This window comes from Camellia sinensis, chromosome 3 (assembly GCF_055761805.1).
Source record: "Camellia sinensis isolate YWXY chromosome 3, ASM5576180v1, whole genome shotgun sequence".
NCBI classification, from domain to species: Eukaryota; Viridiplantae; Streptophyta; class Magnoliopsida; order Ericales; family Theaceae; genus Camellia; species Camellia sinensis.
Genome location: NC_138963.1, coordinates 11,211,588 through 11,355,766, shown reverse-complemented (window position 1 = coordinate 11,355,766; position 144,179 = coordinate 11,211,588). Strand labels below are relative to the sequence as shown.

General features: G+C 38.1%; 5 protein-coding genes, 1 long non-coding RNA gene and 1 pseudogene across 7 annotated transcripts; 3 read left to right on the top strand and 4 right to left on the bottom strand.

The window, feature by feature from the left end:
• Nucleotides 1-1,047: 1,047 nt before the first annotated feature.
• Nucleotides 1,048-2,351, bottom strand: LOC145821310 (uncharacterized). Its single transcript, XM_082917816.1, has 3 exons — nucleotides 1,908-2,351; nucleotides 1,577-1,815; nucleotides 1,048-1,390 (listed from the first exon to the last, which is right to left on the bottom strand). Exons 1-3 carry the CDS (start codon nucleotides 2,349-2,351, stop codon nucleotides 1,048-1,050), a joined length of 1,026 nt encoding a protein of 341 aa, XP_082773942.1.
• An 88,885-nt stretch (nucleotides 2,352-91,236) lies between these two features.
• LOC114300003 (diaminopimelate decarboxylase 2, chloroplastic) lies at nucleotides 91,237-105,821 on the bottom strand. Of its 2 annotated transcripts, none has more exons than XM_082919059.1 (9): nucleotides 105,369-105,821; nucleotides 100,073-100,573; nucleotides 97,483-97,657; nucleotides 97,096-97,245; nucleotides 96,178-96,339; nucleotides 95,079-95,264; nucleotides 93,866-93,988; nucleotides 93,687-93,776; nucleotides 91,237-91,523 (listed from the first exon to the last, which is right to left on the bottom strand). In XM_082919059.1, the coding sequence occupies exons 2-9, from the start codon at nucleotides 100,546-100,548 to the stop codon at nucleotides 91,443-91,445; spliced, it is 1,443 nt and encodes a 480-aa protein (XP_082775185.1). In that variant the 5' UTR covers nucleotides 100,549-100,573; nucleotides 105,369-105,821; the 3' UTR covers nucleotides 91,237-91,442. The 2 variants fall into 2 exon arrangements, with proteins under 2 accessions (XP_082775185.1, XP_082775186.1); XM_082919060.1 differs by having other exon boundaries at nucleotides 105,375-105,742.
• Nucleotides 101,279-104,939, top strand: LOC114270232 (uncharacterized). The gene is made up of 2 exons (XM_028211680.2): nucleotides 101,279-103,553; nucleotides 103,649-104,939. Exons 1-2 carry the CDS (start codon nucleotides 102,712-102,714, stop codon nucleotides 104,265-104,267), a joined length of 1,461 nt encoding a protein of 486 aa, XP_028067481.2. The 5' UTR covers nucleotides 101,279-102,711; the 3' UTR covers nucleotides 104,268-104,939.
• Nucleotides 105,822-105,854: 33 nt separating the features above from the next.
• LOC114283824 (bifunctional dihydrofolate reductase-thymidylate synthase) lies at nucleotides 105,855-113,679 on the top strand. The gene is given in 10 exon segments (XM_082919058.1): nucleotides 105,855-106,266; nucleotides 107,395-107,909; nucleotides 108,005-108,404; nucleotides 108,520-108,564; nucleotides 110,801-110,862; nucleotides 110,952-111,026; nucleotides 111,126-111,291; nucleotides 111,386-111,509; nucleotides 111,773-111,879; nucleotides 112,011-113,679. Coding segments are annotated over 9 exon segments (1,518 nt in total). The 5' UTR covers nucleotides 105,855-106,266; nucleotides 107,395-107,481; the 3' UTR covers nucleotides 112,122-113,679.
• On the top strand, nucleotides 108,655-109,580 carry LOC114283825 (uncharacterized). The gene is made up of 3 exons (XR_014363435.1): nucleotides 108,655-108,771; nucleotides 109,276-109,365; nucleotides 109,447-109,580. It is a non-coding gene; the product is annotated as an uncharacterized LOC114283825 (long non-coding RNA).
• A 2,885-nt stretch (nucleotides 113,680-116,564) lies between the features above and the next one.
• On the bottom strand, nucleotides 116,565-117,622 carry LOC114283836 (protein HYPER-SENSITIVITY-RELATED 4 pseudogene; annotated as a pseudogene).
• Nucleotides 117,623-128,988: 11,366 nt separating this feature from the next.
• On the bottom strand, nucleotides 128,989-129,555 carry LOC114283837 (uncharacterized). Its single transcript, XM_028226708.1, has one exon. The coding sequence runs from the start codon at nucleotides 129,553-129,555 to the stop codon at nucleotides 128,989-128,991; it is 567 nt and encodes a 188-aa protein (XP_028082509.1).
• Between the last annotated feature and the right edge of the window lie 14,624 nt (nucleotides 129,556-144,179).

The window sequence follows — 144,179 nt, the reverse complement described above, 5'->3', positions numbered from 1 at the left end:
ATATTTTCTATCTAATTTGAACATAAATTAGTTTTAGGAGCGAACTGGGAAAAACTTGAAAGATAAAAGGGTTGAAGTGGAGAAATTCTGTTTCTACACACTCTTTCATCTTTGTGCACATCATATCTCAGTTCACACACTTATGACTTTGGTTATATATTATTGCTAGCGTATGCCTATGACTAAAGGCACGGCGTAAATAATTTTAAGATTAAAATGCAGTTATAATTTATACGTATTATGTTGAAATTTATAAAGTTTGTGTCATTTTTTGATAAAGATACTAAAAAAATATATTGAAATATTTTTCTTCTTAAAGAACTTATAACAATTTTGCTTGTATTACACGCTTTACAAAACTCAAATAAAATAACAACTCCCTCTAATCTTAATGCAAATTAAGAAGCAAACATATAAGATTTAAAGTTGTATTGCATATCAAAATATAAAAGGAAGTAAAAAAAAGTGTAAACACTGAACAAAAAACAGAAATAAAGTTATATTGTCATACACCAAAAGAGTAGGTTAAAACTTTACAAAAAGTGGGTTAAAGTTTTACAAAAGATGTATGCTTTACAAAAGATGTGTCACTAACATGTCATACACCAAAAATCATATTGTCATACACCAAAAATATGTATGCTTTACAAAAGATGTGTCAATAACATGTCTTCAAATATGTGTTTGCCCAAACTTCCTCATCATTATTTTTCCAAAAAGTCTTTGTATCAACTTTTATGTATCCCCAATGAGGAATATGCACAACAATCTGGTAATTTGTGGAAACAAAAAAAATATAGATTAGTACATTTGTTGGAAATATACATGTCAAAATACTTTGAGATTGAAATTACCTTATTACATCCCCATCGAAGCAACTTAGTCGTGGTTCTCCTTTTAAGCTCCATAGATTTTTCAGTCCAATCCTACAAAAGTCCAAACTTCAAATTATTATTAAATTGAAATTTTTTAAAAAGTTATATAATCAACATAAATAAATCTACATAGTTACCTTCTAAGAAAACGTCATCTAATCTGCATAGAATACTACAGCAACACTTCAGGATAAACAATATTTGTAGTAGAATCCAAACTATCTTTAGGGAGGAGAATACTTATATGATCAAAGGATGTACATCTAGACAATGCCATATATAATTGCCCATGGCTAAACACTGGCATACGCAAATCAACCTCAACAAATTTCACAGATTGTCCTTGAGATTTATTAATGGTCAAGGCATATGCCAATCGGACTGGAAATTGACGTCTTGTCATTTGGAAAGGCATTTCTGAAGAAGATGGTGTTAAAGATATCTTTGGTATGAATGCCAAATTGCCAAACTTTTCTCCAATTAAAATTTGAGCTTTAATTATGCGAGTGTCGCACCTAGTAACCATCAATCTTGTACCATTACATAGTCCATTTTTCGGTGCAATGTTTCTCAACAATATTATAGGACAACCCACTTTCAACTCTAACTTAAAAGTTGGCAACCCAGGAGGATCCAATGAATTTAAATATTCATTACGATATCTATTTGTAATGGTAGGATCAATTTCATTATTTTCAGACATTTTATCTACTGCAAGATAAGTATATAATCTCCCTGGAAAGATATTCAACGCAGTATTATTAATGTCACTGACATCATCATTATGCGCAGACAGAATTGTGCGTTCAGTTAAAAATGTTGGGGTTGACGTCTCTATCATATTCAATTGTGGATAAACTGTGGAGAATAATTCATTCAAATCTTGACATTTGTGTATTGTTGATGGAATGTTAACGATTTCTTGAGGATTGGTCCCAATCTAAAAAAAATTAAAATCAATAAAAAAGTAAGTGTAAACACAATTTATTAATTTAAAATACACACATATAATATAGGTTAAAGTAGTGTTACCTCCGTCAAGAAATTTGCAAAATTAGCATTTTCATGGCCTTCATGATTCAAGCGCATATTCAAATCCAAAGTCAAGATATATATATGCTTCCATAGAACAGAGCGTCTTAATGATGCATTCACAATTTGCTTATGAACTCCTTTGGGTATAACTGGTAAGATTTGTCGAATGTTTCCACCAAGAACAATAGTAATACCCCCAAATAGCTTTTCACTATCACAAATATCCCTCAATGTACGATCAACCGTCTCAACACAATGTCTATGTTGCATAGGAACTTCATCCCAAATTATGAGTTTTGTTTCTCTAAATAACTCAGCTTGTAATGATTGTTTGCTAAACCCACAAAGTGAATTTTCTAAGACATCTAACGGGATGGAAAATGTTAAATGTGCAGTGCGACCTCCTACCAATAACAATGATGCGATTCCAGACGAAACCATAGTAACAACGATATGCCCAAGGCTGCGACATTTTAATACAATCGTATTGTACAGAAATGTTTTCCCTGTTCCAGCACCCCCATTCAGAAAGAAAACAGTTCATTTATTTTGAAAAACTGAAGAAGTGATTGTATCATAAGCATTCTGTTGTCCATTATTGAGACAATCAATAGTAATTTGTGGATCTGCATGTTGTGCCTCACTCTGCAGTTGTTGATGTTCAAATATCAATCGATTACCAACTACTACACTCCAATTTGCAATAGGTAGTGGCATGGGTGGGAAGTCAATTAAAATTTTGCCTGATTCATGAAGCATTTGATTCAAAAGATAGAGACCATAATCTTCAATTTGAGTCTCAGTTGGTTTAGAAATGACAAACAATGTACAAATCTTATGTGCAAGATCATCATATATATGCGTTGAAAATTGATTCCATAATGCACATGAATTTAGTGGAGAACACTGGGTGAGAATAATACTAAACAATCTCCTCAACTGATATCCAGTTTTTATAACTGCAGTCTCTTTCAAGCATTGTATCCATTCTTCATCATCTTCTAAAAGCCCTCTTGCAACACATGCTAATTTAAATGTATCATGCACAACATTATCGACCGTGCGTAAAGATTGAAACGACTTTGGTCCTTTGACAACGGTTAGTAACAAACGTAGATAAAATCTTTCACCACAATTAGGGCTAGCAAAGTACATTCTACCAATTGCATATCCCCTTTCTCTTGATTTCCATCTATTTTCTGACTTGAGCCAAACAAAATGTTGTGGAAATTCTTGATAAGTGAATGGACATTCATCTTCACTGGCAGCACAATATGCAAAGAAGCCAGTAAGAGTTGACATTTGTTGACCAGCTCTAGATTGAATCGTTTGTAATGACTCTTCCGGGTTAAAAACAACACGATGCATTCTAGTTAAATGAAGTGCCAATCATACAATTGTTGGCATCTCTGCATGCAAAGGATGACCAAATATTCGCCAAGCAGCTTCTGGAGGTCCAATATACCTTGCATCGAGAAATTGCTGAATCCCATTTATCATTCCTAACACCATCGTTGTACGATCATAACCCTTATAAATGTACTTATGTATATACTTGACACATCTCATTCCAGCACAAACTTCCACATTTATATGATAGTTGAAAAGTTTTGAACGATATGCATTGTATGGTACGACATCCCTGTTATCAACTTCTTGCCCCCTCACAGTATGTACTTGACTATTATTGCGACGATGATAGATAGGGTATCCATCTTGATCCATAGTTGTTGTTTCTGTGAAAGCTCGAAGGTATCTCTTAGTGCATCTACCATTTTCCATACATGGTGCTTGCGGATTTCGAGCACCACATGGTCCATGTACCATACAACATTTGATAGTTTCAAAAAGCATAGGATCATCTTTTGGGTTTGGAAATTCTACACAGACCAATTTGTCTACTTGAGCACATGCCCGAATTTTATCTGGACCCTTGAGAAATAAAAGTGCATGCATATGAGGGAGTTCTCGTTCTTTAAATTCAATTGTAAAAACATGTGCAACTTTATTTCCAAACACTTTATTTATTTATATCTCCTTTATCAAACATTTTCTCTTCAACTCAAAAACATGGGTAATTAAATCAGGACAATCAATAGGTTTTTGATATGGTAATAATGCTGAAGTAATTTCTGACAATTGGGATTTGCAGTCATGGTAAGAAAAATATCTGGGTGTTGGTTGTATCGTGTGATAGCCATTGAATCTTGAAAGATTTCAGGCATATATCTAGGACTACCAGTAAATGAAGATGACAAAACAAACCTTTGACCAATTTGTCCAGGTCGTACATAATCTGGATCCATATTTGACAACTCTTGGTAAAGCTCAGCCCGAAGTTTTCCTTGATTAAGCTTATAGTATGTCAATCAATTTTGCTCAGTTGCAGCCCAAGCATCTACCAAAAACTCTTGAAATAGTTTCCCACCTGTCACGCCGCACTTTTTATTACTCGAAATCATTACCAAATTCATTACTTTAATTCAAGTTCAGAGATCACATGCGGAAATAAACTCAAATGTTCGACTAGTAGAAATGAATACCCATTCTCTCATTCGCATGCAAATTGAATACTACATGAGCATACGAAATAAATTGCCCTTGGGCTTACATCATTAAAAAGTCAAGAAGAAGGGTATAACCCTTTTTCATAAATGGCATTCCGCCAACACAAAAGAGGCCCCGTGGCCAACAAATATGAAGATCCAAATTCTTGTAGCACATCCTGATTATCACCTGAAAAAGATTCAACGTGGGATGAACATTTAGTCCAGTAGGGATCTCAACATGGTCCTCAACAAAAACAACTTACAGATAGCTATGATCATGAATGCTCAATCTCATACTAGAATAGTGATGTGGCAGTTTGTACAAAATATACATAAGTGTGAACTTTTCTCGAAAACAGCTATTTCATTCAACGCTATAAGCGGTTCATCTTTCTTTCCTTTTCATTACCCCTTTTTCCACAAACTTTCATAACAATAACAGTTCTAGAAAATAATTTCGCCAAGCCCATTACTTTCCTCCCATTTTCCGTATTTACAACAGGTTTGCCCTTTCTAAACATGTTCACAACAACCCAATTTCCTTCACACTTTCCAAAATCTCAAAATAGCATTTAGGTTTGTTTCCAACATATTCATATCTATCCATGCATACTTTTAGTAAAAAGGGGAATATCACGCCCCACTTTTTATTACTCGAAATCATTACCAAATTCATTACTTTAATTCAAGTTCAGAGGTCACATGCGGAAATAAACTCAAATGTTCGACTAGTAGAAATGAATACCCATTCTCTCATTCGCATGCAAATTGAATACTACATGAGCATACGAAATAAATTGACCTTGGGCTTACATCATTAAAGAGTCAAGAAGAAGGGTATAACCCTTTTTCATAAATGGCATTCCGCCAACACAAAAGAGGCCCCGTGGCCAACAAATATGAAGATCCAAAATCTGGTAGCACATCCTGATTATCACCTGAAAAAGATTCAACAACGTGGGATGAACATACAGTCCAGTAGGGATCTCAACATGGTCCTCAACAATGACAACTTACAGATAGCTATGATCATGAATGCTCAATCTCATACTAGAATAGTAATGTGGCAGTTTATACAAAATATACATAAGTGTGAACTTTTCTCGAAAACAGCCATTTCATTCAACGCTATAAGCGGTTCATTTTTCTTTCCTTTTCATTACCCCTTTTCCACAAAATTTCATGACAATAACAGTTCTAGAAAACAATTTCGCCAAGCCCATTACTTTCCTCCCATTTTCCGTATTTACAACAGGTTTGCCCTTTCTAAACATGTTCACAAAAACCCAATTTCCTTCACACTTTCCAAAATCTCAAAATAGCATTTAGGTTTGTTTCCAACATATTCATATCTATCCATGCATACCTTTAGTAAAAAGGGGAATAATAAATCATCAACATGTATATAATCAACAATTGAGGCAACTCGGCCTTTTCAAAACTGTAACCATCGTAACCCATAACATACTCAGATACACTAAGACAGTGATGATAAAAGCTCTACTCTACCTGCCATAAGCACGGTAAGTTAAGGATACACCATACAACAAATGACTAACCAAATTCTCCAGACACAAGTTGAAAGATAATGGTACCTAGTCCACATTCTCCAGACACAGGCTGGAAGGTAATGGTACGTAGTCCAAGTTCTCCAGGCGCTAGCTGGAAGGCATTGGTACCCCTCATTCTAAGCGCGGTATATAACACTAACCATCTCAATATAACAAAGCACAACCAATAAGTGTAATACATACACAATGATTCAACACAACAATGTCATCCTCCACCGATGACCAAGGACAAAACCTCTAGATGCATGTATTCAGTACACCTATTAAAAGAGACTCAACTCTCAAGCAATCTTAAGCCCAACAACAACACTGGTGCGATAGTTAAAGATGAAACCCCAAAATATGTGTATTCAACACTCATGATACAATAGTTCAATACTCATATTCATTTTCCGAGACTCACATAGAGTTAACATTTCACTTCCCATTTTCAAGATCAACCCTCATAATTTCCCAAGTAGACATGTTCCACCACTTATTCCCAAAACACTTTTCTCATTTCACAAAACCAAATCCATTCTTTTCATTTCATAAAACCAATTTCATGGATAATAAAGCCATAACCCATCTTAGTTCAATACGTTTATTTCAAAATAACCCCGATGCCATAGTTAATCCCTTAGTCATCAATGCTTTTACACAACTCATATTAACAATAGTGATTTACAAATATTGTTCAATCATTTTCCCTCTTTAATTTACCAAATCAAAATATAATTTAGGGCTTTCTCCTTTTTCAACAATATCATGCTAGATCACCTCCCAAATAGCCCAAAAAACAATCAATGATAACAAATTCATTCTCAAACAACCAACCCTAGGTTTCCCCTTCATGATTTTCAAACAAATCCAACACGGATATGATTTTCATGTAATACAAAACTACCACATGTCTATCTATAAACGAGGCATTTAAAAAGAGCAAGGAAATCCCTACCTCAAATGGAGAACCCAAGGAGAAGAAGAGAGAAACTCGAAAGTGCTCCAAACCCAACCTTTCTCGGATCAAAACGAAGGCCACGCCAAACTCCACCTTTCTTACAAAGGAACTAGGCTAGAAACACACTAGAGCTAGATGGATTATATGGAGAAGTTGTAGTCTAGAGTGAGAAGCTCTCAAGTTATTCATTCAATGAACTCCATTAAATAGATTAGTGTATCTCATACATTCATGATACATAATGCATCTTCTATATTAATGAATTCATTAGATAGATTAATGTATCTTACATATTCATAATAGATACATAATACATCTCTAAGATTCATTCATAATGAATCCATCATATTCAATGTATTAGCATTAGTCTTCTATACATTGTATATATAGGTGCATTCATCAATAATTAGTCACCTTCTAATTGATGTGCATGTATCTTACTTAATGAGATGAATCTAATATAATCATGCATAAGCTTTGAGAAGTTAGAGAGAGAGATTGGCTAGAAAAAGTGATCCAAAAGCTGTTTTTCGGACTGATATACAAACAGGTCCGCTCGAGCGTCAAAAGCCTCGCTTGAGCGTGAAGCCCAAAATCTGGACATCAACTCTTGGTTTCCAAACACAACCAACCTATTTCAAACCTGCCTAACATGACCCAAGACTTATATACAAAGAGTAAAGGACGGAAACGGGAATAAGACAACAACACATCCACGGAACCGAGTCCGGAATACAATTAAACAATGAAGGGAAAACCGAGATCGCTATACCACCTCTCAAAATTGTTGAATACTCTGTGGGTCGTTCAAACAAACGATAACTATAAAATTCATTTGAGTAAGTCGATCAGTTGAAGGTCGATCATACTGAACATTCTACAATTTCAACTCAGGTTCCCATCCAAGCTCACCATATGGATGTAACGCCCTCAAAATAATAACATTAAAACCCATCACTAGACATGCATTGATATAAAAGAAACCAACCATTTATATTCATTAGAGTAGTTCTTACAATAGTATTACATGTTAACAACAAAAGCAAATGCCCTATGGGCTTACAGCTTTCCAAGTCAACACCTGATTACACAAAAGAAGAGTACTAACTCTATATAAAATAAGCCCTTGGCTTGATATACATGTAACACTAACAAAATAAACAAAAAAAAAATCTTCAACTCTCATCATCATCCAAGCTATGTCCTTGGAGGTGGCATACTACCTGTACCTGAAAATAATGTCCCATATAGGGTGAGGCAACGCCCAGTAGAAATATGCTAAACACAGTATGAGCATTGACTAAGACATTAGCAATTGATAAATGTTCAATTTCCATAAATCAATTCATAACCTATTTCCATTTCATGACCACTATGTTCATGTTTCATTTCAGTTTCCATTTCTTATCAATTTCACAATTTACATCAACGGCTCAGAACCTGACCAACCACTTATATGAGACAGTGACTCATATTAAACGTTTCCCATTTTACAATAGATAAACATACTAGTTGTATCAACATCTCAACAGATAAGCATACAAGCTGTATCCACATTTCAACAGATATGCATATTAACTATACCAACACTTCCAAAGATAAGCATATAAGCTGTATCAACACTTCCAAAGATAAGCATATGAGCTATATCAACACATTATCTGACAAGCATATGAGCTGTATCAGTGGAGTCCATCCCCTATCTCCTCCCAAACAACATCCAGTTTAGAGGTCCATCCCCTATCTTCCCATAAACCGTGGAGTACATCCCCTATCTCCTCCCCCCCACACACACAACGTATATACACAAAGGTCATATACACAATCAATCAATACATAACGTTAATGTATTCTATCAACCGTCATACTCTATGACATATCCAATTGATTAGTTTTAGTTTGCCTAATCATCATACATTGTCTACAACAATCAAAACTACCCTCCACCGGTAGCCTAAGCAATTATTTCTAAACAGATAATAAAAGCCCCAACAAATAAAATATCAATGTTTTCAAAAGTGAGCGATCAATAAATCTAACTCCACTATTCAACCATATAATGAACCAATTTCATTATTTCCAACTCAATTCCATAAAATCACAATTTTCCCAAAATTAGGGTTTTCCACCCGATTTCCAAATATTGACCCAATGGTCTAAATATCAACAACCAACAATGATATCATTATTTTGAACCCACAATACACATTTTAGACTCAAAATAACAAATCCTCTTTTAACATTTTCAAACCCTAAGTCCCAAAATATACCCAACTTCAACACTTTATCAAAACAACCAAAAATCTATGTCAAAGACTATAAGATTGAGTAGGAATCCCTACCTCAAATTCAGAGCTCAAGGAAAGAAGATGAAGAAACTCAACGTGCTCCAAAACTCAATATTCTCGGATCAAAGTGTAGCCCTCGACGATCAACCCAACTTTTACAAAGGCCGAAGGAAAAGGAAACACTCTAACTAGATCAAACCCTAGAGAGAAGGGAGTTTCTAGAGAGAGGAACTCTCAAAATGTCTTTTTAGAAAGTAAGAGAGAGAGAGAGAATGTAAAAAGTGATTTTAAAATGCCCAGCTGCCAACTGATATACGACATTCCCGCTCGAGTGGAGAACACAACGCTCGAGCGTCAAGAACAAAAAACTAGGTACGCTCGAGCGCAAGAAGGCCTGCTCAAGCGCCAAGACACAAAAATAAAGTACATCCGCTCGAGCGCTAAAATCAGTCCGCTCGAGCGTGGATTTTCCCCTCCCAAAACTTACACCAAAAAGTACTACCCGCTCGAGCGTAAAGAAACCCGCTCGAGCGTGAAAAACATGCTTGCAGAAGTTCTACAGAGCACCAAAATACTGGGAGCGTGTAATCTCCGCTCGAGGGCAAGAAGACCCGCTCGAGCGGACCTCCTAAAAACTGGGCAACAAAGAATTGAAACCAAAGCCTAACCAACCTGCAACAACTCTGCCCAATACATCCTAAAACTCAATCAAGCGGAATTAAAGGACGATAACAAGATAGATACAACCACCAACTTCACAGAACCGAGTCCGGAATACAACAGAACAGTAAAGGGATATCTGGGATCGCTATAATGGAAATAATAGAACATAATGGAATGGCAAGTATGCTAGGTGACATTCATTAATTTGTATCAACTCATTATTTTCTCAGAAATGTAAGATAATATCTCTCATTCCATTTACCTCTGTTCCATCACCTGATATTACAATTGCAATCTCATCTATAGTTGGTAGGTTATACCGACGTTGATCAGTTGTTGAATTGTAATGAAGGTGAGCAGGTAGATTGTGTCCTGCTGAGTCTAATTGATGTAAAATGGCATGAGCCTGGTGATATTTATCTACAAATGCATTGACTTGCAACAAACTATCTTGACTAGTTTTGAGAACATCCCTTCTCAAGTTAGGATTTCTACGATTACGAATTTCTAAAGCTGAATAAGGGTCATAGATATACAGCTGAGCATAACTCGCATCCTGCCCTGGTTGTGGTTGTAATGATCCTGTTTGATGTCGTAATTCCCCATGAATTGTGAATGATGTAGGGCCCCTTCCACTGAGTACTCTAGGATCCAATGTAGCACTGAGACTCGTGAAAGTATTGGCTGCATTGTACACTCGAGTATAACTTCGAAAGGATTTTGATTGATCATTATTCCCATCATACAATGCCTGAAGTGGTGGAGGGGGTGTAATAAGTAAAGGTAGCCTAATCTTTCTTCCCAAACAGCAAGTTCCGAATAAGGGATACTTTATAGATGATTTTGTCTATTTTTCATCCATCCAATGTAAGGCTGAACAATAAGGACATAATACATCCATCTTGCCAAGATAATGGCGGCAAGAATTTTTGTGTGCCCGGGCGTCAATTGATATACTCGTAGGCAGATCTTCTAATTCATCATCATTACATAGATCTTGTTGAAGAAATCGATTTATAGGAGTAGACCTACGAATATTTGTGTATAAATAAAATTCTGTAAAACAAAACAGTATGAGTAAAAGTATGTATTTCAAGATTAGACACAGTAGTTTACTGATTCCTTGGTGGAGCTAAAGATGTGCTTGGCATAGAAAAGGAACATATAGAATGATGGGTAACCATTATTCGTTTTTGTGCCGAATGAGAATCTTCAGTTATTGTTTCTCACTCCAAGCAAGTGCGATCGCGATGAATTGGTGTTAAAGAACGTTGTCTTAGTTGAACACATTCTTCTAATCCCTCTTGTTCTCGTTGCAAGCATTGAAATTCAAAGTATGACTTTTCAATTTTTTCACGCTCTCGCCATGCCCGTTGGGCCAATGCTGCTTTTGATATTACATTATCATTTTGTGCCTAAAATGAAAATATTTTATCATTGAAGCAAATTATGTGAATATTTTGTGCTTAAAATGAAACTATCTTAATTTTGTTTTCTATTTTATTTGTTTTATACATTTAATAGTGTTATCTTTATTTCTTTCCTTCTTATTTCTTCCCTTTCTATCTTTTTATTTCTTCCCTTTCCCTTTCCCTTTCCCTTTCCCTTTCTTTGTTTTCTATTTTATATATTAAATAAGAATTAAAAACCTACCTTATTTAGTTTCTCCTTTCTTTATATATTTTTTCTTTATTCCTTCGTTTCTTTTTTCCTATTCTCTTTATATAAGTAGCAACTTATGGATGGTACATTATAAATGCACATGTATCCATGCAAAATAAAAATAAATAAATTTGAAAAACATATACAAATAATAGCAAGTTACAGGAAAACATATTACAATCATTCTACAAAAACAACATAAAACAATAAATTCATTTTATACACTCATATCTTTTAACTATTCAAAATTTTGATTTGTTTTGCATCATATTTTTAAAAAAGAATATATACCACTTGACATGCATTTGTCATTCTCTTGCCGGAAGGAGCCATCTTTTCTTTTCCTTTAAACATTGGGTTGACTTTTTCTTTTTCTGTTGCCTAACAAATATAAATAAAATATTCAAAAGATTAAAAAAATCTTATATAATCTTATATAAATAAAACACATACAATGTTTGACTTGATTTTGTACTTACCGCACAAACACGGATAACATTAAGGTCGTGCTCATCATGAATGATCACACCAACATTTCTAGATGGAGTTGTAGGAGGAGGCCTACAAAAATAGATTGTGAACAAATTAAAATCTATATAATAAAGTGGTAGTAGTAAGAGTAAAATATTCAAGATTGTCTTGGATAAAAAATTCTTCTTCTTTTACCAATTTGGTGTTAAAGAAGATTGTCTTGCGTTAATACATTCCTTCGATCTTTCTCTTTCTCGTTCTCGTCGCAGGCGTTGTCCTAATTGGTATGCAAAACATGGCTTTTGATTTTTTCCACGTTCTTGCCGTGCACATTGGGCCAATGCAGCTTTTGATAACACAGTATCATTATGTGCCTAAAATGAGAATATTATATAAGAAGGTGCATAAAATGTGAAGATTAACTAACTTGCTTCCCTTTCATCATGTATTTTTTCTTCATTTTAACTAACTTTTCGTCTTCACTCGGTTAAGTTGTTAGTCATATAAGAACCCATGCATGTATTGATGAAATTTAAAAAGGGAGGGAAAAATAATTTGAAAACACATTAAGCACACAAAACTGCAAACTCACTATGCACGCACTTATTGGTTTAAAGAAACTACCCATCTCTTTACAAAATATACGTTGAAAAGGTAAATATTAGATCATTGGGTACGTAAAATGTGAATATTAGCGTGTAATGTCTTGTACTTTCCTTTTCACTCTTCTTGTTATTTCTGTTATATTGAAATGCATTTTTATCTTTTTCTTCTTTCCTTAAGAACTTCTTATAAGAAAAATAAAAATTAAAAAAAATTATATTATGTAGTTTCCTTTTCATCACATATTTATTCTTTCTTCATATTTTCCTTTTTCGTTTTCTTCTATTATATTTTTATTATGCTACGTTGTAGATGCAACATATTGTACAAATGCAACATATTTTTATCATACAAATAGACAAACATATTACAAATTCAAATTAATGTTCATACAAATGCATTAGCATGTTGTACAAATGCTTACTTTAACATGCTTCAGAAAAACATTTCACATTCAATAAAAGAATTGAATAAATTTTTGAAAAAGAAACTTTTGAAAAATGTACATAAAAAAGAGTATATGACACTATGCAATTCCTAAAAAAATCTATATAATATTCGAAAAAGAAACTTTTAAAAATTGTTGAGAAACCATACCATGGGATGTGCATTTTCCTTTCATTTGCCATAAGGAATAGTTTTTTTTGTTTCCTTTGATATTGCTTTGTCTTTTTCCTTTGCCTTTGCCTATAAAAAATAAGTAGAATATATTTATAAATTATTTTTAAAATGATAAGAAAATACATGTCCAATGTTCAAGTGACTTTTTAGCTTACCTCATGAATGCAAATAGTATTAAGGTCACGCTCATCGCGAATAACAACATTAACATTTTTTTCTTGAAGAAATCGAACCTATATATACAAAAACTTTAGAGTATGAGGAAAACTTTATACACATAAATAAGACTTTATACACATAAATAAGAAAATTAGTAAAGGGAGGTGATATTACGGTTCGGTGTAAGTCCACATCCACCTATAAAGTATGAGGACAAAAAATAATTAGAATAGTGATATTGTCCATAACTGTTGTACTTAAATTTATAAGAGAGGTACTTAATTTATATGAAGAGAAAAAAGAAGAAAAAAAACTTACTTGACCAAAATAGTGATATTGTTCATAATTGTTGTACTTCAACCTAAAAATGTTTGGTTATATAATTTTAGACACAAAGAAACAAAAAATTAGCAATAATAAAAGTTAACATGAATTTCATTGGCAATGAAATGTTATTTTCAAATCTGTTGCTATCAAATCGAATAATAAAATTCAAAATTTTATTTAAATAAATAACTGCCATGAATAGAAAATACTTAACGGGGATACAATCAAGAGGAGAAGAAATAAATAAAAATATAAACTTCTAAGAAAAAGAAAAGTCCAACCCAACGTTTAGAATAGATATATTTTAACAATCACATTAAAATGATAAAATTAAAATCGGAGTACAACAATTGTCCAAATTTGAACTCTTCTCTTTTCTAACTGACTTCAATTTTATAGAGATGAAATTAAAACCAAAATCAAAACCCGTTATAATCATAATCATAATCACAAATTTATGCCAAAAAAAATAATTCAACAGATACCAGAGGCACGTGCCTTCTCTGTTTAGAATGGTACAATTTTTTTTTTAAAATTTTTTTATAACAAAATGTTAAATACATTTTTTTGGGTTAAGTTAAATACTTGGTGAATTTGATTCAAAACAAAATGGATTATGTTAAATACTTGCGTTAAGTTAAATACTTGTAAGTTTAATAAATTTTTTTTTTCATGAAGACAACTAAAGTAATATGAACACATATACATTGACCAGAATTTTTGAAATACAACATAGAATATTATATTCCCTTAAAAAGGTGCAAAAAAAAAAAAAAAACATAAATTCTCTTGCCATATTAGACATAAATGTTAAAATGCCAAGTCTTTCAAATTTTTCTTTTAATTAAGAAGTCTAGATATTCACAAAAAAAATTAAATGAAAAATATTTATCATCTGTACATTAGAATCACACAGCAAATAAATATTACATTTGAATGGTACAACTAAATAAATATATTACAGCAAATAAAATGTTAAATAATTTTTTTTGAGTGTCAGTTTAATTTTTTATTGCAGGAAGATCAACTAAATAAATCACCCTTACTTTCTTTTTAAATAGCTCCAAACAAACAGTCCCTTCCCCCCCTCTCTCTCTCTCTCTACATTCTTTGTGAAACCCATAATCAAACTCACATTTTCTGAGTCAACCCAGCATTTAGAATAGATGTTTTTTAACAATCACATTAAAATGATAAATTAAAACTGGAACACAATATAATTGTCTGAATTTGAACTTTTCTCTTTGTTAACTGACTTCAATTTTATAGAGATGAAATTAAAACCAGAATCACACAACAAATATATTACATTTGAATGGTACAACTAAATAAATATATTACACAACAAATAAAATGTTAAATAATTTTTTTGAGTGTGAGTTTAATTTTTTTGTTGCAGGAAGATCAACTAAATAAATCACCCTTAATTTCTTTTTAAATAGCTCCAAATAAACAGTTCCTTTCCTATCAGACTAATTCGTACAATACAAAGCACTAATCACAAACCAAGTCCCAAATAACCTCTCTCTCTATGTTAAATACTTGGTGAATTTGATTCAAAGTAAAACGGATTATGTTAAATACTTGCATTAAGTCAAATACTTGTAAGTTTAATACATTTTTTTTTCATGAAGACAACTAAAGTAATACACACATATATACATTGACCAGAATTTTTGAAATACAACATAGAATACTATACTCCCTTAAAAAGGTGCCAAAAAAAAAAAAAAATCATAAACTCTCTTGCCATATTACACATAAATGTTAAAATGCCAAGTCTTTTAAATTTTTCTTTTAATTAGGAACTCTAGATATTCAAAAAAGAAAAAAAAAAAGAAAAAAACAGTCCCTTTCTTTTTAGAATCACACAACAAATATACTACATTTGAATGGTACAATTTTTTTTTAATTTTTTATAACAAAATGTTAAATACATTTTTGTGGGTTAAGTTAAATATTTGGTGAATTTGATTCGAAGTAAAATGGATTATGTTAAATACTTGCGTTAAGTTAAATACTTGTAAGTTTAATACATTTTTTTTTTCATGAAGACAACTAAAGTAATACACACATATATACATTGATCAGAATTTTTTGAAATACAACATAGAATACTATACTCCCTTAAAAAGGTGAAAACAAAAAAACTCTCTTGCCATATTACACATAAATGTTAAAATGTCAAGTCTTTCAAATTTTTCTTTCAATTAGGAACTCTAGATATTCAAAAAAATGAAAAAAAAAAAGTCCATTTCTTTTTAGAATCACACAACAAATATATTACATTTGAATGGTACAATTTTTTATTTTTTATTTTTTATAATAAAATGTTGAATAATAAAATGTTGAATACATTTTTGTGGGTTAAGTTAAATACTTGGTGAATTTGATTCAAAGCAAAACGGATTATGTTAAATACTTGGGTTAAGTTAAATACTTGTAAGTTTAATACATTTTTTTTCATGAAGACAACTAAAGTAATATACACATATATACATTCACCAGAATTTTTTGAAATACAACATAGAATACTATACTCCTTTGAAAGGGTGCCAAAAAAAGAGAAAAGAAAACATAAACTCTCTTTCCATATTACACATAAATGTTAAAATGTGAAGTCTCTGAAATTTTTCTTTTAATTAAGAACTCTAGATATTAAAAAAAAATTATGAAAAATATTTATCATCTGTACAACACAGAGCACTAAAATATTTATAAAAATATATTAAAAAAAAATTGATAAAAATATTTATCATCTGCACAAAAAAAAAAAACCATAAACTCTCTTGCCATATTACACATAAATGTTAAAATGCCAAGTCTTTCAAATTTTTCTTTTAATTAGGAACTCTAGATATTCAAAAAAAAATTAAATGAAAAAAAACAGTCCCTTTCTTTTTAGAATCACACAACAAATATACTACATTTGAATGGTACAATTTTTGTGTAAAGGTATATCGTAGTGATGTCTCTCTCTATATCTTGCATACATGTGTGACCTGCTAAATGAAATGTTCTTTTATTAAAAGGGTGACTAAATCATAGTTGATTGCATCTATTTTTGAAAAACAAAATTGAGCATGCAGAGTTCTTCAACTGAGCATACCAGTGATTAGTGATTATAGCGATCCCGGTTTTCCCTCCATTGGTTATTGTAATCCAGACTTGGTTCCGTAGATGTCAGTTGTTGTATTTGTTTCTTTCCGTCCTTTAATACTTTGTATTTGAGTTATAGGATGCGTTGGGCAGGTTTGTTACAGGTTGGTAGTGAGTTTGAATCAAGTGTTGCTGCCCAGAATTCTGTGCCTTCGCTCGAGCCAGGAATTTGTCACTCGAGTGAGCTCTTTGTTTTAGATCCCTCGCTCGAGCCAGGGTTCCTTCGCTCGAGCGAGAGTTGAGTTTTGTGTCTGGTGGCTTGAGCGAGAAGTCTTGTGCTCGAGCGTGCGTCTACGTCTCATTTTGACCTGAGAGTTGCATTTCTTGGCTCGAGCGAGCTTTCCTTCGCTCGAGCGAGCGAGCTGTATGTTTTGGGTTTCTTCACTCGAGCGAGCTTTTCTTCGCTCGAGCGTGCTTCTGGGTTGCAAACCTGAAGCTTTGAATTGTTGGCTCGAGTGAGGCTTTCTATGCTCGAGCGAGGTTTTCTTGTGTCTGGTCGCTCGAGTGACCAATCCTTTGCTCGAGCGAGCCTCGATTATATCAGTAGACAGCAACGGGATTACACTTTACTTTTTTATCTCTTCTTTCACTCAAACCCTAGATCCGACCTCTCTCTCTCTATACATCTTCTCTCTAGGGTTTCATCTATTTCTAGAGTGTTTCTACACTAACCTCTTTGTAAGAAAGATAGACGGTGGCGTGGGCTTCTCTTTAATCTGAAAAATAGTGGATTTGGAGCACTTCGGGTTTTCATCATTTTCTCATTTGGTCTCTTCATTTCAAGGTGGGGATATCCTACTCCTTCTTATGGGTTTTGACTTAAATATTTGTCATTTTGATTAGTTGGTGTTGTTGGGTAATTTTTTTTTTTAAAAAGTTAGGGTTTGGTTTGTAATTTATAGAAGAGGGGTTTTGTGTTTAATAACTTCACGTGTATTTAAGGCCTTGGAAATATGAGTTTGAGAGTTAAATTGGTGAAATTTGGTCTTAGGACCAATATTTGAGAAAAAGGGAAAATGCCTTAATTTTTGTAATAAATTAATTTGTATAATTAATTTGGAGAAAATGTGGAAATATGAAATTGAGTTAATATCCATGAAATTGGAAAAATTATGAGATTGAAGGGTGTAGTTGGATAATTTAATCAATCACCCATGAAAATGGGAAGTGATTAAGATCACAATGGGTTTGAAGTGATTAAGATCAGAGCGTACCAGGTTCGAATACTTTGGGTACGTGGGAAGTGATTAAGATCACAATGGGTTTGTCTCGCTTGATAGAGACTTAGATGTAGCGTCATATGCTATGTGCTTAATTGATAACATGCTTATGTGACTATGTGGGTATGGGATTTAATTTCTAGGATGTTGATTGGATCCTTGGGTTTCTGTGAGTCTTGTTGGAAAGGCACTTGATCAATGTTGTTTCTAACCGGAACTCTAGCAACGCCTCGGGACTATCATTATCCGGAAATGAAATTCGTAAGTGCTTATGTGTTTATGGGCTTACGTGGAGTGAATTACAGTTGTCCATGCATTAGGACGTGAGTGTTTAGTTTTGGCACATTTGTGAATGTGCTAACGTTCTGTATTACCTTTATTAGGATGTCAGGACGAGGAAGAGGTGCTAGGCGTGGTAGGCCTGCGAGGCAGGAAGTGCCGTTACCGGAGGAGGTTCCGGCAGTACAGGAGGGAGTTGGTCAGGCCAATGTGGCCGAGCCAGCGGGTCAGCAAGCTATGAGTGCCTTGGCCCGAGAGATAGCAGGAGCTTTGGGTATTCTTAGAGCAGGGAATCAGGCAGCTGAGGTAGGGCCTTCTTTCTTGAAGAGAGAGTTCTTTCGGTCTAATCCGGACGAGTTTGTTGGAGACCCTAAGGAACCACTGAAGGCTGACGAGTGGTTAGAACAGATGAGTAAGACGTTCGAGATGCTTGGCATCGAGGACAGAGCTTTGAAAGTGACCTTGGCATCTTTCCAGCTGAAGGGAGATGCGGGTCAATGGTGGAAATATGAGAAGGCTCGTGTGGATGGTACATGGGAGGCGTTTGTGAATGCTTTCCAGGAGAGGTTTTTATCTGCAGTTGCTAGGGAGAAGCTGAGGGATCAGTTTAGCCGGCTTAATCAGCAGGGTATGTCTGTGGCAGAGTTTGAGGCCACTTTTACTAGTTTGTCCAGGTTTGCACCTGAGTTGGTGGCGTCCGAAGAACGCCGTTGCTATGAGTTTGAACGGAAGTTGAGGCGGGGCCTCAAGTTGAGGGTTGGTGGGTCTTACATCCGAGAGTATAGACATTTAGTGGATGCCGCAGCTCATATGGAGCTTATGATGCAGGAGGAAGACGAGGAGAAACATAGAGGCTCCAAGCGGGGCCAGGAGGGTCAGGGTGATGGCAGGAGACAGAGGGGTTATAACCCTCAGCAGTCTCAGGGTGGAGTTGCTAGATCGACCTTTCCGGTGCTGAGTGCAGGTTCGGGGAGAGGTAGTCAGGGAAGCTTGACTTGTTTTGCGTGTGGCCAGCTGGGTCACAAATCTTCGGTTTGCCCGCAGAAGGGCGGGGGTCAGTGAGCTGCTTCTTCTTCAGCTAGACCCCAGAGTCAGAGTCAGGGCAGGGGCCAGCCCTTGTCTTGCTATCAGTGTGGTCAGCCTGGGCACCTGAAGAGGTATTGCCCACAGTTGAGTGCTACTTCAGGAGCGTCTAGTTCTAGACAGACGCAGAGTTATCAGCCAGCTCAGTCTGTGCAGGCCTCGAGGGCCAATCCGGGAGCTTCGTCATCCCAGTCAGTACAGCAGTCGTATGCTCCGAGGGGTGAGCAGGTGGATCAGGGGCCTACAGGGCGCGTGTATGCTGTTACCGCGCAGGATCTAGTACCGGCTCCATCAGTAGTGAGAGGTACTTTTCTGTTTTGCAACTCGGTTGCTAATGTGTTGATTGACACGGGTGCATCTCATTCTTTTGTATCTGCTGCATTTGCATCTGTTTTGGAATTGGAGTTGGCACAGTTAGCATCTCCTATTTGTGTGGTATCGCCTATTGGTGGTGAGTTGATCTTGAAACAAGGTGTCAGAGGTTGTGATATAGAGGTCGCCGACCATAGGCTTCCTTTTCCTTTTGTGGTCATGCCCATGAAGGGTTTTGATATTATTTTGGGTATGGACTGGCTATCGTCATACCGGGCTGTTATCGATTGCTACCGCCAGAGGGTTACGTTATGTACCTTGAGCGGGGAGTGGTTTCATTTCTTGGGAGACCGGGTTGGTAGTGTTTTGCCACCGGGGTATGATTCGCGAGGGCGGAGTGAGCTTAGTGGTCTACTTGATAGCTTTGAGAGTGGTGAGTGTGATGAGACCCAGCTTGTGTTGCCGAGGGTGGTTTGTGAGTATTCGGATGTTTTTCTCGAGGATCTCGTTAGTTTACCACCTCACCGAGAGATAGAGTTCTCTATTGATCTAGTGCCCGGCACGGCGCCGATTTCTATGGCACTTTACCGTTTTGCTCCAGCAGAGTTGGTTGAGTTGAAAGTTCAGCTCCAGGAATTGCTAGATAAGGGTTTTGTTCGCCCTAGTGTTTCGCCGTGGGGAGCACCGACCCTCTTTGCTAAAAAGAAAGATGGTGCCTTGAGATTGTGTATAGACTACCAGAAGTTGAATCGGGCTACGGTCAATAATAAGTACCCTATGCCCCGTATAGATGATCTGTTTGACCAGTTGAAGGGTTCCCGTTGTTTCTCTAAGATAGACTTGAGATCGGGTTACCACCAGTTGAGGGTCAGGGAGGAGGATATTCCTAAGACGGCATTCCGTACGCGGTATGGCCATTATGAGTTTTTGGTGATGCCATTTGGGCTCACCAATGCACCGGCAGCCTTTATGGACTTGATGAACCGGATCTTTCGGGAATTCTTAGACCGTTTTGTAGTCGTTTTCGTGGATGACATTCTTATTTATTCGCCTTCTGAGGAGGAGCACGAGGAACACTTGAGAGTGGTGCTTGAGTTACTTAGAGTCCATAGGCTGTATGCCAAGTTTGGGAAGTGTGAGTTCTGGCTGAGGGAAGTCAAATTCTTAGGCCATGTGGTATCCGAGGAAGGGGTGTCCGTTGATGCATCCAAGGTTGAGGCAGTGCAAGATTGGGCACAGCCTAAGAGTGTGTTTGAGATCCGCAGTTTTCTGGGATTAGCTGAGTATTACCGTCGGTTTGTGAAGATTTCTCCAAGCTAGCTTCGCCGTTGACTAGACTGACTCGGAAGGGAGTCAAATTTGTGTGGAGTGAGACTTGTGAAAAGTCGTTCCAAGAGTTGAAGGTTAGATTGACCACTGCTCCGGTCTTGGTTATTCCGGAGAGAGGGTTGGGTTACGCGATTTATTGTGATGCTTCACGAGAGGGTTTGGGTTGTGTATTGATGCAAGAGGGGAAAGTGGTAGCTTATGGCTCACGTCAATTGAAAATTCACGAGAAGAATTACCCTATACACGACCTAGAGTTAGCAGCAGTGATTTTTGCCTTGAAGATTTGGAGGCACTACCTTTATGGTGAGAGGTTCGAGGTGTTCTCAGACCACAAGAGTTTGAAGTATCTGTTTACACAGAAAGACTTGAATTTGAGGCAGAGAAGATGGATGGAGTTCATTGAGGACTATGATTTTGAGTTACACTATCATCCGGGAAAGGCCAATGTTGTGGCCGATGCCCTTAGTAGGAAATCCATTAGTGATGTAGCTTGTATAGCCATCCGGGAATGGGAGATGTTGGGTGTACTTGGCGAGTTTGATTTGCATCTGGGTGAATCTGTTGAGGCTGCGGCCTTGTTCTCTGTTGTTGCGCAGCCTACACTTGTGACTAGAGTGTTAGAGGCACAGAGAGGTGACCTTGAGGTAGAGTCCTTCCGGGAGAAGATCTCTAGTGGGAAAGTTGAGAAGGGTTTGACGGTGTATCCCAACCTGAGTGTGAGATACCGAGACCGTTTGTTTGTGCCGGAGTCTTGCCGAGAGGAAGTACTCCGAGAGTTCCATCATTCATGCCTTGCGGTGCATCCGGGAGGCACTAAGATGTATCAGGATTTGGGTCGCCAGTTTTGGTGGCAGGGTATGAAGAGAGATGTGGCAATTTTCGTGTCTAAGTGCCTTACTTGCCAGCAAGTGAAGGCCGAGCATCAGAGGCCAGCGGGTTTGTTACAACCCTTGCCTATTGCTGAGTGGAAGTGGGAGAATGTCACTATGGACTTCGTTATAGGTCTTCCGAGGACTCAGCGGGGTAGTGATGCTATTTGGGTGGTTGTAGACCGGTTGACTAAGTCGGCGCACTTCATTTCCATGCGCGTGAGAGATTCGGTAGATTATCTCGCCGACTTGTATATTCGGGACATAGTGAGATTGCACGGGATCCCAGTGACGATCGTCTCAGATAGAGATCCTTGTTTTACTGCTAGGTTGTGGCAGAGTTTGCAGAGTGCCTTGGGCACTAAGTTGACCTTTAGTACGGCTTATCATCCTCAGACTGACGGGCAGTCCGAGCGTACTATTCAGATCCTTGAGGATATGCTTCGAGGTTGTGTCCTTGACTTTAGTGGGACGTGGGAGAGGCACTTACCGTTGGTGGAGTTTGCCTACAACAACAGTTTTCGGTCTAGCATCGGTATGGCACCATTTGAGGCCTTGTATGGCCGACCGTGTAGGTCTCCAGTTTGTTGGGCCGAAGTGGGTGATGCACCTTTGTTGGGTCCGGAGTTGGTTAGGGAGACGACGGAGAAAGTTGAGCTTATTCGTAGGAGGCTTGTTACAGCCCAGAGTCGTCAGAAATCTTATGCTGACCGTAGGAGGAGGCCTTTGGCGTTTGAGATAGGTGATCATGTCTTTCTGAAGATATCACCTAGGCGGGGTTTGATGAGATTTGGCAGGAGTGGGAAGTTATCCCCTCGATTTATTGGACCTTTTGAGATCCTTGAGAGGATTGGCGAGGTTGCTTATCGTTTGGCTTTGCCGCCGTAGTTGTCCAGAGTTCATGACGTGTTTCATGTGAGTATGCTTCGGAAGTATGAGCTGGATCCATCGCATGTGTTAGATTGGACCGGCTTAGAGGTAGATGAGGATGCCTCGTATGAGGAGAGACCGGTTCGGGTCTTGGATAGGCGGGATCAAGTCCTGCGTGGCAAGACCATCCCTTTGGTAAAGGTTTTGTGGAAACATCACGGAGTGGAGGAAGCCACTTGGGAACGTGAGTTGGAGGTCCGCGAGAAATATCTGGACTTGTTTATTGATGAGTAATCTTGTATTTAAATTTTGTAATGTTGTTGGACTTAAGAGCTTTTTATATGTCTTAAGTTGTAAAACATTGGTAATGTTTTGGTTTAATGGAAGTATGTTGTAGAACTTACCTTGATATGGGAAGTTGATTATGATATGAACTGTGAACCATGTATGTTGAAAATGGTCGGAAATGGAAGAAAATTGCATGTTGATAATGCACTTGTAATATATGTTGTGAAATGCCTCTTGAAAAGAGATGGGATCGACCAGTAATGGGTCGGGTTGTTTAATATTATGTGGCAATATTGTTGAAAATGGAAAAAACCTGTTTTTGAAAAACCTGTGTTTAATTTTGGGGACGAAATTCTTTAAGGGGGAGAGGTTATAGCGATCCCGGTTGTCCCTTTACTGTTCTGTTGTGTTCCGGACTCGGTTCCGTGAAGTTGGTAGTGGTATCTATCTTGTTGCCGTCCTTTAATTTCACTTGATTGAGTTTTAGGATGTTTTGGGCAGGTTTGTTACAGGTTGGTTAGGCCTTGGTTTCAATTCCTTGTTGTTCAGTTTTTAGGCGATCCGCTCGAGCGGGTCTTCTTGCGCTCGAGCGGGGATTGCACACCTCCAGTATTTCGTGTTCCTGCAAAACTTCTGCAGATGTGATTTTTACGCTCGAGCGGGTTTGTTTACGCTCGAGCGGTGGCGCTGGAGCGGGTTTGGTGGCGCTCGAGCGGGTAGTACTTTCTGGTTATAAGTTCTGGGAGGTGGAAATCTACGCTCGAGCGAACTGGTTTTCGCGCTCGAGCGGAAGTGCTTTATTCTTGTGTCTTGGCGCTCGAGCGGGCCTTGTTGTGCTCGAGCGTGTTCAGATTTTGTTCTTGGCGCTCGAGCATTGTGTTCTCCGCTCGAGCGGGTCATACGTATATGAGTTATCCACTGGGTGATTTTAAATCACTTTTTGCTTTTCTTTCTCTCTCCTACTTTTTCTAAAACCCATTTTTGAGAGCCTCTCTCTCTAGAAACTCCCTTCTCTCTAGGGTTTGATCTAGTTAAAGTGTCCTCATTCTCTTCGGCCTTTGTAAAAGTTGTGTGGATCGTCGAGAGCGTCGTTTTGATCCGAGAATCTTGGTCTTTGGAGTATTTTGGTTTTGGGCTTCTTCTCCATCTGAGCTCTAACTTCGAGGTAGGGATAACCTACTCCTTATTATGAGCTTTGTCTTTAAATTTTAGTATTTTGAGATGTTGGGGTTGGTTTGGTAATCTTGTGAAAGTTTGGGGCCTTTGTGTAATTTTACAAAAGTTGGGGTTTTTATTTATATAAAACCAAAATGCATGTTTGGCATGGGAAAGTGGAATTAATGTTGAAACATTAATGAAAATGGAACCTAAGGGTTGTAATGTTAATTATGGAAAATGCCCTAATTACATTGGTTAATTAATTTGCATAATTAATTATGGGAAATGAGAAATTGGTTTGGATAGGTATGGGATTAAAGGGTGTAGTCGGATTATTTATCGCTCACCTAGTTGAAATGTTGATTATATATCCATTGTTGCATTTATTTTCTATATAGAAATAACTGCTTTGGGCTATCGGTGGAGGATAGTCTTGATTGTTGTAGACAATGCATGATGATTAGGCAAATTGAAACTAATCACTGGAATGTGTCATTGAGGATGACGGTTGAAAGAATACATTAAATTTATGTATTGGGTGATGATGTGTATGATTATTGTTTATATGCATTGTGTTGTATTGGAGGAGATAGGGGATGTACTCCACGGTTTAGGGGAAGATAGGGGATGGACCTCTAAACCGGATGTTGTTGGGAGGAGATAGGGGATGGACTCCATAGATAGAGCTCATATGCTTATCTAATAATGTGTTGACAGAGCTCATATGCTTGTCATTGGAAGTGTGATAGTGCTTTTATGCATATCTGTGGAAGTGATGATATAGCTTGTATGCTTATCTGTTGATGTGTGATATAGCTAGTATGCTTATCTATTGTGAAATGGGAAAGTGCTTAATATGAGTTATTGTCTCATATAAGTTGTTTGGCCAGGTTCTGAGCCATGGTTGTAAATTGAGAATTGAAAGAATTGGAAAATGGATTGTAACATGGACTTGTATGTCATGAAACCGTAAAATGTGATAAGGGAAAGTATCAGTGTTAGCCATCTATCAACTGCTAATCTTTTAGTCATTGTTCATATTTGGTTTAGTATATTTCTACTGGGCTGTGGCTCACCCTATATGGGAATATCATTTTCAGGTACAGGTAGCATGCCACCTCCAAGGACATAGCTTGGGAGGCTAGAGGCGGGCTTATTTTTGTTGTCGTATTTCTTTTGATGTATTACATGTATATTCAAGCCAAGGGCTTAATGTGTAAATGAGTTAGCACTCTTTTGTTGTAACCAAGTGTTAACTTGAAAAGCTGTAAGCCTCTAGGGCATTTGCTTTTGTTGTTAACATGTAATATTTTTGGTAATGAAACTCTGATGAATAGAAGAAAGTGGAGCTTTTATATATAAATGCATGTCTATATTGATGGGTTAATGACATTATTTTTGAGGGCGTTACAAATTTGGTGATGAGAGACACATTTCCTCAATGTTTAATAGTTCTGAGAGAAATTTGGTTCACAATAATTCTGCTCAATGTATAATCAAAATTGACAGAAGACACGATGTAAATAATTTTAAGATTAAAATGCAGTTATAAAAATATATTAACATTTTTTTTTTCTTAAAGAACTTGTAACATTTTTGCTTGTATTACATGCTCTACAAAACTCAAATAAAATAATTACTCTCTCTAATGTTAATGCAAATTAAGAAATAAACACATAAGATTTATAATGTTGACCAATATTGCAAATCAAAATATAAGAGCAAGTAAAAAAAAAATTGTAAACACTGACAGAAACTAAAGTTATTGTATACTAAATCTATAATAAAAAGAAAAAAAATATTACTAAATCTATATACTAAAGCACATCAGTAAGTGCTCTACATACTAAAGCACATCAGTATAATGTAGACATTCAACTCATCTTGGTAATGAAAAAAAGAAAAGAAGCAGAAATATGTGATATTCTACCAAATTGCTATCAAAATGCTAGCTCATATTCTGTCTATGATACCAAGAACCCTTTTATTTACTCTCCATTTGATACTGTCAAGTGTATTAAGGGCCTGAAATGCAGAAAAATTTGTAGAGTAATTCCAATTTCAAGTATAAACATAACAAATTGGTTAGACCAACTCCCCGAAGCTATTTGAAATGAAAATCATCCAAAAGCACACAACACCTCAGAACTAAATACTGTTAAGAAAATGTAAACAAATTAAAACCCATTTAAAAATAAAACCCATTAAACATAACAAATTGGTTAGACCAACTCCCCAAGCTATTTGAAATGAAAATCATCCAAAAGTACACAACATAGAAGAACTAAATACTGTTCAAAAAATATAAACAAATTAAAACCCATTTAAAAAATAAAACCCATCAAGTATTAATTCAAATTCAAAACCTTTTAAAAAAATTAAATCCATTTAAGAAACATAATGTTAAGATTAAATTGGATAAATTACATTTTAATCCAGATGATAAATTACATTAAACTGGATAAATTACATTTTAAGATCAAGTATTATATATCTATCTATTATTTTAGATTAATCTATTATTGCAAAACATTTACAAATGATAATATTAAATTTAAAAAAAAAAAAAATCTTAAACTAAAAGAAAATTGAACAGTTTAATTCCCAATGGAAGCCAAGCAACATATTAAAGAAGTAGGATACCTTTAATGGTTTAGCCAATTTTCTATGAACAACAACTGATTAAAAATAAATAAATCAAATAGAGAGAGGAGCACTAAAGATTTAGCGAATTTTCTTATTTGTATAATCAATTTTACTCCCCAAAATTACTATATGTGAGAGAGAGATTTCATATTAAAAAAATTTAAAATAAGACCTACCAAATACCCATGAACTTCTTAAGACTCAGCACATAGATTGCAAAGATCTATTTGTAAAATCAAATAGAGAGAGGAGCACTAAAGATCTTTGCAATTTTCTTATTTGTATAATCAATTTTACTCCCCAAAATTACTATATGTGAGAGAAAGATTTCATATTTAAAAAATATAAAATAAGACCTACCAAGTACTAATGAGCTTCTTCAGACTCAGCACACAGATTGCAAAGATTTATGTGTAAATTGTCACAAATTTTAGTCAACACTATTACAATGAGCACACAACATATAAAGCTGATCAAGAAGGCTTGTTCTTTCCAATTTTGGCTACTTGTATTTCAAGCATCTCCTTGAATATAGCTAGCTATGAGACCTACGATGGTTTTGTGTGGATTTTTTCCCCCACCTCCATTTTAGCATTGGATACTATCATGAGCTAAATTTATATTAAAGAACTGGTAGTTTTGGGTCCAAAATATAAAAATACCATCTGGAGGTGGAGTGTGATCATAGAAAGGGAAAATTGCAAAAAATCAAACATAGGCTTATTTAGTCTACACAAACATAGAAAAATCAAAATTTTAAATACTAAATTTCTACACAAACAAACAAACAAAAGCTTATTAAGTCTAAAAAATTGTGAACATTTGTGATAGTGCAAACAAACAAACAAACAAACCAAAATACGAACACATAATAAATTATACGAAATCATAATAAATTATAAACACATAAACACAAAAAATAGGAACACCGTTTTTTTTTAAACACACACACGCACACAAATTAAGTAAACAATCAAACCAAATTTTTTAAAACTGAATTTATGCACAATTTGTATATACAGAATCTTTTCATATAATACACCTAATATTTTCTTAGATGATGATTCAAATTATTATTATTATTATTATTATTATTTTGTCTATAGTTTGATGTTCCATAAAAGCAACAATATAGTATATATGTTAGAACCTAGTAATATTAAATTCTAAATTTAATGCTTACACTGCTTTTGAAGAAAATGAGAATCAAGAATTCTTATTCTTTGAATTTTTTTACAGATACAGATCACAACTCATATATATATGAGTTATGACAAAAAACTAAATAAAACCAAGCAATGAGGATATCACATGCTCATCATAAATAAAACCCCAGGTTAAATAGGTGATGACAAACCTAGTTTGAAACGTCAATAAAATGAGTTTATGATCCAAACTACAACAAGCATTTTCTTAAGACTCTGTTTATAAGAAAACTCACTGCAGAATACTTATGCAAGTATAAGGAATAGTGGTAATCACCATAAATGGGATTGTTAGGGGGAGGGAAGTAGAAAATGGAATGCAAAAAATGATATGAGCATACAATCATTGTTGACAGAGCAGAATAGCAACAACAACAAAAAAAAAAAAAAAAAAAAGAGAAAGAAAGAAAGGAGGCAAAATTCTAATGGATTGATCAGCGAAAATTCAGGGAAATTGAATGATGTTTCACTGAGTGGTGGGAAAGGAGGCAATGAAAGATATGCCAAGAACATGCATGGCGGTCACTGGAACTACAAAAGGGTGCAGAAGCCAAGAGATTCAAACTTGGTATGGGTTATTTAGAAAAGGGGATACTTCTGATGTTGCTGGGTTTTGAGTTCTGGTAAAGTATCTTCACCGTTTGTTTATACAGAATTTGTGATTCTATTTCAATGCTTTTCTATGCCAATTTTCTACGCCAATTTTCTATGTACTAAAGCACATCAGTAGCTGTAAAAAAATTGACAACTACTTAACGTGTAAACACAAAACTAATGTGTATAACCTTTTTTTTTTTTTTGAACACCAAACTAATTTTTGCTTAATGTTTTTTTGGTGATAAAAAATTTCTGATTTAGATGTGAGAGGAAATTTAGATGTTATTTCTGATAATATATATGCATGTGAGCATGAATTTAGATGTTATTAACCTAATAAACAGGAATTTCTATATGTTTATATGTGTACACTTAAAACGCTTACAAATTTATTAGAATCTATTACTTAAGATGTTGGATTTGGAGTTTGAAATTAATTAAAAATTTTTGTCCATATCATCATCTGGACCCCTAAAAAGAATAATCAATTATAGAGCCAAAGAACTATATAATGTTCGTGAGTTTTTGTAGCTAAAATGGAGAAAACAATTTTCTTTTTCTTACTATTCCAAATTGAGCAGAGTCCTAGCAACTCACTAACAACACTGCATGGACATGGACTTCACACCCACTTAAAAATTATTAACATGACTCTGAAAAAAGGGAGTTGCTATGACTCTGAAAAAACCAAATTAATGGCTGAATATTGAAAGTAAATAACCATAAGCACAGAGCCAACACACTAAAAATGTAGTTAATATCCGACAACAAGAATTCAAAAAATCTATAGCATGGGCCCAACACACTGAGAGAAAGAAGGAGAGACAAAAATTGGTAAAAAACATAGCAAAGCAATAACTGATTTTGGTGATAAAAAACAGAGCAGCCGAAGTGACTATATCATGGGGTTGTTGCCACAAAGAGAAGGCAAAAAAGGGACTATAATTGACCCTGGTAGGCGAAGATGGCAGGTTTCCTCAAGCAACATTTGAGATAGTGAGAGATTCATCTAGTTCACGAGTGGCTAGTGTGATGTTGAGTTTGAGCCAAATAAAGATTATCTATTGTTTTGGTGTATCTCAGACACCAAATAAATTATATACCTAGACAAATATCTTGACAGTAAACACATTGAGCAGAATTTGTGTCTCTCATAATATATATGCATGTGAGCATGAATTTAGATGTAAATTCACTTAATGCTCACATATCATCATCTGGACCAACTATTCAATTAATGATAAATATTCATGAAATGATAAAAATTGAATGTGAGCATGAATGATAAAAATTCACTTAATTGAATATTCATCTAATGATAAAAATTATCTCTCATAACATCTAAATTCATGCTCACATCCATATATATTATTGGAAATTTTTTTTTGATAAACAGTTGATAGTAAACACATTGAGCAGAATTTTTGTCTCTCATCAAAAATTTAAACAGTTGACAGTAAACACATTGAGCAGAATTTTTGGTGATTTTGGTGATAAAAAGCAGAGCCAACTGATTTTGGTGATAAAAAATAGAGTAAAGTGATTTTGGTGATAAAAAACATAGCTTTTGCAACTACTCTTTAATTTTTAATTATTCTTCAGTTTTACTCAATAGCAAAGCAATAACAAAAGAAATAACAAAAGAAAAAAATGCACCTGTATATATCAGTTGGCTCAATATCAAAGCGAAGCAATAACAAAAGAAATAACAAAAGCTGAGAGAGGAAAAAAAGTGATGTCGAGCAGCCAAACGTTACCAAAGCAATAACAAAAGAAAAAAAAAGAAGAACCAAAGTAATAAACTAACCGAGCAGCCGAGCAGGATTTCGAGCAGCCGAAGTGAATAGCCGAGCAACCAAAGTGATGTCCCAGCCGGAGTGAACAATGGTGAGAGAGGTCAGAGTGATCCACAGAAGCTTTGATGAAGGCAAAAGCTGAGAGAGGAAAAAAAAAATTCAAGAAGAAGAACAATTACCCGAATCAATGAGAGAATAATAAAGTCATGTTTTCAATTAAGATAAAAATGAGAGAATACTAAAGTCATGTTTTCAATTACCCGAATCAATTCTCTTGAACCCAGTAATTAAAGTCATGTTTTCAACACTAAATAATAATACTAAATTGGTTAAAGTCATGTTTTCAATAACTCTATTGAACCCAGCAGTTAAAAATATTTTTCCATATATCTATAGATTGGTCTGTGAAGAATTTGAATTCAATAACTAAATATATATATATATATATATATCATTTGTTTGATTTGCAGAATTTCTTTTCCATATATCTATTGTAGACACCCCATTTTTGACCGACCTTGAGACTCAGACGTCACCAGTTGAGCGCTTGGTGATATTGCATAATGTGCTCGTTCAGAAGTTTCAGAGTCTTGGTCGTGAGCCCTGCCTTCGGATTTCCGAACCCTCTTCTGTGCCTTGTCTCGGTTTGCGAACCAGACTCGGTTTTATCTGTTTCTTTTCTTGAGGGGAAGGAGAGGTCCCGTAGACCATCTCTCAGTGGCCGTGGGCTACATTTTGTGGTTGTAGGCCATTTTGCCCATTTCGGAGCCTAGTTCCCGGTTTTTCGGATCCGTTGGCCGTATACCTCGGTTCGGGACCGCTTAACCACCTCCATTTGCTTCGGTTTTTGGCATACATCTTGTTTACTCCCTTTTGAGGGACACTGAGGTCTAAGAGACTCACTTCGTGGTCGAGTGCCACTTTCAGTGCTTAACAGGCAGTTTTCGGGGCCCCGAACTGCGCGTTCTGGCCCCCGAACATTCGTTTTGCATCGGTTTTCGTTCATTTTTGGCAGGTACCTCTGTTTCATCACCAGGAAGGCCGTAGGAGGGTGGGAGGCCAGCAATTGTTTCAGCAACCAGTTATATTCCTTCGGCACCCTCCGACGCCCGTTTTTCTCACTTCCAAGCCAATGTTGACCACCATAGGGTCACTTTCTTCAATCCTAACCCCCATATTTGTGTTGTACACACATGGGAGGACACCAAAAGTTGGTGGCCGGCCAGTAATTCCACTTGACCCTTTTGAACCCTTTCTAAAAATGGCCTATTCTCTCTCCTGTTTTACAGTTGACAATTTTGAACTACAGGGTTGTGTTGAGGGCACCTGGGAGGACACCATTTTGTGGTGGCCGGCCAGAAAATCTTTTTGACCTTTTTGACCCTTGGCCGGCCGGCCATGGGGGGTGGCCAGCCGGCCACCTGAAGCTCCAAAACCTGGCCAGCCATGATCCTTGCAGTGTGTATATTCCAGCTGTATATCTGTTTTCCCTCCAAAAAACCTGTATCCGGGGGACAACTTTTGGGGGGAAACTTGGCTTGTTTTCCCCCCAAATTTTCCCTCCTTTTCTCCCCCTCTTTGGTCTATATACCTGGCCTCCAACATTGGTCCAAGGGTTACAAAAAATTTCCCTAAGAGCCTCTTGCATTATATCCCTCCATCTCTCTCATTTCCTTCAAAAAAACACTCAAATCCTATCCCATTTTCACACCATCACCTAGCACCACTCCACCACTTCCATTTAAAGCAGCTTGGAGGTCTTCTCAGAGGCTATGAGGCAGCAAATTTGGTCCAAGAAGTTGCTAAAGATTGGTCTACAAGGGTGAGTTACCATTTCCCTCTTTCTAGCTCATTTTTTGCAATATTTCTTAGCCTCTCTTTCTTGTATATCTGAGCTCCGGCCATAACTGAAAGTAGTATTTTTTTGAGCTCTATTTCATGTTTCATTAAGGGACTTTTATCATTTGAGGTCCCCATCTTGCACTTGCTTCATTATTCCTCTTGTATGCCATAATCTTGCATAGTATTTTTGGCCTATGTGTGATCTCTTTTGGGGCATGTTATAAACTGTAAGTGAGCTTATTTTGAGCCCTTCTTCAACATTGAAGAAGGGATCATCACTGTTTGGGACCTCCATGTGCCACTTGTCATTATACCCCTCTTTGGTCTCCATTTTTGCATGATTTATTAGCCTATTGTGCTTCTGTTTTTGGGCTCTTTTCAGAACTGAAAAAAGTATTATTTTAGACCATTCTTCATGTTTCATTAAGGGTCTTTCATGGTTTGAGGCATCTTTTATATACTTTGTGTTATATCTCTCTTTTTGGCCTCATTTTGCATAGCATTTTGGACATATTTGCATACTGTTTTGGGTCCGGCCATAAACTGTAAAATGCTTCATTTTTGGCCCCTATTCAACATTGTTGAAGGGCCCCTTTGTGTTTAAGGCCAGAAACCACTACTTGCTTCTTTGTCCATCTTTTGGCCCATTTCTTGCATGACAGCTTAGCCATACTTGTGTTTGTTTTTGGGCTCTTTTCAAAACTGTAAAAGATCATATTTTGGGCCCCTCTTCAACTCTGTTTAAGGGCCCTAATCTGTTTGGGGTCAGCAGCTGTGAGTTGCTTCTTTATCTCACATTTAGGGTCATTTTTGCATGCTAGTTTTGCCCTATTTGTGTTTGCTGTTTGGTCTTGCTTTAAACTGTAAACATGCTTTTTTTGGGGCTGCCTAGCTTCTGTCTTCATACTTCATGTTCAAATTATGCATGCATTGCATAGCTATAGGCCATTTCATGCGCCAAAATTCATGTTTCGGGACTCGTTCCATGCATCGGGTATCATTTTGCCATGATTCGGGGCTGTTTTGTATCTCATTTTGCCTCTTAAAATTGCATGATCATATGTCATATTCCATGTTTTGCCATGTCTCATTAGAGTGGCATTTCGGTGCCTGAAGGTCGGTCCTCGGTTTGCGTGCACGCGTGCACGCATTTCGAGTTGTCTTGTTTTCATCTGATAGCCTCCTATGTGAGTGTGGCTGAGGCTCTCTCATGTTGGTGTAAGCCCATTATTGCATTGCGTATGCCATTTCATCCATAGCATTGTGTATGCTCGGTTGTGTATTACCTTGTGCAGCGTGTATGCCATTCCATGACATTGTGTATGTTAGGATTGTATCTTAGTTGCATTTCATGCATGTCATGCATATTGCATCGTGTTCGGGATAGGATTTAGCCCAAGCACGGGAAACGAGATACGTTTCGTACTCCGAGTGACGGAACGTGTCTCAATTCCCCAGTCACCGACACTCCAGATTATCCATGATGGAGTTAGGTTTTTGTTTTGTTTTCATATGCATTCATTTCATATTGAGTTGTGCAATTCGACTCCTCGGCCATCATGCATCGATATGCATGATTGGTGGCACGAGGATCGAGACATGCATACATTTGTGAAAATACATTGATATGCCCCTTTCCTGCTCTCTGTTGCAGCAAATCAAGAATCAGCAGTTTTCTGAGGCTTGGCACGCATTTCAAGAACAGGTGCAAACAGAGGCTAATTGGGACATCGTCATGGATTTCCGCGCAAAGGCAACCCGGACATGCATCATTCATCAGAGTTAAGGCAGTCCCTGGCTTGCATGCCAGTTTATAGCTTTTCTTAGTTAATTTGTAAATTAATTAAGAATTTATTTATATTCGGACTGTATATATTTGGACTGTAATATTTGGACTGTACTATTCTTTCATTTGGGACTGTATTATTTATTCGGACCCTCTGTGCGAGGGCATAATTGTAATAAGTGTGGGTGAGTGTGATGTATGTCTTCCAACCCCACGTCTTTCTTCCCTTTTATTTACCTGCTTATGATGGTTAGATTAGGGCATGTTTCAATTAGCATACAGTATGATAGCATGTTTGCATTCATTCATCTGTCTTGCACGCACCGGGCTCGACGCATCATACTAACTGCATTGTATTTTCAATTCCAAATTGAATACATGTTAGCTGTAGCATCTCATATGCCATGTTTAGAATAGCCGAGCCTGCTATAGTTTGCATTTTTGCATGTGTTGCATTAGGCATTTCTGTATACTTAGGATTCATGCATGGATTTCTAATTAGCTTCTTTTTTGGCTTGGAGTACTCGGTGAGTTTTATGCTTTAGCATCCTTGCATGCGTGTGAGTGACTGCCATGAATAGCATGCTTATCATGAGGCTATTTGCTTATGTGATATAATTGCCTGAATGCCTGTGGGTGAAGGTTGGATTACTTGGATTGGAATAAATCATCAACTGTTTGTTTTAAGCCCACTAGATAGTGGCAAAACCATCTTTTCTAAGCCCACCTGAGGGTGGCAAAATCTGCATTTTAAGCCTACTTGCGAGTAGCAAACCACCTTTCAAAAACAAACATGAAATGTTTTGTTCCAATTCAGGCGACCCAATCTATACTTGTATGTTGTGCGCATCACATAGTAAATCTAGGCTAATAATCGGAATAAGAACGCACAATGTTTTCAAAAATAGATATCATGGTTAGTAGAGGCCGATCTTTGATCGGGCCAGCGGGGGTGCTCACGAAGTGACCTTCCCCAATCGTACCCAAGTTCCCGAGCTGAGGCAACTTTGGTGATGACGGACACGTGGCCTTAGGCAACGAGTCAGGGTTTCCTAAATTTCCCAAAATAAAATATTTAGGTGGCGACTCTGTATCTGGCAAAGCAGTCCATGTTTGGCACTTCTTTCAAAAAATCTGTTTTCTCAAAACGATTTGCCGGATTTGGACTCTTTAGTTCAGACTTAGAACCGTGACAATTTTAGAGTCCCGAACTGTAGGGACCCCAAATGAACAGAACGGGAGCTCGTTCCTCCCGGGGCGTTCGGGGACGTCTACATCTATATCATCCAAATCTGTTGCACGGTATATCATTCAAATAACTCAATATATATATCATTCAAATTTGCACACACCCAATACAAAATCCAAACCGTATAACTCACCCGTATAGCTCAAACCATATCACCCGTATATATCAGTTGGCTTAATATCACTTGTATAACTCAAAATCCAAACCCAATACAATAAGATAAACCCCAAAACAGAAAAACAGAGCAAGAAATTCAGCAATGGGGAGACAGACGATAGACATAGAGGGAGATAGAGAGGGAAGATAGATACTGAGGGGAGAGTCAGTGCAGAGTAAGAATGGGGAGACAGACAGTAGACAGAGAGGGAGATAGAGAGGGAAGGTAGATAGAGGGTATGGGAAGACAGATGGTAGACAGAGGGTATAGGGAAGACAGAGGGTATGGGGGGAGACAGAGGGTAGATATTGAGGGAGACACAGACAAATCAAATGAAATGTGTTGGGTGGGAACCACCAATTGATCTAAACCATTGATATACACTTAGGATTCATCTGAGCCATCCAAATGAAATGTGTCTCTCATACATTTTAGACATTTTCAAAAACCTTTGTGACTTATTATATAGATGAGTGTGTTTGTTTCGAGGGATTATTTCATGGGATTGGATTATTAGTCCATCCGGACTAATAGTCCACTGTTTGGTTCAAATTTTTTTTGCTCCGGATTAATATTCCCTTCGGACTATTAGTCCCTTATATGAGGGATTATTGTATCCTAGGGGGAGGGGTGGGATTATTTCCATAGGATTGGTATCCCATGGGACTGATGTGTAAAATATCCATTTTACCCTCATGCTATTACTTAATAAACAATTCGAAAATGGTAGAATAGTCTTTTGAACATTTATAAATTATTTTTTTAGTGTTTTCAATTTAATATTATATATTAAATAAAAAACATAAATTATAAATTATAAATTAAATTTAATTAAAAACAATAAATAAAAAATTATGGCCTTATAATTTTTTTAGTGTTTTTAAAAAAAATAAATTTATATATTAAATAAAATTATTTTTTCAGTGTTGTTAGTTTAAAATTATATATTAAATAAAAAATAAAAAATATAAATTTAATTTAATTAAAAATAATAAATTAAAAATTATGGCCTTATAAATTAAAGTTTTAGTGTTGTTAATTTAAAATAATAAATTAAAAATTATGGCCTTATAAATTAAAATTTTTTAGTGCTGTTAAATTATAAATTATAGATTATAGATTACAAATTTAAAATTATATATTAAATAAAAATTATAAATTATAAGGGTAAAATAGTCTTTTGAACATTTATCCTTATCCAATCCGTCCATCAAACATTGGATTCACTAAAAATAGTCCAATTCAGACATCAAATCTCATGACTAAACAAACGTAGGATACAAATCCAGTCCAACCAAATAGTCTGGGGACAACGTATCCCAAGACTAACAGTCCGATGGATTACAATCCTCCCTTATCCATTCCGTCGAAACAAACACACCAGTGTGTTTGTTTGAAGGGATTATTTCATGAGATTGGATTATTAGTCCATCCGGACTAATAGTCCATTGTTTGGTTCAATTTTTTTGCTCTGGATTAATAGTCCTTTCGGACTATTAGTCTCTTATATGAGGGATTATTGTATCCTTGGAGGAGGGGTGAGATTATTTCCATAGGATTAGTATCCCATGGGACTGATGTGCGAAATGTTCATTTTACTCTCATGCTATTACTTAAAAAACAATTCGAAAAGGGTAGAATAGTCTTTTGAACATTTATAAATTATTTTTTTAGTGTTGTCAATTTAATATTATATATTAAATAAAAAATATAAATTATAAACTATAAATTAAATTGAATTAAAAATAATAAATTAAAAATTATGGCCTTATAATATTTTTAGTGTTGTTAAAAAAAATAAATTTATATATTAAATAAAATTATTTTTTCAGTGTTATTAATTTAAAATTATATATTAAATAAAAAATATAAATTATAAATTAAATTTAATTAAAAATAATAAATTAAAAATTATGGCCTTATAAATTAATTTTTTTTAGTGTTGTTAAAAAATTAAATTTATATATTAAATAAAATTATTTTTTTTGTGTCGTTAATTTAAAATTATACATTAAATAAAAAATGTAAATTATAAATTTAATTTAATTGAAAATAATAAATTAAAAATTATGGCCTTACAAATTAAAAAATTTTAGTGTTGTTAAATTATAAATTATAAATTATAGATTACAAATTTAAAATTATTTATTAAATAAAAATTATAAATTATAAGGGTAAAATAGTATTTTAAACATTTATCCTTATGCAGTCCGTCCAACCAAACATTGGATTCACTAAAAATAGTCCAATCCAGACATCTAATCCTATGACTAAACAAACGTAGGATACAAATCCAGTCCAACTAAATCGTCCGGGGACAATGTATCCTAAGACTAACAGTCCGATGGATTACAATCCCCCCTTATCCAATCTGTCCAAACAATGCTATTAGTACCTCCCTCTTTACGAAAACTCTTTGTTTAAGCATTGTTTCACCAAATCCATTCTCTCAGTCAAGTTCGTTTGCTTGCTCCATCAATGTTTGCTTCTCAAATCCTCCTATAGTACCTTCCTATTCCAAAATCCCTAAAACATCATTAAAATGCAAGCAAAAACTCCTTCTTCCCAACAACATTCAAACCCTCCTTAAGCACCACCTTAAAGGTAAGGGCAATCCTTTACGAAAACTCTTTGTTGAAGCACTGTTTCACCAAATCCAAAGATGGGTATTTGTGCTGTGAAGGTCTTAGGCTTGAGGATATGATGAACAATGTGAAAAAGAGTCCTTTTTATCTCTACAGTAAGCCCCAAATCACTAGAAACTTTCAAGTTTATAGGGATGCTTTGAAGGGTTTGGATTCAATCATTGGATATGCGATTAAAGCCAATAACAATCTTAAGATTTTGGAGCACCTGAGGAAGTTGGGATGTGGGGCTGTGTTGGTTAGTGGCAATGAGCTTCGCTTGGCTCTTCATGCTGGGTTCGATCCCACAAGGTGTGTTAATTGACTCTACCCTATTTTCTTGTAATGTGAGTTTTTAGTTTCAATATAGCAGTTTCTCTGATTTATAGAACGTGTTTGGGTATTTCCCCAGTTCACACTTAATTAATGAAATTTGTTCTTAATACAATTTTGTCATGGAATAAAAATGGGTAAATTCCACTTTATCCCCTTTATATTTGGTTACTTTATGTCACGCCCTCAAAATAAAGTATAAGACAACCATTCATATAATCTATGAACATAGAAGAAATATTATATTTCCATTTATCAGAGTTTTCTCTACAAACAATAGTACATGTTAGGAACAAAATGAATGCCCTACAGGCTTACATCTTTCCAAGTAATAACTTGGCTATAACAAAAGAAGAGTTTTAACTCTTTACATGTAAAGCCCTCGGCTTGAATTTACATTTAATCATCAAAACAAAATGACCAAAACATGGAGCTTTCAACTCCTAAACGTCCCAAGTTAAGACATTGGAAGCGGCATGTCACCTGTACCTGAAAAATGGTGTCCCAAGTAGGTAAGCCAATGTCCAATAGAGATATGCTAAACTAAATATGAGAATTAACTAAAACATTAGCATCCGATAAATGTTTAACACTTGTAAACCAACTTACATTCTTTTCATAACTAATCAACATTTACATCCATATTTTAATCCACTTCCATTTATTTATCCAAACAAATCAAAATGAGACTACAACTCATATTATCAACACTTCAATCACAAGCATCATTCATACACTTCCATTCACTTGTCATTTTACGGAACCACGTCCGAGGGAACCGGCACCCAAATATATATAAGATTTCGGGACTTTCACCCTGGACACTCTGGCCAACTTAATTATCAATGGAGTCCATCTCATATCTCCTCCCAAACAATGGAGTACATCCCCTATCTCCTCCCAAACAAAGATACATATACAATGTACTTAAACACGTTGTCATATACAATGACCAATTCAATCACATATTCAATGTTTATATCCAAAAGTTATATTCAATGACATATTCCAATTGATTAGTTTCAATTCACCTAATCATCATGCAGTTTCTACAACAATCATGGCTATCCTCCACCGATAGCCCAAAACAGGTATATCTAGACAGATAAATAACTTTATCAACAGATAATTTATCACATTTTCCATAAGTGAGTGATTTATCAATCCATCTACACCATTTAATCACAATTCCCTCCAATTTCATGATTCTTAAACCAATTTCATATTTCCACAATTTATTTCATCATTTATACAAGTAGTTTATATAATTCAAATTAAGGGATTTTCCCCCTTTCTCAAATATTGCACCCAAGGCCAAATTTCACCCATTATACACGAGAGAGCCCAAACTCAAGGCCTCACATACGCAATGAACCCCAAATTAGAAAACCCCTCATTTACTATTTCAAACTCAAAACCCTAACTTCACCCAAACTTCCAAATTCCACCATTTACACAAAATGACTAATATTTATGTCAAAACTCATATTAAGGAGTAGATTATCCCTACCTCAAGAAGAGAAGATGAGCCAAGCAAGAGATGAACTCCAAAGATGACGAAATTAACTTCTACACGGATGAAAATAGAGATCTTGAAGATCTTAATCTTTTTATCAAAGGAAAAAGGGTGAGGAGATCACTAGATCTAGGTTAAAATGTAAAGAGAAAGAGATTATTTTAGAGAGAGAAGCTCTCAACTTAGGGTTTTGGAAAGTTTTAGAGAGAGAAAGGACAAAAAAAGTGATTTAAAAAGTCACTTTCGCGATCTGATATACGCATAGTTCGCTCGAGTGGAGATTTTGGCGCTTCAACATTAGACACATAAATTCGACCCACTCTAGCGCAATAAAGACCGCTCGAGCGCCAAGACACAATAGTAAGGCACTACCCGCTCGAGCGCAATGAGACCCGCTCGAGCATAGAATACACTCATCCAGTATTTTACAGACTTCAGACTGTCACCCGAGCGCCAGAGGGGCCGCTTGAGCTTAGACCCGCTCGAGCGTAAGGAACACCATTCAAGCGTGAAAAACACTTCTGTAGTATTTTTGCAGACGCACAAGGTACTGAATGATTTCAAACCTCGCTCGAGCGGAAGACCAAAATTCTGGGCAATAAGCTTCTAAACCAACAACCAATCACCATGTTCCAAACTCACTCAACACATCCCAAAACTCAAATACAAGGAATTAAAGGGTGGAAACAAGATACAGAAAACAACATACAATCAGTAAACCCGAGTCCGGACACAATAAAAGTCGGGGAAAAACCTGGATCGCTATAACCTTCCCCCCCTTAAAGAATTTCGTCCCCGAAATTTTTATACAAGTTTCAACATCATTGCATTGACCTAAGTTTTTCAAAAACTTCTTGAACACTATGGTGAAAACAAAGAGGAAGGAATTCCTCGATTTTTGCAAAATTTGATCAGCTGAGAGAAAGAGAGGCGTGCTAAGCCCTTAATGAATGAAATCGTGTTTGTTAATATGAGTACTGAGAAGGATCGTGGCTTTATCCAGATTGGTTCTACACTGTCTTCAGCGTGAGCGATTTGTCGCTTTCTTAAAAGATTTCAAAAAATATTTTGCGTAGTCCTGCGAAGACCTGTGTGGAATCGCTCTTGAGATTGTGTAGCCTAGGATCGCTCTCAACCTCGAGACTCGACCCCTTTACTTTCAAACCTTGAACTTGGATTCAGAATGTTCAACGGTCAATCATGATGAGAGACCTGTGTGGCCAGATTTAAAGTAGCCCTTGAACTAGGGGCACAAAAATGTCAGATGTGCTCGAAGAGTCAAAATTGGGACATTTCTCAAACTAACGAAGATCGGCAAGAATGTCGAATCCCAGAAGGGAGGAAAGAAGAAAGTATTGTTAAAGGACAATTGAGTTCCTACCACAACACTAGGGGCAAATTCAGCCCTCATTGGATAGACTTCTACATCATCAGCAAACAACAACCATTCTCCTAGATTCAGATGGCTTCGAGATCTTAAAAACCATTTGACATGGACAAAGCTACACTTTTACCCTTGAGAGGCTTGCTGGGCCGAAAACCTGGAAGGGCGACCCATGCAAAAGTTAGAGCAAGAAAAAAAAAAGAACAAAAAAAAGAAGAAAAGAAATGAAGAGAAAGAAATGAAAAATTCTGAAAAGAAATGAAAAGAAGAAAAGAAAAGAAAATAATTGAAAAGAAAAGAAAAACAGAGCTCGCAAGGTTGAAAACCCGAAAGGGTGGCCTTGGCAAAAGTTAGAGCGCAAAATGAGAGGTTAAATACCCAAGTGTACCTTAACCCCGAACTACGTAAGGCTTAATTCTCATGTTTGGGATACGTAGGTAACTTCATTCTGAAGTCCAACCCTAAACACTTCCAAATCAATTGTGTCCATATAATGGTTCTGATCATCTTTGTCTTCTCTGTATCTGAGAGTTCGGTAGTGAGTGTCACTATGAGAACTGGTTACAGCATGCTGCGGTACTATTCAAACAAGGGGCAACTTTCCGTTGCCGTTCAGTGTGCTGCGGTACTATTCAAACAAGGGGCAATTTTCCATTGTTTTTGATCTGAGACTGTGCATCTTAAGGGTAAATTCCGTGTTGGTCGAGCAGTGGCCATTTGTAAAAATAGTTTTTGAGAATTTTTACTGAGGTTGACTAATTCTCTCAAAAATTATTCCACTTTTCTAAAACTGGACCATTTCTTGGACCCAAAAAAGGAAAATTTTTAGTGCTCATAACCTAACTTGCATGATTTCAAATCAGAAAATCGAATAAGTATGTTAATCTAACTCTCATGTTGGTCAAAATTGTTTTAGTAGAAAACCAAAACAAAAAATGGTCAAAATGATAAACTAGGGGTACAGTTGAGTTAGGTGTTCTGTCTTTTTCCCATTGTCAACATACTTGCCAGAAAGGGCACTTTACCTGCCAGAAAAGGAGACTACTAAAGCTAACAACAAAAGGCTGAAAGCTCTCAACATCCTCCAAGTAGCGAGGTATCAAGCCAAGTGCGAAGCACAAATTGGAAATGGAGTAGGATATCCCACTCCCTTATCTGAAAAGGTCTGATCACATCCATACTGGCCAAGGGCGTCGCCAACCGCTGTCAGCTATGGATCTACTGCACACCCTGTCGCAACTCCTCTGTTGGAAAATTCACTAGCTGTCCGTAGGGGAATAACAATCTAGCAGAATGCTAGGGGCAAGAGCCCGCAACTTCTTGTTTATCCATCAACCACCCAGGGAAGGGATAAAAAATGAGAGATTGAAGAATAGAGAGATGTGCGTTGAGAGAAAAAGTAAGAAAATGACTTTTTTCAGAAAAACAGAGCCTGAGAGTCGAGTGATGTGAGAAACACAAATAAGAAAGGGTAGGAAACAATACCCGAAGAAACTGGCTCCTCGTGAACTAAGAGGTCTCTCGCCATTGGAACACATCTGAGTGTCGTGTCTGTTGTTTTGTTTATCTCGATTCTTGTTTTGAGTCATTTTGAATGTCAATAGATGTGTTTAGGTTGTTTACCTTTATTTTCTGTTATTGAGTCTTTTTTGCTGTGTTCAGTCGTAGGCTCAATACCCGGTTAAGAATTCATCTCTTAATTTCAAAATAAATCGTTTTGTGCTTAGAGTGCTGTGCCATTCTCCACATTTGTGCAAAACAAGATTTGTTTTTTCATAAAACTGCAGGGTTCAACCCAGGTCATGTCAGAACAGTAAAACCAGGACCTATTTGAAGCTATATGGGTTCTAGGATGCGAAGCAAAAGAAAAAAAATTTGGAGCATCTGAGTTTGTTCCAACTTCTGCAAGTTCCGTCACTATATCCCGCATGTTCAGAATGAGTTGTGCGTTCCCATGTGTTCAAGATGAGCTGTATGTTCAGAGTGAGCAGGGTGCTGTATGAGCTGTGTGCCAAATAAACCGAGCACTGTGTTATGAGCTGTGTGTTTAGAATGAGCAGTGTGCTGTACGAGCTGTGTGTTCAAAGTGAACAGAATACTGTGTTGACTGTTTCGATGCCAGAACGGCGATCAGAAGTGCTCTCCCTGAGCACCGTCCCTGCAAAAGGTATCTTGGCTGTGTTTGCAATGAGTTTCTAAGAGATCAACTGAGACAGTGGAAACTAGAGTTCGAATGGCGGTTGCCTAGAACACAAAGGTTTGGAATTTCCGAGACTAAAGTTTGGTTTGAATACCCAGGGGTGTATCCCCAGCTTGAAATCTGTATGGAAGCCCCATAGGTTGAGGTAGCGGGTATGCATCTCAATTCTAGATACTGAACCAACATAGTCTGTCACACCGTTGAAGAATAGGGAAAGTTGTGAATGTGATCAGGAAGGAGAATGGCATTTGGGATTTCTATATGCAGAAGTTACCCCTTGTCAGCATTTTAGGACCTTTGAACTATGAGTTGAAGGAAAGAGTTCGAAGAACACAAGGTAATAGTTCGAAGAACACAATGGCGGGGAGATCCCCGTCAGAGTAGAGCGGTTTACTGCCACTCACCCCGTGAGGTGCTTTTTAAAGTGCTGCTTCATTTGTTTATTGCATTCCCTAAACATCATGCTCTACATTGCTTATAACATGTTGTAACATGTATCATATCATCGCACTTATTGCATATTGTGTTATCTTGTATCGTTTATCCCTTTACGCTACGCAGCGTTTACGATCGTTGTACCCCAGGGCTTTCCCAGGACGTGTGAACCGCGGCCCTAGGCGTGTTTTATCTCAGATTGCGTCGTGTACGCGCCTGGGCAGTTTGTTTTCTGACCTCTTCACACGATTTCAGCGTGGTTAGAGTTTGTTCCTTCCTTACACGATTTCAGCATGTTTGGAATTTGTATCCCTCTTCTCAAGATTTCAGCGTGGTTAGAGTTTGTATACCTCTTCTCACGATTTCAACGTGGTTAGAGTTTGTTCCTTCCTCATGCGATTTCAGCGTGTTTGGAATTTGTATCCCTCTTATTACGATTTCAGCGTGGTTAGAGTTTGTTCCTTCCCCACACGATTTCAGCGTGTTTGGAATTTGTATCCCTCTTCTCACTAGGCGTGGTTAGGGTTTGTCCTTCCTCACACGATTTCAGCGTGTTTGGAATTTGCCTTCCCTCTTCTCACAATTTCAGCGTGGTTAGAGTTTGTTTCTTCCTCACACGATTTCAGCGTGTTTGGAATTTGTATCCCTCTTCTCACGATTTCAGTGCGGTTAGAGTTTGTTCCTTCCTCACACAATTTCAGTGTGTTTGGAATTTGTATCACTCTTCTCACGATTTCAGCCTGGTTAGAGTTTGTTCTTTCCTCACACGATTTCAGCGTGTTTGGAATTTGTATCCCTCTTCTTACGATTTCAGCGTGGTTAGAGTTTGTTCTTTCCTCACATAATTTCAGCGTGTTTGAAACTTGTATCCCTCTTCTCACGAGTTTAGTGTGGTTAGAGTCCGTCCTTCCTCACACGATTTCAGCTTGTTTGGAATTTACCTTCCCTTTTCTCATGAATTCAGCGCGGTTAGAGTTTGTTCCTTCCTCACACGATTTCAGCATGTTTGGAATTTGTATCCATCTTCTCACGATTTTAGCGTGGTTAGAGTTTGCCCTTCCTCACACGATTTCAATGTGTTTGGAATTCATTTTGGACCTCTTTTCACGATTTCAGCGTGGTTAGAGTGTTCTTTTCCTCACACAATTTCAGCGTGTTTGGAATTTATCTTAGGTTGCGTCGTGCATGCACCTGGGCGGTTGTTTTTGGACCTCCTCTCACGATTTTAGCATGGTTTGAGTGTCCCCTTCCCCACACGTGTTTTTAGCGTGTTTGGGATTTGTTTTTCCTCCTCTCACGATTCCAGCATAGTTGGAGTATGTCACCCTTTGCTTCTACTGTACTATCTGTTACATCGCATCTATTATCTATTGCATCACATCTAGTATGTCTATTGCATTGCATATAGAATCTATCGCATGCATTTACTACATTATCTGTTGCATCATGCATCCTTTCCATGTTAAGCTTAGTCTGGTATGTGCCCATATTTTTCGCGTTAAAGCATGGTTCTACGATTATGTGTACGCATCTATTCCACTAAAAGAATTGTGGTCTGAGGGTGTTGGCACCAGTTCTGTGTTAGACATGGTCTGTTTTGTGTCTATGCCTTTTCTAGGCAAGATGTGGTTTGGCCGCGTGCCTTATTTACTCCGTCCATTGCATCCATTGCATTGTAGTTTGTTGCATTCAGCATGTAGGATCATGATCTTTCCTCAGCAGATCATTCCTCACTTATATCATGCCATCCAATTACCTGTATTCTTTCTACGAAACACATAGTTCTGTCTGTGCATGCACCTATTCCACTAAGAGAATTGTGGTTAGAGTGCTCCGGCACCTTTTCTATGTTACACGTAGTTCGTTTTTGCATCTCCATCCCTTTATGCTATTTGTGTGGTCTTGCTCTGCTTGTGGTTTGATTATCTCATTTACATTGCATATCATTTGCATTGTTTCGTTACATAGTATGTCATTTACATTGTTTTGTAATATTACATATCATTTGCATCTTGCCCCTACCTGCGGGTGCATCTCTTTGCTATTTTGTTTATTTGTCCAAGTCTTCGGCCTTGTCAAAAATGGGTTGTCTCTAGGTTTTGACATTCACTCCCGTCACTTCTTGACTTCCGAGTTCTGTTAAAGAGGGGCAACTGTGGACATCCCATTTTTGACCGCCCTTAAGACTTGGGCATTACTAATGGTTTCCTTGGTGTTGAGAGCTGTGCAGTGCAAAGGTTCGGTTTCTTCGGCGAGAGGAGAGTCAAATCCCAACCTTACACCTCATTTTGGACCAAAGCTATTTTGAATGGTTTTTAAACCTTAAAACCCTCTCTTTCAAAACATTTTTAAAACAAAGTTCCTACGATGCTCCGAGGCTCGTATTTGGTTAAATGTTGCGCTTTTCGGTAAACAGAGCAAAGACAAAGTGGAAATGAATGAAAGAGAGATGAAATCTCTGAAAAATCTTTCAAAACACCTTGTTTAGGGGTTTGGAGTTGAATAAAATGAGAAAGAAGAGAAGAAAACTAGTTTGGGAGAAGTTCCGCACCAATCCGGTTGGATCGAAACTGCGCGGCTTCCCCAAAACATGCATAACTTTCTGCACAGTTAGAATTTTGATGCAAGGCTAGCGCCATTGGAAAGCTAACTTCTGGGGCTTCAATTTGAACATCTGGCCAACCATTTTTGGCCTTGCTATCCATTAGCCGACCACTTTTCTTTCTGGGAGACCACTTTTTGTCCTGAAAAACCAGAAAAAGTAGCTGGCCGACCAGTAAAAGTAGCTAGCCGTCCACTTCAACTGGTCGGCCACTTTTATCACCTTTTTGGAGATATTTTCATCCAGCTGGCACTGCTGGAAGGCACCAGAACCATCCTCCATACACGTGTATGGAGGGATGGCCTTGAACCTTAGCTTCCTCAAGAAGCTTTGCTTTTGGTTCTCTATAAGAGAGAACCACCTCCTCCCTCCTCTAGGTTAAAAAATTGGAGGTTTGAGATATACATACGCTCTTGTATTTATATCTCCTTGTTTGTTCTTATTTTGTGCCTTAAAGTGTAGTTTTGTCTTACTTTAACACACAAACACACACTCAAAAATCATACTCTTGGAGCTGAGGTCCCTTGAGGCTGTTTTTGGAGTTCTTGGACTGGTTTAAGCTTGAAAAACCAGCTGGAGTTGCAGCTTTGAAGGTGGTCATCAAGGGTGAGTTTCTAACCCTTAAAACCCCCATTTTTGCTTAAGATTTTAGCCCTTTTTGCATGCTGTTTTAAGCTTAACTCTTAACTAAAAAAAGTTCTATTTCTCAGTCCTTAAGATCTTTGTTTAAGGTCATTTTTGCATTGGGGGTGGTCCACCCCCTCTTAGGCCTTGTTAGGCCTTGTTTTGAGCCATCCCTTTAGGGTCTTGTTGTAGCCTTTGCATGACCTTTGTGGAAAGGTGGTTTTGGGGTACTAAATAGGAGAGGGGCATCCCCTCTCTTTGTGTCTTCAATACTTGTCTTGAATGCCTCATGTGTGAGCATGTTTGTTAATCTTATGTTGGCCATATCTTAGCTTGTATTTGGTGTTATTTTGCTGGGGCATACCACTATTTTTGGTGGTCTTAATCATCCCTTGCATGCATAACACACTTGTAGTGTAAATCACACAAACTAGTCTTGTATGCTTCATGAGGTAGCATGTCATTCTAGGTTGTTTTGTTTCCATTTCAGCATGTTTTTGGTGTTGTTTTGCCATGTCATACCTCTGTTAGGGTTTGGTTTGGTCAGCCTTTGCATGCTCCATGCACTTGTAGTGCAATTCCATGATTTAGCCTAACATGCATCATGCTTTAACATGTCATTTTAGCATACATTTGGCTTAACTTAAAGAAGCTTTTGTCCATGTTTTAATATTCTTTAGCTCTGATTTGTGTTGCTTTGGCCATGCATGGCTTGCTTCATATAGCTATAATGCATTCTAGCTTGTTAGCTTTGTGCATCAAGTCTATTAGCATGCTTTACTTGGACTATTTGAATGATTTGACATCATTTATTATGTGATTTCAGTCCATGTTTCATGCTCATATACTTGCATTTATCACTCATTCAATGCATTGGAGGGTTTGCCCCTTTATGCCTTAACATGAACCATTGTGTATGCCTTCATGCCTTAGCTTGCGAGCCATCATTTCAATGTGTTTTTGGGATTATTTTGCCATGATATAACTCTGATTTTTGTTGGTTAAGTCATCACATGCTTGGTCTTAATAGGTGCAGTGTAATCCACCTTATTTGCCTTGTATGCATCATGCCTTATGCCCTTCATGCTAGCTTGCTTTGACTTCCTTCCATGCATGTTTTAGTATCATTTTGACATGTTCTAGGACTGTTTTGGGTTGCCTTTGCCATATCCTTCATGCTTTGTATAGCTGTAGTGCAATTGGCCTTGCTAGCTTTGTGTTTTGTTGACTCATGTATGCTATCTTTGAGCTATTCAGATGATTTGGCATCATTTATTACTTCATTTCAGAGCTTATAGCATTGTCATGTTCCCACTTCTTTCATGCTTTAAATGCCTTTAAGTGTTGTGCATTGTTGCCTCATTGTGGCCTAGTGTGTATGCTTGCTGCCTAGGTCTTTGAGCCTCCAACTTAGCATGTTTTGGTCCATGTTTAGACCTACTTGAGCTCTGTTTGTGGTTGGTTCGTGCATATTTTCCTTGTATTGCATGCCTCCTTTGCAGTCCTCTTTATTAGCCTTCATGCTTTAAGGACCTTTGCATGCTATGCTTGTGTTGTTTGAATGATTTGGCATCATTTCATACCTCATTTCAGTGCATTTAGTGTTGTTACACTTCCGCATTTTTCACTCCTTGAGCACTCTTGAGAGTTGTGCTCTTAGGCCTACTTGGTTGTCCAAGGCATTGTGCATGCATGCTTTGTATTTTGTGCCTTTATTTTGGTGTTATGGCCACTGATTTGGGCATGGCCGAGGTCTACCGACATTCACTTTAAGTCCATTGAGCATTGTGTATGCCATGTTACATCGCATCGTGCATGTTATGTTATTGTTTGCATTGCGCATGCCATGCTCTTGATTTGCATTGAGTATGCCATGATCATATCGCATTGAGTATGCTAGTTGAAATTCGCATTGTGTATGCTAGTTGCATTGTATCATATTGTTGCATTGCATGTTTGCATGCTCAAGTCATATTGCATATTTGCATGCTTGTGTTGCATTGCATTTTTGCATATTCCATGTTACATAGCATTGTGCATGCCATGTTATGTGTTGCATTGTGTTTGGAATAGGTGTTAGTCCAAACACGAGAAACGAGGGATATTTCATACTTAAAGTGATGAAACGTGCCTTAATTCTCAATCGCTGACGCTCTTGATCCTACATGATAGAGTTCTAGGCCTTATGTGTTTACTTGTGCATTCATTTTACATTGAATTATGCAACTTTGCCTCTCGGACATCATGAATTGAAATGCGCGATTGGTGGCCCGAGGGTCGAGAACCACACCCCCTTGAGCTTATGAAAGGATAGGGAGGGTGGTTGTGCACACATATCTTGCAAATACATTGCCATACCCTTTCTTGCTCTCTGTTGCAGAAAATTGGAGTTTGGCAGCAACAACTGGTCGGCCAGCCAGAAAAACTAGCTGGCTGACCACTTTTTTTGGTTCACAGCAAGGATAGGTGGTCGGCCATGGCTGGTGACATCCCTAGGTGGTTGGCCACCCTCCCACAGGTCCCCAAGATGTATTAGAAGCTATCTGGAGCTTGGTGTAAGTTTCTGAGAACAATTGCAAACAAAGGCAAGTTAGGGCATCGCGACGGATTTCCGAACGAGGCGACCAGGGATGCATCCATTCTTCCCTCTGAGGGCACCTCTATTTACTGCTTTACTTAGCTAATTTATTTATCTAGTTTATGCTTTGGTTATGTAATTTAAGTAGTTAATGCATTTAGCTGCTTATTCGTGTTGTAATAACTAGTTAGTTAACTAGGATTAGTTAATTAGCTTCGTTGTGTAATAATTAGTTTAATTAGCTTAGATTAGCTAGTTAGCTTCTTATTCGGACCCTCTATCGAGAGGGCCAACTGTTGTAATAAGCGTGCGTGTGTGTGATGCATGTCTTCCAACCCCCATTTCTTTCTCCCTTTTACTTAACCGCTTACGATGATTAGTTTTAGGGCATGTTTCAATTAGCATACCTTATGCTTGCATGCGTGCATCATTCATTTGTTTTGCATGCACCAGGCTCGGCGCATCATACTAACTGCATTGTATTTCAATTCCAAATTAAATACATGTATCGAATTGTTGCATTTCACATGACATCTTAGATAGCCGAGCCTATCTTAATTGCATTTTCGAATGTGTTGCATTAGCCATCTTAACATGAACTAGGATCATGCATGATTTCTAACTAATTCTTTGTTTTGGCTTAGAGTACGCTGTGAGTGTTTACGTTTTAGCATACTGCATGTGTGTTATTGACTGCCATGAAAGCATGCTTTCCATGAGGCTAACTGCTTATTTGATTAACTGCCTGAATGCCTGTGGGTGAAGGTTGGATTACTTGAATTGGAACAATTCATCAAGTCCTTGATTTAGCCTACTTACGAGTAGCAAACTTCAAATCATTTTTCAAACAAACGTGTAATGTTTTGTTCCAAATTAGGCGATCTAGTTTATACTTGTATGCTGTGCGCATCACGTGGTAAGATTAGCTAATTAACCAGAATAAGAGCACATGTGTTTTCAAAAACAAAATATCATGCTTAGTACAGGCCGATCTTTGATCGGACGAGCGGGGGTGCTCATTGCATGACCTTCCCCTCTCGTACCCAAGTTCCCGAGCCGAGACAACTTTGGTGATGACGGACACGTGGCCTTCGGCACGAGTCAAGGTTTCCTAAATTCCCTCCAAAATAAAATATTTAGGTGGCGACTCTGTATCTGGCAAAGCAGTTCATGTTTGGCACTTCTTTATAAAAATCAGTTTTCCAAAACGATTTGTCGGATTTGGACTCTTTGGTGATTTATCGGTCTCACATCGCACATTGTGAGATTAGATTCAAAACCGTGACATTGAGTCCGAACTGTAGTAGCTCAGAACAAAACGAGATTCATGCCCCTCGCGAGCGCGGATATCGGAGAGTTTCCGGGAGCACGTCTACAGGTACCTCTCACAATAGATGGAGCCGGTACAAGATCCGACGTTGTAATAGCATACACACGCCCTGAAGGCCTCTGATCTACCTCTCTCAAAGCATAAGACTGCTGCACAGACTGAGCCTAAGAGGCTCCTTAATTGGCCCTTGAGGCCTGAACTGACTGCGCTGGCTAATAACTCTGTGCCTGCCTCGATCCAGACACACCAGGTATGCCACCCAACTGTGGGCAAAACCTCTTCAGGTGCCCCGCCTTCCCACACTGATAACAAGTGAGCAGTTGACCTCTACCCTGACTCTGGTCCTAAGAACGGGCTGAAAATGATGCTGCACGCTGCCCTCCTCCTCTCTGTGGGCAAGCTGGAGACTTATGGCCCAACTGACCACATTTGTAACAGGTGATGTCTCCCTGACCGCCTCTCCCAGAACCTGAACTTGGTACTGGAAAGGTAAACCTCAAATGTGCTCCCTAGGACTACTGAGGGTTACAGCCCCTCTGCCTCTTACCGTCCCCCTGGCCCTCCTCACTCTTCCTGGAGCCCCTCATCCTCTCCTCCTCTACATGCATGATAGTCTCAAGATGGGCAACAACCTCCACAAGGCGTCCATAATCTCTAATTATGGACCCGGCAACTCAAAACATGAGTCTGGTCCTCAACCTTTTCTCGAACTCCAGACAGCGGTGTTCCTCAGTCGCCACTAACTCAGGTGCAAACCTAGATAGGCTAGTAAAGATGGCCTCAAACTCTACCACTGGGGTGTTCAGCTGCACCAACTTGGAGAATTGATCCCACAACTTCTCCCTCACTATAGCAGGCAAGTACTTGTCTTGGAAAGCTTTAACAAAGGCCTCCCAAGTCCCTCCGATGCGTCCCCACGCATACTTCCATCACTGACCCGCGTCTCCCTTCAGCTAGAAGGACGCCAAGGTCACTCTCAAACCTCCGTCTTCGATGCCAAGCATCTCAAATGTCTTTGTCATCTGCTTTAGCCACTCGTCAGCCTTCAGTGGCTCCTTAGGGTCACCCAAAAACTCATCCGGATTCGACCAGAAGAACTCCCTCTTCAGAAAAGACGGCCCTGCCTTAGCTACTTAGGCCTGGACTTGATTCTCAACCCTGAGAATGTCTATGGATTCCCTCAATGCTCCAGTCATTTCACGGGCTAAGGTGCCCATAGCCTGCTGACCTACTGGCTCGGCCACGTTGGCCAGACCAACACCCTTCTCCTGCGCCGAAATCTCATCCAGTATAGGCATCTCCTGCCTCCTAGGCCTACCGCGCCTACCACCATGACATCGTCCTGACATCCTAATAAAGGTAACAAAGACATTAGCACATTCACAAATGTGCCGAAGCTATTTCACTTGTGTCCTAATACGATGGACAACTCGTGTCCTAATACGATGGACAATTGTAATTCACTCCACATAAGCACATAATCACATAAACACATACGAATTTCATTTCCGAATAATGACCGTCCCGTGGCGTTGCTAGAGTTCCAGTTAGAAACGACAGTAATCAAGTGCCTTTCCAATATAACTCCCAGAAACCCATAGACTTGATCAACATCCTGGAAACTAAATTCCATACCCATATAGTCACATAAACATTTTATCATATAAACACATAACATTTCATTTAAGTCTCTAACAAGCAAGACAAACCCATTGTGGTACTAACCAATTCTACCCAAAGTATTCAAACCCGGTACGCTCTGATACCAAGTTGTCACGCCCTCAAAATAAATAATAAGACAACCATTCATATAATCCATGAACATAGAAGAAATATTATATTTCCATTTATCAGAGTTTTCTCTACAAACAATAGTACATGTTAGCAACAAAATGAATGCCCTACGGGCTTACATCTTTCCAAGTAATAACTTGGTTACAACAAAAAAAGAGTTCTAACTCTTTATATGTAAAGCTCTCGGCTTGAATTTATATTTAAGCATCAAAACAAAATAACCAAAACATGGAGCCTTCAACTCCTAAACCTCCCAAGCTAAGATCTTGGAGGCGGCATGTCTCCTGTACCTGAAAAATGGTGTCCTAAGTAGGGTAAGCCAATGCCCAGTAGAGATATGCTAAACCAAATATGAGAATTAACTAAAGCATTAGCATCCGATAAATGTTTAACACTTGTAAACAAACTTACATTCTTTTCATAACTAATCAACATTTACATCCATATTTCAATCCACTTCCATTTATTTATCTAAACAATTCAAAATGAGACTACAACTCATATTATCAACACTTCAATCACAAACATCATTCATACACTTTCATTCACTTGCCATTTTACGGAACCACATCTGAGGGAACCGGCACCCAAATATATATAAGATTTCGGGAATTTCACCCTAGACAATCTGGCCAACTTAATTATCAATGGAGTCCATCCCCTATCTCCTCCCAAACAATGGAGTACATCCCTTATCTCCACCTAAACAAAGATACATATACACTGTACTTAAACATGTTGTCATATACAATGACCAATTCAATCACATATTTAATGTTTATATCCAAAAGTCATATTCAATGACATATTCCAATTGATTAGTTTTAATTCACCTAATCATCATGTAGTTTCTACAACAATCATGTCTATCCTCTACCAATAGCCCAAACCAGATATATCTAGACAAATAAATAACTTTATGAACAGATAATTTATCACATTTTCCATAGGTGAGTGATTTATCAATCCATCTACACCATTTAATCACAATTTCCTCCAATTTCATGATTCTTAAACCAATTTCATATTTCCACAATTTATTTCATCATTTATACAAGTAGTTTATATAATTCAAATTTGGGCATTTTCCCCATTTCTCAAATATTGCACCCAAGCAAATTTCACCCATTATACACAAGAGAGCCCAAACTCAAGACCTCACATACACAATGAACCCCAAATTAGAAAACCCCTCATTTACTATTTCAAACTCAAAACCCTAACTTCACCTAAACTTCCAAATTCCACCATTTACAAAAAATGACCAAAATTTATGTCAAAACTCATATTAAAGAGTAGATTATCCCTACCTCAAGAAGAGAAGATGAGCCAAGCAAGAGATGAACTCCAAAGATGATGAAATCAACTTCTATTTGGATGAAAATGGAGATCTTGAAGAGCTCAATCTTTTTATCAAAGGAAGGAGGGTGAGGAGATCACTAGATCTAGGTTAAAATGTAAAGGGAGAGAGATTATTTTAGAGAGAGAACGTCTCAATTTAGGGTTTTGGAAAGTCTTAGAGAGAGAAAGGACAGAAAAAGTGATTTAAAAAGTCACTTTCGCGATCTGATATACGCACAGTCCGCTCGAGCGTCAGACACATAAATTCGACCCGCTCTAGCGCAATAAAGGCCGCTTGAGCGCCAAGACACAACAGCAAGGCACTACCCGCTCGAGCATAGAATACACTCGTCTTGTATTTTACAGACTTCAAACAGTCGCTCGAGCGCCAGAGGGGCCGCTTGAGCTCAGGCCCGCTCGAGCGTAAGGAACACCGCTCGAGCATGAAAAACACTTCCGCAGTATTTTTACAGATGCACAAGGTACTGAATGATTTCAAACCCCGCTCAACCGCAAGAAGACCCGCTCGAGTAGAAGACCAAAATTCTAGGCAACAAGCTTCTAAACCAACAACCAATCACCATGTTCCAAACTCGCCCAACACATCCCAAAACTCAAATACAATGAATGAAGGGGTGGAAACAAGATACAAATAACAACATACAACCACTAAACCCGAGTCCGGACACAATGAAAATCGGGGGAAAGCCTGGATCGCTATACTTTATCATTTTAACCTTTGAAGTTTTTTTTTTCCTTCACTTTTGCCCTTCTCAAGTTTTTTCCAGTTTACTTCTAAAGTTAATTTCTGTTAACTTATAAAAAATATAAATTATAAATTTAATTTAATTGAAAATAATAAATTAAAAATTATGACCTTATAAATTAAAAAAATTTAGTGTTGTTAAATTAAAAATTATAAATTATAGATTACAAATTTAAAATTATATATTAAATAAAAATTATAAATTATAAGGGTAAAATAGTCTTTTGAACATTTATCCTTATCCAGTTCGTCCAACCAAACATTGGATTCACTTAAAATAGTCCAATCCAGACATCTAATCCCATGACTAAACTAATGTAGGATACAAATCTAGTCCAACCAAATAGTCTGAGGACAATGTATCTCAGGACTAACAGTCTGATGGATTACAATCCACCTTATCCAATCCCAAGAGTGCTGCTATTAGCACCTCTCTCTTTACGAAAACTCTGTGTTTAAGCACTGTTTCACCAAATCCATTCTCTTAGTCAAGTTCATTCGTCTGCTCCATCATTGTTTGCTTCTCAAATCCTCCTACAGTACCTTCCTATTCCAAAATCCCTAAAACATCATTCAAATGCAAGCCAAAACTCCTTCTTCCCAACAACCTTCAAACCCTCCTCAAGCACCACCTTAAAGGTAAGGGCAATCCTTTACGAAAACTCTTTATTTAAGCACTGTTTCACCAAATCCGAAGATGAGTATTTGTGCTGTGAGGGTCTTAGGGTTGAGGATGTGATGAACAATGTGAAAAATAGTCCTTTTTATTTCTACAGTAAGCTGGAATTTCATATCTTCGGGGATCGCCTCGACCCGTTTCCATTCCTACCCTAAACAACAGGTATGACAAGTGCCTCTCTCATTTTTTGAAATTACACTTTTATCTCTAATTAGATTTTTTTTTTCATTTGGCTCCCTGTAGACATGCCTGAACGTCCCGGGAAGATCCCATTTCGTTCAATAGGCTCACTACAATTCAGACTCAAATGTCACGGTTCTTAATCTGACCTCCCAATGTGCAATGTGAGATTGATAAATCACCAAAAAGTCAAATCCGGCAAATCGTTTTAAAAAATTAATTTTTAGAAAGAAGTGCCAAACATGGACTGCTTTGCCAGATACAGAGTCGCCACCTAAATATTTTATTTTTGGAAAATTTTAGAAACCTTGACTCATGTCTAAGGCCACGTGTCCGTCACCATCAAAGTTGCCTCAGCTCGGGAACTTAGGTACGATTGGGGAAGGTCATGCAATGAGCACCCCCACTCGCCCGATCAAAGATCGGCCACTACTAAACATGATATCTTGTTTTTGAAAACATATGTGCTCTTATTCTAGTTTATTAGCCTAGAATTGCTACGTGATGCGCACAACATACAAATATAGACTGGATCGTCTAAGTTGGAATAAAACATCTCATGCTTATTTTTTAAAAGCAGTTTGCTACTCGCAAGTAGGCTAAAATGCGGATTTTGCCACCCTCAAGTGGGCTTAGAAAACATGGTGATTTGCCACTCTCAAGTGGGCTTAAAACTCGCAATCGATGAATTGTTCCAATTTAAATAATCCAACCTTCACCCACAGGCATTCAGGCAGGTATATCACATAAGCAGTTAGCCTCATGGCAAGCATACTATCATGGTAGTCACTCATAGACATGCAAGGATGCTAAAGCATAGACACTCACCGAGTACTCCAAGCCAAAATAGAAACTAGTTAGTAATCAATGCATGATCCTAGTTCACGTTAAGATGGCTAATGTAACACATGCAGAATGCAACTAAGATAGACTCTGCTATTTTAAGATGGCATATGAAATGCTACATATAACATTTATTCAACTCGAAATTGAAATACAATGCAGCTAGTATGATTCGTCAAGCCCGTTGCATGCTAGACAGATGAATGGATGCAAACATGCGAGCATAATGATGCTAATTGAAACATGCCCTAAAACTAACCATTGTAAGTTGGTAAATAAAAGGGAGAAAGAAATAGGGGTTGGAAGACATGCATCACACACACGCACACTTATTTACAACAGTTGTGCCCTCTCGACGGAGGGTCTGAATGAATATTACAGAACCAACTAGCTAATCTAAGCTAATCTAATTAAACTAGTTATTACACACGAAATAAAAAAAAAACAAGCTATGGCTAATTATTACACAACTCTAATTAATCAACAAATTAACTAAGTAAGCAATTTAAATAAGCATGTAAACCAAATAAAATAAGCTACCTCAGCTCTGCTTTAGATGACAAAGGATGCATGCATGCTTGAGTCGCCTTATTCGGAAATCCCTCGCGACGCCCCAACTCGCCTTTGTTTGCAATCGATCTCAGAAACTTGCACAAAGCTCCAGGGAGATGAAACTCCACCCTGAGAATCTGTGAGAAGGCTGCCGACTAGCTTATAGGCATGGGAGACCAACTGTCGACCACCTTTTGTGGTGGAAACCAAAAAAAGTGGTCGGCCTGCCAGTAAATCTGGTCGGCCGACCAGTTTCCTCTCTTGGTTTCTGGTTTTCTGCAACAAAGGGAAAGAGAGAGGCACAACAAAGTATTTGTAACACATGTGTGCACAACCACTCTCCCCATCATTGCATAAGCTCAAGGGAGTGTAGTCCTTGACCCTCGGGCCACCAATCACGCATTTCGATGCATGATGGCCGAGGAGCCGAATTGCACGACTCAATGTGAAATGAATGCACATACAAGCACCTAAAGCCAACAATTCCATCATGGGTGGTCAAGAATGTCAGCGACCGGGAATCGAGGCACGTTTCGTCACTTTGAGTACGAGACGTCCCTCGTTTCCCGTGTTCGGGCAAACTCCTATCCCGAACACAATGCAACAAACATGGCATGCACAAACGCAACTCTAGCATGCAATCCTAATGGAACGCAACTAAGTGATGCAGACATGCAAGGGATAACATGCAAACATGCAACTAGCATACACAATGCTATAAACTACATGGCATGCACAATGCTCATGACACTAACATACACAATGCACATGGAACTAATATACACAATGAGATGAACAAGGCATGCACAATGCAATGATCAATCATGCGACAACGTGGCATACTCAATGCTATGAACTACAATGGCATACTCGATGCAAAATGGACTTAAACCAAAATAGATGGGCCTCAGCCACACCCAAATCATTGGCCAAAGATGATGAGAACAAGGCTCCAAAACTCATACAAACATGCCCAATGCAATGGCCCCAAGCTTAAGGCATAGAACATAACTTCCCAAACGCATTGAAAATGATGAAATATGGAGTGCAAGGACACATGTCCCAACTCTGAAATTGCATAAAAAATGACTCCAAATTATATAAACAACTCACACAATGCATGTTGAATGGCTTAAGTACCGAAACTAGTGAAGTGTATTACACTATAGGCATGCAAGGCAATGCTCAAATGGCCAAACCAACTCCAAACAGACCCTATGCAGGCCCAAAACAGTAGCGAAATGAGTTGGGATGATGGCTTGAAAGGCACAAAAATGAAGCTCATGCAATGGCTCACAAAATAGGGTATAAAAGCACAACTCTCAAGGGCACTTAAAGAGTGGAAAACATGGAGCTATGCCAACCCCAAGGGCTCTGAAATATCATGCTCAATGATGCTAAAACATGAAAATACCTCAAGTTAAGCATGCAAGGGACAGCAAAACTCGAAGCTAGTCAAGGCTATTACACTACAAGCATGCATGGCAAGCATCTTTCGACCAAGAGGCCTCAAAACAGAGCTAAGACAGCCCAAAATATGAACAAAATCAGTTTGGATCAAGGCCAAAATATGCTAGAATAGAGGGCCAAAACATCATGCATTTCAAGCTAGTAAACATGATTTACACTACAAGCATATGAAGCATATGAGAGGCTACCAAACCAGCCAAAAATAGAATCATGGCATGCCAAAAGTAGGCCAAAAACCCACTGAGACATGACCAATACATGCAAGAATGAGGTGCTACTTTGATAAGCCACAAAAGGGATTACTCTACACATGCAAGAGGCAAACACAAGTTGACCAAACCAGCCATAGACAGAGTCTAGGAAGGTCCCAAAAGGCACCAAAAAGGGCCTGAACCAAGCCTTGGAAGTATGAAAGTATGTGCTCCTTTGAAAGGCCAAAAATGCAAACAAACAAGGCCAAAAGAGAGAGGGTCTCCCCTCTCTGATTTAGGCCCTCAAAACCACATGCCAACCACTGAAAATCCACTAGATTTCAGTGGCTAAAATACTAAGCAAAGATCAACGCAAAGGTCTCATGGCATGGCACAAAACAAGGCTAAATAGAGCATGCCAGAGGGTAGATGACCCTCAACACAAAAAGAGCCTTAAACAAACATGAAAAACACTCATATATGAAGCTTTTTTCAGTTGACAACAAAGCCTAAATATGCATGCAAGTATGGCTAAGAGAATGATCAAGATAGAGTTTAAAAAGAGGGAAAAAGAGTTACCCTTGAAGCTCTGCAAAACCAACAAGTTTTGGGACCAAAAACCAACACTTCAACCTTTAAAAATACCCTCCAAGAACCTCATATCAATGGTGGAGGTGTATGGCTATGAGGTGTGGTGCAATAGGTCAAGAACAACACACTTTTTGAACCCAAGATGTAGAGATATAGAGAGATATATATATTTTTGCCTTAGCAAATTTTCAGAACCTGTGCAACGGAGAGGGAGGGCCTCTCTTATAGAGGTTTGGAGCTAAAGCTTCCTCAAGAAGCTAAAAGCTCAGATGCAAATCCTCTATAATTGTATGGAGGATACAGTTTGTGCCTTCCAGCTGGCACAGCTGGCATCCACACAATCTGACAAAACAGGAGGAAACTAACCGACTAGAAAAGGTGGTCGGCCGACCACTTTCCCTGGTCGGCCGACCAGGGCAAGTGGTCTCCCAGATAAAAAGTGGTCGGCCAAGGGTATTGGTGGTCTCCACACTGAAAGCAAGCCAATGGTGGGGTGGGAAACCAGAAAATGTGGCCCAAAGACCAAGAAAATTCCCAACCAGAAAACTGGCTGGCAGGGAGAAAAGTGGTTTCCAAGGAGAAAGCTGATCTCCCACCCTTGTAGCACCTCCCAAACAAGGAAAACAAGGTTCATGCCAAAAACGAACCAACACGGATGCAAAACAAGAGTTCGGGAGGCAAAGCGCGCGATCGGGGAACTCGAAAACTGGCTGTTGAGCACAAAACGTGACGTACGACAACAAAAGTGGTCTCCCGGGCCACAGTGTCCCTCTAGACAGAGGAAACAAGGTGTGTTCCAAAAACCGTGCCAAACGGAGAATGTTAAGCGATCGCGAGCTGAGGCGCGCGGCTAACGGCTCCGAAAACCAAAAACTAGGCTCCAAACGGGAACAGTGGCCTACGACCATGAAAAGTAGCCTACGACCACTGAGAGATGGTCTACAAGACCTCTCCCTCCCTTCGGGAAGAGAAAACAAGACTTAGTCCGCAGACCGAGTCAAAGTACAAAGAGTCCCGAGGTCCGGAGGTGAGGCTCTCAGCCAAGAACCCCGAAACCTTAAAACGAGTACAAAATGGGGCCAAACAAGGCCTAAGAGGGGGGTAAACGACCCCAAACACAAAAGTGGTCTTAATGAAGTATCTTAAACACAAAAAAAATAGAACTTTTTTACGTTATACACAAAGCCCAAATCCGAAAGCAAGACAGGCTAAAATGGTGTGCAAAAACAGGGAATAAAGAGGGAAAATGGGTTACCTTTGTAGCCAAAAGGGGACAGCAGCCTCTAGACCCAAAAATGCAACCCTCAACCTCTGAAAATAGCCTCCAAGCTCCTTAGGTTGATGATGGAGGTGTTAGGCCAAGAGTTGTAGTTCAAATGGCCAAGAACTAGACCCTTTTGAACCCTCTAACCAACACAAATGTAGAGAGAGAGGGAGATATAGAGAGGGAGTGATATATATGTGATATATCAGATTTTTCTAACCTCTCTAATGGAAGGAGAGGCTCTCCTTATATAGAGAAACCAATGGGGTAAAGCTTCTCTTAGAAGCTTTGACCAAAAAGGCCAAGCTTCTCTTAGAAGCTTGGAGCAAAAGGGCCAAGAAGGCCAAGCTTCTTGGAGAAGCTAGACAAAGGGCCAAGCTTCTCTTAGAAGCTTGGAGCAAAGAGTTCAAGCTTCTTGGAGAAGCTAGAATAAGGGTGCAAAAGGTGCAAGCTTCTTGGAGAAGCTAAAACCAAGGGTTCAAAAGAGTCAAGCTTCCTCAAGAAGCTAAGAAGGGTCAAGCTTCTTGGAGAAGCTAAAAAAAAGGGTCAAAAGGTTCAAGCTTCTTGGAGAAGCTAAAAAAGGTCAAGCTTCTTGGAGAAGCTAAGAAAAGGTCAAGCTTCTTAGAGAAGCTAAAAAGAGGTCAAGCTTCTTGGAGAAGCTAAAAAGGGTCAAGCTTCTTGGAGAAGCTTAAAAAAGGTTCAAAAGGGTCAAGCTCCCTCAAGAAAAGGTCTCGGTCAGGACAAGTGGCCGATTGATCAAAAACAGTGGCCGGCCGACCAAACATAATGCCGACCGGCAACAAAAGGTGCCGATCGGCAGAAAAGATTGCCGATGGCAGTAAAAACCAGCCGGTGGCCTCTAGCCACTGCCGGTGGTGTGTGGGGATGCCTCACAAGGCATTCCCTGCCCCTCCAAGGCAAAACACAAGTGTTTAGTGCAAAACCAGACACAAAACGGTCAAGTTCGGAGATCCTGAGGCAGGGCGTGTAGCCGAGACCTCCGGGAACTCCAAACGAACACAAACAAGGATGATCACTGAGTGTTCAAATGATGACGTCCAAGTCTTAAGGACGGTCAAAAATGGGGTGTCTACAGTTGCCCCTCTTTGACAGAACTCGAAAGTCATAACAATGACGAGAGTGAGTGTCAAAGCCCAGAGACGACCCATTTTTGACAAGGCCGAAGACTTAGACAAAGCATACAAGCTACAAATAAAGGTATGCGCCCGAGGGTAGGGGCAAAATGCAAGACAATGCACAAAGCCGAGCATAACATATGATCATGCAAGAAACATAGGGACGTATCCCGGTGTTTCGGAAATGTATAAGCATTGGAACGTATTCCAAATGCTCTTAACCAAAGGGGGAGAAACATAGGGACATATCCCGGTGTCTCGAAACGAATGAGAAACATAGGGACGTATCCCGATGTTTCGGAAAAAGAAAGAGAAACATAGGGACGTATCCCAGTGTTTCAGAAAAAGAGAAGAAACATAGGGACGTATCCCGGTGTTTCGGAAAGAAGGGAGAAGAAACATAGGGACGTATCCCAGTATTTCGAAAAGAGGAGAGAAACGTAGGGACGTATCCCGGTGTTTCGGAAAAAGAAGGAGAAACATAGGGACGTATCCCAGTGTTTCGAAAAAAGAGAAAGAAACATAGGGACGTATCCCGGAGTTTCGGAAGGAGAGAGAAACATAGGGACGTATCCCGGTGCTTCGGAAAAAGAGAAAGAAACATAGGGACGTATCCCGGTGTTTCGAAATGGTGTGAGCATTGGAACGTATTCCGAATGCTTTTAACCGAAGAGGGAGAAACAAAGGGACGTATCCCAAGGGTTAGGGACGTATCCCAAGGATTAGAGACGTATCCCAAAGATTAGGGACGCATCCCAATGATTAGGGACGTATCCTAAGGATTAGGGACGTATCCCAGAGGTTAGGGACGTATCCCAAAGGTTAGGGACGCATCCCAAAGGTTAGGGACGCATCCCAACGATTAGGGACGTATCCCAAGGATTAGGGACGTATCCCAGAGGTTAGGGGCGTATCCCAAAGATTAGGGACGTATCCCAAAGGTTAGGGACGCATCCCAACGGTTAGGGACGCATCCCAACGATTAGGGACGTATCCCAAGGATTAGGGACGTATCCCAGAGGTTAGGGATGTATCCCAAGGATTAGGGACGTATCCCAGAGGTTAGGGACGTATCCCAAAGATTAGGGACGTATCCCAAGGATTAGGGACGTATCCCAGTGTTTCGGAATGGAAAGAGGAACATAGGGACGTATCCCGTTGTTTCAGAATGGAAAGAGAAACATAGGGACGCATCCCGGTGTTTCGGAGAGAAGGAAGAAACGTAGGGATGTATCCCTTTGTTTCGGAATGGAAGAAGAAACATAGGGGTGTATCCCAGTGTTTCGGAGAGGAGGAAGAAACATAGGGACGTATCCCGTTGTTTTGGAATGGAAGAAGAAACATAGGGACGCATCCCGGAGTTTCAGAAAGGTAGGAGAAACATAGGGACGTATCCCGTTGTTTCGGAAAAGAAGGAGGAAGGGAAACGTAGGGACGTATCCCGGTGTTTCGAAAGAAGGGAGAAACATATCCCGGTGTTTCGGAAAGAGAGAGAAACGGAAACGTAGGGACGTATCCCGGTGCTTCAGAAAGGTATAAGAAACAAAAGGACGTATCCCAGTGTTTCCAAACAAAGGAGCGCGCAAAACAATGCAATGCAGGTGCACAAAACAGTGCGATAAAATGCATTTTCTATGCAAGTATGAGGGCATTTTCTATGCAACATTGAAAGCATATTCTATGCAGAAACATAACGATGCGCGGCACGCATGCAACCGAAGTGTATATGAAAGTTCACATTCTATGCAATGGAAGGACATCAAACACATACTCTGGTGCCTCCGATTTACCTTTCGGAGGACTTGGCAACATAACTTTGCTCGAAAAAGGGATACCCTGTTTACATTGGCGAGAGATAACATCTGCTGCTGCTTTAATTGCCATTCTGACTTGAAGCAGGCTTAAGCTTGGAGTAGAGGCACACTCATTCTTCGGAGCACTGACAAGGCCTGAAGAGGTACATCCGGAGTACAATCACGGAATTTGTTGAAGGTGAAACACACTCGATGCTTCGATTTTCCCTCTTTTCTTTTGCTTTGTAGTCTGGAACCCATATAGCTTCAAATAGGTCCTTGTTTTACTGTTCTGGCATGACCTGGGTTGAACCCTGCAGTTTTATGAAAGAACGAATCTTGTTTTGCACAAACGTGAAGAATGGCATAGCACTCTAAGCACAAAGCGATTTTATTTTTGAAGTTAAGAAATGAGTTCTTAACCGGGTATTGAGTCTATGACTGAACACAGCGCACTACGACTCAACAACGGAAAACAAAAGGTAAACAACCTAAACACATCAAGACACGCTCCGAACGACTCAAAGTAAGAATCGAGACAAACAAAACAAAAGACACGACACATAGACGTGCACAGGGAGCCTGTTTCACCGGGTATTGTTTCCCACCCTTCCTTATTTGTGATCCTCACATCACTCGGCCCTCGAGCTCTATTTTTCTGAAAAAGCCCTTTTCTTACTTTTTCTCTCATCGCACATCTCTCTATTCTTCAATCTCTCATTTTTTTCAATCCCTCCCCTGGGTGGTTGATAGATAAACAGGAAGTCGTGGGCCCTTGCCCCTGGTATTCTACCAGCTTTTGATTCTTGTTCACAACAGTGAATTTCTTCCACCGAGGGGCTGCGCTACAATTGGGTGTGTAGCAAATCTGCAGCTGACATCGGTTGACGATGCTCTGCTGGGGAGTTTGGACGTGATTAGATCTGCTCAAAGGAGAGAATGGGATATCTTGTCCCATTCCGGTTTGTGCTTTGCACTTGGCTTGATGCCTCGTTGCTTGGAGGATGTGAGAGCTTTCAGCCCTTTGTTGTTGACTTCAGTTGTGCCATTTCTGGCAAGTAAAGTGCCCTTTCTGGCAAATGCATTGACAACAAGGAAAAGACAGGAAGCCTGACTCAACTGTGCCCTTAGTTCATTATTTTGACCATTTTTTTGTTTTGGTTTTCTACTAAAACAATCTTGACCAATATGAGAGTTAGATTAACATACTTGTTCGATTTTTGATTTGAAAATCATGCAAGTTAGGTTATGAGCACTGAAAATTTTCCCTTTTTGGGTCCAAGAAATGGTCCAGTTTTGGAAAAGATGGAATAATTTTCGAGGGATCAGTCAACCTCAGTAAAAATTCTCAAAAATTGTTTTTGCAAACGGCCATTGTTCAACGAGGACAGAACCTACTCTTGAGATGCACGACCTCGGATCGAAGGCAATGGAAAATTGCCCCTTGTCTGAAGGACACTGCATGGCAACGGAAAGTTGCCCCTTGTTTGAATAACACCGCAGTGCATTGGCAACGGAAAGTTGCCCCTTGTTTTGATAGTACCACAACGCGTTGTAATCAATCTTCAGAGTGACGATCACAACCGAACTCTCGGATACAGAGAAGGCAAAGACAATCAAAACCATTACATGGACACAATCGATTTTAGAGGTGTTTGTGGCTGGACTTCAGAATGAAGTTGCCTACGTATCCCAAACATGGGAATCAAGCCTTACGTAGTTCCGGTAAGGTACACTCGGGTATTATCCTCTCCTTTTTAGGCTCTAACTTTTGCCAAGACGCCCGTTGCGAGTTTTCAACCTTGCGAGCTTTGTTCTTCTTTTTTTCAATTTTTGTATCTTTTCTTTTTTTTTTTGTATTATTTTTTTTCGTTCCTTTTCTCTTTTTTTTTCTTTTGCATTTTTTTTTTGTATATTTTTTTGTATTTTTCTCTTGCTCTAACTTTTGCCTGGGTCGCCCTTCCGGGTTTTCGGCCCAACGAGCCTCTCAAAGGGTAAAAGTGTAACAAGTCCATGCCAAATGGTTTTAGGGTTTTGAAGCCATCCGTATCCAGGAGAGTGGCTATTGTATTGATTTACTGAAGGATCCATCTTTGGCTCTTTGAGCATATCTGACATTTTTGCCCCTAGTTTGAGGGGGGGCTTCTGATCTAGTTTTGTAGGCTTCCTTTGATCTGATCTTCTTGATCTGACTTTGGTGCCTCTTGTTCGAGGGCTGCTTCAAAATGGCCACACAAGCCTCACGTTGTGGTTGACCGTTGAACGTTCTGAACTCAGGTTCAAGGTTTGAAAGTGAGGGGTCGAATCTCGAGGCTGAGAGCGATCCTAAGCTACACAATCTCTAGAGCGATTCCACACAGGTCTTCGCAGGACTGCGCAAAACATTTTGTTTTTGAAAGTTTTTAAGAAAGCGACAAATCGCTCGCGCTGAAGACAGTATGGGACCAATCTGGATCAAGTCAGGATCCTTCTCAGTACTCACATTAACAAGCATGATCTCAATCATTAAGGGCTTAGCATGCCTCTCTTTCTCTCAATTGATCAAGTTTTGCAAAACCTGAGGAATTCCTTCCTCTTCGTTTTTATCACAACGTTTCGAAAAGAGTTTTGAAAAACTTAGGTCATTACAATGACTTCAAAGGCACAGAAAAGGCAGGCGAAGAGCACTGTCATTCCATTCAAACTTCTGGCACAACTGGCACACGGCAGAAACAAACACAAGAGTGTGAAAATCACTGCTGTTCCATTCAAATCTGTTGGCATAACTGGCTCCAAGGCAGAAACAGATTCAAAAGAAAGCAAAAAGACAAACACAAAACAAGATAGTGATGTCCGAGGTAACACCCCCGGAATCACCCGACTCTTAACAAAACAGGATTGACTCGATACAACAAGACAGGCTCGACTGACTCAATACAACGAGACAGACTCAACAGGACTGACTCGATATGAAAAGACTGACTCAAAACAAAGAGACAGACTCAAAACAACAGAATTGACTCAATAACCAAGCCAGAACGTACAAAACCCAGCATTCACAAATGCTCAAAACAGTGCATGCCATACACCACATCCGGAGTAAACTGAGCGCCGCCCGCAGGTGGTTCATCCCCCGATCACAAAGTCACATTATCCCCCACAAGTTCACTGATCAAATGCCGATAGACTTTGCAGGACCCGGTGCGGGGATGACCTTGTTGTCAATCAAATTTTGTATCTCGTGGCGGAGACGGACGCAACTGTCGGTGTCATGACCGGTTTGTTGATGAAAAGCACAGTACTTAGTCAGGTCATGCTTTGGAGGGAGAGGATCGGGTAGAGGCCGTTGTTCCAACGGTTTCAGATGTCCTTTCCTGAGTAGGACCCCTAGAGCTTTAGACAAAGGCATAAAGAGTGGGGTGAAAACCCTCTTGCCTCGGGGTAAATAGTCCGAAGTTCGGGGGTTTGAAGTGGATGCACCAATAAAGGGGGTGGCTGCTCTCGGTGTGGTGGTGGCGACCATGCCCACGTCTGAAGTCCTAGCAGCTGCATCACCGCTGGTGGTCACATTCGAACTGCGGGTAAACGCCCTCCTGGGCTGCTCCTTCTCCTGGTCAATAAGGCCCTGCTTCATAGCATCCTCGATCTGTACCCCCATCTCATGCAGATCTGAAAAGGTAGGGAAGGGGAGCACGATCATTTTCTGCATTAGTTTGGGTTGGAGGTTGCGCACAACCATCCTTATCTGGTCTTTGTCGGAAGGCCTTGTAGCCATCATCGAGGCCTTTGCTCTCCACCTCGCCACAAACTCTGAAAAACCCTCCTTTGGCTCTTGGCGGGTGACTTCAAGATCACGAGTTGTGACCTCAATCTGTGTGTTGTAGGAGTATTGATCACTGAAGGCCTCAGCCATCTCTTCCCAATTCTGTTTCACAGAGTTCTCCAATTTCGCATGCCAGATTGCGGCTATCCCAGACAGGGTCCGGCCAAACAATGATAGTTTCTGTAATCTGGTGAGGCCCATCGGCCTTAGAATGTCTGAAAACAGCCGCAAGTGCACCATGGGATCCCCAGACCCATCAAAACGGTCAATATGTGGCATCTTGAATCTGTCTGGCAGTGTCACAGCCGCGTCGGTATACCCATCCTCAATGTCCGGGATGGATTTCATGCCTTGAGCCTTCTTGAACAACCTTTCAAGCTTGCTCATCTTTAGCGCCGTTGGATCCGTCTCTAACTCAAAAGGGGAGTCCGGTAGGTTGATGGGTGTCTTGGATAGCTGGGGTAGAACCGGGGGCGGAGCTGGCCCGACTGGAATGTCCGTATCATCCTGGACGTGGGTTGCCTCCCCGAGTATGGGAACTCTTGGTGGGGGAGGAGTCTGGTGCGAAGTAGATACTCCAGTTTGCTGCTCCAATCTGGCAATTGTCTCTGCCTGTTGGGCTATGACCATAGCCTGTTGCTTGGCGAATTCTGCTTGACGGACAGTGTCTTGCTGCATGGCTTTCATACTATCCTGGAGTTGGCGCACCATCTCTTCCAGACTCGACATAATGTTCTAATCTAACTGAGCAACCGGTATATCTGTATCGGCAATATGCTCGGAAATCTCAGCTCGACTGCTCAAAGATCACTGATCTGGTAGCTGTTGTACTGGTGGTCTGTGCTTGACTAGCCTTCTCTGGCCCTGATCACCCTTGGACTGAGTCTATGACCTGACAAAGTCTATCAGTACAAGTCCAATGAACCTCGGGGGATATTGGAGCCTTCTGAAGCTATGGTTCCAGGACCACCTAGCAAAAGAGAAAACAGGCAGCATCTCAACCCAATTTCATCAGAACAGGCATAGGCATAACTGAATAACTGTATTCTACTACTGATCACTGTTCCCAAAAATCGCTGCCCCAAATCTGAATCTGATACCCGCAGATATAACTGATTCTCAAAACACCGATGCCCGCAGGCTTGATACCCAGACTTGCAAACTGATATATGCATTCCTGTAGAGGCCAACTCCAAAAAGCACATAGCAAGCAAATGAGAGCCAAAACACCCCTATGTTGGGGTAGGGTTTCCCTGTCCTATTTTGTCAAGAGCTAGGGTTCCACTATGCACACAGCAGTTTCAAACAACCTAACATTGGGTGAGCAACCTGTCCTAGTTTGGAATAGTCACTATGGATTTCAATGTGTACTAGGTCGAATGGTCAAAAAGGGTGCCCCGGAAAAACTGGGGTTTGTGTTCCCATACTGTCAGAGCCCATAACCGGTCAGCCTTATGGTCATGTCTTGACAAGACAAGCCTCCGGCAAACCATTCAGGAATGGCAAATGGCAAACACGGTGTCCTAGGCGCACCAATGCACATGCAATGCAAAGAAACACATAAGTGTAATCAAAACAGGATATCACAAGTTCGAGTCAAGCTCTCTAAACTCCCCAGCAGAGTCGCCAGAAACTGTAGACGCGCCCGCGTGGGGCCTTCGCTACAGTTCGGACTCGATTTGTTGTCACGGTTCTTAATCTTGAACCAAAGAATCCAAATCCGGAAAATCGTTTTGAGAAACAGATTTTTTGAAAAGAAGTGCCAAACATGGACTGCTTTGCCAGATACAGAGTCGCCACCTAAAATTTTTAATGGGGAAATTTAGGAAACCCTGACTCGGTGCCGAAGGCCACATGTTCGTCATCACCGGAGTTGTCTCGGCTTGGGAGCTTGGGTACGATCGGGGAAGGTCAGCTATGAGCACCCCCTTTCGCCCGGTCCGAGGACCGGCCTCTACTAACCATGATATCCGATTTTGAAAACGTTATGTGTTCTTGTTCCATTTATTAGCCTAGAATTACTACGTTATGCGCACAGCAAACAAGTATAGACTAGATTGCCTAATTTGGAAATAAGCATTGCATATCCGTTTGTTTTGGAAAATGTCTTGGAATTTGCTACTCGCAAGTAGGCTAAAACACGGATTTCAATGAGTTTTTTTTTCAACTCAGACAATCCAACCTTCACCCACAGGCATTCAAACAGTTTATCACATAAGCATCTAGCCACATGGTAAGCATGTTGTCATGATATCATACACACGCATGCGATATGCTAAAGCATGAAAATACTTACATCGTACTCCGTGCCAAAACAATAAACTAATTAGCCAATGTGCATGGTCCTAGTTCATGTCAATTTGACTAATGCAACACATACAGGGTGCAATTTGGAGCAGGCTCGGCTAACATGGCATGTGAAATGCAATCAATTGATGCACGTATTCAATTTGGAATTGAAGTACAAATGCAGTTAGCATGATGTACCGAGCCCGGTGCATGCAATACTGATGAATGATGCACGCATGCATAGCATAAGGTATGCTAAATTAAACATGACCTATTACTAACCATCATAAGCAGGTAAGTAAAAGGGAGAAAGAAGTGGGGGTTGGAAGACATGCACACACTCACCCACACTTATTACAAATTTACCCTCGCTCGGAGGGACCAAAAGAATATACAAATTAATTATTACAGACCACTTAATTAATTAACAAATTAACTAAACTATGGAAAGCAGTAAAGGCCTCGGGAAGAGGATCCAATGCGCGCGTGCTCGGGTTTGCTCGGAAATCCAATGCCATGCACAAGTTTGCCTCTGTTTTCCCTGCTCTGCTCCTCTGAAAATTGTACAAGTCCCAGGATATTCTCTCTGCACACTGTGGAACACCACCGGCTGAGGGGAATGGCCACCGGCCAAGGGAAATGATCACCGGCCACAAAATTGATTCATCGGCCAAAACTATTTGCCGGTCGGCACTAAACACTGCCGGTCGGCAGAAAGTTCTTGCAGAAACCTGTTTGACAGCAGCAGAGAGCAGACAAGGCATGGCAATGCATTTTCAAAGCAATGTGTGCACCACCACACTCCATATCATGTTTAAGACTCAAGGGAGTATGGTGCTCGACCCTCGGACCACCAATCACGCATTTCAATGCATGATGGCCCAAGAAGCCAAGTTGTGCATTTCGATTTCAAATGACATGCAAACCAATTAAACACATAAGGCCCAACCTCTATCATACTCAATTCAAGAGGCAAAGCATGCATGCTCTATGCAATGCAACCTAGGCATGGAGGCTAAGTATGCAACATGAACATGAGGACAAGTATACAAGTTAGCAAACATGCAAAGTGTAATCTTAACCATGCACACATGCAAGGCATGTAACATGTTAGGAAACTTAGCAAGAAATGCATGCAAACATGGTTGAATACCTAAGCATATAGAAGCAACTTCCAAGCACACTTAAAAGGGGGAAACATTGGCACATAGCATACATGATAAGCCTTGAAAAACATGTAGAAGATGATGCCAAATCAACCTACCAATGCAAGCAAAGCATGCATCCAAGCCCAAGTACTTAAACTATGATCATATGACACACGAAGCAAATGATCAAAATGAATCAAAACAGTCCCAAATCATGCCAAATTAAGGTAAAAAACATACCTAGATGGCATCTAAATGGCCTGTACATGGAAGCACACAAAAGGGGCCAAACATGGAGCATAAGATACCAACCTTTTAAAGCATTAAAGGAGCATCAAATGCAAGCTTACAAGCATGCTATAAGGTCTGAAATGGCATGATAAATGGTTCCAAACCATTGAAACAAAGCAAGTAAAGCATGCTAGGGGGGTTAACACTCAAGGCCTACAAGGGAGATTGCATGGTAGCTATACAAAGCAAAGCATGGATGACCCAAATGACCAAAAACAGACCTTAAGCACACTAAAACATGCATAAAAGCTTCACAAAGCTAAGCCAAAATATGCAAGCATGGTGGTCCAAAGGCAAGATGCATTTCTAGGCAAAATAGAGGAATACAAAGCAAGTGTATGATGCACATGGGATCTCACCAAACCATAAAAAATTAGTGAATAAAACATATGAAAATAGGCCCAAATAACCACTGGTACGCAACCATGGCATGCAAAAATGATGAGTTACTTTAGAGGGCCATGCAAGGAGTTATTAAGCACATGCAAGATAGACATTTAGCAAGACCAAATCAACTCTGGAAATGGCTTATGGGGGTCCTAAAACCCACTGAAAAATGCTTGAAACAAGGTTTGAAAGCATGAAAATAGGAGCCCCTTTGGAAGGCCAAAAAGGGCAACAAACAAGACAACAAGGAGAGGGGATGGCCCTCTCCTTCTTAGGACCTTAAACCACTATCCTCACCACTGAAATCCCTCAAGATTTCAGTGGTGAGGAGGCCCAAACAAGGTGGTCCCGAAACTCACCAAAAATAGCACAAAATGGGGCCAAATAAGGCCTAAGAGGGGGGTAAACGACCCCAAACACAAAAGTGGTCTTAATGAAGTATCTTAAACACAAAAAAATAGAACTTTTTTACGTTATACACAAAGCCCAAATCCGAAAGCAAGACAGGCTAAAATGGTGTGCAAAAACAGGGAATAAAGAGGGAAAATGGGTTACCTTTGTAGCCAAAAGGGGACAGCAGCCTCTAGACCCAAAAATGCAACCCTCAACCTCTGAAAATAGCCTCCAAGCTCCTTAGGTTGATGATGGAGGTGTTAGGCCAAGAGTTGTAGTTCAAATGGCCAAGAACTAGACCCTTTTGAACCCTCTAACCAACACAAATGTAGAGAGAGAGGGAGATATAGAGAGGGAGTGATATATATGTGATATATCAGATTTTTCTAACCTCTCTAATGGAAGGAGAGGCTCTCCTTATATAGAGAAACCAATGGGGTAAAGCTTCTCTTAGAAGCTTTGACCAAAAAGGCCAAGCTTCTCTTAGAAGCTTGGAGCAAAAGGGCCAAGAAGGCCAAGCTTCTTGGAGAAGCTAGACAAAGGGCCAAGCTTCTCTTAGAAGCTTGGAGCAAAGAGTTCAAGCTTCTTGGAGAAGCTAGAATAAGGGTGCAAAAGGTGCAAGCTTCTTGGAGAAGCTAAAACCAAGGGTTCAAAAGAGTCAAGCTTCCTCAAGAAGCTAAGAAGGGTCAAGCTTCTTGGAGAAGCTAAAAAAAAGGGTCAAAAGGTTCAAGCTTCTTGGAGAAGCTAAAAAAGGTCAAGCTTCTTGGAGAAGCTAAGAAAAGGTCAAGCTTCTTAGAGAAGCTAAAAAGAGGTCAAGCTTCTTGGAGAAGCTAAAAAGGGTCAAGCTTCTTGGAGAAGCTTAAAAAAGGTTCAAAAGGGTCAAGCTCCCTCAAGAAAAGGTCTCGGTCAGGACAAGTGGCCGATTGATCAAAAACAGTGGCCGGCCGACCAAACATAATGCCGACCGGCAACAAAAGGTGCCGACCGGCAGAAAAGATTGCCAATGGCAGTAAAAACCAGCCGGTGGCCTCTAGCCACTGCCGGTGGTGTGTGGGGATGCCTCACAAGGCATTCCCTGCCCCTCAAAGGCAAAACACAAGTGTTTAGTGCAAAACCAGACACAAAACGGTCAAGTTCGGAGATCCTGAGGCAGGGCGCGTAGCCGAGACCTCCGGGAACTCCAAACGAACACAAACAAGGATGATCACTGAGTGTTCAAACGATGACGTTCAAGTCTTAAGGACGGTCAAAAATGGGGTGTCTACATGTACATACAATATCGTGCCTGCAAAAGAGAAAAACTTAACAGTTACAACATAGTTAGCAACATATGTTCAACGCTATATCGAACGCAGATACGTATAACGCCGATGGAAAAGTGCATAGCAATGCAAGCGAAACATGCGTGACGACGTAAGTAATGTATGCGTGCATGACAATACCAATGGAACGTGCACAACAATGCAAGTGGTGTGTATAACAATGCAACTTCAAAAGCATGCTTAAAACAAAACGCTGAGTAAAGAAGTACGAGCCTTAAAGAGAGCAACTCAAACGCGACCTCCGATTTACCTCTCGGAGGGGTCGCAACGTACTTAAAAAGGATACACCTTGCTCTTGGCAAGTAACGACGAGCCACACGTCGAAGACTTGACTTGAAGTTCCCCCGGAGACATCTCATGCCGAAAAGTGCACTTTTCTTGTACTTTCTCGAGAGCCGAGGACTCCAATCATCACCAAAATACAAAGGGAGAACCAAGGGACCTTGGAGAGCAACCAGGGGGGATGACCGACCACCTAGAATAGCCACCGATCAATTTTTTCTCACAAGGTGGTCGGCCAGCCAAAAAAACTGGTTGGCCGACGAGTTTACAAAAATTGAGGCAGTTTTGTCCTTTCAGGTTCAGATCTTTAAGTTGACTTGTCCTTTGCAATGTATTTTATTTGCTCGTTCTGAACACATTCATATGCACAGTGCTTCTGCTTATTCTGGCATACGGGTCACAAATAGCACAATATTGATTTGGCATGCAGTTTACTTAGGACATGATGCTGACTTGGCACACAGCTCACAGCACAATATTCAGTTAATTTGGCATATAGCTCACTCTGAACACACAGTTCATCCTGACCACGTAGTTTATCTCGGGCACACAACACATTTTTAGGCACACAACTCATTCTTTGGGCACGCAGCTCATTTTCAGGCACACAACACATTTCCGGGCACACAGCTCGTTTTCAGGCACGCAGTAGATTTTCAGACACACAGCTCATTTTCGGGCACACGACTCATTTTTCAGGCACACAGCAGATTTTCAGGCACATAGCTCATTTTCGGGCACACGGCTCGCTTTCAGGCACACAGCACATTTTCGAGCACACGGCTCGCTTTCAGGCACACAGCATATTTTCGGGCACACGGCTCATTCTCGGACACACAACATATTTTCAGGCACACAGCACATTTTTGGGCACACGGCTCGTCTTCTCGGGCACACAGCTCAGACCTTTCAATTCTGAACACATAGCCCATACATTTTTGTTTGTACGCAGCTCATACATTCCACTTTGAACACGCAGTTCGTACATCTTCATTTCTGATTACACAGTTCATTTACTTCATTTCTAAACACACAGTTCATTTACTTCATTTGCACGCAGCTCATATATTTCATTCTGAAACTGAATACATCTGTTCATTCTGAATGCAGGTATCTTCCCGTTCCACACGGGGCTATGGGTCGATCCTTGCTAGGGAGTGGTATACGAAGCTCCCAGATGTTGTACGTCACATCGTGGACGAGGCAGGATTTGGACCTTTCTGTGCAGGGATATCTTGTTATCCGGCGAGTAGGACCCTCATAGGGGCACTTGTGGAGAGATGGTGTGACACCACCAACTCATTCCACTTTTCAGCTACTGGGGACATGACGATGACCCCATATGACTTTTCTATGTTGACGGGCCTTGACGTGGCCGGCCGACCGGTCTCCTATGACGCAGACATGGGCGAGTGGGAGGCGGCTTGGATTTATCTACTGGGAGTCCGCCCTCCGATCGATAGATCATCAGGTAGAGTCAGGTACACCTGGTTTCCCGTGCAGTATAGGGGGACTTCGCCCGAGACTGTCGAGGAGATAGAGCAGTATGCCCGGGTTTTTTGATGTTCCTCATCGAGACCACTCTGTTCTCCGACAGGGGGAACACAGTTGAACTTTATTTGCTCAGTGCTTTAGTAGACCTATCACAGGTCATCCAGTATGATTGGGGTGGCGCTGGCCTCGCTACCCTTTACTATTATATGAGCGCGACCTCCCGTGGGCGAGGGAACATAGTAGGCGGCTACTGGAGAGCCTAGGAGGTACATTCTACCCTCTTGATTTACATTTCCGCTTTTCATTATCTGTACACTGCACACACGGCACATATTTCATTCTGTATCCTACATTCTGCACTTAGTATTCTGTATTTTCTATACATTCTGCATGTTGTACACTGCACCCAGCATTCTGTATATTGACATTCTGCACTTAGCATTCAGTATATTATACACTGCATGTTGTACACTGCACCCAGCATTCTGTATATTGACATTCTGCACTCAGCATTCAGTATATTGTACACTGCACACAGCATTCTGTATACTGACATTCTGCACTCAGCATACAGTATTTTCAATATATTATGTGTTTTGACAGTCGCTGTCTTGCCTTTCACAGCTATGGGTTTATGCATACTTCCCGACGTTGGCCCTTGAGCTCGAGGTGGAGGCACCTCTTGAGATTCCCTACTCCCGCAAATTTGAGGGCCGGTGTCGACCGAGGACTCGGGAGACTTTGCCCTATCTCTGCCAGTTCTTTGATACTGTACGGCCGACGGAGGTAATCCAAAACTCTCAATTTGTCATGTTTTCAGCTTTGGTTCATCTTGCATATTTACAACATCTAATCAGTTTATGCACTTGTTATTCGCAGATCTCTTGGCAGCCCTGGGCACCTTTGTCAGGAGATGCCCGGTATCAATTCCCTGGGGCGTGGGCCTCTTTTCGATACAGGACTTTATTTGAGGGGCCAGTTGGCAGGGCCTGGTTTCTGGGGTATCGCTTCATGCATCAGACGATGGGCAACCTTGATCAGGGTATCCCCTCAGTACCTCCAGATGACATGCGATCCACTGAGAGACTCACTCCTCGGGAGGTCGAGGAGCTCATGTCGGGCACTGATGCAGTTCTGTTATTGGATGAGGGAGATTACGCGACCTACCGCCATATATACTTGATGCCTCCACTGATAGGTGTCCATACTCCCACGAGGAGGGCTGCTGGCGTGCCTTCCTCAAGTTACACCCGAGCTAGAGACATTCCTTCGACCAGCGGAGCCGGCACATCGAGGGGTGAGGCTAGAGAGATCCCCCCGACTTATCAGTATGCTGGGTGGCTGGATCTTCCGACCGAGCTGATAGGCTGGCGGTATGGGACATCCTACCCGATTCCATTAGAGCCCCCATTGCCTGATCATCGATACGTTAGTGACCCTGACTCGCCACCGGTATGCTTTACAATTTTGATTTATCACTCAGATATTTAGGTATTCATTCATTCACTGATGACTTGCACTTACATCTACAGCCTCTCAGAGGGTACACTGAGGGTTTACTCGGAGTGGTGGTCTCATTCGAGAGCATGGTCCTGCGGAGAGAGACGCAGTTGTTCATCACCGGCTTCCTGGTACTTTTCGATTTCCTTGCATTCATCACACTTTTGATGACAGACTGCAATTGAACATTTCATTACATTAGTTGACTGTATGTGTAGAGCACATCTGACACACCGCATTCGCATACTATATCTGCAAGCACGCACCTTACGCAGCGTTCCCGTATTTGCATCTGATATACATACTTTGGCTGATGTATTCAAATCGCCCTCTTTTGTTGTGTTTTTTTTTTCCTTTCAGATGCCACCGCTACAGGCTGGGCCATCCAGGCCTTCTCGAGGAGCTGGGAGAGGGGACTCGACTCGCAGCCGAAGTAGGCGTAGAGCACCTATCAGAGATGATAAGGAGTCCAGCGAGGAGGAGGAGTCTGCGAATCCTCAATCAGAGACATCTGCAGGAAGAGAGGAGGACTCTGGCTCCAGTTCTGAGAGTGGAGGTGATGTCGGGGAGGGTTCTGAGGACGACAGCTCCGATTCGGATGATGGTGCTGGTGGAGGTGGTGCAGAGGCTGCTCAGCCGAAGAGGATGAAGAGAGCCTCCCGATCTTGAGCCTGACGGCACTGATGCAGATGTTCTTGCTTTATTTTCTTTCTTTTTTTTGTTTTACTAGCAGTTGTAGCACATCAACTTTAGGCAGTTTTATTTTCTTTAAAACTTGTACCCTGTTGTAAAATGTTACAACAAAAGAAGCTATGATGGAATGAAACAGCTTTTTGTTCAAAAAGTGTTGTATTTTGCATTCTTAGCATCGCATCGCATCATTTTGCACAAAAATGAGATTGAATGGAAATGGAGCATTATACATCGCCAAGTCAGGTAATGAGCCAACATAGCAAACTAAAACAGCTCAACTCACTAAGAAACAACAAAACCTTAGAAAGTTTACAACTCAATAAACAAACTTCAACAATTGTTGATAAACAAAGGGCAACAATTCGATGAACAAAACTCGACAACTCGGCAAAACATAACAACTCGATAAGCAAATGCATTTCAGACAAACAGGATGACGGGACGCATCTGAAACAGAGGTAAACTTGGACCTTCAACACTCCCAACACATGGAAAAGCTAGGAGCTCTCTTACAGAGACTAGGAAAAGGCCAAAAACCAGTTTTTCTCCATGGCCGACCAGCAAAAGTGGCTGGCCGACTAGTTTTTTTGCTCAGTAAACCAGTTATGTGGTCGGCCGACCAGAAAAACTGGCTGGCCGACTAGAAAAAGTGGTCGGCCGACCAGTTGGCATGGTGACCTCCAGATTTTTGACACTTATCCTCCGAACAGTGCCTTATCCTCCATAAAAGTTCTAGCTTCGTGGTTCTCTCATTCCATCTCAATTTTATATCAAAAAGGAGACATTTCTCATCCAAAATCTCACTACTTGGATTACTACCTTAGACGGCTCGAAAAAGTTGAACTTCCGAGGCTTCAGCATAAATACACTATTCACGCTGAGTCGCACTCCGCTGCACCTTCCGTTTCTCCACACCACGACAAGGTTTTGGAATCCGGTAACACATGTCTTTAGCTTTGGCGGGCAAGAGGTGTGTCCTACCTTCAAAGATTTCCAAGCTTTGATGGAATCTGAACGTGACGAAGAAATCTTGCCCCAGCTTCGCTTCGGCCACGCTCAAGCCCTAGGACGAATGTGTGGGATCACTATGCATGACGCTCGATCTTTGATCCGCAACGGAGAATTAGACATCCTCAGCCTGATTCATCGCTTTTCTGATGCTGGTGACTGCGGTGATCACCACTAGCAAGGTTTTCGGCGTCATGCCCTTTGTTTGTGCATGCTACCTCACTTTTTGCTTGCCCCAGGCTTCAGCGGGTCTAGCACTCGTTTGATTGAAGTTACCCAAGGCCTAAAAAAGGGCAAGAGTTGCATTGCCATGACATTGACCGAGACATTGATGGGCTTGGACGCTTTCCATCGCCGGGAAACGACCAGATTTGTGGGGAGTCCACTACTGCTATCGGTAATGTTCCCACCCTTCATCACATATATATTGCTCACATCACTCGGCCCTCAGGCTCGATTTTTCTCTCAAAACCATTTTCTCACTTTTCTCTCATCGTACATCTCTCTATTCTTTAATCTCTCATTTTCCATCCCTCCCCAGGTGTGGTTGATGGACAAGTTGTAGGTTGTGGACTCTTTCCTAACGTACTCAGCTCGCGGCTACTTCTTCCGGCGACGTCTGGTTAATGCCCTTGATGAGAGATGGTGGTTTGATTGGATGTGCAGTTTGTCCGCGGACCGTATTGTTTGGCGTTGTCCTTGGCTCAATCTATCGGCAATGTGCTACAGCATGTCCCAGCAGACCGGGATTCAGTTGATTGGCCTGACACACTACGTGTTCTACCTTCCTTTCCGGTTGCAGCGCCAGTTTGGCCACGATCAGATTTGCCCGGCAGAGGGGATAGAGTACCCAGCTGCATTTCTGGTCCAAGGCGCACAACTAGCTCGGTATGCCACGGCATAGAGAACGAGAGAGCTTCTAGCCCCCGCTCCCTCTTTCAGTTACACCCTTTCTGATGAGTGCATAGATTGGCTCAATGATGAGGCACAGGTTGGGCCCAATTTGGTATCAGAGGCTTCGATCAGCTCTAGGAGGGGACGCAGGAACACCTGACTATGCCCCAAATTTATTTGCTTTTAATCAGAACTTTCAAGTTTTCTTTATGAATGTAATGAAAAACAACTTCAATTTGCATTCAAGAGTAGGAGAACTCTGTGTTGAAATCAATATAATTGAAGGTTGTGGGTACTAAAAATTTTCCGTTTGGTCAAAAAATGGTCTAAGTCGTAAAAAGATTAATTTGAGCAAAATCAACTTTCATTAAAACTTTTCAAAACCATTTTCGATATGGGTCAGAACTGGACACGCCTGAGATCTGTCACTGAGATGCACAACCCCGGATTCCAGCAACTGGAAAGTTGCCCCTAGTCTGAATAGCGTTGTACCAGAGATCACAACCGAAGCTCTTGAATGCGGAACAAACAAAGATGACCAAAGCGATCACATAGACAAAGTTGATCGGGGAAGTGTTTATGGCTGGACTTCAGAATAAAGTTGCCTATGTATCCCAAAGATGGGAATCAAGCCTTACGTAGTTCAGCTTAGGTTCACTCGTGTATTAACCCTCACCTTTTACGCTCTAATTTTTGCCAAGGCCGCCCTTTGCGGGTTTTCAACCTTGCGAGCTCAGTTTTTATAATTTCAATTTTTCTGTGCTCTAACTTTTGCCTAAGTCGCCTTTTCGGGTTTTCGGCCTAGCGAGCCTCTCAGGGATAATATTTTTTCAATTTGTCCATGTTGATCGGCTGTGAGAACTCTAGGCCATCTAGGTCCATTAGAACGACAGCTCCACCCAACCAAATAGACTTAATGATGTAGGGACCAGTCCAATTGGGTCTGAACTTGCCCCTAGGGTCATGGATGGGAGCTCGGTTGTCTTTGAGCACTAAATCTCCTTCCTTCAAATTCCTGGACTTAACCTTCTTATTGAAAGCCCTGGCAATTCGTCGTTGATAACCTTGAACATGGTACAATGCTTCCAGCCTTCGCTTGTCAAAAAGCATGAGTTCTTCAAACCTGCTCTACTGCCAATTTGCCTCAGCTATCTGGCACTCAGCCAATACTTGTAATGACGGAACCTCAATTTCAATAGGTAGAACGGCCTCCATTCTGTAAACCAACGAATACGGAGTCCGGTAGCCCCACAGAGCAAATGGCAACTTATCTGGCTAGTCCCGGTAGGTTTCCACCATCTTTTGTAAAATACGCTTGATGTTCTTGTTGGAGGCCTCAACTGCTCCGTTGGTCTACGGCCGATATGTAGATGACTTATGAAAATCCACGTTGTATTTCTCCAACAAGTCAATCACTTCCTTCTTGAAGTGAGAACCATTATCTGAGATAATCTCATTCAGGACCCCATAGCGACAGATGATGTTGTTCCTGGTAAACTTTGCAACGTGCGACGCCTTCAACACCGCATAAGATTGGGCCTCAACCCACTTCGTGAAATAGTCTATCGCGACCAGAATGAACTCATGCGCATTGGACCCCTTTAAAGTGACAGCCCCGATCACATCAATTCCCCAAACTGAAAATGGCCATGGCGAAGTCATATTGTACAGCTTCGACGGCGGGATGTTCATGCAGTTTGCATGGATCTAACATTTGTGGCATCGCCGAACAAAGCTGATACAATCCTCCTCCATGGTGGACCAGTAGTAACCCTATCTGAGGATCTTTCGGGCTAGCATCACCCCGTTCATGTGCGCTCCGCACTCTCTTCCATGGATGGCCTCCATTAGGCACTTCGACTCTTCAGCCTCAACACACAGTTTATGCATTCCCAGATGACCTCTCTTATATAGTTTTGCTCCGCAGATGATGAATTGAGCAGCCATTCTTCGGATTGCCCTCTTGTCTTTGGCATTTGCCCCTAGTGGATATGCTTCCTTCTCCAAGAAGTTCCTGACATCGTAATACCAGGGGTTCTCATCTTGAACCTCTTCTATGGCAGCAATCGACTCGTAGGCCGGTGCAAACTTCTGGTCAATGATGATCAGACGCATCCAGACTCCAAAAAGGATGTCTATCATAGAAGATAGAGTTGCTAATGAATCTGCGAACTTGTTGTTTTATCTTAACAGATGAGCGAAGTTCAGTTTCTCAAATCAAGGAATCAGCAAGTCCAAGGTCTAGTGGTAAATTCTCATCTTTTCTTCTTTGACTTTCCAATCTCCTTTAGCTTGAGATACAACAAGGTTCGAGTTCCCGATGACGTCCAACCGTTTTGCCCCTAGTTCTAGGGCAGCTTCTAAAACCGCAATGCATGCTTCATACTCTACTTCGTTGTTCGAGACTTTGAATCGGAGTTTAAATGCTAGAGGGATACGGAAATTGTCGGGTGCTATCAGCAATACCCCTATCCCATACCCGTACTGGTTTGACGCTCCGTCAAAATATATCGTCCAAAATTCATCTTCGATATGCAAGATGGCCTCGTTTGAGAATAAGTACTCAATTGTTTTATCCCCTTCAACTGGGTGATCGGCTAGGAACTCCACTATCGCTCTACCCTTTACAGACTTGCGAGTTACATACTTCAGATCGAATTCGGAAAGCAGAAGCAACCAACGAGCTAGCCTACCCGTAAGTGCTGGTTTCTCGAAGAGATATTTAATGGGATCTAATCTTGAAACCAACGTTACAGAGTGAGCTAACAGGTAATGCCGCAGCTTCCTGGTAGCCCATACCAAGGCTAAGCAAGCCTTTTCCAGCGGAGTGTAACTAGTTTCGTAATCCAGCATCTTCTTGCTCAGGTAGTAGATAGCTCTCTCCACCTTGTCCTCGGGCTCCTGTGCAAGCATGCAGCCCATTGTAGTTTCAGTTATCGAAAGGTACAAAATCAACGGTTTCTCAGGCGGTGACAACACAGGTGGGTTCTATAAGTATTGTTTGATCTGTTTAAAAGCAGCTTGGCATCGGCCGTCCCATTGGAACTTCGTTCCTTTCTTCAGGAGACCAAAGACTGGTTCACAAGTCAAGGTTAATTTAGCAATAAACCGTCTTATGAATTGCACTTTACCTAGAAAGCCTCGCACCTCCTTTTCAGTCCTCGGTGGTGGCATTTCTAAGATGGCCTTGATTTTGGAAGGGTCGACTTTGATACCTCTCTGTGTAATCAAAAACCCCACCATTTTCCCTGCTGTAACACCAAACGTACACTTCTGATGATTCAACCGCAACCGAAATTCTCTGATCCTTTGGAAGAACTTTTGCAAGGTGGTGTAGTGGCCCTTTCTTTCCTTGGATTTGACAATCATGTCGTCCACGTACACTTCAACCTCTTTATGGATCATGTCATGTAATATCGTGGTTGTGGCCCTTTGATATGTAGCTCTAGCATTCTTCAATCCAAATGGCATTACTCTATAGCAGTAGGTCCCCCACGGGGTGGTGAAAACAGTCTTCTCCCGATCTTCGGGTGCCATCAGTATCTGATTGTAGCCTGAGAATCCATCCATGAACGAAAGCAGTGCATGCCCAACAGTGAAGTCTACTAACTCATCGATATGCGGCAAAGGAAAGTCGTCCTTCGGACTGGCTTTGTTCAGATCCCTGACATCCACGTATACCCGAATCTTGTCATCCTTCTTCGGCACCGGAACTATATTGGCCAGCCAAGTTGGGTACTCAGATACCAGCAGGAACCCTGCGTCAATTTGCTTGGTGACCTTTTCTTTAATCTTGAGGGCCCAGTCCGGGCAGATTCTCCTAAGTTTCTGTTTAACGGGTCGGGCCTCGGGGTCAAGAGGGATCCGGTGCTATATAATCTCAGGATCGATCCCAGGCATTTCTTCGTAGGACCATGCGAAAATATCTTTGAAATCTTTTAATAAAGCGACTAAGTGCTCGCGTTCCTCCGAAGACAACGTGGACTCGATCTGGACCAGCTGCGGGTCCTTCTCAGTACCAATATTAACTGTAGTGATTTCATCAACCAAGGGTTTAACAAATCTCTCCTGCTCTTGATCAATTAAACGTTGTAAAACCGAAGGAATTTCTTCCTCGTCATTTTCATCAAAATTTTTAAAGTCCTGATTAATACAATAAATCAAAGGCACAGAAAAGTACTCAGAAGCCACAGCCATTCCATTCTCATTAATCACTTCCAAATCGTCTGATTCCTCTGTTACAACAGACTCAAAAGAGAAAGAAAAAGACGACCTTGACAGGACTATGGCATCCGGGTTGTCACCCCCAGGAATACCAAACTTAGACTCAGACAAGCTGGAACCTGATTCCGACTCCATAGACTCAGTGGAATTAGATTCCGGCTCACTCCCTGACCTGGTGCTGCTTGATAAAAATCCCTCATCATACTGCCAGATGAGAGAGGGTGCAATGGATGCATCCAAACTGCTTGAAGGTGGGCTCGCAGCCGTTTCATTCCCAATCATGGACACCGAGAAGTTATCCTCCAAGCACTTCTGTACGATCGGAGGATCTGAAAGTAGACAAGCCAGCGCTACCTCCATTTCAATCTCAGTGTTCTCAGAATCCACTTTCCCACACTGCTCAGCTTCGGTTGATGGGTCTGTCTGCTCCTCGGCAACATCATTCCCGGATAACTGCAGGTCAAAGAAGATCTCAAACCCTGGCAAGCGACGCTTCTCTACGTTCAACCATGGCTCTGGGAAGCCGCAGAATGGAAAATCCTCCCCCTCCCGGACAAAGCGTCCGTTTAGGGTACCCTGGATGGGTCGGTGCATCAATTCATAAGGCTTCCCTGTCTGCTTTACTCTGGCTCTCCCGGCCATCTCCTTGCCTTTCCTCACCCAATCCTCTTTGGTAGGCAGATAACCCAAGCCAAAGGTATGCAGGTTGTGCAGCACTTCGGCCGATACTGCAATGCCCTTCCGGCCACTCTTCCCTAATCCCATCCCGGGGGATGTGTTGGAGCTTATTCATGAGGTACACTGACTGTGCACTAACATACAACCCCTCATTAACAGCTAAGATGTTCTGTACGACTCAGGCCTCGGCTAGGGTAAATCCGAATAGGAACACATCCCACGTGCCGTGCTCGATTTCCAAAATCGATGTAGATACTTCTGGCAGTGGATGGATTGACGAATTCCAAAAAACAATAGCCACCCCCTTCCCGTGGGGGTATTTCAACATCTGATGCAAGGTGGAAGAGACTGCCTTTACCTGGTGCAGCCATGGCCACCCTAAAAGTAAGTTAAAGGTTGCAGGAACGTCCAAGACATGAAAGTCAATCTCGTGTTGTCCTGGACCAACCTGAGTTTGAATCTTCACAGTCCCCATCACCTTTCTGCTAGTGTTGTCATGTGCCCGAATCACCTAGGCTATTGGCACAAAGTCCGCAGGCTTCAACCCGATTGCATATGCCGTCCTTGACGGGCACACGTTAATAGCGGATTCTGTGTCGAAAAGAACCACCGGTATCCATTTGCTTCTACATTCCACAGAGATATAGAGTGGTTTGTTGTGATTCGCGCCCTCAGGCAGCAGTTCCTTGTCGGAAAAGGTCAACATCGGGAAAGCCCTTCCCGGAAAAACCAATCCCACTAGCTGTTCAGGTGTGGTGTCTATTGAGAGTTTGGCCTTGTCCGTTGCCGATAAGACAGCTTGTCTATGAACACGTGAAGCCATGAGCAGTCCCTAGATGGAGATGTCTGCTTGTATCTATTTCAACTGCTTTAGCACGGCTTCTTCTTCAAGTAGCTTCTCTTTTTGCTTCTCCAACTCCTTGTCCTTCCCGGACGCCTCTAGTTGATCTAGGTGCGGGGGCTTGAAATACTGCCCACTCCTAGTCATATGGTCAACTTTACCAATATACCAGGTATCATCTGGCTGGTTATTCCCCTAGTCCTCATCGGTGTGGGCAAGACATAGGCCATCGTCTTCCCACCACATGCCCTCGGCAGCCGACAGACACCTGTCCGGCTCTGTTATAACTGTTCTTGTACGCACAGCACCTTCCGTCCATGTGCTCGTAGCGCGTTCTGTTCTTGTGCACACGACACGTTCAGCCCCAACAGTAGCTTTGGCCTTTCTAGCTCTCTCAAAGTCTGCGACCCTTTCCCGTTCAGATTGCTTCAATTTAGCCTGCTGTTTGACATCTCCTGTACTCAAAATACCCAAATCCTGAGCAAAATTCTTGGCAGCGGCACTCTCCGGCGATGCATTCTGATCCCCGGCCCTCCCGACCATAATTGATGTCCTTGCCCTTGATGGGCCCTTTTGTGAAACCAGTTCCATGGTTTTTTGAAAAGTTACACCTTTTGTGAAATAAATTTTTTCATAAAATTATACCTTTTGCTAAAAACATACACCTTTTCGTGCAAATACTTACACCTTTTTCTGAAAAGTTGCTTCATTTGTAAGTTAATATTTTCCATAAAATTTACACCTTTTATGGAAATTTTGGTTTCATAAAATTTATACCTTTTGTGAATCCTTACACATTTTCTGAAAGTTTAAACCTTTCAGTGGATGTACTTACACCATTTCTGAAAAGTTTTGTAAATATTTTCCCCAAAAGGTGTACACTTTCAGAAAAAATGTAAGTTTTTAACAAAAGGTGTAAACTTTATGAAAACATATTTTCATAAGAAAGTGTAAATTTTCAAAAAACCGTGTAACTGTTTGCACAAAAGATTTAAGTTATGTCACAAAATGTATAACTTTTGATTTTGGAAAAGGTGTAAGTCATATAAAAGGTATTTCACAACAGGAGTAACTTCTTAAAATGGGTGTAAGTTTTTAAGAAAATGTGGAAATTTTCAAAAAATATGTAACTATTTTCACAAAGGATGTAAGTTATGTCACACAAAGTGTAACTTTTGTTTTTAAAAAAGGTGTAAGTTCTAATAAGAGGTGTAAATTTTATTGAAAAAATTATTTCACAAATGGAGTAACTTTTTAGATAACGTGTAAGTATTTCCAACAAAAGGTGTAAACTTTAAGAAAAGGTGTAAGTTTTTTTAACAAAATGTGTATATTTTATGAAATGTAGTTTTTCATAAAAGGTGTAAATTTTTTCACAAAAGATGTATGTTATTTGACAAAAGGTGTGTGTTCTGTTTTCAGAATGGTGTAACTTCAAATAAAAGGTGTAAATTTTTTTATTGAAATTATTTTACAAAAGAGGTAACTTTTCCGAAAAGGTGTAAGTATTTGAACGAAAATGTGTAAATTTCCAAAATAAATTATTTCACAAAAAACTGTAACCTTCCAGAATTACTGTAAGTGTTTTCACAAAAGATGAAATTAACTTCAAAAAAGGTGTAAGTTCCGTTTTTTTGCAGAACGAGTAAGTTGCTACAATGCAATCAAACTGTATTTGTGTTGTTCATGGTTCGATATCGATATAGATAGACAGAGACGAAGGAAGGGAGAAAGACGGACGAATATCGACAGACAGAGACCGAGATAGGCATGGTTGGACACAGAGAGACGAACCCAGATCGACACAGACAAACCAAAATCGATACAGATAGAGATCGGCAGACATAGAGAGCCCAGATAGACATGGTTCGACAAAGACAGACGGACTCAGATCGACACAGACAAACCAAGATCGATACAGACAAAGATCGGCAGACAAAGAGAGAGACTGACATCGACAGAGAAGAGCCAGAGATGGACAAAGAGAGACCAAGATGGATAGAGACAGAAAAATCCTTTGATTTGCACCAGCGGCGGTGGCGGTGGCGGTGGTGGCGGTCGGCGGTGGGCAACGGTGGGCCGCGATGGTTGGCTGGTCGGTGGTGATAAAATTTTCAACCTATAAGTCGTCGATAAAATTTAGAGCTTCTTTGGGAACTTATATCTTTTGTAAAAACGAAATATTCAGCTTGAGAACTTATATCTTTTGTAAAAACGAAATATTCATCTTGATTGTATCACAAAGTTTACACATATTCCTAAATTTTACACCTTTTCTAAAAATTTACACCTTTTCGTGAAAATATTTACAACTTTTTTGAAAAATTACACATTTTGTGACAAAACCTTTTTCATAAAATTTATATTTATTATTTGAAGTTACACCTTTAGTGAAAAACAAACCTTACATCTTTTCTAAGGTCATTTACACCTTCTTCGGAAAAACATACACCATATTTGAAAAGGTTATACCTTTTGTCAAATAATTTCTTTTAACAAACTTTATCAAAGCATATTTTCCATAAAACGTGTAAATTTTCAAAAAAGGTCTAATTGTCTTCACCAAAGATGTAACTCCTATTTAAAAGGTGTAAATTTTTTTAAAAATTTTGTTTCACAAAAGGAGTACCTTTTCAAAAGAGGTGTAAGTTTTTAAAATAAGGTGTGAACTTAATGAAAACATATTTTCCATAGAAGGTGTAAATTTTTTAAAAAGGTTTAAGTCTTGCTGGCAGAAAAGGTGTAATATCCCATAAAAAGTGTAAATTTTATGAAAAAAGTTATTCACAAAAGCAGTAACCATTCAGAAAAGGTGTAAGTATTCCTACAAAAAGGTGTAACCATTTAGAAAATGTTTATATTTTTAACAAAAGGTATAAATTTTATGCAAATATTCTTTCCATGAAATGTGTATATTTTCAAAAACTTGTATGTAGTTTTCACAAAAGATCGAAGTTATGTCACAAATGGTGCAACTTCCCATTAAAGGTGTAAATTTTATGAAAAATATAATTCAGATTTCCATAAAAGGTGTAAACATTTTCAAAAAAGATGTAAGTTATGTCACAAAAGGTGTAAGTTCTAATGAAAGGTGTATATTTTCTCGAAAAAATTGTTTCACAAACAGAGTAACTTCTCATAAAAGATGTAATTATTTCCACCAAAAGGTGTAAACTTTCAGAAAACATTTAAGTTTTTAATAAAAGGTGTAAACTTTATGAAAACATATTTTCCATAGGTATAAATTTTTTCACACAAGATGTAAATTATTTGACAAAAAGTGTAAGTTCGGTTCTCAGAAAGGCGTAAGTTCCAATAAAAGGTGTAAATTCTTTTAATAACATTCTTTACAAAAGTAGTAACTTCTCAAACAAGGTGTAAGTATTTCAACGAAAATGTGTAAATTTTACAAAATAAATTATTTCACAAATGTGTAACATTCCACAAATAGCGTAAGCGTTTTCGCAAGAGATGTAAGTAACTTCGCATAACGTGTAAGTTCCGTTTTTTCACAAAACATGAAAGTTTCTAAAATCCAATCAAACTGTATTTGTCTTGTTCAAATAATGGCAATGTGAGAGAGAACGGCGTTTCGGAGGGCTTGGTCTTTCTCTCAATAGAAGTTCATTTCAGAGAAGACGAGTTTGGGAGGGCTTGGAATAGTGACTCCAAGTCCAAATCCAACCAAGTATGTCAATGTAAAAGAGAACCGTTTTTAATATAGAGCAAGGGAAAGACAGAACGAGAGAGAGAGATGGACTGAGATTGACAGACACAGAGACCTAGATGGACAGTGATCGACAGAGACAGCCAGACCGAAATCGACAGAGATCGACAGAGAAGAGACCCACATGGACACAGACAGACCAAGATCATTAGAGACAGACCGAGATAGACAGGGATCGACAGAGAGAGACCGACACCGACGGAGAATAGGCCGACATCGACAGAGAGAGACCAAGATCGATAGCGAGAGAGAAAAAAACCTTTGATTTGCGGCAACAGTGGCCGTGGAGGTGGCGATGTCAGACGACAGTGAGCGCCGAAGGCCACCGACGCTTGGGTGGTCAGCGGGGGTCAGGATTAGTGGTGACTATTCTGTGTGCGTGTGAGAGAGAACAGAGAAGGTTTTGGTGGGAAACAGAGAAGAGCCCCGATGGTAATAAAATTTCAAACCTTTAGCGACTAAACTCTTATTTGTCGATAAAATTTACACTAAACTAAATGTTACACTTTTTCTGAAACATTATACATTTTCTGAAAAATTTTCTAAACTTATACCTTTTCATCAAAATGCTTTCACCATTTTGTGAAAGTTTACACCCATTTCTGAAAGTTTATACCCTCTCGTCAAAACCCTTGCATTGTTTTCGGAAGGTTTACACTTTTTACTGAAAGTTTATACCTTACACCATTTTGTAAAAGTTTACACCCATTTCTGAAAATATTTTCACACCATTTTCTGAAGGTTTACACCTTTTACTGAAAGTTTATACCTTACACCTTTTACTGAAAGTCTATACCTTACACCATTTTGTAAAAGTTTACACCCAAGTTTACACCCATTTCTGAAAATATTTTCACATTATTTAATTAATTTACCTGCAAAGGACCCATTCAGCAGGTCACCAATGTGTAAACTTTCAAGAAAATGTCGTATAACCCAATACCTAGAAGGTGTAAATGCAAAGTAGAAAGAGCGTAAATGCCTTACATACCATATACAAGGCATACTTAAGAAAAGTCATTTTTTTAAATACAATTTATCAGAATTGTCTATCGGATATAAAATCAATATTAAAAAATTATTTTATAAATTATTATCAATTTGGTGTTTTACAAAGATCAAAATTTTAAGAGAAAATATTAAATAAATAATAAAATAATTACAAATCAATAACATAGAAATAGGTGCATATAATTTACACCGTTCTCATTTGCGCCAAACATATATCTCACTTACGCTCACTCCGAACATATATCTCACTTACACTCTATGCATTTGTAATTATTTTTTTACTTTTTATTTATCTAATATTCTACCAATTATTTTATATAACAATTTCAAGTAAGTTTTAAAATTTTTGAAAAAATATTTAAAGCAAAATTAAATGACATGAAAGTGATGATTTAGAACTTTTAGAAATGATTTGAAAATTGATTATTTTTAGTTGACTTTTTAATTTTTTTCAAAAAGATATGTAAAAAAATAGCAAGAATAATATGACAATTAAATACATCTCCATCCAAACTTTCAAAAGTTTTGTACCAAATATTTTTGAAGACTCAGAGCAGCTTCAATGGCTTGCCATCGGAGTTACTATTGCCATAATTTGGCAGCTCCACCAATACTGTATACTCCATGGCATTTTATAGCAGGTGCTATATTTGAAAAATGCCAAAGTTTGTATCAAATTTAACACAAACTTTGGCTGCTGCTATCTGTATTTAACCAATTTTTGCGTTTTTTCCTCTATGCATTTGCTAAAATGGTCTGGGAAGATAAACTTATATCCAAATAACACCTACAAAATTCAAAGGAAAGTTGGTTGAAATTTACCAAAACGACAAATAATTATTGGAACACCATTGCTATAATTTGACAATTTATTACTATTCATTGTCAAATTATATCAATGACAATGCTATAATAACATTTGTCATTGGAAGGAGGCCATGTCAAATCTATTATTCTATTATTTTTAAAAATAATAGATTTGACATGTTATAATAAAATAATAACATTTATCAATTTAACATAGAAACTCTCGCCTAACATGTCAAATCTATTATTTTATTATTTTTAAAAATAAAATTATTTTATTGAATAGATTTAACATTTAACATCAATATGAAAAACGTCAAATATGACTTGTTGAGTTTATGTCAAATACCAACTCAGCATTTGATATATCAGATGTACTTAATTCTTTATGTTAAAATAGAGCCGTTGAACTGCAACATTAAATTTAACATATTGGATAGAGATGCTCTAATAGTGGCATTTTGACTTTTAAAGTATTCCAGCCTGTCCCAGAGGAGGCCTTGGTTGTTTTTATTTCTAAGTAATAATTTAGGTGCTGAAAGAAGAAACCTATAAGAAAAGCCAACTTCCACAACTACTCTCATGAGCAATAGTACCAGTCTGATCAGTATAACTAATTCATAATATCAATCATTACTTTAAATCAAATAAGGCATCAAAATACAAAACCAACAACTTCCACAACTACTCTCATGAGCAATAGTAACAGTTTGATTTATATAACTAGTTCATAATATCAATCATTACTCTTAATCAAATAAGGCATAAAATATACTAAGCAAGCTAATGTTAACAAGCCTCTCTCTTCTACAAGTACTAAAGACCCTCGAAGTATCTTATATGGTCTTCAAATGTCTCTGCATGACGGATCTTGGCCACGGATCCATCTTCTTCAACCTAAAAACATTAGCACAACTGTTAAGCACTTGATTTTCTACCAATAAATTTAATAGCGAAACACACAATTCTACAAGGTAAGTCGAATTGAACTACATTATCTTTCCATGCCATGCAATAAAATTCAGGTGAAAAAACAGACTATATGCTCAAGGATGGAAGAGAAATACCCGCATGTGGAAAACATAGGCAAAATTTTGCAGTTGTAATTGGTAAAGCAGCAAATCACCAATTACTATACACTCTTCTGTTCACTAAAAAGAATGTCACATATCATATTCAAAGAAACAAAAATTGTATTTTCCTTCTATTCATGACAGGTATGAGCCACCCTTCAGACAAGGTACTCCACCTTCCTAAAAAGTTACTATCCTTTTGGAGTGTGTGGTGGGTTTCACCCTTGTGAAACATCTATTGGATATTCTCGTAGTGTGAATACAAATATGAATACCCTTTCCATTTTGTTCATATTAAAAAAAGGTCACAAGTCAGTTTGTATTACTCATAGAAATGCCGTCCACTAGATAGGATATGTGGAACCTAAAAAAGTCTTAAAGCAAATAACTGTTTGCTTCATGTGAGTTCGTTGAATAATCACACTCTATGCTAGGCTCCCTATGTTAGCTAATAACCAGGAAAACCTAAAAAGAACCATTAAAATTCAATTTAAGGAAAGTGTATATCCTCAGCCCCTTTGGTTTTATCCACAACCATCTCTCACAAGGTGGGGCAACCATGTAAGGAGAGCACCGAAAGCAGCCATTTAGGTTTTGGATGTAGTCCCTTAGGCCTAAGCAGGGTTGCACTGTAGGGACATGTAGTCTCCAAAGCAAGGTTCTAAAAAGCGGTTGCGGTCGCCGTAACGGTGGCCGTAGTGCGGTTGCGGTTGAGAGGTGTAAAGGCCGTAGCGTAACGGTTGCGATAACCGGAACCGTAAATTTTTTTATTTGTCGCACAATTTGAAAAAAACTTACCGATACGCATATTTTTTTTTTCCATAATCATATTTATTGGGTTTAAAATAAATATTGATCAATTTTTGTAAATTTTTAAGTATGATCCAATATATTTCATATTTTTAAATCACTATACATTGAGTTTTTTACATTTTATTTTAATAATTAATGACTTTATATTATACAAAAAATCAATCACTAACTATTATATATAAGATAAACAATGACAAAAGTAAGAGAATAAATAAGAGCCTAAATATATATATATATATATATACATATATACATATTTTAACCAAGCCAAATAGATAATGACCACACCTATTATTATTATTATTATTTTCAAATAATATATAGATAGACACACACAAACAAAATAATTGAATGATAGCAGCTGAATAGAATAGTATAGGTCTTACAGCTTCAACAAATTAATAACATGTTCATCTTCCCTCTTCTCTCTCTCTATCTCTTGCTCCTTCATTTTCTCTCTTTATCTTCCCTCTTCTCCCATTTTTAGCTTTTTTTTTGTCTGTTTTTTCGAAAGAAACAATTTGGAACCGTTACGTAACAGTGCGTAACAGGCCATTACAACTGTTACGGCACCGTTACGACTGTTACGGCACCGTTACGACCGCTACGGCCGACACACTTGTGAATCTCAATCACACTGCAAAAGCAGCCGTAACGGGTGGCGGTAACCATTAAAACCGTTACGTAACGGTTGCGGTCGCTTTTTAAAACCTTACTCCAGAGTGTTAGTCTGCAAGCAGACACTCATCATCATCGCAACGTTAAAATGCCTTCAATCTAGGTGTCCAGTCTTTGAAACCAACTGCAGTTAAAGGACCGTCAACTAGCCATACCATACAACTTAGAAAGACGGTGACGAAAGTTGTCACAAAATCAACGCTACTTCCTAGATCGGTCCCACTTCAATGTTTGCACCACTGTCAAATGGAGACAGCACACGTTCACAAATTATTTATGCATAAAGAAGTTTGATAGCAAAGTCTGGTCTGATAGTTGAAGTTATTGTTAACCAACTGGGGCAAGCATGCACAAGGGAGGGCACTAGAAGAAGCCATTTAGGCTGTGATGTAATCCCATACTCAATTTATTAATGGAAAAAGGGCAAAATCTTATTGGATCAGATTTGAAACAAAATGACAATAGGTTAAGGCTAGACAGAGTTAAAACTACACACCCAGTACTCAGGTGGGCGCATCTTGAGATTGTAAGTTGATGCCATGCTCATGCAATAAGCCCCTGCGTCATGAACTACCAAGCCAGCTCCCTGAAAAGTAAATCTCCTGATCAGCAAATGCGTCAAAAACAGAAACTCATTGGTCAGGCCATTCCCCATTGAGAGATGTAACACATTACCGAAGCTGGAGTTGGAAGCTCCCTATCCTTTCCCAAGAAATCTGCTGATTCACAGACAGGGCCCACCACATCAAAAGTAGAAATTCCAGCACCAGGTGACGACGGAGAAACTAGCTCTATGTGCTGCACCCAGATGCAAACAAGTGAATAGTGATAAAGCAACTAAAGATAAGTTATTGTAATAGCAGTCTAGCATGGCATTAAGAAAAGGCAACACGAAAACATTAAGGTTGAAAATTGACAGGATAACACTGAGCTTATATAGCTGGTAAATTCAATAGTTTATTACTATTGCAACAATCAGTGACCTGCAAAAATGTAAGAGCAATTTCCTTGAACCTAATTGACAACAAAACCCAACTTTTAGTTAAAAAAAAATAACACTTAATTGACTTACCAGTTATCAATGTCCATAAAAGCCGTCTCAGAACAAAATGAACATGGAAATGTGTTGTTCATCAATTTGGCAAACCATCATCATTTGTGTCAATGAAACCAACATCACAAAAAACTCAACAAAAGAAGATTCTCCTAGCAATAGAGTGGGTTACAAATTAACGAGTTGCATTATTTTTCTGTTCTTTACAAAAATAGAAAAACTTCAGACACTGTAGAGTGTACAAGATTAGCAAAATATGCGAACATTCTTCCAGTTATTGGTACTCAATAAGGAAGGAGACATCAACAATCATGGACAAAATAGAAAACTTGGAAACTAAGGGCCTGTTTGGCAATATTTTTGTTTTCACAAATTTTGAAAACTGAAAACAAAAACACATTGGGCTTTTACTATTTTCATTTTCAAAGAAACAGCAACAGTTTGCCAAATTTAAGGAATTAAAAAAAAAAAAAAAAAAAAAAAAAAAAAAAAAACACCCTTTCCGGCAACTCACTAAACATATTTTCTTGTTTTTGTTTTAATATATTTTGAAAACATGTGTGTACCAAAACATTTGTGTTTTTTTTCTTTTTCTTTTTTTTTCCATATATATAAAACAAAAAACTGACAACATCACCAAACGCTACCCAAGTGTTTAGCTGTTTGCCATTGGCTTGAGTCAAAGGACTACAAATCTTTTGATTAGTGGGCCTTAAGGTTCATGACCACTATGCAGGCAACATTTTTTTTCTTGAGAAGAGAGATGGATGCAGGAGAATCACAATCCTAGATAGAAGTTGGCATATTTAAAAAGAGTAGCAGATTATGACTTACTTGATACGCATCATAAAGACTCGGGCGGATAAGCTCTGCCATGCTACCATCAATCACAATAAATTTTTTTGTTCCATTAGTTTTGACCCCAGTGACATGATTAACCAGGCAACAAGTATTTGCAATTAGTGATCTCCCAGGTTCAATGATGAGATTGAGATCTCGTGACAAGACCAGCTCCCGTACCTAAAACAAACACCCAGGAAGAAAATTTGATTGAAGCTTTATATAATCAGAAGCAAAATTTCTGCCGAGTTTCTTTAATAATGGACAGTAAGGCCATTTGTATAAGCATCTTTTCAATGCTGAATGTAACCATGAGAAACACAGAAATTCCAGACTTAAAACAGAGACATGTATTCATGCATGTATATACACTCCAACCCTACATAACGAAAGTGAACCGAAGATACCATAAATTCTAGGAAAACACAATCCACACCAATTGGGAGGCTCTTAGCTGCCTACATAAGGTTAATAATTAAGATAGCACCCTCTTTGCCATCCTTGTGCATTTGCAAAGAAGAGAAGAGAAGGAAAGGCAAGAGATATTCTTTCTCATTTTTTGTGGAGAATCAGTGAACAAATACTTAATCCCTGAATAAGATCACCAACATACCAAAATTAATGGTCTCCCCTTCTGAATATATGAGACCCATTTGTTTTTTGGATGTCAGGATATGTTATAGGTCAAAAAGAAAGATGAAGGTAGGTAATGAGAAAATGCTTGCATAGTGACGATGATGGTAACAATTGATCATTTGATTCTTAGAAAGGTGTTTGGCCATTCAAATAATTTATCAACCTGCTCAATCAAGGGATCTTCAATCTATGTCCAGGTTTAGAATGTGGCTCTAACCTCTAAGTAGAGTATTGGTTTGAGGATAGAAGTCACTTGGCATTTAGTTAGGTTAAGGAGAACTCTACAAGACTACAACAAAAAGAGCACAGAATGAAAATAGATGTGCACTGAGAACTGCCGATTATTCGCTCCAGTTAAACATCTTCTTAACACGCTTTACCACATGGATAATAAAATCCTCCAAGCTCACATGAAATGCATAGGTACTATATGCCTAGACCAGAAAATGGTCCTTACAGTGTCAATCAGATCTCTGGGAGAAGGAAGGACAGCGCCAGTGTGATAATAATCAATCCCCAGCCCGCCTCCAATGTTTAAATAGTCAATTTTGAAGCCTTGGGCGCGAATTTGGTCAATGTAATTCACCATAAGGACTGCAGCATCCCAGAAAATGTCAACCTAAAAATAATAATGAGATGATTAGATTTATAGAAAACAGAAAATAATTTTATGCATCACTAGACAATGATAAGGTTGGAGATAAACATGAGTACAATGGGGATCAAAATTAGAATAATGTTAATGAAAGGATGAGAGAGAGAGAGAGAGAGGATCACTGAGATATGAAGATGAATGAAATCAAGGAAAATGATGAAAAAAATTGAATACAAAAAAGAAATTAGTAGAAGCAAAAATGAAAGGTGAATCAAGTAGTAGAAGGAAATCAATGAATGGACACCAAGTTAGTAGTTAAATTGAACTTTGAACATTGGATAAATTATTATATAGATGAGAAATTACCCAGAATCAGTATTATAAGGCTTGTCAAGAAATGCATTCGGTAGGATAATGAGTTATCAAAAAAATAAAAAAAAAAAGCATAAATATGACAGAGACCCACAAGCACTATAAATTCTTCTGCATCATAACAAAATATTACTTAAAAATCATCTTATTCCATTGTTACTTCACATATGAGTCTGTTTCATAACCATACAGTGCCTTTGTTTCAGCCATACCAAATGTAAAATGGGAAGATTATTTTCTACCACTGCCAATGGAAAGTAAATCAACATTCATATAACATCAGCATAGTTGGATAACTAATAAAAGTAACCCAAGAATAAAGCACATAACACATTTTTATGCAATTAAGAACATAACATGTACAATGTTGTTTAAACTTTTAGGACACAAACTATGCTTGCAAGGTACCTTAGTGATGGTCGAACCAAGATGGCAATGGGCCCCCACAAGCTTCAATTCATTAGGATGTGCCTTCACAGCATCTAGAAACCACTGCAGCTTCTCATTTCTAATACCAAATTTGGAGTTCTTATTACCGGTGGCAACATAAGGATGGACCTAAGGGAACATTAACCACAAATAGTTTTTTAGAGAGATTGATAATTGCACGTCATAGTGTTTTTACCAAACAACATTTTCTTCTGTTCCAAAAAAGACTAGATTTTGTATTTAAATTCATCCAAGTCTTGAACTAACTAGTCAAGTATCAATTGAGTTTCTCCCGATTGCTTACTCAAATGAATACACTACTACCAAATCCAGCACTTACAAATTATATCTTTGTAGTCACATTACCTGAGGGTCCACATCTGGATTAATCCTAAGCAGTAAATTAACCTTCTTCCCAGCAATTCTTGCAGCTGATATAATATTGTCCAAATCAAATTCACTATCAACATTGACAAAAACACCTTCTTGAGCAGCTAGCACCAGTTCTTTTAACAACTTTCCATTCCCATTAAAGATACACCTGATTTACCATAGGTTAATCAAATAACAGGAGAATTGACAATCACATTCACAATCACACTTACACTCACAATCACAGTCAAAGCGTCATGTTTATAAGCATAGATTGCAAGGCTAAATTAGTTCACTGAAGTATGTGAAAAAAGAAACTACTACTCTTTTTTCAGTAAAATAAATTCATTGATAATAGAATGCAAGGTGAAACTAGTTCACGGCGATAATGTGAAAAATGACCTAAGCTGTCCTTTTCTTTTGTTTAGCATGTTAAATGAAGTACTGCGTCGGCAATTTTTGTAAAGAAAATGTGGCCTTGGTTTTATAGCTTGTCAGGTTAGGACAATGCAATCATGGCTTCAATCCTACATCACGTATAACTGCGTCGAACATGTTGCATTATTTGGAAAAATACAGGTACTTGACCTAACTTCAATGATTTTGAAACTTAACTGCTTGAAAGAGAAAGCTGGCGTGAGAAAACCAAGAACCTCGCTAGATGAACACCCAAGATGAAGGAAAAGTCACGTATTTTAACAGCTTGCAAGGTTAATCAAGCACAAAAAAAATATAAATACAACCTTCACAAGACCATAAAGGCCTCGTTTGGGAAGTTGACTATTTTCCTAGGTTAAAATATTTGTGTTTGGGAAGAGGGTTGGATTTGTTTTTAGTTGGATGTAATGTTTGTAAGAGAAAAAATGAAATGATTATGAATTTTATGTCTTATTGGCTATTTTAGCCTATTTTATCTTTTTGTGAATTTTAGCCAAAAAAAGCCAATTTTGGTTTCCCAAACACCCCCAAAGTGAAACTGACATATTTTAGCAGGTTTTTTTTTTTTTTTTTTGCTTTTTGTTTTTTAGACCAGTAGCAGGATTTATGTTGACTAGGCAACATTTTGTAATTGTATTACACGTAACATTGCTTACTAAAATGAAAAATAATTTCGTTAGGACTTGATGGAAATCTAACTTGACATTGTCCAACTAATACCAAACACTTTATGTGGGAGGAAAACAACAAGAAGCAATTACCAGTTTCCGAAAAATTTCTGAATAAACCGTTCCCTAATTTAATTCTCAACATTTTCTTTTTGACATTCAGGCTCCAAGGGTTGCATTTCAAAACATTGCAAGGTCACTAATACACCACGTTCATAAAACAACTACATCAAAGTTTCCATCATGAACATTCCGCAGCTAGATACCCAAAACATAGTGAAAAAAGGAAAAAGGAAAAAGGAAAAAGAAAAAAAAAAAGAAAGAAAGAAAGAAAGAAAAGAAGGTAAAACCTTCGTAGTAAAACTTAGTTTTAGCATTGTTAGAGCATCTCCAATCCTTGCTCTTTGTTATCATCAAATTTGAGGGGAAAAAATTGGCTAAAAACTTGTTTCAATCATTTTTTATGAGAAAAGATCATCTCCAATCCTCACGATTTTTAAAATTTTATCAAATTTTGAGTAAAAATAGTACTCTTGAAAATTTGGTGAATGATTTAATGAAAATTTTGCCCCTACCTTAATTTTATACAAATTTGATGAAATGATTGGAGCTCACTTTTAGCTCTTTATTCATCAAATTCAAATTTGATGAAAGCAATAGTGAAGGATTGTAAATGCTCTTATAGGCTCTATACATCATACATTACAAAGAAACAAGTAGAGTACGAGTATATTCTAAAAGATAAACATGTTGGGTAATTCAATTTCCACACATCAATTCCCCTTAGTGCACACACTTAATGAACACCTTAGTACACACAAAAAATCTCAATACACATTCTCTTTATTTCAATAATATCCTTGGATTTCAAAACCTTAATTTTTCTTCCATCCACCGACCCACCCACCCCTCCTTTGCTGCTGTTGTTGCCACTCTTAGCCTACCATCGTTGCCGCCACTCCTAGCGCATCCCCTTCCATCCTAGACCTCCACAGTCAACCTCGAAAGTGGGTGGTTCACGATGGGGGTTAGTGGGAGTGTATGGTTTATGGCGGAAGAAGGTGACCACAGGCAAACGAAAAAAAAAAAAAGGAACCGAATGGGATGGTAAAGAAGATAGGTGGTGCTTGATGGCTATGGTGCTTTAGAATTAGGTTTAGGTGGAGGAAGAAAACAGTAGTACAGTATTTTAATTGGGTAAATTACACTTTTCCCCTTAATGTTTGACCACTTTCTAACTTTGCCCTTGAAGTTTATTTTTCTCACTTCGACTCTTTTTTCTTTCAAGTTTTTCCCAGTTCGCTCCTAAAACTAATTTACCCATTTTTATTCTACGACAAAATTGTATTAAGAACAAATTTCATTAATTAAGTGTGAACTGGGTAAATACCCAAACACGTTCTATAGATCAAAGAAACTGCTATATTGAAACTAAAAACTCACATTACAAGAAAACAGGATAGAGTCAATTAACACACCTTGTGGGATCGAACCCAGCATGAAGAGCTAAGCGAAGCTCATTGCCACTGACCAACACAGCCCCACATCCCAACTTCCTCAAGTGCTCCAAAATCTTAAGATTGTTGTTGGCTTTAATCGCATATCCAATGATCGAATCCAAACCCTCCAAAGCATCCCTATAAGCTTGGAAGTTTCTAGTGATTTGGGGCTTACTGTAGAGATAAAAAGGACTCTTTTCGACATTGTTCATCACATCCTCAACCCTAAGACCCTCACAGCACAAATACCCATCTTCGGATTTGGTGAAACAGTGCTTAAACAAGGACCCATCTTCGGATAACAAGGAGTTTTCGGAAAGGATTGCCCTTAGCTTTAAGGTGGTCTTTGAGGAGGGTTTGAAGGTTGTTAGGAAGGAGTTTTGGCTTGCATTTGAAGGATGTTTTAGGGATTTTGGAATAGGAATGTACTGCAAGAGGATTTGAGAAGCATACATTGATGGTGCAGACAAACAAACTTGACTGAGAGAATAACAATAAACATCATCAACAACAACATCAACAACAGAAAACAATAACAATTTCATTTTCATCAACATCAACATCAACATCAACATCAACATCAACATCAACATCAACACAGGGCCAGCCCTGACTTATTAGGGGCGTAAGGCGAATTTTTTAAATTGGGCCCTTCATATATCATTATCGGAAAAAAAAAAAAAAAATTTGTTTGGATAAAACAAAAAAGATAAAAATTTATTTCTATTACATTACAATTTAACAAAATTTAGATAACAAATATATATATATATATAATAGTTAAACTTCAATTAGTTGAATCGAATCTTTTATTTTTTAGCTTACCAATGTTATAAGAACTAAAATTAATTGGGCATAAGGATGAGAATTTTCGACACAACTCAAGCAATATATAAAATTAGCAAGTTAAGGTTGACTATTTTTCAACATGAATCCAAAATATGACACGACTCAATAACATGAATTATTAGTTATATATTTGAATGTTCACCTATGAAGCACGGACACCTCTCCGAGGGCTCCGTACCAGTGTCAGACACGTATCGGACACGGACACGCGTCGGACACGCGGTGGACACGTGTCCGACACGCATGGGAGAGTGTCCCATTTTTTTTTTTAATTTTTTTACATCCGGACACGTTTTGGACACGTTATAGACACGTTTGGGACACGCGCGGGGGCAATTTCACAATTTACTAAAATTTTTTGGAGTCAATTTGAAAAAAACCAAAAACAGATCAAATTTGCCCTAATCTCTATTCGCCCTAATCTCTTCGAATCGACTTTGGAATAGAAGATAAACAGCTGAGAAAGAGAGAAAGAGAGAGGACCTGACTTCGTCGTACGTCGTCTCTCATCGATCGTTGCTCCTCGTCGGTCGTCTGTCGTCGGTCGTCTGTCATCAGTCGGCGATCTTCTTCGTGCGATCTTCAGTCGATTTGCTGCTTCGTTAAGGATGGTACGACTCTTCTTCGATCTTCTTCGATCGCTCCCTCTCTCTTCGATAGCTCTCTCTCTGTCTCAGCCTCTTCTTTCTTTTATTTCTCTCTCTTCGATAGCTCTCTCTCTCTCTCTGTCTCAGCCTCTTCTTTCTTTTATTTCATTTTTTTTTTCCTTTTATTTTGATTTTGATTCTGATTTTTATTTTATTTTTTTCTTTTATTTTTTTTCTTTTATTAATTTAATTTTTTCTTTTCTTTTTCTTTAATTCTGATTCTGATTTTGTTTTATTTTATTTTTTCTTTTCTTTTATTTTTTTTATATTCTGATTTTATTTTTTCTTTTCTATTATTTGAGGATATAATTTTAATAATGTATGTTTATTAATTTTATTATAGGGACCAATTATTAATTCTGATACAATGGCTACGGGTGGTAGTTCTAATGATATACCTGATGATGATTTTGATGAGAATAAACCATTGTGGAAGTATATAATTAAATTAGCAAAACCTGGGGAAGGAGGAGGAAATTGCCAATTACAATGTAAATTTTGTAATAATACTTTCAAAGGTTCATATACAAGAGTAAGGGCACACTTGTTAAAACTCCCAGGAAAGGGAATTGGTGCTTGTAAGAAAGTAACAAATCAAAAACTTTCACAACTACAAAATGAGAATGATGCTGCTGAGCTAAGAATTAAAAATGCTCTTCCCAAAAATGTACCATTGCCTCCTTCCACTATATCAGTGGGTAGTAGTTATGCTTATGAATCAAAGAAGAGGAGAACATGTGAGAGTGGGAGTGGGAGTGGGAGTGGGAGTGGGAGTGCGCCTGGGAGTGGGAGTGGGAGTGGGAGTGCTATTGAGAAAGCATTCAACTTGAAGGATAGAGAGCAATTGCATTTTGAAATTGCTAGGATGTTCTACTCGGGGGGGTACCTTTTAATCTTGCAAGAAATCCCTACTATGTTAGCTCTTACACATTTGCTGCGAATCATAATATTCCTGGATATTTGCCTCCCGGTTATAATTTGTTACGAACCACATTACTTCAAAAAGAGAGGGCAAACATTGATAAATTGTTGCAACCAATTAGGGGCACATGGAAGGAAAAAGGGGTGAACATTGTTAGTGATGGTTGGAGTGATTCTCAAAGGAGGCCTTTGATTAATTTTATGGCAGTGAGTGAAAGTGGGCCTATGCTCATTAAAGCAGTTGATTGTTCTGCAGAAACTAAAGACAAATATTTCATTGCAAATTTGATGGAAGAAGTGATTAATGAGGTTGGGCCAAGTAATGTGGTTCAAGTCATCACGGATAATGCTCCTAATTGTAAGGCAGCCGGACAACTCATTGAAGCTCAATTCCCTCATATTCTATGGACTCCTTGTGTGGTGCACACATTAAATCTAGCTTTGAAAAATATTTGTGCCGCAAAGAATATTGAGAGGAATGAAGTCACATATGAAGAATGTAGTTGGATTACTGATATTGCCGGAGATGGTTTGATGATTAAGAATTTTATCTCTAATCACTCAATGCGATTGGCTATGTACAATGAATTTGTGTCATTGAAGTTGCTTTCGGTTGCCAAAACACGATTTGCCTCCACAATTGTTATGCTCAAGAGGTTAAAGCTTATAAAACATGGTCTTCAAGCAATGGTAATTAGTGACAAGTGGAATTGCTATAGAGAGGATGATGTTGGGAAGGCAAAATTTGTGAAAGAAAAGATTTTGGATGATGTGTGGTGGGATTACATTGATTATATTCTTTCCTTCACGGGTCCTATATATGACATGCTTAGGGCTTGTGATACGGACAAACCTTGCCTGCACTTAGTATATGATATGTGGGACTCAATGATAGAGAAAGTTAAGATGTCAATTTATAGGCATGAAGGGAAAAGAATAGATGAGGAATCTACATTTTACAATGTGGTGCATCAAATTCTCGTGGATCGTTGGAATAAAAACAATACTCCTCTCCATTGTATGGCACATTCATTGAATCCAAAGTAAGTACCACATTTAAATTTGTTTTACATATTTCATTTTAATGGACTTATCTAGTCTTTCTTGAAATAATTATTTTTCCTATTTTGGATTGTAGGTATTATAGTGATGAGTGGCTCCATGAGGATCAAAATAGAGTTCCTCCACATAGGGATGAAGAGGTGACACGTGAGAGGAACAAGTGTTTTAAGAGGTATTTTGAAGATATCACGGAGCGAACCAAGGTGATAACTGAGTTTGGAAAATTTTCGGGTTATGTTGAAGCATTCTCAGAGTATGATTCCATTCATTATAGGTGGCACATGGATCCTTATACTTGGTGGTGTGCATATGGTGCATATGCACCATCTCTTCAAAAACTAGCTTTGAGATTGCTTGTGCAACCTGCCTCTTCATCTTGTTGTGAGAGAAATTGGAGTACTTACTCCTTTATTCACTCAGTGAGAAGGAACAAGATGGTCCCTCAACGCGCGGAGGATTTGGTGTTCATTCATAACAATCTTCGTCTTTTATCAAGGAGGAGCTCCCAATACTTGCAAGGAGAGACAAAAATGTGGGATATTGCTGGAGATAACTTTGACTCACTTGATGATATTGGAATGCTTGGGATAGCTAACCTCTCACTTGATGAACCGGCTATGGAGGCGGTCCTATTTACAGATGAAGGAGAAGATGGAGGCGGTGGTGAAGATGTTGTAATAGTTTCCTCTACTTAGGTTGATATTTATGGATTTTGTAATAGTTGTTGGTACATTGGATAATTTTATATTTTGTGGTTTGATTTTCATGCATTTTGTAACAAATGATGGTTGGTAGCTTCGAATGACATGTTATATATTGATGGCATGCTATTTTATGTTAATTGTGAACGATATATATGATGTTAAATCAATTAAATGTTTATTTTTTATAATTTTAATAGTGTTATTTTGTATATTTTATTACCTTTATTTGATTTTTTTTAATAATTTTATGACATATAATAAATAAAATTAATTATACGTGTCCCCAGCGTGTCGTGTCCCCTATTTTTTGAAAATTTACGTTTTTGCGTGTCCGTGTCGTGTCCGTGTCGTGTCGTGTGTCCGTGCTTCTTAGATGTTCACTAAGGGATGCCATGACATTTTTTAATCTTTTATTTAACTCCATCTAACTGAAAAAAAAATATATATGTAAAATAATAATTAAGGCTAATATCTTTTTTTTATTTAAGATATATATTTTTTTGTTACCTATTTTAGAGTCAATCTAATAAAAAATATACAGTAAGAAGGTATACTTTTTTTAATTAGAAAAATGCAATTGAATTAAAATCAAACATTCTATGAATAATTTCATTTAGTTGAAATAAATTTTATAAAATTTAACTTATGAGAAAAAATTTAATTTCTTGATACACTTGCTAAGTTATTTTTAACTAAAAGTGAAGGTTTTCACATTAAACATCAATCGAAGATGAATCAAAATAACATCATACAATAATATAAAAATAAATCAATTGAGCTAATATTAAAATAATTATGAAATAATACGACAATATATACAACCCTAATTGAGAATCTTAAATTTTGTTTAAAATTGAGAGCCTGAGACAACTACCTTAGTAGCCTCAACCCAGGGCCGGCCCTCATCAACATCAACAACAACAACAATAACAACATGTATTAATATGATGATGACACAGAGAAAAACAATCGATTATATATATATATGATTAACAAGAAGGAAAAAAATAAAAGAAAAAAAATCAAGGTGAAATCTAACACAAACAAACGATTATATATATATGATTATAGAAAGTGAAATCTAACACTCACACTCACACACAGAGAGAGATCGAATCAGAGGTCGAAGAGGATGAGGATGAGGATGAGGACGACGTCCCCGATCTCCGACTGCCGCAACCAGATCTGAGCTCGACTTTGGTCGTCGAAAGGCGGAAGCGGTGGTGGAATGTCAGAGGCGGTGTTGGAGCAGCGGTGAGAGAGGGAGGGGAGAGGAGCTACGATTGACTCTCGCCGTCGAATGGCGGAGACGGTGGTGGAATGGCAGACGCGGTGGTGGAGCAGCGGGTGAGAAAGGGAGGGGAGAGGAGCTACGATTCTCCAGAGAGAGACCGAGAGAAATGAGATGAGATGAGAAGCGGGGTGTGAGTAAAGGTGTAATTTTGGCCCGGCCCGGCTCATTCGGGCTCGGGCCCGGCTTTTCCCTCTCCAATCGGTAATTTTTTTTTACCCCATTTCGATATCTTTTGGAAATTTTGAACGTCTGTATTTATTTTCTGTTCTTCGCATCTCTTATCTAGTCCTTTGTTCAATTAATTTCTATCACTGATTTGGGTTTAGCTTTGTATGTATTTAAGCATTGCATGTGTATTTGTTCTGGGTTTTGTGGTTTTTGGTTGAACATCAAGAAGAGAAATCCGAAGAATCTGACCCTAGAAGAAGCAATTTCTTAGTCATAGATGATTTTAGGTCTTTCCCTAGGAACTCATTGTTTCAGTTTGCCCCCAAATACTGTGTTTAAGGTGGGTTTGTGTTGGGGTGTGATTGAAAAAAAAGGGGAAACAAAGAATTTTCATTTGAGAGTGCCAGTGCCACCCTATTAAGATTGGCAACCTTTTTTTGCAAGTGAAAGACCCAATAGAAGAATGATCACTGGTTATAAGGACTGTGTTCTACCTGAACTCCCATTTGTGACTTTCTTTGGTTTAAGGTTTTGTATACATTCGGACCATGTTGGCTGTAAAATTTGATTTTGGGTTCTTCCTGCCTTGACCACAATCTCTTATAATTGGCAATATTTTTTTTTAATTTTTTTTTTCAGCTTTAAGTTGATTTGGGCTAATGATTACTCAACATTTTTGTAGTGCTCTCTCTCTCTCTCTGCGCGCGCGCGCTTGTAATTTGCACATTGTTACAATTTTGGCAAATTCAATATTTCTTCTGTATTAATGGTTTTGTTGTTGATTATATTGGAATGTGTGAGATGCTAACTTGGCACATTGCTGATCCAAAAAAGAAAAAAGAAAAAAAAGCAACATCTTGGCACATAGAATATGTTATGGAGAAATATGTGATAATAAGTTTTTGTAGCCTTTGGTGGTCACTCGATGGTCATAATGTGGGTCTTCTTAGGTTTGCTTCATCTTTCTAAAATTGTATCTGTGTATTAGGTTGTTAGGCCATATCAGGTTGTGATTGAGCTTCACTGATGTTACATGAACTTTTATATTTCCCCTACAGTATCCGTGTCCACCGGATATGACATGGATAAGGGTGTGGGATATGTGTCCGACACTAATACCCAATTTAGACACTCAAATCTTTTAATTTGTGACAATACATGAAGAATAAGAAATTTACATTTGTTATAAAAGTAATATTTTTAACCTCTCACATGAATTAGATATAGAAATTTTATATTTTTCTTGAATCCTATTTAATTTCTAGTATATTTGTACATAATTTACAACATCTCATCTGAAAATATTATACAATATGTAATATATATGTTCATATGATATGTTCCCGTACCCATATTCAATTTTGAATACATATCCCAAGATCCTAAGATTTAAATATATGGAGGTCTAACGCTTGGATACGCATCTGCACCCGATATTCATACCCGAGTCCATGTAACATAGCTGAGTACATTGAAGGATTTTGGTGTATTCTCAATTTTATTTGTTGAGTGTATTGTGTATCGTTATCAGGTTGTGATTGTTTTCTCATAGAGTATACCATGTCCCTGAAATCATTTTACATGTTGGTTTCTTGTTGAATCCCACTAAGACTGATGATAAAATTTATGATTTTTTTACTTGTTTGTATATATCAGGTTCTACTGCGCTTCCACAAAAGTTGGTCGCGTAATATCAGTCGTGAGACATCATTAACAATTTTCTTCCAGGTTTTTAATTCCACAATGGCTGGTGATACCCTCGTGAATGTTCCTAATGGCATTCTCAATACAATTCCTGATCCACAGAGGACTTACCAAGTTGTTGTGGCTGCAACTCAAAATATGGGTATTGGTAAGGACAGGTAATTACCTTGGAAATTGCCTTCTGATCTCAAATATTTCAAGGATGTTACTTTGACTACATCAGATCCTGTAAAAAAGAATGCAGTCATTATGGGTAGAAAAACCTGGGAGAGCATTCCGCTGGAGCATCGGCCTCTGCCTGGTCGCCTTAATGTTGTTCTGACTCGTTCTGGGAGTTTTGATATTGCAACTGCTGAGAATGCTGTGATTTGTGGAAGCATGGGTTCTGCTTTGGAGTTATTGGCAGCATCTCCTTATTGTCTATCAATTGAGAAAGTGTTTGTTATAGGAGGTGGTCAGATTTTGAGGTGTGCAGTTTGTTGTTTTTTGTGGACCTTTTCTTTTCTTTCTTTCTTTCCTTTTCCGCCCCATTGTTTTTAGCTCATTAATCTTTCTAATGCAGGGAAGCCCTCAATGCTCCTGGTTGTGATGCCATCCACATTACGGAAATTGAGACTAACATTGAATGTGACACTTTCATCCCTGCCGTTGATATGTCTGTCTTCCTGCCATGGTACTCATCTTTCCCGTTGGTGGAAAACAACATTTGCTATTCTTTCACTACTTATGTTCGTGTGAAGAATATTACAATTGAACCCCTTAGTCAGGCCAATGGTCTGAAATCTGATAATAGCTTGAATTTTGATAAGTTTGAGGTGAAGAAATTCTCTTTCCTGCCTAAGATGATTTTTGAGAAACATGAGGAGTATTTGTATCTGAGACTGGTTCAAGACATTATCTCTGATGGCACTTCTAAAGATGACAGGACAGGGACCGGTACTCTATCAAAATTTGGTTGCCAGGTAATGTGAAACTTATGTCACATGGGCACTACTTTTTTATTTCAATTCTGAAGGACACTTGCAAAAATATCTTGTGAATGAAGATGTTTGATGTTCTTTGCCATTTTTTCCACAGATGCGGTTCAATCTGTGTAAATCTTTTCCACTTCTTACGACTAAGGCATGTTTAATTTATCTTCTCTTTTTTTTCTTCTTTTTTTCAGTTGTAAGTTGATTATATTAGTCTCTTCAATAACCTAACATTCTGTTTAGTTATTCTTTCATATAGTTTGACATATGTCCCGTCATTGTTGTTAAATAGAAAGTATTTTGGCGATGTGTAGTTGAGGAACTTCTGTGGTTCATCAGCGGCTCGACAAATGCTAAGGTCACCGCTGCTGTTGAACATTTCGTTTATGTGTTTTATTTCCCTTTCAAATCCTTATATACATAATGTGACTAGGCTGGAGCATGTTGGTTTTGTAACTTATTTATGAAGTTGTTCATTCAATCAAAAAGTTCATTTAAAGATTTTTTTGTTTGGGTTTGATTGCTTATGTAGTTCAAATGGATGATTTATTAAATGCTTCTAGTGGTATTGTAGCTTCAAGTGTATGCAACTTTGTAGTTGAGGCTGAAGGAGAACTCTGATGAGAACTTTAGAAACTTAAATTGGAGGACTCGAGACTATTTGTGGGACTTGTGATATGCATGCATCATGATCTGGACCTGCCCTTATGGATTTTATATGTACTTCTATTGTAAAGTAAAATCACAATTCTTTAATATAGATGCAAGAGGGCTGTTGGAGGATATCACTGCTTCTTGGACCTTGATATAATGTGTGGCCTTAGAATTTTTTGGGAACACATTTTTTTCTCTCTTTTTTCAGATAAATGTTTGGATGTTCTTGGATGGGGGTTCCAGTCAAGATGTGAAGGTGATATCAGTTATGTTGTTGAAGTGTGGTTGTACTTGATAGGTAAATTGTTTGTTGAGTAGCTTTACAAGGCTGACGTCCTTAAACTTGAAGTTGCTTTTTATTTGGCAATGTTTTCTGTAGGTCGTTTCACACAACCATCGAGACGGGGTCTGTGTTACATGGACTCGGCACTTTGGGGCGAAGTACTCGTGTTGACACGACACGACACGGGTGCGGGTGTGGGATCTGTGTCGGATTCGCGTGTTCTCTCTCGGACACGGCTCTTTACAGAAAGCAAAAGAAATGAAAGAGGGAGAGAAAGAGAGAACCTGGTCGCCTGTCGAAACGACGAAGACATCGGTCGTTGCTTCGACTGCTTCGACATGCTCGATGCTCGATCTCCATCTCCTGCTCTGTCTTCTCGCGATCTCCTTCTCTGTCTTCTCTCTCCTCTCTTGATCTGTCGATCTCTCTTCCTCTCCTTTCGTCTCTCTATCTCGATCTCCCTCTACTCTCTCTCTCGGTCGCCGACTTCTTTCTTCTCTTTTCTCTTCTCTCGATCTCCCTCTATTTTCTTCTCTATTCTTCCTGTCTATTTGCTTCTCTTTTTCTTTATATTATATTAGTATATAATACAAATTTCATTAATATAATAATATATATTATATTAGTATATAATATAAATTTCATTAATATAATAATATATAATATTATTCATATCATATAATATTATTCATCCATTATTCATATTACATTTACATAAACATATAGTATAAATTACATTAATATAATAATATTTAATATCATGCATTCAAAAAAAATTATATGATATAATATATCATAAATAATATAATTTTTATATCTAAAATAAAAATAACTTATTTTATCATGTATAATTTAATTTATTTTATATCTAAAATAATTTTTATTTGTTATTTATATAATATAACTCATCTTCATATAATAAATATTTTTAAAAAAAAAAAGCTATTTAACGTATCCTCATACCCGTATCCAAATTTGGATACATATCCACGTATCCTTAATTTTTAATTTTGAAGTGTCCGATCCTTAGATACGCACCCGTACCCGATACCCGTATCCGAGTCCGTGTAACCTAGGACGGGGTCACTGTTAGTATTTCCTGAAGAGCAAGAAATTCATACCTAGAAATGAGGAAAGTTTGTGCAAAGAAAACCCTAGTTTGTGTGAGATGCCTAATTCTTTAGTAGATGCTTATAATTGTCTGGACATTATGAAGAGAACCTTTGCAATTTAACTTACATCCCAAAAGGACCATCCATGCAGGATTTCAAGAAATCTCTATTTTGAATGGTACATTTGTTTTTGTCTATTTTAAAATCTGTTTTCGTCTGATTAGAAGTCCGTAAAAATAATTGCTTCGTGCCGTTAAACCATGTGACAAAACAAATGGAACCATATATATGATATTATGGTGTATTAGGATTGCATATTGAGCTTTTGTTGTTAACAGGTCCTACAGGAAAAGGGCATTCATATATGGGACGGAAATGCATCCAGAGACTACCTTGATAGGCAAGTACAGAGCTATTGCTACTGTTTAGTTCTAATGTTACCTATTCAAATTTACTTGATTGATTTTTTTTTTTTTTTTTTTTTTTCAGTATAGGTTTAGTTGAAAGAGAAGAAGGTGACTTCGGTCCCGTTTATGGTTTCCAGTAGAGACACTTTGGTGCTAGGTTGGTGAATTTTATTCTTTATCAAGTATAGTTGGTTGATTGCACATTCACTGATGGAACTATCTTCATTTTTTCATCTGTGGGACTTGTGAAATACAGGTATACAAACATGCATGCTGACTACACTGGCCTTGGATTTGATCAGTTGTCAGATGTTATTGACAAGATTAAGAATAAACCAGATGATTGGCAAATTATTCTATCAGCTTGGAGCCCCTCTGATCTCAAATTGATGGCACTTCCCCCTTGCCACGTGTTTGCTCAGGTATTTAAAGAAGTTCATCTGTATTTTTCTATTACTTCTCTTTGTCTGAGTAAACTTTCTCTTTCTTTCCCTTCATATTTATTTGTGGGTGCAGTTCTACGTAGCCAACGGGAAGTTATCGTGTCAAATGTATCAGCGCTCTGCTGACATGGGTCTGGGTGTGCCATTTAACATTGCATCTTATGCCCTCTTGACATTCATGATTGCTCACATTTGTGGTATGTGTTAATAACACCACTATAACTAGTTCTATGCATATGTTTAAAAGTAAACGTTCTATGGCACACTCACATCTGATGTGTTGACGCACGTGGATTTCTTTAGCATGCATCATGTTAAGAACTTGCTTGGATAATTAAAGAATGAAAGTGTCATCTTCCCCACCATACCCATTAGTTATCTGTAGTTTAGTCCGATTAAATATACCTTGACTTTGGGTTATGTGTTAAGAATTTGTTTTGATTCCTTTTTATTTGTACAGATCTTGTTCCAGGCAATTTTGTCCATGTTATTGGGGATGCTCATGTTTATCGCACTCATGTCAGACCTTTGCAGGAGCAGCTTCAGAAAGTACCTAAACCTTTTCCAGTAAGTGTAATCTATCAACTGACTATTGTTGCGGTGTGGAAGAAGTATTGTTTCCTTTCACTTACCCTTCTTTTCATAGTTTTTGGAATTCCTATTCCACACCCTTCTAATTATACTATTTTTACATGCAGATTTTGAAGATCAATCCTGAGAAGAAGGATATAGATTCCTTTGTGGCAGATGACTTTAAACTCATGTGTTATGATCCTCACCAGAAAATTGAAATGAAAATGGCGGCGTAGAGTTACTACTATGTGGAAGATATGTTGTTCCCTGTTGTCAAAACAATATCTGCTCTTAAGTTTGAGGCAAGTACCTAATTTTTCAGCCTCCATTCCTGTCCTTCCAGGATTAGTGCCTCACAAAAACTCATAAATCATGTTAATCAGTTCAAATTATGCTATAGCTGTCTACAGTCAACTATGATTTTAGCTATAAGTTTTGGTCATGATTCATGTAAATGGGCCTTTATGCTAATTGGTCAACACCATTATGATATTGGTTGATATACAAGTGCCATGTCTCCTTTTAAAGGTGAAAATGTTTACTTTTATTGATTTAACCGACCATAATTGATCAAGAAAAATATGAGGTGTTAGTCCAAACTAATAAATAATTTTCCTCACATACCCCACTGCCCTTTTCTTCTCGTACCACCACTACACACATATATTAATGAGCCCCCCAAGTAATGTAAAGCAGTTCATTGTATAAATAATTAATAGGAACAATAAACATCAAGTTATGCACTGTTTATATCAATGTATTTTGTTTGCTACCAGGATGGTGTATCCGGCTGCTGTAAGGTGCTTACATCATCAGTTTCCTTACCTACCATCAAAAAGTTATCTTCCCTTCACAATCAAATGTTTATTTCATCATATAGCCCAAACCCTCTGGGTTCGCCTAATTTTTTTTGTAAAAGCAGCTGTTGGGTTTTGGTATTGAAAAGCAGCTGTTTTAGGCTTTTGGTAACATAAGTTTTGAAATTTATTTTTGGAACCTTAAAAGTTCCATGTTTTTACAAAAAGCAGAAAATCCTGTTTTTTTGGGGGTGTCTGGCTTATCAGTTTTTGGGCAAACAAAGCAGCTAATAAAAAGACACTAAAAGTCCATGTTATGACTTCAAATGTTGTCTGAAAGGTCCCTCAGTTAGATATGTATTGTTGATTTCCTACTTGTTTGCTTTTGCAGTCTCCATAAAGACAAGAATTTGCAGTGCCTCGTGTATAAAATGTTTAGAGTGCTCAGAAAACGTTTTGAGTTTTATGTGTTGTCACCAACTTTTGAGTTTTGATGGCGTATGAATTTGATTTTAGTCATCTAATTATGTCTAAAATGGTGATAATAAATTGAGTCTCGGAAATTGGTTGATGATGCAGGCACAGCTGCCGGAGGGTTTTGTCAGCATAGATTTTTACGTACAAATAAAGAACTGCTAGCGGGATATTACCAATTATTACATATGTGGGGACTGAGAATCCTTTAGTTTGACACAGAAATAGTGGATCTAAGGTGATTTAGGATTTTGTGTTTGGTTTGGTTTGGTTTGGACCTGTTATATGAAGTTTACACCTTTTTAAGTGCTGTATATACCAGTGTACCGATGAACAGACTTGGATTATGAGTTCTTCCCAGTTCTCTCTTTATTACAGATTGCTAAACCTAGAGATGTTTTGATGACCTCAATTGATGTGGTGGGAGACACAGGATATCAGAAAAAATTTGATTTGGTTTGAATTTTGTTTCTGTTTTTCCCCCAAAATGCTTTTAATGGATTGAGGATTGAATTTTCAAGTTCTTCCTAGCTCTCTTTATTTGTTTTTGTTTGTCTATTGTAGTGCTTCATATTAAATATAGTTTTTATTCAACATTCTACTTAAATTAAAGTAAAAATTTGAGTAAAGTCTCAATATGTTTCAAGTGTATATTGAAGTTTGCATCATATTATTGCTTGAGGTTCAATCACATGAACACAAACAAATTAAAGTGGTAAAATATAGCTGAATATGAATAAAATTCTTCCAAGTCTAAAAATCTTTAGAATATATGCAGTATTTGTAGATCTCCAAGCTTGTCCTAGACCTGGGTTATGATACTTTGTCTTCAAAATCTCTCTCTCTCTCTCTCTCTCTACACTTCAAATTGCTTGATACTTAGAAATCTCAAAATACAGAAATTAGCAATAGTCACATGTACGATCCTCAATAAAAAAGAACAAAATGTAATGTGTTTGGAAGCATAATTATATAGTTTGGAGTGTAGACGGAGACCAAAAAAGAAAAAAAAGAAAGCTAGAGAAACTAAAAAATATCAAGGAAAACAAACGTGTGATTTACATTCATTATTCGGGTGGCCAGTGAGTCTTCTGATACAAATGTTAAATCTGGATCATACTTATTTATTTATTTTGTTTTTTGAGTTTTTGGTTTATAGAATTACTCAACAAAAGCTCCTCTACCTCATGGCTGCATTTTGTGCCCCATCAAAGAACAGAAAATATTTGAGACCCCTCAAATAGTTCTAATTTGATTCATAAAGAGGTGACGTGATATGTGTTAATTTTTTATTTATTAGACCATGTCCAACGGATCATCAGATGTATCACAAAATTCAAATTTGATGAAAAAGATGTACTTTTTGTACTTCAATGGTTTCACCAAAATAGTATCAAATTTAGAAAATATTAAATGTTTCACCAAACTAAGGATCTGGGAAGCGTTTACCAGTTTACTGACCTGACACACCGGACAACCGGCCAAATGTCCGGCCGGTTGTTCCTCCGGTCATCTGGTTGCTTCAAGAATTCCCACAAAAATAAGTCTAGGGTGAGGGTTGAAAAAATGGTTTATGCGATCATGACCTTTGGCTAACTTTGAGCCTAAATTGAGATAGGTTCCGGACACCGATTGAGGTGTGTCCGGGTGGAAACGCGTTCTTTGTTGGGTGGTGATTCACTTCGTATATTTAGTTGTTCAAACCATTTTCCGAGTGGACGCGAAATTGACTCCGAAAGGGACTTCGGCAACAATGTAATTGCTCTGTTTTCTTCATCATCATTTTGCTTTCTGTTGATCGCAGAACACTAAATTTTTTTGGTTGTGTTTGCAGTGTTCATTTGAGACTGAAGTAAACAAAACAATTTGTAATCTTAGGAGGTCAGCCAACCTTAAATTTTCCCCTAGGCTAGTTAAAGAAAATCCTAAAAAGTTCACAAAAATAAGAATGATTCCCACTCTACCCATAAAAAATAACAGTAACAATAAACAATCAAAGGTTGCCACAAAAATGTTTTTGTTTCGAATCTAAAGCCACAGGAACCGACTCATCACCCCCAAAAGACGAACAAATTTAACCTAATAAAATAAAAAATTGACATAAAAACAGAATGAAATTATGACAACAATTACAATGAGAAACAAAAATTAAGCAACAACAGCTTAATCTGTAGCACTTTGATGTCCAATAGCTATTCAGGTTTACGAATAACATACATATTTGTAGAGACAGAGAGAGAGAGAGGGTACCCATATCTCAAAATTGCCGAAAAAGGTATCCAAGAGCTTGCGAAAGGCTTGTCCCATAGCGGATTTTGATCAGTGATTACTCTCTCTCTCTCTCTCTCTCTCCCCCTCAAAGGATCAGATTGAGCTCAAGAAAGCGTCGACGATCGAACTTTTTTTTATCAGCGGTTACTTTCTTTGCGCTGACCGGTCGACCGGTCGACTGGCCAACCGGTAGTTTGATGAAAAGCCAAATGCTTCCGTTGGAGTAGACGATATCAAACTGAGCTTTTACTCAAATTTAGTGAAAAAAAATAATGCACAGTTGGAGATACTCTTAGTCATTCAATTATATAAAGTTCTACTGCCTCATCACATCATTGTGATCGAATATAGAAATCTAAATCATGAGTCTCTAGCATTTCTCCATCAACACTTTCCCCTTCTTCCTCTGCATTCTTGTTGCTAATCTCTTCTACATCATCTTCTTTTTGGTCTAGTTTTTTTGCCTCCATTTCTCCAGCCACCCTCTTCTTCTCTATGAGGAACTCAACCAAGCCTTGCAATACACTTTCAGGATCCTCATTCTTCAGTAGTTGCTTCCCAATTTCTGCTGGGGTCACCATTATCTTCCCCAACAAACCTTCAATTTCAGGAAAAAGAGAGTGCTCATTGAGCCCAAGATAATTTGCAGCTAGGGTTTTGAATTTACAAGGGCTGCAATAAGACATGTGAATGTGCACATCCATCTGGCCAGGGCGTAACCGAGCCAGGTCTAGCCTTTCTTTGTGATTAGTCGTGAACATGATGATTCGCTCATCTCCACAGCTCAACCACAGTCCATCGATGAAATTTAACAATCCTGATAGTGTTACTACGATAAGACGGAAAAAAAAGGTGAAATTTAACAGTGGGACTATGGTGTGTATGATTTTTGCATTTTTTGGGAAGTGTTATATGCAAAAAAAAGTTTTCTAGGTGATGTCCTAGTAGCTGTGGTAGTGGTGTGTTGGCAGGATGGTGAAGGTGGCGGCGGTGGCAATGGTAGTGTTAATAGTAGTGGTCGTGGTATGGTGGTAATGTTGCTGACAATAGTGGTCACATAGATAAATATAGTCTAAAAATTGTTTTTCACCTTTTTAGAAAGCATTTTACGCCCATACAACCTTGTTTTCATTGACTTTCATGTGCAGTTATATCAAACATTAAAAAATATAAATAAAAAAAAAACATTTTTCAGAAAACGTTTTTCAAAAAAGCCCAAGAATGAAATCTATGAATGTGGCAAGAGGATCAAGAAGATGATCTATGTAACTAAGAAAAAAAAAACAAAATGGAACAAGGACTTGCTTGGTTTTCTTTCTTTTCCCTAACAATATTAATAGTCTGAGCATGCCTTACTTCATTAGATTGAAGCATCCTCAAAACTGCCCTTTGATCTTCCAAGTCAATGCTACAATCTATGTCCTCAACAAGAAGTACACACCGATTTGCCATCACAATCAACAACTTCCTCAGCTCAAAATTGTCATGTATATCAGTCCCAAATCATACAAACCAGACTTTAGGTAATTTGCTATTGCAGCAATCAAGCACGATTTTCTTGTCCCCGGTGGCCCATACAACAAGTACCCGCGTTTCCAAGCCTCCAATAAAAGTCTTTTCACCTCACAAACCTCTCTAGATCCTCCTTCACCATCCTCTTCATCTCGCCGTCCATTGCCAATGTCTCAAATGTGGATGGATGGTCAAGATTTATTGAATCCCAAGTATAACTCATGTCTGAGTACATCCGCGCGTGTGCATTATTCAAAGTATGCATCTTTAAAGCCTTTCTCTCATCTTTCAAATTCATTGCCTCTTTTAGTATAAAAGGAAAATATGAGTTCAAAATGCCGATTTTCTGATCGTGATGACGCGGTTGAGTATTGATCCGGGTACATAGCTTGCTTGGATTCAGTGTCTATTTCGACTTGACACCATTTGAATTGAACCCCATTGAAATTGTCTATCATTGATTGATTTTTCGCCATGGAAGTCGAAATCTTTGTCTCTTTCTCGGGTATGCTCACTTTGTACAATTGGGTATTGAGAGAGATTTTGGATCCCAAATAGATTTGAGTAGCTTTGTAGATTTGATTCCCAACAAGCCCATCAAATTCTTCAATGATCAAGACTACTTCAGATGAGAGACTTGAAAATGGTTCAGATTTTCGAGAAGAGATAGTATTGAAGCTCATATGGGACCAAATCGCAGACAATTGATCAGACCAACTATAACGCCCTACTACTTGCTGGCCCAAATAACTTGTGGGTCAACCAACAATACCCAAAAGCTTAAGTCCAAATTATTTAGTAGCAAGGTAGTGGTGTTTTATATGCCTAAGAACACCCATGCAAACTTCTGATGTGGGACAGGGTGTTACAAACTCCCCCACTTATAAATCCTCGCGTCCTCACGAGGGTCTATAACCAATCAGAATACCACGACAAGCTCGTGGCCAGCCCAGAATAAGTGGCCCACATGGTTGTGTGCATGGGTCGGCTCTGATACCATTTGTAACGCCCCACTACTTGCTGGCCTAAATAACTTGTGGGTCGACCAACAATACCCAAAAGCTTAAGTCCAAGTTATTTAGTAGCAAGGTAGCGGTGCTTTATATGCCCAAGAACACCCATGCAAACTTCCGATGTGGGACAGGGTGTTACAAACTAACGCCCCACTACTTGCTTGTAATGACCCCAAAAATGCGTATAGAAAGTTATCCTTATTTAATTAGGGGTTAGGGGTTAATGTGTTTGCTATTGGAATTAAAGAACTATCCGTTGAGTTATGTTTTTGAAACTGGAATTGGTGACCTTACCAAACAATCTGGAACTTTTTCCCTCCGCTCGAGCGGAGCAGTAGGCGCTCGAGCGTACTTTTGGGGTTTCTAGCAAATTGTGCAGACGGCTTGAGATTCTGGGAGTTGTGATTTTCCGCTCGAGCGGGGGAGTTGACGCTCAAGCGGACGTCTTTGTTGGTCTTCGCGCTCGAGCGCAAGGTTGGGCGCTCGAGTGGGTCTCCAAGTTGTGTTGTATTTCTGAGGCACAGGGGTTCATTTTTGGACATTTTTATTAGTTTTTTGGAACTTTCTATTTTATTTTGGAGTATTGGTTGAGTTGGTAATATGATGGTAAAGTAAGATTGGACTAAAAGCTTGAATTAGAATGATTTGTCTGCGACCAGCCATCACTCTTTTGTCCTTTTCTTTTTCCACACTTTGAATTTGGATGTGAGGTTAGAACCATTGGAAAGCTTATTTCCGGGCTTCAATTTGGACACAAGAACGACCTAAAACGGAGTCCGGATGGGAGAGTTACACCTGTTTGAAGTTTTGGAATCTGTGCTGAGAGCAAGTCCGCTCGAGCGGGAATAAGGACGCTCGAGCGGAAGTTTCGGGGACAGCAGCTTAAAATCGGGATTTCTAGATCATTCTTGATATTTTCTTTTCCCCTCTTCTTTCCTCTCATTCTAGGTCCGAAACCTTAGCCCCAAAACCTTGATTTCCTTTAATTTGATCAACAATCCACCATGATTCTTACATCAAGGATGGAGAACAAGAGAAGATCAACACTTTTAACCGATTGGAATTCGGGATTGCGAAGGATTCTTCTCAAAGTTTACTTTTCTTGCTTGGTTTTTGAGGTAGGGGTTCTAATCCACTTCAATACTTATATTGATAGATAGATTTATGGTATTTCCATTATATACATATACAATTTCCATATTTAGAGCATGTAGTGTATAGTATGAGATTTGGGGTTTTATGGTTTGAAGATGTTGGGAGTTAATTAATGGGTTAAAATGGTGAATTATGAGTCCTAGGTGTATAATCAATGGAAAGGTTGGAATAAAAAGTGTTGGGTTAATAAGTTTGATTATTTCTTGAAATCTCCATATTTTCTTGAAACCCTAGGTTGATTAAAGATGATAACCAAAGATTTAACCCAAATTGAAAGTAGAATAATGAAATTGAGGTATTGAATTATGTATATACAAGTTTAATTGGAATTTGGTGATACTTGGGAATTTCGTTTGGAATTTGCGAATGAACTTGGTTATGAGCACTGTGAATCATGTCTTAATGAGAAAAGAGATTGGGGGGAAGGGTTTAATGAATAATGAATTGAGTCTTAGCAATTTAATTTGAATTATGTGGAATTATATTTGGTGGTATTGAGGTGAATAATGTTAAATAGTGTGGATTATATTAGATAGTGTTAATTATGTGGGGTTATGTCGATTATGTCAAATTGTGTTAAATGTTGTTGAATTGAATTGTGTAGGGTTATCTGCAGGGACGGACCTAGCATCTAAACACTGTGAGTAGTAGTACAAAAATGTATATTTTATCTATTGTTGATAATTATTGTTACTATTGCTCTGTTCTTTGTAAGTGTCATACGAACATCTATGACAATTGGAATTCAATATGAACTGACATGAACGCTGAAAGATTCGCGTACGTCGGTATGATTTTGGAATCCCTTATTCTGTTAATGACAAATATTAACCCTTTGTTATTTATAAGCATCCTTTGTGCTTTCTTAAAGGATAAGTGGAACTGATGTTCATCTTCGAAGAATCAGAATAATTGGAAAAAAACTATGCGAATCCATATGAATCTGAAGTTGTTTGGTTGTGTTACACATGAATGCAAAGGTTTAACATCCTTATGTGACTACATAAGAATATGAATTATTCTCTTATGTTAGGCGCACAATAATGACATAATATGACAAGAAAGGCCCTGTTTTCTGATATGTTACGTTATGACTTAATGAATGTTTACAAGTTTACGTATGTTCTAAGCTCAAGTCTGTTACAAGATTACGTATGTTATAAGTCAAGAATGTTACAAGTTAATATATGTGACAAGTTCAAGTATGCACAAGTTTAAGTAAGTTTATAAGTTCAAGTATATACAAGTTTAATATGTTATAAGTTCAAGTATGTTATAAGTTCATGTATGCTACGAATCCAAGTATGCTATAAGTCTATGTATGTTACAAGTCCAAATATGTTACAAGTATATGCCTGTTACAAGTTCACGTATGTTGTAAATTCAAGTATATTTCAAGTATGGTCTAAGTATGATTTCAGGTACATTACAAGTTCAAGTATGTTTCAAGTATAGTTTCAAGTATATTACAAGTTCAAGGATGTTTCAGGTATGTTTCATGTATATGTTACAAGTTTAAGTATGCTTCATGCCATTTTCAAGGGCTTTATGCCATTACAAGTTATGAGGCTTTTATGCCATTACAAGTTATGAGGCTTTTATGCCATTACAAGTTACAAGGGCTTTATGCCATTACAAGTTATGAGGCTTTTATGCCATTACAAGTTACAAGGGCTTTATGCCATTACAAGTTACAAGGGCTTTGTGCCACATGTTCAAGGGCTTTATGCCACACGTTCAAGGGCTTTATGCCATATGTTTCAAGGGCTATATGCCAACATGTTTAAAAGTTTAATGCTATGATATTCAAGGGCTTAAAGCCGTTATGATTCAAGCTATTATGTCTCAAGCTATAATGTTTTAAGACTGGGCCTAAGGCCGTTATGAAATTAGCACAGAATCAGACTAATTATGTAAACTCTGCATTTCTATATATGCGTTGATATGTATTATGGTTCAAGTTATGCATCATTTTATTTATGTATTACTAATCACTGAGCCCGGCTCACCCTCTGTTATGTCTGTTTCTGTAGGTCACCAATCAGGTGGTCAGTCCTAGCCAAGACGCCGCTTCCTTTTGTCAACCTTCATATGTTCAGGCACTATTTAAGTCATTTAATTTCTTAAGCTGTCAAGATGTTGGTTTGCTTATGAGTGTCCATCTAAGGTTATTGTATATACCTTTCATGTTTGATTTTGTATACGCCCGACTTTAGGGCTGGAACTGTAAATGTGTATGTACACACTCTGGGATATAGTTTGGAACTTTATTTATCTGGTATAATGCATGTGATGAATGAGATCCTGGCATGTAGGAGTAGCTCAATGGAGTTTAATTGTTCATTATTATTTATCTATTTATTTTTGTGCTTCCGATAAGGCCCCACATGTTATATTACCAAGTTACATGTCCGTCTCTAAAGAGGTCATGCCCAAACTTTTAGGGGCGGGTTTGGGGCGTGACATTGCTGGCCTAAATAACTTGTGGGTCGACCAACAATATCCAAAAGCTTAAGTCCAAGTTACTTAGTAGCAATGTAGTGGTGCTTTATATGCCCAAGATCACCCATGCAAACTTCCGATGTAGGACAGAGTGTTACAAACTCCCCCACTTATAAATCCTCACGTCCTCGCGAGGGTCTATAATCAATCAGAACACCACGACAAGCTCGTGGCCAGCCCAGAATAAGTGGCCCACATGGTTGTGTGCATGAGTCGGCTCTGATACCATTTGTAACGCCCCACTACTTGCTGGCCTAAATAACTTGTGGGTCGACCAACAATACCCAAAAGCTTAAGTCCAAGTTATTTAGTAGCAAGGTAGTGGTGTTTTATATGCCCAAGAACGCCCATGCAAACTTCCGATGTGGGACAGGGTGTTACAAACTCCCTCACTTATAAATCCTTGCGTCCTCGCGAGGGTCTATAATCAATCAGAATACCACGATAAGCTCATGGCCAGCCCAGAATAAGTGGCCCACATGGTTGTGTGCACGGGTCGACTCTGATACCATTTGTAACGCCCCACTACTTGCTGGCCTAAATAACTTGTGGGTCGACCGACAATACCAAAAAGCTTAAGTCCAAGTTACTTAGTAGTAATATAGTAGTGCTTTATATGTTCAAGATCACCCATGCAAACTTCCAATATGGGACAGGGTGTTACAAACTCCTCTACTTATAAATCATCGCGTCCTCGCGAGGGTCTATAATCAATCAGAATACCACGACAAGCTCGCGGCCAGCCCAGAATAAGTGGCCCACATGGTTGTGTGCATAGGTCGACTCTGATACCATTTGTAACGCCTCACTACTTGCTGGCCTAAATAACTTGTGGGTCGACCAACAATACCCAAAAGCTTAAGTCCAAGTTATTTAATAGTAAGGTAGTAGTGCTTTATATGCCCAAGAACACCCATGCAAACTTCCGATGTGGGACAGGGTGTTACAAACTCCCCTACTTATAAATCATCGCGTCCTCGCGAGGGTCTATAATTAATTAGAATACCACGACAAACTCGTGGTCAGCCCAGAATAAGTAGCCCACATGGTTGTGTGCATGGGTCGGCTCTGATACTATTTGTAACGCCTCACCACTTGCTGGCCCAAGTAACTTGTTGGTCGACCAACAATACTCAAAAGCTTAAGTCCAAGTTATTTAGTAGCAATGTAGTGGTGCTTTATATGCCCAAGATCACCCATGCAAACTTCCAATGTGGGATAGGGTGTTACAAACTCCCCCACTTATAAATCCTCGCATCCTCGCGAGGGTCTATAATCAATCCGAATACCACGATAAGCTCGTGGCCAGCCCAGAATAAGTGGCCCACATGGTTGTGTGCATGGGTCGGCTCTGATACCATTTGTAACGCCAGCCCAGAATAAATGGCCCACATGGTTGTATGCATGGGTCGGCTCTGATACCATTTGTAACGCCCCACTACTTGCTAGCCTAAATAACTTGTAGATCGACCAACAATACCCAAAAGCTTAAGTCCAAGTTACTTAGTAACAATGCAGTGGTGCTTTATATGCCCAAGATCACCCATGCAAACTTCCGATGTGGGACAGGGTGTTACACCAACATGGCAGAAGCAGCTATGGAAGCTGCTGTGGTAACCACTGTTTTTGCAGAAGACATGTTGGCTTCTAAAAACATGTTTTGCAACATAGTTTGGTTTGGGGTGTCGAGTGAATGATTGGAGCAGAGAATTGAAAGTGTGAAATTTCTCTCCTTTTGTTCTCCTCTATTGGTATTATCTCTCTCAAGTCATTGTGGAACATATGTATGAAGGGTGATGTATAAATTCATAAAGTTAATAAAACAGTCACAACAATATTGCATCTAAGTTAAAATAGAAAATTATGAGATATTGTGATCTCACTTTGAGAACGTTTAGGTTTGGTAGATCCATTTTATAACTGATTTTAGTGATCTGAAATATTTACTTTTTAGGATTTATTAAGTAGAATATTGATATAAAAAATCAAGATGATCGGATTTTAATAACTATATATTAAAATCAAATTTATATTACAAAAAATTGATAATTATTCTTGAAATTATATTTGTCGTTTATTTTTTAAAAATAAATATGATTCAATTATTGATGTACAATCGTCTTGATTTTTTGTATAAATATTTTACTTAACAAGTCTTAAAAAATAAATAATTTAAATTACCAAAATCGATCTCAAAATGAATCTATCAAACCTAAACACTAATAAAAATCAATTAATACAACTATAAATACACCTTAACAAGGGCCAATGAATAATCGTTGACATTAGCCATACCGGAATTTGAAGCCAAGGAATGAGAAGGTGATTTCCTCTGATACTTTCATGGATTTCATCAGTATATTTTTTTTTTATTTGAAGAAAATTCATTCAGAAAAGTCAAACGGCATTTACAAGAGTCTATCCAACCCAACACTTAGGCCTCGTTTGGGAAACGACCGATTTAGCCAAAAAGTCAAAAAATTACTAAAAAAATCAAAATGCCAACCGTCCATACCAAAAAGTCAAAGATTCTCTTTTCTCTCTACTTTTTGCACATTTTTCATATAAAGTTAAAAAGTCATTCCAAATATACTAGTTTTTTTAAATCACATTTTAGTCAAAAAGTCAAAAAATTACTAAAAAAACTTGTTCCCAAACGAGGCCTTGTACCAAATATAAAAAAAATCCAACCAGAAGCACAAATGAAAGAATCTATAAAAATATTCAGACATACATTTTACACTCGTACTCATACTGTAAAACAAAATTCATCATAAGAATTCGATAATAGAACATGTGTAAAATAATTTATAGACCCCACACAGAGAGAATAAATTTAACATCACCACCGATGAGTCAGCAATAAATAAAACAACGAGAAAACTCACAAAATATGAGCAAGAAAACAGAAAAGCAAACCCACAAATATGAGTTTACTTTTGTCTTGTTTAGTTGACTTTTTATTATTATGTATCAATATTTCTACGAGCATAGACAAAATACATAATTGACCATAAAAGATCTGTTTCGCGTTGTTTATTGAGGTTGTTTATAATTATTTATTTTTTGAAAATATGTATAGACTATCTTTATTTTAATTTATTAAGTAAAAATAACTTAAATAAATTAATAATCTAAAAATTGAAGAATAAGTGCTTTTGCTTTTACCTTTTTATTACCAATTTTGAACTTAAGACAAAAGTTATATCAAACGTGTCCAAAATAATAGTTAGCCATACACGTTAAACAATGGAGCCTCTCATTAAAAAAGCTACTCTACTCATGTAGCTACAATTATATTTTTTGTGATTGATTTTGTAATTATATTTGTAAGTTGTTATTTATATTTACTTCATTTCAAGTCAATGAAAGTAGAATGTGATTCTCTACAATAATACCCTTCCAATAATGAAGAATTTTGCAAGAATGCTTGTGTTTTGAGCTTAAACTATTTACTATTTAAACCATCATTGATTGTGTTTTGAACTTTAATTATCTATTTAAAACTATCATATTTAAATGTTTGTAAAGAGATTTGTGAACGATGATAATAACTTTTTTTTTCTTCTATTTTTCTTTTATTTTCACAAATTTAATATCTAAATACAAAATTTGATAGGAGAAAAAGAAACGAGATTTTTTGTAATAGTTTCTTTTTCCTTCACAAATTCAATATATAAACAATTTAAATATATTTTGAAATTGAAACTATAATTTAATACCATAGACGATATGCATCAATTCTTATAAACAGATTATGTATATAGCAATGGTACATATATTAAAATTTCCTATTAAAAATCTTATTAAAAGCATACATGTGTAATTTGCAAACATCATTGAATATCATTATTTTCTTTTTATAATTAATTATATTTGACGTTTTATATTTTTCGGAAAAATTTTAATAATCAGGTATGTATGTGTCATTTTGTGTGTGTGTGAATTAGATTAACTCAAAACTAGTTAACCCATTACTTTCATAGTTTCAAAATTATTAATCTTTCTTTGGTATGTTATCATTGTTGATATCTTCTTGAATCATTTGGTATAAAACAAATACTTCAAACAAAAGAAAAGAAGAAAAAGAAAAATAAATATATAAACAAGAAGAAACACATATTCATTTCTTACACATAAATTAATCACACAAAATTAACTACAAGAAGATTGTGCCTTCGTTTGGCATAAGCTAAAATAGGATTTTTTTTTTTTTTGCTAAAATAGCCACAAAAAGACATTATAGGTTTTTTAGCCTAATAAAATAAAATATCATATCTAAACTATAATCATTTCATTTTTTATTTCACAAAAGTTAAAAAAATCAAAAAATTTATCCCAAACGAGATTTTTTAACCCCAGACTAAAAAATTAAAACGTCAAAAACCCAACCCACATTCCAATCGAACCTGTGAGACTTAAAAAAGGTCGAACCATATCTCAACCAAATTTTCTCAACAACTTTCCAAGACAAAATTTTGTAGAATTGTTCCAAAATAAAAAATAAAAACATAAGTTACAGTAAACTTTATTAAACTATGATCTATTTACATTTTGTCTCATGAATTTTAAACTTAATAGTTAATTATGTTAAATATTATCTTGTTATAGTTAGTGTCACGACCCGCTCCCCGTACCTAAGGGTTAAGCATCGTGATGGCCAGTAACTGAGGTTACCTCTGGCCAATTCTTAAACAAATCAAATAACGCGAGCGGAAGTAATATTTAAGTAAGGGTACCAAAATAATCATTGGAGCTTCTATTTTTATTACAAAATATATTGATCAAAAAGGCCGATATTTACATATAAAAATATCATAAAAGTGTTGTGTGTGTGTCTATTCCGCAGCCTCGCGTTTAAGACTTTCCAAAAGCTATTTCTGAATTGCATGTTTCCTGAAAATTGGTAAAAAACTATAAACACATGACAGAGTGAGAAATATTATACCAAGAGTATAAGAGACACGAAATAACCATGGATAGTTATTTAGGCCAAAACATTTACAGATAACTTAGTCGGAACAAATAATCCTTTAAGTAGCAAAACTGAGATTATTTTCATAAATCATTTAAATGACAGAAACTAAAACACAGAAACTATGTAAATATATCACCATAACCACGGTATAGAACAAAACAGAACAGAACAGAACAGAACGGAGGTCACAGAAGTGACAGTCAGAACAGAGGTACGGATTCAAGAGGTGGCTCGTACGGATTCTAGAAGTGGCTCCCACGATAGTGTAGCACTTAGCTCCGCACAACACTTTGGTCCGCACAGAACAGAGGTACGGATTCAAGAGGTGGCTCGTACGGATTCTAGAGGTGGCTCCCACAATAGTGTAGCACTTAACTCCGCACAGCACTTTGCTCCGCACAGAACGGAGGTCAATGGATCCATGACAAACAGAGGACCACAAAGTGATCAAACAGAGGCCAATGGTTATTTAAGTCTCCCAAAGCGTGGGACTCCAATGGTGGTACTTACGAAACATAATTATTTCTAAGGTCATAGTCAAATATTTTTTAAAATATAAACAAACATATCCATAGATTTCCTTTTAAGTAAATAGGGTTCAGAAGATAAACCACGTAACTAAAACCTTTATAAAACATAATTTTTATTAAAAACATAACTTATATAAAACAGATTTTGGTAAGTTAAAATATACGTAAAATACATTTTGGTGACTCAAGGGATAATATAACTCACCTTAACTTTAATACTTCACTCTTTCTTTTTACTATCAAAAACCCTTTCAACTTTCACTATTTTTTCTTCCTTTCCTCTCTTTCTTTCTTTCTTTCTTTCCTTTCCTTCTATCTTTCTTCCTTCTTTTTCTTTCTTCTTTTCCTTACTTCTTTCCAGCGGACGCCCCCCCCCCCCCCCTATAGGGGAGAGTTGATATTTTGATAATAATTACAAAGATTTATTCTTATCCTTAATAGATATTTAAGGTAATTATTTTTTACTCAATATTTTAATATAATTATATAAATAAAATAATTTCTAATTAAATTATACTTTATCATATATCAACAAAAAATAAATTATTTATTTTATTACCATACCCATTATTATTATTATTATTATTATTATTATTATTATTATTATTATTTTGACCCCTAAACTTTTAATAATTATATTATTTTATAAAATTACACATAATAATATATAATAAGTTATATATTTTCTGAACTGAAATTAAATAATATTAGTATAAATTCTATGGCATAATTAAAAATTTGAGTTGTTACAGTTAGCCTCTTTTGTTAGGAATCTATTAGAGATTTACACAAAATCACATCATCTGTAAAACACATAACATATTTATTAAATTTTTATTGTAATAATATTCTCATTTGGTGACACTATTTGCACTTTGCCACTAAGATAAGGGAGATAAATGCAAATAAGATCACTACATAAGGATTTTATTGCTCTAAAAAAATTAGAGAGTTGTTATTCCTATTCTAAAGATATTAACGTAATTATGTATAATAAAAGACAAAAAAAATGAATATATTTAGAGCAAAATAGAATAGAAATAACGACTTTCAAAAATTAATAAAAATTATTGTCTTAAAATGTTAATAAATATGTCATATATTTCACAAATAAATTGTTTCCATTTAAATTTTAGAATAAAAATTTATAAAAATTCAACAAAAAATATAAAGCCCTCTAAACAGGAGCTTTTTGACTGAAATAGTTAAAAAAGACAATAAATTTTTTAGTCTAATAACATAAAATATCACATTCAAATCATAATCATTTCATTTTTTTTTTACAAAAGTCAAAAAATTCAAAAGGTCAAAAAGTCTATCTTAAACGAAACTTTTTAGTCCTAAATTAAAATAATCAAAAAAATAAAAAATTAACCCACATCCCAAACGAATTCTAATAGGATAAAAACTCAAAGTGATTAATTGTTGAGTTTTAAAATTTAAAAAGAGAAAGTATAAATAAATCATAATTTAATATTTAAAAAAAATGGAATTAGAGATGGCCTACACAGAACTTCCAAGAGTTTAATGGTTAGAACCGTACACATCCATATCTTTATAGGGAAAAATCTAGGCAGAACTTGAAGCACTTTTTCTTCTTTTTTTTTTTTTGGAAACTACTTATCAGTTTTGCAGAAGAAAAAAAAAACAAATATGAAGAGATGTACGTGAGATTTGTATCCTTGTAACTTTTTACTTCCATCCATCGTAGAATTACTTACACCATCCTTTCATATTTTTGTAGTTATTTTTCTCTGCTTCACTGTTAAGTAATTTTTTTTTTTTTTTTCTAAAAAAAAAAATCCATATTCCAAACAAAGAAGAGAGACATAGTTAAAAACAAAAAAAAATAGAGGATTTCTTGAGCTTCCTCAATATCTAACAATGGCTGAAAACTCTTCTCTCAGGTACCTCTGCTGCCTCGCAATAAAATCCTCCATCGTCCGCCGGAACTCCTCTCCGCTCATCTTCTCCGCACAACTACTCACCACCGCCGCACTCCTCCGCCTTACTCCGCCGTACCGTTCTTCACCACTCTCTCTCTTCAAATTCTCACACTGACTCTTTCTCCTCCGATACTCGATCTCGACTCCATGATCGATCTGATTCTTCAAACTGTTCTCAACATACTCTTCGCAGAAATCGAAACTCGTTTTGCTATTTCTAGTACTGTCTTTCAGAAACAAAGTGATGATGATTGCATTTCCGATCACAAACACGAACCAGGGACTAAACACGGCGATTGTTAGTCGCCGGAAGTAATCACCGGTGAGTTTGAGAGCGGAGAGTGGGAATTGAGTGGAGAGTTGGGAGATCATGAGGAGGAAGAAGAAGATCTCGATGAATCGGAGAAGAGTCGTGATGTTTTGAACCCTAGGGTACCTCATGGTCGCGTTCGGCTTTTCGAATTTCAAGTTTGCGATGTTGAATGAATCCATTTTCTCGGAAATCGGACTGATTTTCATGGAATTTTTTGAGATTTTGGGGATTTTAGGAGAGAGAGAGAGTTGGTTTAGGGTGAGAACTGTGGCAAAAATCGCCATTTGTGAGGAGAGAGAGTTTGCTGCAATTATGATCATGGTAGAGAGAGAAGAGAGTACAGAGAATGTACAGAGAGAGAGAGAATGTCAGTAGTTTGTTTGGTTCTTTAGCTTTCATTAAAAAAACAGAGGGCCCTAATTTCTGTGGCTCAAATGGTTCGAATTTGTCAAAACAACGTCGTTTTGAGTACAAAACAACATCAAAATTATCAAAACGACGTCGTTTTGACAAATTTAAACCATTTGAGCCACATAAATTAGGGCTCTCAAACATTTTCTTAAGAAAAATGATTTGAACTTGTTTTAAAAAAAATTATTATTAGAGAATGTTTTAATTTTTCAAAAACCTAGTGAGATAAGGTTTTATATAATAATTGGTTTGAGGTTTTCAAAAATCTTAGCTTACTATTTCACTCTATTCACATTTCTTAGGGTCCGTTTGAGAAGAGTTATTCCAGACTTTTTTGGCTATTTTAGTCACAAAAGATAAAATAGGCTATTTTAGCCACAAAAAACAAAACATCACATCCAACCCATAATCATTACACTATTCTCTCACAAAAAAAGCTAAAAAATCAAAAAGTCCTTCCCAAACTAAGATTTTTAGCCCAAGCTAAAATAGTCAAAAAAATCAAAAAGTCAAAAAGCCACTTTCCAAACGGAGGCTTACTCACCTCATATATGAGGTTTTGCTGTTGCGGGGTCTCATGTAGATTTACCCTGAGCTTATTTTAATAATTTTAACTGTTGATATTATAAAAAAAAAAAATTGAGTATATAATTCATGAAATGATATTAAGTTGATCGAATATTTGTAATTACATAATTAGGCCTTACTTATTTATAAATATATATATATATATATATAGTCTATATTGTCAAAATCATGTTTGTTGTTCGTTTTTTAAAAACACAAATGTGATATTATGATGTGGTTATAGATGTGTAATTAATTTGATTTTTTTTTTTTTTTATGGATGGTCTCAGAGGTGATTCTATCATTAAGTTACTTAGGCCATCACCTAATATTGACGAGAAAATTTAAAAACATTCTTATTGTTTAAAGTCCCAACCTTTAAAAAGATTACGTAGATAAGACCTCCTTTTAATGTTTGTCTCCATAAATTTTGAGCCACTATTAGATGATTTGCACAACGAACCCTATAATATAAATAGTTCAAATCATCAAAAACAAGACGAGATAGTAGCAACCCTTATTTCCGTTGTTATAAGTTTGTAAAACGCACATTTAAATATACCAAAACCCAAAAAAATAAAAACTTAATTATTCATGGTAGATACGAAGTATAGAGGAAAAATGTTGACAACTTAGAGAGTGTTTGGGAAGTGACTATTTTAATTGGTTTTTTAATTTTTTATAAAAAAATGTACAAGAACAAATAGAGAGAGATTGGTGTGATTGGATGTTTTAACTTTTTGACTATTTTAGCCAAAAAAAATAAGGATAAATTATTATAAATCAACTTGTTTCGATTCGTTTTTCAGAATTTACTTTTCAAAAAATTAATATTTTTTTTTTCATTTTCACTGGATTTTTTTAATATTCTAAGCAATTTTTTACAAAAGTGATCAATACCAGTAAAATTACTCTTTCTAGTTTTTTTTTTTTTTTTTTTTTTTGGGGGGGGGGGGGTGGTGGTATTCATTGGCTTTACTGGCAGCCCACCCCTATAGGCGTAAGAGGAAAAAATTACTCTTTCATAGAAAATTTTCGCTCCAGACAAACACAGTGTTAGGGAGAGCCAAATTAATTTATCAAAAAAAAAAAAGAAAAAGAAAAAGAAAAAAAGAACGAAGATATTTTGTTGGCCATTTGTATTGACTATTATTATTATTTATAAAAATTTAAAAAGGAATAACTCATGGTAAAAAGTTTGAGAAGAGAACTCGCAGCCTTGCCAAATTTTATTCAGAATATGCACACAACTGTTACAAGAATATCAAATATACAAGAAGTTTGATTTGATAACTTCATAGTCCTATCAATGGATCAGACTTCCTATCTGAGAATTCTGTCTGAGAATTCTATTTGAAAAATCTGGATCCGCTAAACAGAAATCCGATACACAGCAAACATCAACTTGTGGGGCTGAAAATCTCAATCTTGCAATCAGTTTCAACATAATAATATATTGTTAGACAATCTTCACTGTATTTAAATAGATTAAATTCTGTTGTGTACAAAACAACAATAAGAATATAAAGAAATAAAGAAAATGAGAGAATTTGTTTGATTACAAAAATCAAACTTGAAATAAAAATATATAAATAAAAAACAGATTTTATTTTGTTACAAAAACAAAATTAAAATCTAAATAAATAAACAAATAAAAACAACACTGGAAGTAAATTAAATAACTTACTTGATTTAATTTCTTCGAATTATTTTTCTGATCAAGTCCAGTGTTTGACACTGTGTCCTTAAGACAGATTCGTCCTCTCCACGGTGCTTTCAGAATTTGGACGTCTATCTCCCAGGATGAAATGATCTTACCACAAACAATAGCAGCACTACAAATTGTTTGCCTTACGAACACACTAAGTGTTTACACTCTTTCTTTCAGAAATAAAATGCAGCAAGATGAAGAATAGAATTAGCAGAGGTGAAATACGAAATTTCTGAATTAAAACATCAAATGAGGGTGGTCCTATTTATAAATGTGAAGGTGGCCCTTGGTTTTGAATTGAACAGGTATGTGGCTCTTGATTTTGAATTGAACAGATATGATACCTGTTGGTTTTGAATTCAAACAGATTTGAATCTGTTAATAATTCAAACAGATAGCAAAAATCGAGAAGGGCCCTGTTTGGGTGTGCACTAATTCCAAACTAGTTTATTTCTGTTTGAAAGCGGGAAAGGCCCTGTTTGGATGTAAAGAAAATCCAAATCAATTTAATTTGAATTCTGGATTTTATTTTACCAAAAAATAAAATTAAATTCAAATGTTTTTTGCCCAAAAAGATTAGAAGCCCAACCGGACGGACGGCGGCGGCGCGCGTGTGTGGTGATTTTTGGGTCCAATGGGTCTAGCCCATTTTGCCCATAACCTCTCCCTCTAAAACACTTGGGTACCCCTTGGGGCACACCCCAAGTATCAAACCCATGCCTTATAAACCCTTTCAAAACTTCCCATCAAATCAATGTGGGACAAGCCAATTTACAACCTTAAGGAATTTCCACCAAAACTCTATTTCCATGGAGCACACTTTGGCTTCAATTTCCCATTCACTCGGTAATGGTTTTGAGCAACCAAATATACCACGTGAATCACAACGCGGCATAGAACGCGTTACCACTTTGACTCGAGTAAATCGACACTCAGGGCCCACCTAAAAAATAGACCAAACTTGAGAAAAAATTCTGATTTTACCCAGAATTTTTTTTTTCTACCATTTCCAACATATATCACAATTACGTTAGTATCATCTTACAGAATAGGTTCTGCAACCCCTGTTTATTGGTAGGTTTAGAGGCACACGTGGTTATATCCTTGTCAATTACAAATCACCATGTCCCATCATGTTACTTAATAACCTAACACAAAATCATGAACTCCACTCCTTCCGCCAATCACAATACATGTGGAGTATCATATGGCGCTGCCTCTGGACCAACCAATAACTTCTATGAGGGATTCAATGCCTTTGGCACCACTCTCATAATCTTTAGTCATGCTCTATTTTAGTGTTACTTATAACTTGATTATATGCATTGTAGTGTTAGTTATAACTTAATGTGATTAATTATGACATTAATTTAGTTATAATAAAAAATATCTTTGGTTATATTTTATATAGTACTAATGTATGCTCGTGCCTAAAGGCACGGTGCAAATAATGAATATAAAATTATTGGGTTAAAATGTAATTTATCACATTTGTTGCTAAAAATTTGAAGTCAAAATATGAATAGAAGTCTTTTTAGTTTTGAAAAGATATTTTTTTTAAAAGAACTTGAAAATATGTTTAGTTGTATATTTTGAAAATAAACATTTTCCAATCAACTATTTAAAGTATGACAAGTAACTCAATCATAAACATTTGTTCTTATTAACAAACTTTATGACTCTAAAGTATAAACTTCATACCATCACAAATTAAAAATAAAAGCACCTTGGCTAAGTAAGTCAATAAAAAATTATAAATACAAAACAAAACAAACAAACCAAAGGTATTGTATGTTTGTTAACGCTCTATAATCCAAAAAAAAAATTACACCAAATAATGCACACTAGCCAGTGCTTTGCAATTTCAAAAAAATCAAATTAAAATTAAATACCAAACAATACACACCAGTTAGTGCTCTGCGATATAAGAAAATTAAAATTGAAATGCACACTAACCAGTGCCCTACAATCTTAAAAAAAATATATTTTAAACACCTAGCAGTGTTCACCTGCTAGTACTACTGCTGCAAATCACATTGTAATAGTTCTTTGAAAATTATAAACCTAAAACTATGTGAGAACAATATAGAAAAAATAATAATTAACTTGCCTACGATGTGACATGAGATTTTAATAAATATGCTCTCAACACAATCTGACAAAGGTTGTGCACTATGTCAAAAGTTAGGTATGTACACAATTTTTCCTCTCCTAAACACACATTAATATGTACTATTCGGGCATTATTTTCTTACTCCCAACACAATTTGACATTAAACAAAAACCTTATGCAAACTTTTAGACATAAATAATTAAGTTAAGAAACAACTAATATACCTAGGCAATTCAATATAAAGCTAGACATTGGGTTATTGAGCAATCAACAATAATTTTTTATCAATACTAAATCACTTGAACATTTTTTGAGCAATACTAAATTATATTAGTTTATACGTTTTTGGGTTAGAGAAAAAACATAGAGAGCTGTAGAGTGATTTGTAATCCTTATATAGTGAATGTTGATCATTTCTTGTGATAACCCTCACCATTAATTAGTGCTAATCTATGATTAAGCATGTTAATTGACTGATTGATTGAAATTCTGAACCGATTGATTGAGTGTATTAGCCTAAGTGCATTTCTATTTGTTGACTGTTAGATGTTTTATGTTTTAAACTGCAATTTGAAGGCCCTATTGGCGGCCGAATCTGAAATCGATTAATGTGTTTTTTTAATTGGAAGTAATGTGATTTTATAGTATATTTAATTGAAATGTCATTTGGTATGATTAAATTAGATTAAATAATGTAAATTACAAGAGTTGGCCTTATTTGCATTTTTGCCACTTAGTGGCCCACCTCATAAAACAATGTTGGAGCTTATTACATCTTGGTATATCAATTCATCAGCCCATTTTGAGAGACAAAATCGAGAAAGAGAGAGTGTGAGAGAGGAAGAACTTGATTCCATCTTGAATTTGCTTGGAGACTTGATAGATTTGGAGGATTAATTGCAAATTGGGCTTCCCTTCTTGTAATTCAAAACTTAAGGTAGGGCCTTTACCTTCTTGTCCATGTAATTAGGTCATATGTTGCATGGTTCATGACATATTGAGGATTAGAGTCAAGATTTGGTCAAAAAATGTTGATTTGAAGCTTGAATCATGCATGCATATTTATATTCTTGCATTTAGAGGTTGATTTCATGGAAATTGTTACATGCATGTCCATACTATTGTTATAATCCATGAATTCATCATATTTTTGGAAGAATGGACTCATTTGATCATGTATAGGAAGCTTGATTTCAGTTGAACACTTGCATGTTGCATACTCAATGTGTTCACGAAGTTTTGTTGGAAAATTGTATTCAATTGAACTACCTTTGGGCTTTGATTTCTCAAATTGATCTTTGAAACATGTCATACTATGAGTTTACAAGTGTTTTCCAGAAATTTAGCCCAAAAGGATCGAATTTGATGCATTTGGAATTGATTTTGAGCTTGGAGGTTCATTCTGAAAATTCCAGAATTTGAACCCACGCTCGAGCGGGTAACTCCACGCTCGAGCGTACACACTGAGTCTTGCACTTCCGCTCGAGCGTATGAAGTAACGCTCGAGTGTGATTTTAGTGCATCCAGTACTTTGCTTTTGGTTACAGTTCGCTCGAGCGGGTATCGAGCGCCCATCGAGCGTGAATTTCGCACATCCAGTACTTTTACAGTCCGCTCGAGCGGAATAACTCACGCTCGAGCGGATACCTTTGTTTGCATGTCCGCTCGAGCGGATAAATCCACGCTTGAGCGGGACTCCTGTTTTCTGAAAAATTTGACAAGTGTTTTAAAAGTCCATCTTTGCATTCTCATTCCATCCTAGGCATTCCTAGGCCTAGTTTAAGGCATCTTAATGAGGATATTGATGTAGAACCACACCAAGTCAAGTTAGGGGTTAAGTTATCAAACCCAAGTGAATAACTTAGTGTGTGTTCGTTCTGTGACTATATAGGGTTGGCATCCGAGGACGCTCAATAGCTTATCTCTAGCCCAGAACTCTGTGAGTAACATTGTTATAAAGATAAGTTCATTTATAATTATTTCATGAACGATCGACTGAACTGCTTCCTGAAATGATATTGTTTACCGAGTGGACGTTTGTCCTATTGTATGAACTATACTTGTAGCTCCCATAGTGACCTACCATTACTGTCACTGCTATTGTACCGTTACTGTTACTGTTATTGTACTGTTACTGTTACTGCTAATGTACCATTACTGCTACTGCTATTATACTGTCACTGTTACTGCTATTGTACCGTTACTATTACTGCTATTGTACCATCACGGTTACTGCCGTTGTACCGTTACTGTTACCATTACTATTACTGTTATTGTACCGTTACTGTTACTGTTACTGTTACTGCTATTGCACTGTCACTGTCACTGTTACTGTCACTGCTACGGTTACAGAAATCGCTGTCAGTTCCAATGTTTGGAACTACTACTGTCTACTGTTTTGATGGTCATCATCAACGGACTGACCGGTCTATCAAGACCTGCTGTACTGTTCCGCAATTGAATGTACCACGTATGACTGCTATGATTTCTAAATGACTGATACGACATGAAAAATGAACCACTGATTGGATAACTGATCTATCGATGTAAATGACCGTTTTAACTACTGTAAGGACATCCGTTCTTAACCCTTTACGCAGTTGTTATTCACTGGATTTTAGCTCACTGTTTATATTTATATGTAGGTGTCCAGGCATCGGACCAGAGCTAGGAGCGTCATATTAGCTCTCTTTTTGTTAAAGCCAACCGTTGTGCCTCACTTCGAGGTTCCATGACTGTTCAAGCCAAGGCTTTTGGGTGTCTCAGTTCACCCTTTTTTTTCATGTTCTGTAATACTGTCTAAGTCTTGTACTGCATAGTTATGGTGAAGGGATTGGGTCCCTAACCTGAATGTTTATGAATATGATGTTTGTACGTAAGTTGTGGTTATGAGATGAATATGTTTTGAAAGTCTTTTTGACTGCAGTCTGTCTCAGCTCATTGGACATCTTTTTTTTACTGTTTCGGCTTCCGCCAGCCCTTGTACTCTGTATTATTGTCTTTACTGTTAAGCAGGCCTTCAGTAATCACGGATTACTGGCCGGTTACGGTGCTAAACCCATAGGGGCGGGTTTGGGTCGTGACATTTCTCTGCCGTGAACATAGGCATCTCACCTAACTACGTATATCTTGTGTTTGTGTGTATAATTGTTCTTCTCGTTGTTTTTCATTGTGTGTTTGAAACAAGATCATTGCATAACAAAAACCAACATAGTGAACTCAATTACATATAATTTAGGGTTTCTTTCTTGATCACGCTAAATTTAAGGGACAACTTCAAAATAATATAAATAAATAAGCTATAATTTGGGCTTTCTTTCTTGATCACATTAAATTTAAGAGATAACTTCAAAATAAGGTAGACTTAAAATGGTGTTCTCCCTTTAGAGCATTTGAACCCATGCAAAAAAATAAATATATAAAAAGAAATAAAAACCCAAAACAAATAAAATACCTTCCGTTTTGGGCAGAAGTTGGAATGAATTTGAACAATAACAAAAATATATATATATAATGGGCTCTACTCCAAAAAATAAAAAAAAAAAAAATAGAGAGAGCAAAATAATGGGTTGTGATCCAACAAGTAATAAAACTTTGAAAGGATTCAAACCTTAACCTCTTACAAAACAAAGTATCTCTGGAACTCTTAACACAATATTAGAGACCTAATCGAAATTATTAGTAAAAGACAATAATTCGGGACTCAATCAAAAAATCAGAGATACAATCAATCAATACGGAAATGTAAACGGCCCAATTGATACCCAATCCCTACCCCAAAGTACGATAATTGTAAGGAAAAATTAAAAATTCATACTTGCCAATTTTTTCAAATTTTAACTCAACACCAACCATTGATAAAGTAACAACAAATCTGTAAAATAGATCCTTCCAATGACTTGATATATACAAATTTTAGATGGAATCACTACCATGGGAAAAGAAGTATAAATATTGTAACGCTTCCTATCAATTAAACAATCAACCAACAAAAACAAAAACACAAATCTATACATATATACATGAACCTTGAGATGAGTATAAAATACCTATCAATCAAACAATCAATCAACAAAAAAAAAAAACACAGATCTATACATACATACATACATGAACCTTGGGCAATCGAAGAAATCTGAGGCTTTGGGAGAAACCAGAATTTGTTTACAGTGCTTTGCATTTTTAGAACACGAAGTTTTTTTCGCTACTGAGAAGCTAATTGAGAGCTCAATTTCTTCCCCAATAGTTGATGAACATCACTGATTGTGATGACTCTGCTCCAACCAATCTAAAAAGCTAGCGTTTTAGATTCTCCAATCTAGTTGCTCATCATGTCTCCGTCGAAAACGTAGTTGTTGGGTATTTTTGAAAATCCTGAGAGAGGAGAGGGAAAAAGAAAAAAGAAAAAAAAAGTCAAGTAGAGAAGAGATAAGAGAGTAATGGGTGGGAATCAAATTCTTGGCAAATGCTCTCAGCTATTCCATCAACAGTTAAAGTGATCTCAGCCCTTGCACAAAAATATAAGGGATAAACATTTTGAAATTTGTGTCACACGTAGGACATTTTTTAAAAATAGTTCTACCATATTATGGGGCGTTTGGGAAGAGTTTTTTTAATTTTTTTGATTAAAATAATTTTAAAGGATAAAATAGGTTAATATAATCAATAAGACAAAATGTCACATCAAACTCATAATCATTTCACTTTTTCTTTTACAAATATCACATCCAATTACAAAAAAATCTATCTTCTCAAACTCAAAAATTTTAACCTCTTAAAATAGTCAAAAACTAAAATAGTCTACTAAAATAACAACTTTTCAAACACCCACTATATAGATTTGGCTATGGTTCATTTTTTTTTTAAATTATGATTAAAATAATTAAATTATAGGGAGCTTTTTTGATAAATCCATTTTCTAAGAGTTTTATTCCATCCAACCCATATTCTTTTTTACTATTCCATTAGGTCCAATTTGAGATAAGAAGACCAAAATACCCTTTTCATCTACTTATATTCCATTTAGTTCACATTATTTTCTTATATTTCAATAAGTCCTATGGGTGACATAATTACCAAAATACCCTTAACGTGAATGTTCACACCGTCAATGTAAATGTTTATATCGTCAATGTGTAGGGGCCCGGCCCATGTCGATCCTCATGGGTGCCCGAAAAAATTCGAGTCGGGCCGGGCTGGCACACAAGCCAAAAAAACAGGCCCGACCCGGCCCGTTGATAATATGAATATTCATATTGACAAGTTAACATTCACATTGATAGGAGTGTAAAATTGGTCTGAGGCCCGTAGGCGGCCTGAAACCAGCCTGTCGCCCGGGACGGGCCCGGGCCGGCCCGTTCACAATATGAATATTCACATTGACATATTAACATTAACATTGACAAGAGTGTAAAATTGGCCCGTGGCCCGTGGGCAGCTCGAAGCCCGGGCCCGGGCGTGGGTCGGGGCGGGCCCGGCCCGTTGACAATGTGAATATTCACATTAATAGGAGTGTAAAATTAACCCGCGGCCTGTGGCCGGCCCGAAACCCGCCCACGGCTCTTGGGCTGCCCTGGGTGGGACCGGCCCGACCCGTTGATAATGTGAATATTCACATTGACATGTTAACATTCACATTGATAAGAGTATAAAATTAGCCCGCGCCCCGTGGCTATCCGAAACTAGCCCACGGCCCGTGGGCGGCCCGGGCCCGGCCCAACCTGTTAACAATGTGAATATTCACATTGACATGTTAACATTCATATTGAAAATAGTGTAAAATTGACTCGCGTCCCATGGACAGCCCGGGGCGAGCCCGGTCCAGCCCGTTGACAATGTGAATATTCACATTGACATATTAACATCACATTGAAAGGAGTGTAAAATTGGCCCATGAGCGGCCCGAAGCCCGCCCGTTGCCCAGGGCGGGTCCGGCCCGGCTCGTTGACAATGTGAATATTCACATTGACATATTAACATTAACATTGATAAGAGTGTAAAATTAGCCCGTGACCCGTGGGCAGCCCGAAGCAGGCCCGGCCCCGGGCCGATGCAGGCCCGGCCCGTTGACAACGTGAATATTCACATTGACATGTTAACGTTCACATTGATAAGAGTGTAACATTAGCCCGTGCCCCGTGGCTGCCCGAAACACACCCACGGCCCGTTGGCGGCCCGAGGCGGGCCCGGCCCGACTTGTTAACAATGTGAATATTCACATTGACATGTTAACATTCACATTGATAAGAGTGCAAAATTGACTCGCGTCCCATGGGCGGCCCGAGGTGGCTCGGGTTTGGGTCCGGGCCTACCCCGGGCCGCGAGCGAGCTTCGGGCAGCGGACAAGTTTTACACTCCTATCAATGTTAATGTTAACATGTCAATGTGAATATTCACATTGTCACAGGTTGGGCCAAACCCGCCTCAGGCTGCGATCGGGCTTCGGGCCGCCCATGGGCTGCGGGCCAATTTTACACTCCTATCAATGTGAATGTTAACATGTCAATGTGAATATTCACATTGATAACGGGCCGGGCCCGCCCCGGCCCGAGGTCGGGCTTCGGGCTGCCCACGGGTCCCGGGCCAATTGTACACTCTTATCAATATGAATGTTAACATGTCAATGTGAATATTCACATTGTCAATAGGCCAGGCCGGGCCCGCCCCAGGCCGCCCATGAGCTGTGGGCGGGTTTCGGACAGCCACGGGGCGCGGGCTAATTTTACACTCCTATCAATGTGCATGTTAACATGTCAATGTGAATATTCGCATTGTCACGGGTCGGGCCAAGCCCGCCTCGAGCTACGGTCGGGCTTCGGGCCGCCCACGGGCTGCGGGCCAATTTTACACTCTTATCAATGTGAATGTTAACATGTCAATGTGAATATTTACATTGTCAACGGGTCGGGTCCGTCCCGGGCCGCGGGCGGGCTTTTGGCCGTCCATGGGCCGCGGACCAATTTTATACTCTTATCAATGTGAATGTTAACATGTCAATGTGAATATTCACATTGTCAACAGGCCGGACCGGGCCAGTCCCGGGCCGCCCATGGGCTGCTGGCGGGTTTCGTACCACCACGGGGCGGGGGCCAATTTTACGCTCCTATTAATGTGAATGTTAACATGTCAATGTGTATATTCACATTGTCAACGGGCCGGGCCGGGCCGAGTCGGGCCCGTCCTGGGCTGTTGTCTAGTTTTATACTCTTATCAATGTGAATGTTAACATGTCAATGTGAACATTCACATTGTCAACAGGCCGGGCCGGGCCCGCCCACGGGCTATGGGCGGGTTTCGAGCAGCTACGAGGCGCGGGCTAATTTTACACTCCTATCAATGTAAATGTTAACATGTCAATGTGAATATTCACATTGTCAACGGGCCGGGCCGAGCCCGCCCCGGGCTGCGGGCGGGCTTTTGGCCGCCCATGGGTCGCGGCCCAATTTTATACTCTTATCAATGTGAATGTTAACATGTCAATGTGAATATTCACATTGTCAACGGGCCGGACCGGGCCCGCCCCGGGCCAGCCATGGGTCGCGGGCGGGTTTCGTGTTGCCACGGGACGGGGGCCAATTTTACACTCCTATTAATGTGAATTTTAACATGTCAATGTGAATATTCACATTGTCAACGGGCCGGTTTCGGGCCGCCCACGGGCCAATTTACATTCCTACAAATGTGAATTTTAAAATATGAATGTTCACATCATTAAATTGCTAATCGTTGAAAAAATATTTATAAGGGTATCAAAATTAAATATAAGGGCATAAGTGTCCAAGAAAATAGTGTAAAGTAAGAAAATGGACTTTATGGAATAAAACTATACATACATGGGACTAAATGGGTTAAAAAATTCATTCATGGACTTCTTAGGTTAAAACACTTCTAAATTGGACTTATCAATAAAAATCCCTAAATTGTATCACTTATGTTAATTAATTTCATAAATATCATAACTTGCATATTTTATGGTGTAGCGTCAATAAGTAACTTAGCAAACAATATTATAGTATAGGGATATATAATATTACTTTTCCAAAGTTGGCCTAAACGGGAAGAATAGGATTTAATTAATCCAAACTTGGCTAAAGATTCCAATTAAAAAAACTCAAAAGATGAAAAAGTTGGTTAAGGCAGGCTGACTTCAAGCCTTTAAAATAACCACCTTTAGCCGCTTGTCATCACCTTCATCTCTTCTTGGTTTTTCTCTCTTAGCTCTCTCTCTCTCTCTCTCTCTCTCTCTCTCTCTCTCTCTCTCTATGTATATATCACTGTTGTTTGATGGCGGAATCGTTCATTTTCCTCCTCGGTTTCCATTAGCTCTTCATTGCTTCTTCATTTTTCGTGTCGAGCTTCGTAGTTTCTGGTGTGATCTCTGTCTGTCTCTCTCTCTCTCTCTCCAATATTTCTATCCATAATCATTTTTCTGCACTGTTTATGATGAGCTTTCGATTACATATATATATATATATATAGTTTCTATGAATACTGGTTCATACATATATACCATGAGTCATACACATATTTCTAATTTATGAAAGTTCAGTTATTTATTTGTTTATTTTATTTTGATTTCATTATTCATTGAAGGTTTCAGTATATTTGTTCTGATATTGATTTTTGTTCAAGGTTGGTATTGCTTTCTGAAAGTTTCAGTTTTTGCTTTTTAGTTAGGTGCTATTTTTTTTTTTTTTTTTTTGGATCAAATCTTTTTTTAACATATCTTTTCGTAAAAAATTAAGAAAATATATTTATTTAAATTATTCTAAATATATTTTTGTATTGGTAGCTAATTAGTATTATGTTTTTGTATTGGTAGCCAAGTAGCAGGCAAACTATGTTACATGGACTCGGGTGCGGGTATCGGGTGCGATTACGTATCTGAGAGTTGAACACTTCAAAATTAAAAATTGAAGATACATGGATATGGATCCAAATGTAGATATTGGTATGGAGATACGTTAAATAGTTATTTTAAAAATATATTTATTATATAAAAATGAGTTAAATAGTTATTTTTTAAATATATTTATTATATAAAGATGAGTTAAAAAAATTTGACCTAATAATTTTTTTTATAAATAGAATCAAACATATGGATAAGTCATATAATAGCCCATGTTATTGTTGAATAGAGTTTATAAATAGGCCCAAATATCTTATTTATTTATTTGGATCCAACCCATTAAGGTTTATTATAATACAAACTAGCCAATAGGTGTAACTTTTTTCTTTATTTTTTTGGGTCCAGCCCATTATAGTTTATAATATTAATTATTATGATACAAATCAATACCCAAACTTTCTATTTATTTATTTAAGTCCAGCCCATTAAGATTTATAATATTAACTAGCCACTAGCCCAAGCCTTTTATTTATTTATTTGGTCCAGCCCATTAGGTTCAGCCATTAGGGTTTGATACAAATAAAAGCAGCAGCAACAACTTTGACACAATGAGTCTATCTCACATGCACAACAACAACACGATCGGTCTGTCTCCTCTTCGTTTCTCTCTCACACACGCACAACACGATCGAGAGAGATATCGAGAGAGAAAATGAGATCTTGATAGAGAGAGAGAACCAGATCGAAAGACGTGATGAAGATCTTGGACCCATACATCAATGTAAGTATCTCAACCTTCTTCTTCCTTTTTGATTAGCCATGTCCGAGAGAGAAGAGGCGAATCCAACAAAGATCCCACACCCGCACTCGTGTCGTATCGTGTCAACATGGGTACTTCGCTCCAAAGTGCCGAGTCCATGTAACATAGCTAGCAAACCCGTTAGGTTCTTGTCTGCTCCATCAATGGCAGTTTCTCATCACATCTTCTTGCAATCCCCTTCTTTTCTAAAAACCCTACTATACCCTTCAAAGCCAAGCTTAAACCCCTTTATTATAAATCTCATTGTCTCCTTCAAACCCAAACTCAAGGACCCTAAACTAGGAGTGGCAATTTAAACCCAACCCGACGGAGACCTGACCCTCCGACCTCGAT

Bases quoted from the DNA above. Each gene is read 5' to 3' on its own strand.
- LOC114270232 (XM_028211680.2), top strand. From the start codon at position 102,712: ATGGCAGTGAGTGAAAGTGGGCCTATGCTCATTAAAGCAGTTGATTGT. The intron at 103,554-103,648 runs GTAAGTACCACA...TTTGGATTGTAG, and splicing joins GCACATTCATTGAATCCAAA to GTATTATAGTGATGAGTGGC.
- LOC114300003 (XM_082919059.1), bottom strand. From the start codon at position 100,548: ATGTATGCTTCTCAAATCCTCTTGCAGTACATTCCTATTCCAAAATCC. The intron at 95,265-96,177 runs GTAAGGACCATT...TGTTTGTTTTAG, and splicing joins CCAGAGATCTGATTGACACT to GTACGGGAGCTGGTCTTGTC. The intron at 93,989-95,078 runs GTAAGTCATAAT...ATCTGGGTGCAG, and splicing joins GTCTTTATGATGCGTATCAA to CACATAGAGCTAGTTTCTCC.
- LOC145821310 (XM_082917816.1), bottom strand. From the start codon at position 2,351: ATGGTTTCGTCTGGAATCGCATCATTGTTATTGGTAGGAGGTCGCACT. The intron at 1,816-1,907 runs GTAACACTACTT...AATTTTTTTTAG, and splicing joins TTGCAAATTTCTTGACGGAG to ATTGGGACCAATCCTCAAGA. The intron at 1,391-1,576 runs GTCTGAAAATAA...GATGGTTACTAG, and splicing joins TATCTTGCAGTAGATAAAAT to GTGCGACACTCGCATAATTA.
- LOC114283837 (XM_028226708.1), bottom strand. From the start codon at position 129,555: ATGGATTCATTCAACATCGCAAACTTGAAATTCGAAAAGCCGAACGCG.